Below are 144,179 nucleotides of genomic sequence, written 5' to 3'. Positions count from 1 at the left end.
ATGCAGAGATGGAGCCATGTGCAGAATTAGATATATTGGTTATTTTTATTTTATGTGTGTTAGCAGTTAGACCCCTCTCTCATACTAAAAGGGCAGTTTATGAATATGAAACATTATAAACTCCTTTTTCCAGCAGTTCCAGACACTGCTCAGCAAGACAGCACAGCCAGTTTAGAGACTGGAAAGTTACCAAGGCATGAGTCATTGGGGAATGACTGACTGAATGGCCCCCATGCCCCAGAAAGCAGCAGAGATAATGAGGCTTCCTGAGACACCTCCCTGCCTAATCCCATCAATGCCTTTCTCTACCTTTCCTCTCCCACTTACCTAAACAAGACTATTCAATGCATCTGATAGCCGATCTGGTAGATACCAGGTATCAAGAAATATTTTACCTATAGTGCAGCCCAAGATAATCATATCACACCTTTCCCAACTTATTGCCCTACCTCTGGACAAGCAATTAAGCCATTGTTTTTAAGGCAAGATACCAGTCTTGCTCCAGGGTACGTTTGCCCAGCCATATGCTCAGTGTGTATGTGTTTTGGTACCTATCCACATGTCCTCAAGTTTGCTTGAGCCTCTTTTTCACTGTGAAGTACAGGTCACTTTGCTACTGCTCCGCAGATCCTCTCCTTCTCCTCCTTTTCACCGAGACTGGTATCACCCAATCCCAACTACTCTCTCTTATTTTCTTCCCTGTTTTCTTAGTTAGCTCTGTGTGTATGCTTTGTGCTTTCTGTTTGCCTTTTATTGCTCTGTTAATAAATAAACCTTTCCTGTTGTATACCTGTCTGTTGAGAATTCTTTAAGGGAACGGTCCTGGTATACATTGGTGGGGATATCCCAGTTACCTCACTGCATTTCCTTAAACGCTAATTCCCCCAACTCATAAGTAGAGCCCCCACATAACATGGGTGGCTATATGTCATTGCCCTGTTGAAAAGCTTGGAACTATCAGTTCTGCTATTGAAAGGAGAACAACATTTCCTATAAAATTGCTTGTTTTCTTTCATGTAAAAAGAATTAATAAGGGAAGTGTTTTGAACAGGAATTTCCTAAAATTTACACTCCTTTGGAAACTTGCAGAATATGTGTCACACAGAAAGTGAGAAAGTGGTGACAATGTTGTTTCAAAAAAGATTATAGGGCAAAGCATAGCAAAGAAAAAAAGGAGTTTAAAAGAGATTTTAAAGTATTGCATAGTTATTACGTATGGTGACTTTCTTCGAAAAACAGGAAAGGAAACTGCTTAGTGGATAGTAATGAAAACATGGATCATATGTGACGTGTCAGGGGATATAATATTTGTTTAAATCTTTTATTTACTTTAGTGTCTCTTAATGCAAGAGTTATTTAAAAAACAAAGTTAACAGAGGTTTAATCTCATGACATCTTTATAAACACAGACAGTGGTGTCTATTATACTGTACTGCAAAATATGCTATACAGTGTAGCATGAAAGGCTTTTGCGCCGTTATTTAGAAACCTCAGGCTTTGTTCCAATGTAATCCATTTTTCAAACCCAGAATTAAATGGCTGGAATGCACATTAAAAATAATCCATTATTCTAGTGCCAGTGTTTAGGAATGTCAAAAGGCAAGGATTGGCACAATACCAATCCTGGGCTACATAGCTATAAATCTGACCCTACAAGGGGAAGAAGAATAGAGAAGAAGATCTAGCCTGGGCTCTGAGAGAGATTTCCCTTCTCTTTGTAGCTGTGTGGTTGGAGTATAGCTTCATAGATGGGAGCTCTATTGCATATCATGTCCCAGGGCGTATATTTTTTCCAGCCGGACTTCTCAAAATAATCCATGTCTTACAGAAGAAACATTCACCCTTGGTTGGTCCTCTAAATCCTATTTCAGGGCCAGCATCATAATACTCTGGGGTTGGGCAGCTCTTGGGCCCAAGACTTCTGGCAGGGCCCATTGTCAACAAGGCCACTAACTCCCTGCCCATATCCCTTCCCTGCCACCCACCCATGCTCCCTTCCCTTCTACACTCAGAAGCATCCCTCCAGTTCTACCTGTGTTTGTGGCTGCTCAGCACCATCAGAGAAGGGCATGCAGGTAGTGCACGGTGGCAGCAGCACTTCTGGAGACAGCTTTCCCAGCTTCATGTTTTACCGCATGCTGTCACGGAAAGGCCTGTGGGTGGCCACCTGCCAGCAGGTGTTCTTGCCCCCGGCCACTCCAAGCTGTGACAGGAGAAAATTTTTTAAAAAGTTACTACATCACTTCCAGGGAAACTGGAGTTACCCTATGTAATTTCTGGGTTTTTCCTGGAAGTGGTATAGTGGTGCACATAGGGTTGCTAGATCCCTATACCCTCCCAGCAGGAGGGGGGACTTGGCAGTTACCTTGTATTCTGAGCATGCTTATCTTAGCATGCACGCACTCCTGCACACACACATGCGTGCTTGCATGATGACATCACTTTCGGGAAGTGACGTCATCATGCTGGATGCAGGGATGCTCTCACATTTTGCGTGGGGCTAATTCTGGCCCACTTGGCTCCCACAAAGTGCAAGAACACTCCCATGGCCAGCGCAACAACATCACTTCAGAAAGTGATGTCATCGCATCCCCCCGGGAGCACGTGTGCTGCATGTGTTCCTGGGGTGCCTGCTGCTGGTAGGTGATCTCCACAGGAAAGAAGGTAAACTGCTGGGAGATTGCCCACCACTGGCAGGCACCTGGGTTCCCTAGCTGCACAGGACTTTGCAGCTCCTACCATGTCCTTAATCCCAAACCTCCTACTGGTTGCTAAGCATGGCAACCCTTCAGGTGGGTAGGCAGGAAGAAAAGCTCAAGCAGAGGCCCTGTGGTGAGCAGTGAAGGAGAGGCCCCACTTGTACTTTCTGACTGGGACCTTTTAAAACCTGGAACTGGCCCTGCCCTATTTCCTCTTTTCCTTTGCATGGTTCTCCTTTGCACTGAGGTGCTTAGCAGCATACAGTTTTGCCTGCTTTGACCTGCCTTTGTGTAGATTCCCTTTTTTGTTGTAAATTCCTTGCTGACTTCACTCTCAGAAACAGATAAATAAATATTGCAATTGACAAGCCCAGATTTTCTCTTGGGAATCTTCTGGGCTTTTCCATACATATCTCTTACCCATAGAGCCATGTTCAAGGTAAGGTGTGGTGGAATGGAAGTTTATTTTTGAATGCTTACTTTTGTGTATTTTGTGCATGTATAGCCTGCCTTGAATGATGCCATGACATCGACTTACTGTGTGTTTTGATTGGTAGCTTCCATGCATCACTAATATGGGGGTGTAACCAGTTCATAAATCATGACTGATTACTGGCAGCAGAGATCCAGAGATACTGGAGAATCTGCCAGTGTTTTATATCCAACCTTATTTCATTCAGGACAATCTGCTGTTCACTCAATATGTTTACATTTTTACCAAATACATACCTATTACATTTTTATTCTGCCCTTCCTCTAAGAATCTCAAGAGATATACTCATGCCCAATTTACCATCACATTAATTCAATGAAATGGGTTCAGAGAATGCGAAAGTGTGACTGGTGAATGGTCTTACTGTTTCTAGTATAGCATGGTAACGATTCCCCACTGGTTCTCACATTAAAGCTATCTTTTTCCTCTAAGAATCCAGTGCTTTCTAGAATATAGTTTAGACTTTTGTCCAGTGAGTCATCCAAGGGTTGACAGATTAAGGATATAACCATACATTTAGTATCCAACTCTCTTCCTTGTGATAAGACATTTTATCTGGGTTTTATTTTCATCAAATCTGAATTTTTCTTACATAGACCATCAGAATCCAGCACTGCAACTGTTTAAGGGGTTATTAAAACACTGTTGTGCTGGATAAGATGCCAGACTGCATCTTTTTAATGTTTTATAATTTTTGTGTTTTAACCCATGGATTCTTTCAGTATTTTATTTTTTAAAAAACTGTTAACCACTTTGTGCTATTTGGATCTAAACATACATAACCCATCTCTTAGCCAAATGGCTCAACGAAACGTATAATGTCTGGGGTTTTTACCCATCTGGTGCCCAGCTAGGGAATCAACTGGCCTGGATTTTTTCTTTCATGCAGGTTGACTGCTACTTATGTTTTTGTCCCATGTCTTTCGGCCAATGAGAGAAATGCTTCTGTTTTGATTAAAAAATGATGTAAATGAGGATGAAAAGCCTTTCTAAGTCCTGTGTTTGCCTACAAATGGGAAGGATTAAAATGTTTCCCATTATTTGTGCATTATAGCATGGATTTTGCTCTCATTGGCCAGAATCCTAGTGCCAGTTCACATGAAATCTTCTTAATGAAGGGAAATATATAATCCAGTCCAACTCTCCCACGTGGATTAGTTTCAGATTCTTCTCTACCCTATGGAATGGGTCACCTGGCAATGAACAAATTCATAAATCCTAGCTTGTGTTTTATTGTTTAAACAGAAAATGCACTCTTTTGTTACATTTAGCTAGGATACATGACCAAACTTGCTTCTCAGAAAAATAAAGTTTAATGTAGAGGAACACTTGATGAAAAAGCAAAAGTGAGCTCTGGTTAAAATCATTAAGAAAAGAGGCCCCTTTCAACATATTTTGTGTATGATGATTCAGAACCAGCCCTCCTTCCAAGGAAATGGGAAGGGATCGACGTGGCTGTTTCTGGTTGGGAAAGTATAGGAAAGGAACCTTAGACCATCTTGGGAAACAGACAGGACTAGATGACTATGGTCCTGCTCAAGGATGAGGTTTGGGAGTCAAGGCAAAAGTCAAGGCAGGAGCTGGCACCAATGGTGTATTGTAGATGTTGTCCCAGCAAAGGCTGTGGGGGAATGGAGGCCTTCAATATTACTGCAAGCCAGTGGAGATACATGACTCTCCCTTCCAGGAACAGGCTACCAATACTTAAAGGTGTGGTGCCTGATTATAGCAGTGAGTACTGCAAAGAGACTGAGATAGTTCAGGGCTTGGAGACGATTGAGGGGTCAGTTTGGAAAGACCTTGGGTACCGCAGAGGGCTCTGAGGTGGAGGATTCAGGATCCAATCTAAATCAGAAGGCAAGGCTGTTTCCTAGAGTGAGCAGGCTGACTCAAGAAGACCCTTGGGGATTCTCCTGTACATCAAAGGGGGCACCTTGAGGTGTCCTAACTGCCACCTTCTGGAGTGGCATTCACTGACCAGATTTCTCCTTCTTTAAGAGACAAAACAGATGAGATGCCTGATGTGTGGAGGAGAGATGTTGGTTTTCCGCAAGGTTCTACAGGAAGTGTGGTGAGAAAGAACCTCTGCCAGGGAGAAGAAGGATTCTCTCCCTCTTCTCCCTGGCAGAGGTTCTTTCTCTAGGCATCTCATCTAGTCGGCTCAACTCCCGCTCGCCATCGCCAGCTCCCCTTGCTCCCCTGGGAGTGGGCTGCCCAGGGGCACTGGCAGGGGTGAGAGGGACAAGAGCTGATTGCTGCTGCCAGCTCCCTCTGACCGCTGCTTGCACAATCGGCTCCTTCTCACCGCCACCCACATGCTCGGCTCCCTCTGCCTGTGGTGTGCTTTTAGGGGAGCAAGGGGAGCTGGCAGCAGCAAGAGGGAGATGAGCGGACTAGACGAGATGCCTAGAGAAAGAACCTCTGCTAGGTTAGTTTTAAGCAGATTACTAAAATGTAGAAAACCACATTTAAATGGCTGCAAAAATCAATCACAAGTGCATAACATTTTGCAACTGAAAGAGTATTCTGTTTACTATTATCTTCTAATAAAAAAGGTAATGTCTCCAGATGATCTATAATTAAAAGATTTCTAGCCTCAGAAAAATAGCTGCATTCAAAAGTCACATTACATAGAGCATCCACTCTACCTACACCACAGTCACATCAAAGTATGATACCTCTGTACTGAGATTTTAATATTGAGGGTTAGAAAGGACATTATAATGATTGGAATTTGAGGGATATTCAGGGGGAACAATTATTGTATACAGATGATGTAGATTTTATTATGTGGAACCCACAAGAATAATCTCTGTAATCTGAGGCTCTTTTGTAATCTGGGAGATCTTCAGGCCCCTCCTGGGGGTTGGCAAGCCCAAAAGAGTGTGCTAATGGTTTGTTGAAGATGTATGTTAATGGTTACATTCATACCATCATTTTGTGGAAGGTTGTGCTTTTGCTTCTTTTAAATTTGAAAGTGATCTGAGACCTTTTTAGGATTCATTCTTGTTACAGAGAATAGGCTGTCTTCTCCATTTTCCCTTCGTTTGTGCAATTAAAAAACACACACCATGGTTTATCACATGTTGAAATGTTTGGTATGACAGAAAAAAGAAGACAGATATCCAGAATGGTTTTTGAAAGAGGATGAGAATTGTTTCGTAATACATTGCACTATGTACATTATTTTCTAAACCTCTTCAGTACTTGTAAATGGGATCTGCATGAAATAGAAAATCAGACAGTGGCCCTGAGGTGGAAAAATGTACAGTAGACATGGGCATGGACTGGGAAAAAATCATGGGCTGTTGGTCTGTGGTACGTTGCGTTTCATGGACCATGAACTTTTCATGGACCCATCCTTGTTCATGGACTGGTTTGTCGGTTTGTGGTCCATCATTTTGGGGGACCCTAGGACCACCGCCTTCTCACTCAGAGATGCCAAACTTATAGTGAGTATTCAGCAGGCTCTCCTCCAGCCACCCTCCAAGTTTGGCCAAGATTGCATTTTGGAGGTCCAAGTTACAGACCCCCAAAGTGGCCACCCCCAGGAAACTTCCAGTAGATGGAATAGGAGCAGCAAATGCCAATTGACCTGCATTGGCTTGCAGCACCAAAAAGTTGCAATGAAAATGTAGAATGGAGTTAGAGAATCTTCCTCTGAGAACAGAATGATGGCCCCCAGAGTGGAATGACGGTTCCTTGGAGCAGAAAACTGCTCTGGGGCTGAAATGGGGAGGGAGAGAAGTACTCTTTGAAGGGACAGTCAAGGAGATATTTTTGGGGGGAAAGGGGGGGGGGAACTCAACCCAAAATAGTATGTGAGACAGAAGGGTCCAGCTACCATTAAAAATATACCAAAATTAAATAAATTTATTAAACAGTGTATATACAAACTACAATTTAAAATATTTAAAAAATTTTAAAACTTTAAAAGGTAACCATATAAAATACATGAGATTAAAATACTACATACATAAAAATGGATGACCCAATGATTAATAATATTTTATACCAGAATAAGTATTTCCTAATTCTGGAGTCCATCATAGACTCTACACACATCCAGAGTTAGGAAATACTTTGTACCAGAATAACATTGGGTACATGAGCCATATGTGTGGATAAAGATACCATGGAAGTGCATTCATGATTTTTGATATCTCAACCACACTACAGTAGTTGCAGACAGCTATACCTGGCTTTTAATTTGAATATAATTATTATTGTTATTATTAACTCTTGGATGTGTGGGGCTATATATATTATAATATTGACCACTGAGGAAGGCCTGTAGGGGCCAAAACACACATGGGCCGATTCCAGATGACTAACCTTAAGGCGCTTCATGCCGCCCTCTTCCGGATCGCGATGGGGAAAATGCAAAATATTGCGTTTCCTCGTGCGAGTTTTGCGCGACGACGTGCAAAACTCGCGCGAGGAAACGTGATATTTCGCATTTTCCCCGTCGCGATCCGGAAGAGGGCGGCATGAAGCGCCTTAAGGTTAGTCATCTGGAATCGGCCATGGTTTGTTTAGTTGTATATAGTCCACCCAGTGTGGTCTATTTAGTCCTACAAAGTCCATCTATTGTATATGTTTTACTATTTATTTGGATGTTTTTATTATTGATCATTGGGTCATCCATTTTATTGTATGTAGTATTTTAATCTCATGTATTTTATATGGTTACCTTTTAAAGTTTTTTAAATTTTTAAATATTTTAAATTGCAGTTTGTATATACACTGTTTTAATTTTATATACACTGTTTTAATTGTAGTTTGTATATACACCGTTTAATACATTTATGTAATTTTTGTATATTTTTAATGTTAGCTTGACTCTTCTGTCTCACAGATATTTTGGGGGAGACAAGAGGAATATTCTTTTAAAGAACATGAGGACAGAGACAATCTATGAGAGGAGGTTAAATTTGGAGGGAAGGAGTGGATGTTCTTTGGGGAGACAGGAATATCCCTGTACAGGAAAGGAAAGAGGTGATCCATGAGGGGAGGTTAATCCTGGGGGGGAAGAGAGTCTCCTTGGGGGAACAGAAATCTCCCCAACGTGCGGGTTGAGGGGAGGCTGGAAGTGCCGACTCTGGGAGGGAGAACAATCATCATGAGGAGGCAGAACTGGGCATGGGGAGACTAAAAGATAGGGCTCTTGGGAGGGCAGATATATTGAGGGGACAGATATGGAAAGGAGGATGAAAGAGAGGATTTTGTGAGGGACAGACAAAAATTGGGAGGAGGTAGATGTGGACAGCCAGGCATTGGTAGGTCTCCATTGCACATTCGGATTGCATTCCATAATGAGGAGCTCCACCAATGGAGGAAGCTGGACCTCTGTAGGAGCAAGAGGCCCTTAGAAGACTTTCAAGAGGGGGAGCAAGCTGTGCATTGCAGCCAGATAAACAACAGTGCAGTTCAGTTCAGAAGAGTGAGCCCTTAAGGAGCTGAATAAGCTTGCACCAAGAACCATACTGCAGCTCTGAGACTGGGATAGGGCAGAGCCCTAGGCTAGCCCACCCCTCCACAAGCAAATAAGAATTGAAATAAAAATATTAAACAGCAGAGTGTGCCCTCAGCTGAGGAAACTCAATAAGCTTGCTCCCAGAGCCTTGCTGCAGCACAAGCCCCAACCCTCCCTCTGGTGCAATCTGAAAAAAAACCTCCCACAACAAGCAGTTCTTCCCTCGATAACCAGCTGGAAAGTGAAACCACGGCTCAGTGCTAGGGATTATACTGCTTGCTTTCATAGAGAATAACGGGAGCTCTCTGGTTGGCAGCCAGAGCTGCCTATCAAGGTTTTCAGGGCTAAGATTGGTGCGTTCCAAAGGCAACAGAAAGTCTGCAGGTGACTCCCCTACATTGCCTAGGGAATTGATTGCTCGGTGCTGGGATGTCTGGTTTCACAGACCAATGGACAGACAGACTGGCCCCAAAGTTGCATCTGTGAAAAAAAAGGGGGCCCATGACCTGCCTGTTCATGAACGCCAAATCGAACCGATCTGTGTCAAATTTTGGTCCATTTTTCAATCCATGTTCACCTCTAATGTACAGATAAGAAAATGAAATGTACAGTTAAGACAATGGAAAATGATGTTTATTGTATCACTGATTTTGCTATGTACTAGTCATGTTCTCTTTTTGTTTAAAGACTCATTGAGAGAATGATGACTATGTTTTCCACTGCAAAGCGTGATTTCCCTCATCAACATGGTGGTAATGCATTGTATTGTTCTTTTGGAATGCACATCTTTATTTCTTTTAGTTCTTTTCCTTCATATTTAATGAAATTCCAAATGTCCACAAGATGGAACCTTGTTCATGTTTAAACTTTTTCAGGGAGACTAAGTGTAGTTTCATATTTTGTGAGTGAGTCTCAGCACAAGTTGTAACTCTGCCAAGTTAACTAATTTGAAGACTAGTCCCATTTTTTCTAGGCTTTACTATTTACCTTTTTAAATGAACTGAGCGTCATTCAAATGAAGCTTTAACTGAAACAGGGTAGCCTTTTTACATACTTAAACATATCTTTAAATTTAGGAGTGAATATGTTTCTTTTCACCGTTGAAGGCATTCCTGCAATCACCTGGTTCATTGATTATAGAAAAATTCTCTCCACATGTACCTGATTTGTTTGTAGCTTTAATGGGAGAGAGGAAAATTGTACAGGAGAGAATAGCAGCACAGTTCATAATTTTTAAATGAAATTGGGCTAGATATACACTCCCATCTGTTCACAAGACATTATACACTAAACCATGAACAGCTAAATTCACAGATCACAGAGTTGCAGCAGGCATGGGGCAGCAAGTTATGTCCCTTGTCAATAAATATGTCATAAACAACAAAGCATCCTGTGGTACTTTAAAGACCAAGAAATTTATTGTAGCATAAGCTTCTGTGATCAGCAGCCAATTTTGACATATGACAAAATGAGCTAGACCCCTGAAAGCTTATGCTACAATAAAGTTGTTAATCTTTAAGATGCCACCATACTCTTGGTTGTTTGTGTTTCAGTAGGCTTAACTTACTAACCTCTTTCAACATGTTACAATTCATATCCTTACCTTTTTGCTATCTCACCAAATAGTTTTCTTTATTTCAGAATTTGGGGCAGGGGAGGGGGAGGGAGAAGGACAGAATTCTCACCCAAATAGACTACATCAGAAGTAAGATTGTCAGATGCAAAATTAAGTAAATTGTAGGCTATTCCATGGGCCTAACTTAGGGTTGCCAGGTCCCTCAAGTCTCCCCGAGGGAGACCTGGGATGCTAGCTCTTAACCTGTCACTGCTGTGGATCTTTCTACCACGCGTGCGCTTTGCGTGCTTTGTGCGCTTTGCGAGCTTTGCGCTCCCGGTGTGTGTGATGACATCACTTCTGGGAGTGATGTCATCATGCAGGGTCAAAGGGCGCCCCGCTTGACGATGTCACACATGCCGGGGATGGGTAGAGAGAACGGGTAGCTCTCTCTCTCTCTCTTGTTGCTGCCGTGCCCCTTGTCCCTACCGGCACGGGCTGCACAGGGGTGGCAGCGGCGAGAGCAAGTGGGCTGCGGCGGCTGTAGCGGCAGCTGTGAGAGCAGTGTGCTCTTGCCACTGCCGACTGCTCTCTCTCTGCTGCCGCTACCGCCCGCTCTTGCGGTGCGGGAGCACACCCTGCACCTGGGGGCATGCCGTGCCACCTGGGGAGGAGGCGCCCCAGGGAGCGTGCCCCCCCCCCGGCTGGCCAGGTAAGTGGGCACGGGGGGAAAGGGTGGGATCGGGGGATCCCCCTCCCCGGGTGGGGGGATGGCAACCCTAGGCTAACTCCAAGTATTCTTAGGCTTGTAGCTTAAATTGTGTATCACCTTGCCATTTCCCCATATCCTGGGTCCTCCTTTGTTTTTTGTTGCTACTTCATTATAGAAAAGTTTTTAAAAATCCCTTTAATTCTAAAACACTGTTAGTGTTAAACACTAAAGCAACATTTTATAGTTAACTATGCAAAAGCAAATGAGATTTGGACTTTTACTCTTCCTATTTCTGTACTACGTACATTACATCCAGATTAATCTGAACTACCCTCTCCTTTATCATTATTCTGCAGATATAGCTGGAGAGAAATGAGAGAAAAAAACAGCATTGGACAAAAACACATTACATGTATGCTGTATTTTATGGCTGACATCTTACTGATACAGTCTGCTTTTGAGTTACGCTTTATAATTTCTTTTGGAAATTTAGCACGTATCTGGCAAGAAGGGCAGAAGAGTTTTGTTTGACCCTACTCTCCCCTCCCTTATTATGTTGGTGTTTCTAGATGGAGATCTGTTTGAAGTGTCAGGTGTTCTAATTAAGCATAGCTGATATCCATGAGCAACGCAGGATAATTGCCCATTTTATACCAAGTGATTGCCACTTAACTTAAAGGCAGAAAAAGGCCTACAAGATTAGTTTAAGAAGCACAGCTCAAACCAATGGCTGTACAGCTACACACAATTCCCTCCACTAGTTGCTGGCTTTGTGTGTGTGTGTGTGTGGGGGGGGTACCTTTCTCACCACTTTCAGTCTAATTGTATAGTGTTATAATGCCAAATTAGCCATGTAGAAAGCTACCTTAGCTATGGCAAAAGGAACTTATTGTCAGGAGAAGGGTCATGTCTGGGCTTTAATGGCAGAGGAAGAACTGTGACTCAGGGCCAAGCTAGAAGTAACGAATTACACTTGAATGGCAAGTGAACAGACTCACGTGTATTCCTCCCTGTTCACTTGTGCTCCACTTGCACTCCACTCAAGTGGAGTACAAGTGGAATGCCAGTGAACAGGGAGGAATACATGTGAGTCTGTTCACTTGCCATTCAAGTGTAATTCGCCGCTTCTAGCTTGGCCCTCAGTAATCAGCCCCTGATATCTCCTATTAAATGGCTCTTAGTAGCATGTGTTGGGAATCGCTTTCCACTGGATCTGCTGCCTGTCAGAGCAGGCAATACTACTCGTATAAGCCAATAATGGCTCAGTATTACAGAGAACAGGTGGAATTCTGCCTTTTCCTTGCTTCCATCATTATTGTAAAATCCCCCCATCCTAGGTGGGGCTGTCAGTGAGAAGAAATTTCAGTATCCTAGTGACAGAGCTAGTTGATGTCTGTGTTCCAGGGCATGGGTTATGGCCAAGCACATTACTGTCTCACTTTATATCTTCTGTCAAATCCTGTCTGCTGATACTTCACCTTAGTGAGCAGCTCATCATAAGATTAAGCCATTACTTAGGGCTGCCAGTCTCCAGGTGGTACCTGGGATCTCCCAGACTATAGAGATCTGTTCCCTTGGAGGAAACATGTATGGCATTATACCCTGCTGAGGTCCCTCCCTTCCCCAAACTCTGTCCTACCCAGGAATTTATCAATCTGGAGTTGGCAACCTTGCCATTATTTGCTGGCTTTTTTGTATGCTATTGAATTCCTTGTTTAGAAGCCTAGCTTAGCCAGCTTTATCACTAGGTTCTTTGGTAGGAGGATTTTATATAAAATAAAAACAGAAGTTTGGGGATGTAGGAAATTAATTCATCACAGAGTGCCCAGCTTATTTCCCATAGTGTATGCTGTCAGCAGATGCTTTGTGGAATAATTTCCCTGTAATGCCCTGCCATCCCTCCATTATCCCAGATACATAATTCATACACATTAGCTTAACCTAGCCCAGTTCAATTTATTCTGGCTGTTTTCTGGAGGCCTGAAATTGTTCCTGGTGACAGGACTTTTCTCCCCAAGGTTTATCTTCAGTTAAAGTCACTGATAAATAATACAGGGAGGGTGCCATCTAAACTGAAATTAAAAGAGGGATGCAAATCAATGGGACAAGGACAGTGGAGAATGCTAAGATTCCCTAAGATTCTGGATGTGAAGTAAAACACTGCTGTCCTGTTCTTTCTATCAGCCATTATTAAGACTAAGAAGGCTTACACTATCATAACAAATCTATGAAATGTATGAAAAGTTTGATGGTAATAAAATTCAGAATATTCTGTAGAACACAACATGTGCTTTTCATAAGTTTTTTAAAAAAAGAAATGGTGTTAAAAGAGGAAATCTTTTGTTGTTTATCCTCCCTACCCCAAGTCACTCACAAATGACTCTAGTATGACCATAGCAGCACTGGGTACTTTTAATAAAACTAATAGATAGATGTTTGATGACTGAATTTAAGATGGATTGGTGTATTCATGTAGTGAGAGACACTGCATGTGGACATTTTCCTCAGCCTTTTGGATATACCAACCCTTCCTCCACCAATTTTGTAATTGGGCTCAGTGTTTTTTATGACAGTACACCTTTCCATTTTTTATGACAGAATACCTTCATTTCAAGTAATAGAAGGTACAATTTGGAGATACTCCAGTTTTACTTCATTTCATCCTTGATCCAATTATAATTTGTCCACTACCAATCATAATATTTTAACTTTTGAAAATGTTCTTGGGTATATAGAAAAGATATACAATTTAAGCCTTGATGGTGCAATTTCACAAATAGAGAACACCAAGTCTTAAATAATTTAAGCAGAGATGATTCTATTGTTATAAAGCCAGTTGACAAGGGAGAAGTGATAGTTATTAAAAATACTATTGAATATGTACAGGAGGTAGAGAAACAATTAGGTGATATCACTTTATATAGATCTTTGGAACACAGAACACATTTCTAAGATCATCAGAACTGTATGAGGGTGTATTTCTGGGATCTATACATGTACCTTCTTCTTTTTTGATGAATAGGTTCCCCAGAGTTCCCATGTTGTATACTTTACCAAAAATTCATAAAATCTTGAACTCCTCTCCTGGCAGACCCATAGTATCAGGATCAGCTTCTGTGTTTGAACCTGTGGCTAAATTTGTCAAGTATCATCTCTGTTCCTTTGTACCCAGTATGAAATCATATGTTAGAGATTCCACTGATTTCATCTTGAAAGTGGGGGGTTTGGATTTTGATTCAGATGAGGTTATGAATGATTACTCTGGACGTGACATCATTATCACATGAATAGATTAGCCAAAGTAGGTGCCGCTTGGCACTAAATTTGGCACCTACTATTGCTAATCTGTTCATGTCTGATTCGGAGAACACATGTCTTCAGGTCTTGCAGTCCCTTTGCAAATAACATTGTGGTATATTGATGTTTCATCAATGACATTTTTATAGTCTTTAAAGGTAAATCCAGAGTGCAAGAATTTATTGGAGGGATTAATAGTTTTCATTACACCATAAAATTTTCTCAGTCTAAGTGAGGAGGAATTGACATATCTGGATACAATGGTTTATATAAAGGAGGGACATTTAAAGGTAAGACTTCATAAAAAAACAAGAGACAGAAATTCCCTATTACATTATGCCTGTCATCATCCAGGTCAGTTACGTAAGAACTTGCCCTATCATTCCTTTTTACGTATTAAACGTAATACTACATCTCAAGATACAGATCAGGCTGAAAGTATCTCTTTGATATCTCAGTTTTCAGCTCATGAGTATCCTTTACACATAGTAAGGGCAGCTGAGAATACAGCAGATACCAAAGTGAGATTAGAATTGTTGAACAAAAGTAACAAGCCTCTGAAAGAAAAAATATCTTTTTTTCAGTGGAATTTTCTCCTTTAGCATATAACATCAAACATATTATATTGAAACACTGGCATTTGGTTAACAACATACCAAGATGTGAAAGATACCCTCTAGCGGGTTTTCATAGAACCTTATCAATTGGGGATGCCCAGGTACATACAGATCTTAGGGTTCATACCATAGACCCCAAGGGACATTTCAAGTGTGAGAGCTGTATGAATTGCTCTCCAACTATACAACCTTAAAACATTCAGACACCTAGTTATGGATAGAACATTTGAACTAAGACACTGCTCCAACTGCAACTCCACCTGTGTTATAATTTGTCCATGTAACCTGTTGTTTATAGGTAAAACGAGGTGTCCTTTAAAAACTAGAATAATAGAACATTGTAGTAAGCTGAACAATAAATCTCAAGAAGCACCACTTGTGGCTCATTTTTTGGAGCTGAATCTCAGTTCTACTAGTATTTTGCTTTTTTGTTATTGAAAAGTTACACAATTTAAAGCATACACACAGTGATATTGATTGTATCTTACGTCAGAGGGAGGCCTTTGGATACATACTTTGAATACTATGCTACCAAATGGTTTGAATCACTGGTTGGATTTGTCATCCTTTATCTGAATTAATTTTGGTCCTAATAAGATGCAATGAGTATCTCTTATAAAGGAGTATGAGTCAGTAGTTATCTTACAGCTGTGACCTTGCAGGAAAGAAAAACTGGTCATCTTTAGCTTTTTAAATTCATGGGTAATTATGTGGTTTTTCTAACTTGGTATTTACTTCTGTATAAATGACAACATATTAATGTTATCTTTTTAACTGTATCGGAGTCTTATACCTAAAGTATTCTTTTGGTGGTATGATGAATAGTTAATATATCTATGCTTATATTCAGATATCCTCGTGTAGGAGGAAGTTTTCTTCACATATCTCGAGAAAAGAATAATATTTTACCATCTGAAGAAAATTCAAAACATGCTCTGCTAGGAGCCATAACGTTTAGACATGTATGTTTGTATATCTGGTGTTTGTTCTATGATGTTTACTGGACATATATGGCTTTTATATGCTTTGCAAGGTTGAATGTTTTGTATGAAGCTCATTTAGTTTCATACAGTTTCTTGTTCAGAGTTATTGGATATATTTTAATACATTTGTTTATATTAAACTACGAATAGTGTTTTTTTTTTTGCTGTTTGTTTGTGAGTGTATGGTTTTGGTTCCCTTTGTGTGGTTTCACACTCTTTCCTGAACATAGAAGAAAGCCATATTTCATATGTATCTTTGTAGAAAATATATGCCAATATACAAAAATATGGAACCTGTCACTAAATATCTGGGCTGAAATATGCAAGTGAAAATGTAGCTTAGAAATGGACTGTCTGTGCTGATGTAACTATGAATTAGAATGTTGTTCTGGTGGTCATCTCAATACACCCCTTGATAAGTTTGCTGCAACAGCAACTCATGAAATGAAAAATGAAGGATCTGAAAAAATTCTGACAAAAAATAAATCACAATTAATGGGAGATCAAGTTCACTTTTGTAGCTGTAATTCCTAAAATATCCTTGAGTTCTACCAACCTAAATTTAGAAGCTTTTGGCACCCGTATCTTTACAATCATTTACAATTCATCTGCATATCAATGCTACACAAAGATATTCTTGATGCGTTTGTTAATTTCCATATTTCCTTAATTTCATTCCATTCTGCCTTTCAAGTCTTCAGAAATTAATTTCTTGCTTTTCTTGGACCTGTTGCTCTTCCAATATCTCTTTGCATCTAACATACTTTTGAAATGAATACTCTCTCAAACACTCTCCTAAATTGTTCTTCACAACCACTTTTTTCAGACATAATACAAGGCTGTGTGGGAAAGATATATGGCAGGTGTATCCTCTGTTCAAAGTCTCTGCCGTTTAGTCTTCTGCACAGAATCTACCAATGCAATTCTTAAGGAAGGGAAGAGTGCTCAGGAAGCTGGCTTGCAGTTTCACCCGCATATCTAGCCTCTCTGCCATTGTGACTCCCAACTACGATGGTGCAGTGCTTAGTTGCTGCTGCAGTCAGAGCCAAGCTACAAGTGACGCCTGACACGAGTTGGACACGTGTCAGTTTCCCTCAAGTTTTGGTGGGAAGTGTAGGCATCCTGGTCTTGCAGCTTGGCTCTCCTTAAGCCCGTTTAATTGAAGTTTGCAGAGCAGCAGTCTATGGGAGGGAGAACGTGTGGTTGGGAGGGGAGTGCAGGTGTCGGGCTCTCACTGGGCACACTCCCTTCCGCTCCACTGTGTGTGGGGGGTGTTTTCAGGGCCCCTCTCCTGCCTCCCTGCCAAACCAGGACCGCATTCCCAGTGCTGCTGATTGCAGGGGGGGGGAGCGCTTCCCCGCCAGGGCAGCTCATCAGCCAGCAGGAGCATTTGCCCCTTGCTCCCCCTCCCTCCCTGCACTGCGGCTTCAGGACCAGCTCGGCCTAGCCGAGCAAGCACACCTGGCTGCTCTGGGCTGTGCTGTGGCAGACAGGGCGGGCTGGAGCGTTGCCATTTCCCCCTTCCTTCCCCAGTCCAGCCCCTGCAGAGCGACATGACTATAGCGTCGCTGCCTCTTCTCCCCTGCTCAAAGCCATGTCACGCAAGGTGTGTGTGCACCCAGGCTGCTCTGGGGTGGTGCGGTGGCAGGCCGGAGCATCACTACCTCTTCCACCCACATCTGGCCCCCACTGAGCGATGCAGCTCTGGGCCATGGCCCAACCTGGCTGCTGTGCGCACGGTTCACATCGGGCTTGTGTGACACAGCTTTGGGCAGAGGCCAGGTGAGTGGGAGGGAAGAGGCACCGACGCTCCACTGCACTGCCCTGGAGTGGCCTGGGTGCACGCATGGCCAGGCAGGGCTGCAGCCTGAAGCTGTGTTGGTCTGCGGGGGCCAGGCCAGGGAGGGGGAGGGGAGGTGGTGACACCACACAGGGGAGGAGAATTAAGTCCAGAATATCTGACTACCAGCTCCTGTTCAGGTCACCTGCCTCCAGAATCTTGGCTTGGGGTGTGTGTGGATGTACTGATAGGTAAGGAGAAGCTGGGGAGCTGGCTGCCCCTGCTTGCTCATTTATACCTGCCTCTCCACTCCCCTTGCACATGGGCAGGTGCCTTCCCCCAAGCTCTGTCCTCTGCAGGAGTCTGGCTGGTGACTGGGGGGTACTGCCCCTGGCCCCAAGGCACCATGGTCCATGCCTACCAAAGAAGCAGTCACACAGGGAGCTGCACACATTGGAGCTGTCTCAGGTGAGAGTGTGTGTGGAGATGCCAGCAACCCATGTCTGGGCTGAGTGCAGACTCCATTGACTGCATTCCTCCCATGGGCAAAGGAGAGAGCCCAGCCAGATGCTCACTTTTGTAACTCCTCTGCGATGGTGGCCATGCAATCCCTCTACTGTTTCCCTCACAGGATCAGAGCTCCAAGCAATCCTGGCAAGAGCAAAACAACCTGATGCAGTCAAGGAGCACTTTCTCACCAGCAGGGAATTCATCACCTGGTTGCCAGCAGCTCCTCCCATGATGGAGCCGCCACCTGGGCCACAGACACTCATGCAAGGTGCAGCAGACCTGGCTGTGGCTTGTGCAAGGCCAAGCCCCTCATTCTCTCTGCTCATGTCTCTATTCCCCTTTCAGACAGGTTGTAACTCAACAGAGTCCTGGGAGAATGGCTGTTTCATTTGCCATTCATACTTCACAACTGCCTTTCCAGTCTGGCTCCAGGAGCGGTTCCCCAGTTGGCCTGTGACTCAACCTTGCTCCTGGGAAAGCTGCATGACAAATGACTCTCCCAGCTCTAACTGCTGCGTGTACAGGCATAATCACCAGCCCAGACGACGGGAGTTGGCAATCCATTTCCAGATATCGTCTTTAATTTGGTCAGTTGAATAAAGTCTGTATTGAACTCCAGCTCTCTCCATGTTTGCTCACCTATGGATGGCAGTGGCTCCCCCCCATCTCTCACTTCCACTTAGAGTTACTCCTTTGCACATCTGAGAGGATGGTCTCTGGCTCTGGACTGGTAAAGATGGGGTGGCCCTGAAGATGCTCCAGGTACCTTTGCACCTTTTTTGGTTCTGCTGCCATAAGGAGTAAGACTCCAGTGGCTCCTTGGAGGCCCCACTACACTTCCCTCTCTCTCTTCTTCCTCTACACTGCAGGGAGTGGGGTGGTACTTGAAGCATTGTCTGTATGTATATGGTGGGGGGACAAAGAGGTTTATCATTCACCTGCAGCACTTCTGGAGTCTGATAAGCCAGGCAGAAGATTGGCACATGGGTGGGGTGGGGTGGGGGAAATGTGTCCAGGCCCAACCATTGGAACTCTGGGGCACCTCTTCCACAAGGCCAGCCCTCTCTCCCTTTTGATGTTTGTGTGCAAGGGGAGTGCCTAGAAGGCTTTCTCTGTAATTAATCATAAACTCTGCAAACATTAAAACTCAGGCTTTGAGGGTGGGGGTGGGGTGTGACAGGAGAACACGGCAATCAGATCTCTAATTAATGCATTTCTTTATTCTTCTTGTAATCCCAGGTTTTTTTTCCTTCCAAAGGGAATAATTTATGTTACTGAGGCTATTTCTGAGTAAAGATCTGACATTTCAGTAAATAAGCTGGTGTCCACAGAGCATTACACAAATGAATAAAAGACATACAAACTCCACTCTACCTGTCAGGGAGGATTATGCTTTTGTTTGGTTGCAGAAGAAGCTACTTCCTACTAGTTTGTATGATGAGCAAAACAATCCCTCCATTTCAAAAATTCTTGCAGTCCCTAGACGTTCTACCCAAGTGATCACGGTGTGAAATGCGGACGTTTTCCATACTTCATTGGAATCAGATTTCCTTCTGGACTGCTGCTTGGCACAGAAATGCACATTTTTTTCATTGGAGATTTTCTAGCCATTGTCATTTTATCCATAAAAGAACTATTCAGACAGAGCACTTAACCTTGTAGGGAAAACTTATATTACAGAGTCAAAGGTAATTGTCAATCTGATCCATCTGTTCCAGTATATAAACAAGAGCTCCAACCCATACAAGACTTCATACAAACAATGATTGCCCTACTGTATTGTTAATGACTGGGAATGCTTCATAAATGCAAAGGAGATTGAAGAGCATGGGGAAACCACTTGCAGGAATATGACTCCATGTGTACAACCTCTTGTAACTACCATTTACACCAGTACATTACCAGAAAAAGAGATCTCATGCATGATAAAAGCATAGCTTTTAACTTGCATGCTAATGCCAGAGATGAGTTGGTTGGTTCATAGGTTGCAGATAGATAAGTAATAGGGCTATACATTATGTCTAGGATTCAACGGTGGACTCTTATGCATGCAGTAAGAACACTTATTTCTGTGTTGGATACTGCAGTAATGAGAATTTTGCAGCAACAGAAGGAAAGCACCTGCTCCTGCCCTGACACTTAGTGTACAGGAACACTTTTTGCTATGGCATCAAACAGCATTATATTTATTGTCTAAGTCATTGTCATCAGTCATGGACTAAAGGTGATGGAGGAACTTCTAACATAATTTCCCCCCTGATTTTTGACAAGTAACATTCCCTCCATTTTTGAGATCTTTAAAGGGTGTAGGAAAGAACTTCAGTGGGAGGAGTTGCACGGGAGGCAGATCAGAAGAGCTGGAAAAGGTAGGAGCATGTTGCTTTGAGTGGGCATTTTAGGCACATGTTCAACAGGAAAATCTCCCTCCTCCCTCTACTGTAGCCAGTATATAGGTTAAAAGTATATAGGTAAAAAGTGGTGCTTTCCATTAATTACAAAAGTAAAAGCCCCTAATAAGCAGCAATAGGAAAAGATACCAGGATTTGATCTCTATTTACTCCATTTCACAAGGAAAAACGACAGAGTTTTCATCTTTCAGCAGCCAGAGGATTTACTTAGTCCAGCCACCTGTGCATGCTTCATCAGCTAGGATATGAAAATAAGTCTCTCTGCTGCTGTGTGTGTGAGCACTTCTCAAGGCAGCATAGCTCTAGTGTGTGAGCCTGGTACAGGTTTTTGCTCTGGGTGGTAATTTGTGGATCATCTTTGCCCATTATACCTTTTTAAGTATTAGCAGACTAGCTTAGTCAGTGCACTTACACATCTGAATGAGTGCCAATTGAGATGATAAACTTACATGGAGCCTGTTTATTTTAGTTAAAAAAAAAAGAATCCTTTTATTTTGGAAACTTCCCTTAGGATAGGAAAGAGAAGAGATAGAATCAGGTCAAATCTATCTAAGCTAGGATGCCAATGGATGCAGGAAGAAAGTGTGCAAACAAGCAAGGGAGAAGCAGGAGGGAAGGAAGTCCCTGAGATCTATAGATCAAAGGGATAGCCCCAGTAGGAAGGCGGGATGCCCATACCCTGACCTCTCTACTAGAGATGGGCACGAACAGCAATATGAACTAAAAAAAGCCACAAAAAGCCCAATCAGCTGTTCGTGAACAAGCAGTTTGTGAGGCCCCATTCTAAACGAACAGGTGGTCATTGCAAGCCTCATTCGTTGCTGTTCGTCCAGCCAGACAATCTGGCACCTGCAATCAATTCCCTTGGTAAGTGGAGGCAGGGACTGCCTGAACTCTGTCTGTACTCCTGCTGTTGCCCTGGAAACCACAATCTAAGCCCAATTTAGCTTGATAGGCAGGTCTTCCTTTCAAGTGTGGAGCTCCAAATTTGTTACAAGGAAGCAAAGAGCAGGGGGGAGGGGGGCTCCCAGCTCTGGTTTTGCAGACAGTGAGGGAGAGACAGTTGCTGTTGGTATTTTGAGAGAGAGACAGGAAGAGTGCATTGGAGCTTGAATTTTCTTTGTGTGTGGTGGGATAGGGATCTACCTCTTCAAGTTTCAGGCTCTGGGCCAAACTATTATTTATTATTGGTACGTTTCCTGCTGCCTGCTCAGGTAGGGTTTCTGGGAGTGGTATGGTAGGGATCTTGATGGCTGAAGAGAGCCTGCTGCCCCCCACAAACGACGAACATGTTTGTGAACAGGTCATGTTCGTCAATGTTCGTTGTTCATTGTTCGTGGATGGCAACGAACAACGAACACCATGTTCATTTTTTTTTCTGTTCGTGCCCATGTCTACTCTCTACCTCTCTGTCTCTATAGAATGTCCCCTTATGTAACCTGAGACAAGGGGCAGCATAAAATCCGTCGCATCTTACTTAAGCTCTTGGAATCAAGATATTAATGGGGTTTTCAACTCTGACAATGCAATTGTGATGTTATAGAGGGCTTTTGCCCTAGAAATCGAATCAAATTGCAGTGTGTGTACACTGGTATATGTGTGTGTGTTCACTCTACTGTTCCCCAAATAAAACTCAATCCATGTCTTTTCTAGCCTTTCATTTTATCTGGGACTCAGTACAACTGAGAATTGCCTTTGCTGTCTACACTCTGTTAATTGCTTTTGCTAACTTACAAGTAATCAAGTCAGCTAAAACTTTAGTTTGTCCCCTGGAATTTTGATGGTGGCAGAGGGAACCAGAAAGTAAATAACGAAGCAATAAATGCTTCAGTTTTAAAAGGACAAAAATGTGAGCTCAATGAAATGGAAAGACATAATCCACTGGCATCCAGGTTCCAATTAGACTTTCCAGAGCCTTGTAAAAATCAAACCCATTCATTTTTACATCTCTGAAATTGTTCCCAAGCCAGATGCTGTCAGGAAAATACATAGGGGAAAAGTCTGTAGCTACTATTTGTCTCAAAGATATTTCATGCCAGTAAAAGAATAACGCAAAATGAGGACCTAGTCTGGAAATAGATCCCTCTGCCCAGTCTCCTGTGCACTGAAATGAAGCTGTTCCTCTCAGTGGTACTTCACTGCTAGAGGATCCTTTAAAAGACTTCATATTGATTCCTGTAAGACAGTTTTCTTTTAGCGTATTTTAAGATTCATTATTTTTACAGTTTCCCTGTAAAACTGGTTATCATGAACAGTGAGTCCATGAATATGGAACAAATGCCCTAAAATTGCAGTTCTACTCTTTTTTCAACCGACAGCAAAGGCTTCAACAGTCTTAAATCAATCCTATAATATTTAATGATGCAAGTGCAGTGGAACATCAGAACCAGTCCCAAGGATCGCTGAGCAATACATCAGAAATAGAAGGAAATAAGCAACCACTGTTATCTTCTAACTTTGTCTACCGTGAAGTAGGGAATGCTTCCAAAACTTGCCTCATCTGAATTTCCCCCCAGATTTTTTTACTTCTAAGTTACTTTGAGAAAATTCCCAAACAGATCAATTCGGAATCCTGCTCAAGGTTATTCAGTGGGGCTTACTGTTTTGGGGGTGAAACGAGTATAATATAAAGTCTTCCTTCTTTCATATTTTGTTGCTGAATAGTGTGCATGCATAACGGTTGCCAAGTCCCTAAGGGGTAAAAGCAGAGGATGGAAGGGTTGTGCTGGCAAGTAGCACCAGGGAGGCAATCACCTTGTGCATGTGTGCAGTTCATACATCATCCAGAGCATCCCACAATGTGCCAGGAATGTTGGCGTTCCCAGCACAATGAGGAAGCAACGGATTGTGCCAGGGATCCAATTGACCCCAAATATGAAATAAGGGGGCTATTTTTTATAAATTGGTCCCTTATTTAGTATTTGGGGTCAATTGGATTTTTAAAAATTATTTATTTACTTTAAATTTTTATTTCGCCCTCCCCGCGAGGCAGGCTCAGGGTGGATTACATTAAGTAAAAGATATTTCATATAATTTATATCAAGAACAATTTAAAACAACAGTAGCAAAAACAGTACAGTATAAAATATAAGTATAAAACAGTTGACACACAAAATAGCAGCAGTCAAATTCACTAGTCAAATTCGCTTATTGGAGGTAGTCGGTCTACCAATTGGGAAAAACTAGATGGTGGACAATTCTAATAGGAAGGGCTCAGATCTTCACTTGTCTTCTACCAGGCCAGCAGCGGTCCAGCCTAACCTCAACCATACACCTGGCAGAACATCTCTGTCTTACACACCCAGCAAAATGACAGTAAATCCTGCCGGGCCCTGGTCTCACTAGACAGAGAGTTCCACCAGGTCAGAGCCAGGACCAAAAAGGTCCTGGCTCTGGTTGAGGTCAGGCAAGCCTCCCTGGGGCTGAGGGCCACCAGTAATTTCTCATCTCCTGATTGGAGTTCCTTCCAGGGGATATATGGGGAGAGGTGGTCCTGCAGATACGCTGGTCTCAGTCCGCATAGGGGTTTATAGGTCAATACCAGAATCTTGAACCTGATTCGGTACTCCATTGGCAGCCAGTGCAGCTGGCACAGTATAGTGTTATATGCATGCCACTCGGCACTCCCACAATGACATGTTCCGTTGCATTTTGAACCAGCTGCAGTCTCCAGATCAGACCCAAGGGGAGCCCCACATAGAACCTGTTATAGAAATCCAGCCTAGAGATGACCATTGCCTGGATCACCGTGGTTAAGTCGCAGATCAAAAGGTAAGGAACAAGTTGCCAGGTCTGTCAAAGATGAAAAAAAGAGGACCTAGCAACCACTGCAACTTGCATCTCCATTTTCAAGGAGGCATCCAGGATCACCCCCAGGCTCCTAACCTTTGCAAGCAGCATCCCATCAAGGGTTGAGAGCTAGAGTCCCAAACCTATGCACCTGCAGCTCAAGTGCAGGACCTCCATCGTAGGATTCAATTTCAGCAGACTCTGCTTCGACCATCCAGTCACAGTTTCAAAAGCATTCTTCAGGACATCTGGGGCCAAGTTGGGCTGGCTGTCTATTAACAGATACAACTGGGTGTCATCCACGTATTGGTGACACCCAAGGCTGAAGCTTCACACCAACTGAGTGAGGGGGTGCATATAGATATTAAACAATAATGGGGAGAGCATAGCCCCTTGCAGGACACTGCACACCAATGGGTGGCAGGATGACAACTTCTCCCCTAGTGCCATCTTCTGTCCCTGACTGTGGAGAAACAAGACAAGCCATGTTAAGGCCGTCCCTCAAATCCACACATCGGTGAGGCAGTAGGTCATAGTTGATCATAGTTGACCATATCGAATGCTGCTGAAAGATCTAGTAATATCAGCAGCACCAATCCACCTTGATCCAGGTGCCTGCAAAGATTGTCTGTCGCAACCTGTCACTTCTGTGTCATGCTCGGAATGTTCTTCTGAATATTATGCCAGCAAATGTGGTATAATGGGAGGACCAGAAAACTCTTTGTTTGGAGAAATGTAGTGCCTGTCGGCAGTCGGGCTTATGAAGGAAAGGATCATGCCCCTTTAAAGAAACAGCATGGTGCAAGGGGCTGAGGGTGATTCTTATAGTTATTTGTGAACTTTAATATGCCTGACACTGTTGCAGTTCCTTCAAATTAGCTTTTCCTCTTTTGGGAGGACTGATAATGAGGCAGCAGGGGAAATGACAACCATGTAGCAAATTTATCTTATGTGATGGGTGTCTCAGCTGAACTGTAGATATTTATAATAGGCAGATAATCAGGAATTTAAGCAGACGATTTTCAACAATTTCTAAAACAATTCTAAAGCAGCAGAGATAATGTGTATGCATGTTTCTTACATGGAAAGTAGTATATTGTGTTTTCAATGTATTCTGGAATGAAATTAAAATCTGTCTCCACTTTTAAAAAAATGAATTTGCGTAAGTTTCCAAAATTTGCTGCTATCCCACAACAACGGGTAACAAGTCATGCAACCCATCTTTCCTGTAGAAAAATGCAAGCTTTCTTTTCCAGACAGATAAGTCGTGGGTCAAGAAATCTCCTGAGTGCTGCTTCAATGTAATATAAAGATCTTTTTTTAAAAAAGTAATAAAATGACAGTTTTTCCTGACTTTGACTTCATGCCAGAGATGGGAGAACAGGCAACTTGTCTTTCACCTTGAAAAGCTATCTTTTTTTAGCACTACATCACCACTGCCAGCTTCCAATGAAAGCTTTTAACCTTGTAACCTACATGATGCAATGAAGTGCAGGACCTTCATACACGAGATTCTCTTCTTTCAGCCAGAGCTTTTAAGGTGTGCACAAAACATCCCTATTCACTTTTGTGGAGGGGATAGTATAGTGCCTGCATCTTTTTTGGTACATGCATAGTTGCTTCTTCATTTAAATAGCATGAGTAGCACCTGTGTAAGGGGAATGCCAGATGGGCATTGGTATCTTTTGTTTGGAAAAGATTGCTAGGCTGACATAATATTTAAGCCCTTGAGGCTGCAATCCTAAGAACACTTTTACGGGACTCAGCTCCACTAAATAAAACAGGATTTACTTTACAGTAATCTTGCTTAGGATAGCTCCATAAGTGTTGCTATTGAATTAAATGTGCTGAAAGAGTGGATAACACACAAGTAGGAAATAAGGCTCAATCACCAGAAATTTACAAAAGCAATTTACAAAAGCAGTATACTGGAGTATAAAACTCTCAAGACCAATCAAAGAATCATGTACATCATAATCAAACAGCACCTCAGTATTAACTCAGTGCAACTACACTTGTCCACGTGTAGGACAATATAACATCCAATCAAGGAAAGCATTCAACAGGTAAGTATCAAAGTCAATAAATAACTACAGTAATGTCTATAAGTTGTATTCTTCTTTTTCCAAACTAAGTGTTGATGGTGGGTCACAGATGAATAAATCCACGATGTCCGACGTGCAGTGCCGGCTTGGTACCGCAGTTTAGTATTCACAACCTCCTCAGGGGCAAAGTATATCCACAACAACAATAGTCAAACCATACATCTATATTCAAGTCAAACAGTCAATGCCGATACAGTCACAATGAGTCTCAAATGACGTTCTCATGTTCTCATTGCTTTTGTAAATTTCTGGTGATTGAGCCTTATTTCCTACTCGTGCGTTATCTGCTCTTTCAGCTTATATTTTGAGTAGGTTCCTCTTGTTTAGTTGTATTGAATTAAATGCGGGCAATGCTTAATAGTTATTTCCATAGTCATTTTGAAACCATTTTTAGCAATTGCTGCCAGCTTCTGTTAATAAGTGGGGGTTACTTTTGATATTGCTTCTTACTGATACAGATCTCAAGAACTATGACTTAAGATCTTTGTGAATGTTTCTTTGGAACAGTTATATGTGTGAGACACACTGGTGTTGCTTCTACCAACATTATTGTGCTAAACAGTGCTTACCTTTGAAATGTTACAGTAAAATAGATATTAATTTGACATTTACAGTCTGTGAAACAGACCTGAGACCTGCCTCAGTAAAGAGGAAAAAAGAAAGAAAAATCAGGATCTTCTTTCTATTATAAGCAAAGCTAGCTGATTATTTTTCAAATAATCAGGGCTTTTTTTCAGCTGGAACGCGGTGGAACAGAGTTCTGGAACCTCTTGAAAATGGTCACATGGCTGGTGGCCCTGCCCCCTGATCTCCAGACAGAGGGGAGTTTAGATTGGAGGGCAATCTAAACTCCCCTCTGTCTGGAGATCAGGGGGTGGGGCCAGCAGCCATGTGACCATTTTCTCTGCGGGCAACCCACTGAGTTCCACCTCCTCTTTTCCCAGAAAAAAGCCCTGATAGGAAGTATCAGAAGTACAGTTAGAAGCAGTAGTAAAACTACAGATATGAAAGATATGCCCAATTTATTCTTATAAGAGGAAACCTCATCGAAAATTTCTTCTCAGTTTCCTGAAATGATTCTGCATTTTTAACAACCAAATTTCTGTTAAATGTTTATTCAAATATAGGTTTTAATTACTACATTACCTACCAGGGCTGCCAGCCTCCAGGTGGGGCTTGGAGATCTCCAGATTACAGAGATTACTTCCCCTGGAGAAAATGCCTGCTTTGAAGGGTAGACTGCATAGAATTATACATTCCCTCCCCTCACTCTACCCCCAAATCTCCAGGAATTTCCCAAGACAGAGTTGGCAGCCCTATTACCTACTACTGCCTGCCTCTGTGGATTTCCACAATCACAGCTGCTAGTTAGAAATCATGGTGAGTTGCAATCTATACATGCTGCCAAAATTCATTCAATATATAGAATTCTGGTTGAACCTACTACAAAACCTAGCAGTGAAATTCAACAAATTTAATGGTGAGTCCATCTTAATCTGGAATGATACTTGTCCCAGGCTGCTCAAAGCTTGAACAAATGTATGGAGATTCTGTGGTTTGTAGAATCATAGAATTGGAAGGTACCTCTAGGGTCATCTAGTCCAACTTACTGCACAATGCAGGAAATTCACAAATACCTTCCCCCACGTACACCCATTGACTCTTACTCCATGTCTAGAAGATGGCAAAACACCGTGAGGAACCCTAGCCAAACTGGCCTGGGGCAAATTGCTACCTGATCCCAAGGTGGTGATTAGTCTTATCCTGGGCATGTAAGAAGGGGCCATGAGAACTAAGCACTGATTTAACTCTTCCTGCCCTCCCTCTCATGATCGGCCTATCTGTATGCTGTATTGTATGCTGATAACATCACTACTGTGCACCACTGCTGATTATACGGAACAACTGGGGTCTCCCTATCCTTCACAGGCATGGACAATATTGGGGAGGCCGCAGCCGGGTAGGAGGACCCCATATATGTGTCAGAGTATCCAACATCTCCATGCCTGTTGAAACCCATATAATACAAATGATCCATGCACCTATAGATCTCATTTCATATCATCTATGTGATTATTGAGTTGTTTCTAAACGGGTATGTTTCTAGTGAATCATTGAAAGAAGTGAATGCCTTTCTTTTACTTCATGGCAAGAAAAACAGGGCTGCTAACATGAATAGCTCTTTTAGGCCCAGTGTTGCAAGCATTAGCTACTTGGATAGTGTAATTTCATTAATGACAATATATTGCTCATGTTATGGTTGATAGTTTCTGTCTGGAGATATGTGAGCAAGTCATTTTAAATGAAAAATACTCAAGTTTTCCCTTAACTTACTTCTCCCTACCCCAGTGTTCCCATACCAAAAACAAACTAACAAACAAAAATCCAGCAGAATATATCCAAGTGCCCCTTTGAGTCATTGCTCCAAATCATTAATCTTTATATACCACAGACAGTCAAAAATTGAAACTAGACTCACACAGAGGGATATTTTATTAGCTAGACATTAAACTTTAAAAGGTTCTCTCACTCTCCCATTTTTGCTTCCTTTGCATACATTATTTTAAAAGATCTATGATGAGCTTTTGTGTAATATTTTTCTGGGAGTGACAATTCCACCTGTGAATTGTACTCAAGTACATAACAAGAGCTAGCTGATTTAGCTCAGTAGGGGTTGGTCAGTGTATGGCGTTTAGAAGCAAAGGAAGAGGCTGGTTGCGGGGAAAGCCTGACAAGATCTTCTGGCCTCTTATCACTTTGCATACAGTAATTGGAAAACTTTGTATGTGAAACTTAATTAGGAAAGGGGAAGGTTAAATTTAGTTTAAATGCTATTATTGTATTAATTATGCTGTTATTGCAGGGTTACATCTTTCACGCTGCAGATTGCAGTCTGGTTACTGTATTGTCTAGTTTGTTGGAACAGAATCTATTTGAAAGAGACATGAATGAGAAGAATCCTGCACCTTGGTGGACTGCAAAAGTGGGACTTAATTCACCATAAAGTATTGCAAGCAAGAACCAGTTATTCAACTGAATTCAGTGAGACTAGATGTTGCATATTGTGTTCACTACATTTATATTTTAGCTTCATCCGTTTTATTTCATTATTCTGTATGGTGGAAAGGTTGAGTTAAAGAATTTTTTAAAAAAATTAAATCAACTTGCAAGTTCTTTTCCTGAATTAGCTCTATGGAATCCACACAGAAAGAGAGAAAAAATCAAGTCCAGTAGCATCTTAAAAACTAACAAGATCTTCATGGTATAAGCTTTTGAGTGTCAAAGCTTTCTTTGTCAGACACTAGTAGGATGAAGGGAACTGACTCTTGAAACCTTATACCCTGGGATTTTTTTGAGTTTTCTTTTTAATTCAAACCTTGCTCTTCTTCTACAGTCTAACACAGGTATCCAGCTGCAAATCAGTATGTACTTAGGAAGCCTGGATTTTTTTCTCATTGGTTGGAGATCCAGGCTCAGTAGCCCGACTTGCACTCACGCTCTTGCTCTTGCTCTTGCTCTTTCTCTCTCTCTCTCTCTCTCTCTCTCTCTCACACACACACACACACACACACACACACGAGTCATGAATGAAAATAAAGCAGCAGAATGAATTTAAAGCAGCTTACCCTCCTTTGGAGATCCAGGCCCAATAGTCCAGCTTGCACTCACTCACGAGTAGAGATGGGCACGAACAGCAATACAAACTAAAAAAAGCCACGACCAGCCCAATCAGCTGTTCACGAACAAGCTGTTCATGAGGCCCCATTCTAATCAAACAGGTGGTTGTTGCAAGCCTCGTTTGTTGCTGTTCGTCAAGCCAGACAGTCTGGCACCTGCAATCAATTCCCTTCACAACCAGAGACAGGGACTGCCTGAACTCTGTCTGAACTCCTGCTGTTGCCCTGGAAACCCCAATCTAAGCCCAATTTAGCTTGATAGGCAGGTCTTCCTTTCAAGTGTGGAGCTCCAAATTTGTTACAAGGAAGCAAAGAGCAGGGGGGAGGGGGCTCCCAGCTCTGGTTTTGCAGACAGTGAGGGAGAGACAGTTGCTGTTGGCATTTTAAGAGAGAGAAGGGAGAGTGCATTGGAGCTTGAATTTTCTTTGTGTGTGGTGGGATAGGGATCTACCTTTTCAAGTTCCAGGGCTGCTGCCAGGCTCTGGGCCAAGCTATTATTTATTACTGGTACCTTTCCTGCTGCCTGGTCAAGTAAGGTTTTTGGGAGTGGTGTGGCAGGGATCTACCCCTTCAGGTTCCAGGGCTGCTGCCAGGCTCTGGGGCCAAGCTATTATTTATTATTTCCTGCTGCCTGCTCAGGTAGGGTTTCTGGGAGTGGTGTGGTAGGGATCTTGATGACTGGAGGAGGGCCTGCTGGGCCCCATGAACAACAAACATGTTCATGAACAGGTCATGTTCATCAATGTTCATTGTTCGTTGTTTGTGGATGGCAACAAACAATGAACACCATGTTCGGGTTTTTTTCTGTTTGTGCCCATGTCTACTCACGAGTCACAAATGAAAATAAAGCAGCAGAATGAATTTAAAGCAGCAGCTTACCCTCCTTTGGAGGGGAGGCAGTGGGGAGGAAAAGGAATCATGTGAGCGGGGCCAAAACCCACGTGACGTCTTTTCAGATCTACAGGAACGCCGTTCCGGTGCGTTCCCTCGCCAAATGAGCTCTGATACTAATTAAACAGTTTGGAATGATCGAGTAAAAAAAAAGTAGGGATGCAACTGAATTTCACAGCCCCACCACTTTATGTTGTTTCTCCCTATGAGAAATGAACCTGTGATTCTTTATTATCAAACGATTCTCTGTTTTCTTAGGATGAATATTTCCAGTTAATATTACACTTTTTGAGAACTGCTATAGCATAGAGTTAAGTAGTTGGACTGCGAACCAGCACTCTACTGAATCAAATCCTGCTACTGCCATTAGCTCTGCAGGTGGCCTTGGGTAAGGCACTCCTTTCAGCCCTAGCTGCCCAGCTATATTGAGAGGATAATAATAACACTGACTTTGTTCACCACCCTGAGTGTGGCACTAATCTCTCAAGAAGAGTGGTATGTAAGTGCAGTTAATATTGCTAAAGTTATTTTTGCATAAAAATGGCATAAAAACAGATTGGAAGAAACAGCAACAATGGGTCAAATGTAAGGCACATAATGACAACATGTGAAAACAGAATGTATAGGCTGTAATAGGCTGTGACCAAAAATCCTCTGCACTTTAGCAACAAAGTGAGTTATGGACCCAGTTCAAGTAATAGTAATTTGAGAAGACACCAGAGTTTGCAGAGATGCCTAGGAGCAGGCCGGAGTTTATCAAATGTAGGGCAAGCTCCGCTGTCTTGTACCTGCACTCTTGCAATGTCACACATTCAGCCTCCAACAGCAACAACCCTCACCCCCCTTTTTGTGTCCAGAAGGTTCAAGACAAGAGATTGTTCAGCACCTTAGTCCTCTTTCCTTTTTTACACTTAAAAAAAATTACTCTGAAAAATGGAAAGTGGTTTAGCATTAGGACCAACCCAATAGTTCCGTGCAAACTTTGCTTCATCTGCAAAGCAGAACAAGTATTCTCTGAGCTCAGTCTGCAATGTATATATGTTGGAACAGAACACTGCATGGTCTTCCATGGTGAACTCACTATTTATATATGCCTGCACGGATCCTTTAACCAATGATGGATCCTTTAGCCTGCAGGAGAGTGAAATAACTGCCATTGTGAATGTGCTGCATCAGATGAAATGATGACAAAAATACCAGCATGACCTTCCAGTTTGGTAATGCAAGGTTATACATTTGTTCATAAGTAGCTGTAGGGGTATTTCAAGAGCTTATCATGTAGATGGAACACCATCTAATAACGCACATCCAAAATACTTAAAAAATTCCAGAGTTCAGATGGAGACTAGTGGATGGCTGAAAGGGAAATTAAAGGCTAAGTAACTTTATGCATAGTTTAAACTGAACACTCTTTAACACTGTTTCAAGTGCCTAGAGGGATTTCTCAACTGCATGAGATTATACCATTACTTGCTTATGTTAAATTTACTCAGATCAGTGCACTGTGAAACACAGAGCAGCAGGAAAAAACAAAGGGCAATCACTACAAGATAGCTTTTCTATAGCAAGTATCATCTGAATATATTTGGAAGGTTTACTAAAGCAGGGGAGCAATATCTAATGGAATTCAGAGTGAGTTCTATTTTTAACTGGATTATTCCCATGAAAAAAGACTATACATTTCCTTCAGAGCGACTGTAGTATTTCGATGTCTAACATTAAACAGTTTAATGGTGACTCCTGTTTCTCATGGATGCTGATGCATCTGCTCCCTTCTCCTACCCATCTGCCTGGCCCTATGATTGTCAGAACTCCTTCAGCTCCCTATCAGAGCAGGCACCAGCTTTGAGGCACCATGGGCTCGATGACATCCAATTCACCTCTCATTAAGTCTGCCTTGCATACACACATCCTCCTGTAGAAAGCAACAGAGTGTGACTTCTTTGTCTTTCCTCATGCTTCAGCAGCACCTGCAGGACATGAAAGAGTCATTCCCCAAAGCTTCCCTAGATGCCTTTCCTGCAGGAAGTGGAAGACAATCCTACAGTATATGTGGAAATGCACAGAGGGATAAGGAGAGGCATGAGTGAGCAAGTGATCGCTACTCCTAGGTGTCATTGCTACTCAGTAGCTTGTTGGACTGGGCAAGCAAGAGCTGATAGGACAAGCCACTACTCTCCTGCTTCCTGCTTTCTAGACAACAGCAGCAGTCTGAGTGACTTAGGGACTGGTGTCTCGTTCACACATTTTAGTCCCTAAACCAGACCACAAATCCTCACCATCTTTAAGGTCTACATCTCAATGGATGGGAAATAGGTGATAGGAATGCAGTGCTCAGTTACCTCTCACCTGGCTGGCAAAGGAAAAAGGCTCGGGGAATGGGCCCCTGAGGCAAAAAACCTCCAGGGCAAGAATGCAGCAGGCCCACTTCCAATTGGGCATGATAACATCACTTCCTCAAGTGATGTCACTGCGCCAGTGGTGGGCATGCTCTTGCATTTCACAGGGGCCAATTTTGACCCCAAATGGCTGAATTGGCCCCATGTGAAGTGCAAGAGTATGCTCACTGCTGGTGTGATGACATCCAGAAGTGACTTCATTGGGTCGGCGCCAGGAATGTGAGTATGCAAAGTGCAAACGCAAAGAGAAGCCTCCTGGTAACTACTGGGTTCCCCCTTCCACTGGGAGGGTATAGGGAACTGGTAACTCTATTTGTCCCCCAGAAGTGTTTTTTGTTCTTGACCTCACTTCCATGCTCCTCGAGGACTTGAGGAGTCCAACACAGATCTTCTCAGAAATCACTATCAACATTACTCCTCATACAGGGTGATAATTCACCATTTGCAGCAGTATATCTAAAGAAAGAATGCTTGAATACCCTCAGCTCAGTACCTGCTTGCCAGTTTGAGCAGAAAACTGATACCTTGACACGTTGTTTGGATACTCGTGTTAGACGTGATGCTGTTCATCAGACCACTCCTTGTGTGTTGCAGGGTGCAGCTTGGTGCAATCACAAAGACAAACAGTATCAGATCCCTCATCAGGCCTCTGATTCCTCCTACACACACTGCTACTGCCCATTAGACTCCATCACTGCCCATTCAGCAGCTGCTCAAGGCCAACCTCAGCAAGGTGGTGAAATGGGAGGCAAGACTTTTGGGTGGTCACATCATTTGTGCACATGGTCACCTACTAAGCATACCCAGTGCCCATAGTGAAGTTTTTGGCATCCCCTAGTCTCAAAGATGAATTTCCTCTTTGCAGTTCTGCAAATTTGCTTGTTTGTTTATGGCTGGTTGTAGCTTGTAAGGTATTGATTAGGCCTTACTAATTCTGCTACCAGACACCTTTTAATTGGAGAGACTAGAGACTGAATTTTGGTCCTACTATATGTAATGTGGCTAGTGCAGTGAGAACAGCCAAGCTGTTCACTGAAACTATTGAAAGGAAAGAGGAGATTCTTCTCTTACCAGCAGTGGTAGGCAGGGATTGCTCATCAATGCTCAAGACTGTAGTTGCTGAACTATTAGTCATCATTGCTGATATCATTAGTCTGCCCACAGACTAGTCAATCAGTGATGATGCTCTTGCATGGTATTGCTCTTGGTGTTTTCTCCTTTTACTGTTGACTTCCAGTGCTTACCAATGAGTATAGGAAGTCCTCTTCAGTCATCCCATATTGGTGGCAAGCAGAGATGAGTTAACTGTGATATCCACCAGTGCTGATGTTATGCAAAACATTCAATTTGTTACCAAGTGATAAAGCTTTCTAAACTGCTATTGAGTTTAAGCCCTGGTCTTTGCAGAAAAATGCCTCAAACTAAATTCCAGTGTCTTAAACCATCTGGAACTCTTATATTTTTGCAAGAGGGAAATGAAAATAATTTGTGAACCATAAAATCCCTTGACATTCAGCAAAGCCAAATAATAACAATCTTTAAATATTTACAGCCAGTGCTTTGAGCCTTATCTTGAAACTTTAAAAAAATGTGAAAGATGAAAAGTTTGTTATAATGGTAACTTCTTAATTAAGTTTAATTGAATGAAATAGGAAGTGTGCTTCAACTACATAAATAACACTGGAGACAAATTAAATCAAATCAGGGCCCAAAACACAATTAGGTTTAATTAGGTTACAGTGCATGTGACACAGATGGTTGGTACTGAAGCAATGTTTCAACATTGGTTATCAGGTCCACTAAAAATGGATGAAAAAAAAAAGACAAAGGATAGAAAGTATTCGGTATCTATGCAATAGTTATTCAGATATATTTTCAGGACATTATTTGAAAAGATCTTAGGACACACAGAGTACAGTCTTTATTTAGAAAATGAGTCAGCTTAGCTTAATTATACTTCATGATTCTTGGCATGTTCACCCATTGCAGAGGGATATACTCTATATAAAACTGATTTATACTGACTAAGATCTGTTGTGTCATCAAGTTCAGAACAGACTTCTTGGTGTCAGGATCTTATATGTTGTGTGATTCCTTAGCCAGAGTTATGCCATGTTGCATACTGTACTTGTTAGCCTTTCTCTCCCTCTAGGTCCAGGTGTTATTTTGACCGCGCTTTCCATGGGAGAGTATACTCTTATCTGTGTCTACAGACAGAGACCTTGACGGGACAAGCCTTCCCACAGCAAAATTCTCATTGCTATGGAAGATGGGGGGAGGCTGGGAATGAAGGATTTGATGTATCACATGTTATGCTTTCTTTCCTCATTCTCGACAATGACTGTGTTCAGCCAAAATCCATTCCAGGCCTTGGAATATGGATACTTGTATCAGAGCCTAGTCTTACAATAAACCTTTTGAAATCAAGAATTGGTGCTTCTTGCAGAAGGGGGAGACGAACTCTAGATAACAGGGATTCCATAGTCTGACATTTTGTCGAGAATCTTACTCCCCCAACCCCTCACCCAGGGAGGATGGATACCAGCGGGAATCTGACTGACCCGTCTGTACCTGGACAGGAGGGTGCCGGGACTACTGAACTGCCTGCCGGTGGTACCGGGCAGGATCAAGCGACTCGTGAGGGAGCTCGCCCTAGAACGAGTGGGATTCGTGAATGTGAACAGCTGCTATCGTTGCCAACTCCTCGGCAGTGGGGCTCCAGACCCCGGGAATCCAGGGAGAGGCAAGCTGGCACCATGTTCTCCTGCTCGATGATTGACCTAAGTCGGACCGTCGGATCGACAGAGCAGGGAGCAACGGGAGGACCTGTTTGGGAAACAGGTCGCCTATCCACGCTCTCGGCGGGCGCTACTCAGGCCAGCCCCCAACAGTGGTTTAGAAGGGATGTGCAGGCCGGGTGTCTGGTGGAAGATGTCCAACGGGGGGAGGCCGGTGAGTCTCAGAACTGGGAGACTGCGTGCAATGAACTTTTAAGTTGGGATTACACTGATGTGGGCTCAACTGGAACTTGGGATGCTGGCACAGGAGCCCCAGCGGCAGACCCACGTTGGAATCGATTACAAAATCAAGCTCATGTGGTACAGTTTGGAATACTGGCCATCACGGGAATGGCAAAGGGCTGGATGGCTAGTGCTGTGTAAGAGCAGGAACGCCCAAGGGAAACCTTGGAAGTGACCTCGGCCGGTGAAGATTGGGTACCGGGGATTTCAGGTGATGCCGCAGAAGAAGCAGATAGACAGCAGCACGATTGGGAAGAGACCCTGCTCCGGCCAGATCAGATCGGGCCAGCCGAGGGGGAGGAGGTGGATTACGGCACTCCTACCCATTACCAGCGGCTGGAAGGCTGGTTGGATGCGATGGAAGGAGACCTGGCCCAAGCTATCTATCTAATAGGCCTGCTGGTGCAAGGTGATGGCTCTCAAGCCCGGGAGGCAGGAGGGTGCACGCTCAAGCGCAGCTGGCCCTAGCGCTGCCTGCTCCCGGACCCCCAGTCACCGGTTCAAGCCCAGCCGGGGCCTCAACAACCGGTACCGCCACCAGCTACTCAAGTAGCTGAACACTTTACAAGACTTTATTGCCGCACTTAGAGCCCAATATGAAGATCCCTTGGAGGAGGAGAGAGCACGCACCGAGCTACAGACCCTCAGACAGGGATCTCAACCAGTGAGAGAGTATGCATCCAAGTTTCGTCAACTTGCAGCCAAGTGTCCCCATTGTGAGGAGAGGATAAAAATAGTGATGTTCCGCAATGGGATGAATCCCAGGTTGCTCGATAGAGCCTTAATGCAAGATGATCTCCCGACTTTGATGGGATGGATACAACTAGCGTGTGAGGTGGAAAACCACACCCAAGTAGTCCGCCTTGTGGAGCAGCAGCAGGCAATGGGAAATAGAAGACCACCGGCCGTAGCGAGAGGGGCTTGTGGAGCGCCACTGGCTAGAGGAGCTCGAGAAAACCGGTGGAGGCAGGGCCTTTGTTTGCAATGTGGGAACAGCGGGCATTATCTCCCTCATCCACTCGCCCAGTTCCGGCCCCGAGAACCAGTCGAGGTAGAGGAATGCCAAGACAGGGCCGCTTAGACAAAGGGCTAGAAGCCGAAGAAGTACAAATGGAGCTTGATGTCCATTTCGCAGAGGAGGATACGCCCAGCCCGCAATCGGGAAATGAGATGGATCTGTCGTGAAGAGGCCCCAATGACAGATCACAAAAGCGTCCACCCCAGTGGAGGTGAGAGAGAGAGGGGCCATATTATTCGTTCCAGTAATGTTAACCAATCCAAGGAGGGGAACTCATATCCGGGTGCAAGCCTTAATAGATTCGGGTTGCTCAAGAGACATTATTGCACCTGCCCTAGTAAATGGCTTGGGATTAGAAACCCACGAACTTAAAAGCCCAATTATCTTTGAACAAATGGACAGTTCGAATATGAACCCAGCTGTCCAAGAAACGGAGCTGGTACCCACGGGAATGGGCAAACATTGGGAGAGCCGATCCTATATCGTTAGCTAAGTGGCCAAATATACCCTCATTCTAGGCAGTTGGTGGCTGTGGGACCATAACCCCTACATTAACTGGGCCAAAGGGGTGATTGTGTTCGATCGGGATTATTGCAGCAATCATCATTGGGAAAAAGACTGGGGGGAAGAGTCCTCATTGGAATTAGAAGTAGTGTTGCTCTCCGCAGAAGATCTCAATCTAATTCCAGTGGAATACAGAGATTTGGTGCAAGCTTTTAGTCAGGAGGAGGCGGATAGCTTACCACCGCACCAGAAAACTGATTGTGTGATCGAATTGATCCCAGGAGAAAATCTGCCAAAAGGAAAGCTTTATTCCATGAGCCCAGCCGAGAGAGAGGAGCTCCAAAAGTTCATAGATAAAAACCTGGAGAGAGGTTTTATCCGACCGGCTAGCTCCCCCCATGCCGCACCAGTGCTATTCGTAAAGAAAAAGGATGCGGGGTTGAGACTTTGCACAGATTTCAGAGGCATCAATGTAGTGTCCATGACCAATGCCTACCCAATTCCCCTGATTCGGGACCTGCTAAGCGTGGTGGCACAGGGTAAAATCTTTTCAAAGTTGGACTTAAAAGATGCTTATTTCCATGTTAGAATCAGAGAAGGGGATGAATGGAAAACCGCATTCAATACACCATTAGGCCAATATGAATACCTCGTTATGCCTTTTGGTTTATATGGAGCACCTGCTGTTTACATGTCAATGATCAATGAGGTGCTACATAAGTTTTTATATAAGGGAGTGTTCGTTTACCTGGATGACGTGTTAATTTTTACAGAAACCAGAGAGGAACATGTTAAATTGGTCAGAGAAGTTTTGACCACCCTGATACAGCATAAACTCCCTATCAAATTGTCCAAATGTGAGTTCCATAAGACTGAGTTGGACTACCTGGGCTATCGCATTTCAGGAGGTTTAAAAATGAATCCGGCTAAAATCAAAGCCGTGCAGGAATGGCAAGCCCCTACTACCCAAAAGCAACTACAATCTTTCTTGGGCTTTGCCAACTTTTACAGACAATTCATTAAAGGGTTTGCCCAGATCACCTTCCCGTTAACAGATTTACTAAAGACAAAAGGGAAAGGAGAGCAAACGGCTAAACCCACATCCAAGCTTAGCTGGGGGCCAGAGTGCCAGGCGGCATTTGAGAAACTAAAGGTCCAATTTACTTCTGAACCGGTCCTCCAGCACCCAGATGAGAACCAAACTTTCATAGTGTAAGTGCAAGCGATGTGGCGGTAGGAGGAGTCCTCTTGCAGAGAGGGGAGGACAGAAAAGTACGGCCCTGTGCATATTTGTCTAGAAAATTCACTGAGGCTGAACATAACTGGAATGTCTGGGAGAAGGAAGCTTTCACAGTCAAGTTAGCCCTCTCTACATGGCGGCACTGGCTGGAGGGTGCACGTCATCAGTTCGAGGGGTGGACGGACCACAAAAACTTAGCTTTACGCACCCCCCCCCCCGAAGGCTTAATGCTAAACAGCTTCAGTGGGCCGAATTCTTCTCAAAGTTTGATTTCACCCTAAAGTTTCTTCCAGGCAAATCCAACTTTTTAGCGGACGCTCTCTCGCGCATGCCCAAGTTACAGAGCAGAAGGGAGGAGACTATTGATACTGTCTCCTCTCCCCGTCATTTGGGAGGTGTGGTCACCACTCATAGCCAAGCAACCAAACAGCAGAGTGAGCCAAGTGGGTGGAGAGCAAAAGTGAAAAGCGAGGTGGAAAAGGAGGGGGAGTGAGTGCCCACAGGAAAAATGTCTCAAATGGCAGCGGGAGACTGGATTAAAGAAAACAAACTTTATATTCCCGCTAGCCTCAGGAAAGAGGTGTTACAGCAATGTCATGATGCCCGCACCGCCGGCTACTTCGGTTATCTAAAGACTTTACACTTGGTTCAAAGGCAATTTTGGTGGCCAGGAATGAGAAGGGATGTGTCACAATATGTGTCTTCCTGTCCTACTTGCATTATGGCCAAGCCTAGAAGGGGAAAGCCGCCTGGACTGCTACAACCCCTGGAAGTTCCTAATCGACCTTGGGAGGTGATCTCTATGGACTTTATCACTGATCTACCCCCCTCTAAAGGTTGTACTTGTATTTTAGTAGTGGTGGATTTGTTTTCCAAACAAGCTCATTTCATTCCGTGCTCCGCCATGCCTACAGCTAGGAAGTTGGCCAGTTTGTTCATGAAACATATTGTAAAACTGCACTCTTTTCCTTCCAAGGTGATTTCGGATCGCGGTGGACAGTTTGTTGCCAACTTTTGGTGGGAGCTTTTACAACTGGCTGGCATTGAACAAGGATTAAGCTCTGCCTACCATCCCGAGAGCGATGGGCAGTCTGAATGGCTAAATCAAGTGTTAGAACAATTCCTCAGATGTTATATTAATTTTCAACAAGATAACTGGACCAAACTAATTCATTTAGCAGAATACGCATATATCAACTCGGTCCACAGTTCCACAGGAGAAACACCATTTAAAATTGTGCATGGATATGAAGGGGTAGCGTTCCCGATGGATTTACAAATAGAAAGCAAGCAAGCCGGAGACTTGGGAGATTGGTGGACCTCCATCTCCAAACAATGGACCTTAATTCAAAAGACTCTGTCCAAAGCGAAAGTAGATTACAAAAAGCACGCTGATCGCCATTGTGTGGAGCAGTGGAAATTGCAGCCTGGAGAAAAAGTTTACATCTCCACCAAGAATTTTAAAACCGAGCAAGCCAGCAAGAAATTAGGGTTAGAGTATTTAGGACCCTTTAAAATCATAAGAGTCATAAATGGGGTAACCGCAGAACTCGAACTCCCAAAGAATTTGCGCCATGTACACCCCACGTTTCACATCAGTCTACTGAAAAAAGCCCCACCCCCAGATTAGTGGCATCCTGAGCACCCAATACCCCATCTAACTCTCATTGATGGCCAAGTACACTATGAAGTAAAAGAGATTTTGGACTCCAAACGCAAACATAATAAACTCTTTTACCTTGTCAGGTGGATGGACTTTGGGGAGGGGTTCAGAGAGTGGGTGGAGGCTTCTCAAGTTAGAGCCCCTAGGCTCCTCACTAAGTTTCATTCTAAGTATCCTGAAAAAGCGGGACCCGAAGGGTGAGAGGAGGGGTCTTAAGGGGGGCAGAATGTCAGGATCTTATATGTTGTGTGATTCCTTAGCCAGAGTTATGCCATGTTGCATACTGTACTTGTTAGCCTTTCTCTCCTTCTAGGTCCAGGTGTTATTTTGAGCGCACTTTCCATGGGAGAGTGTACTCTTATCTGTGTCTACAGCCAGAGACCTTGACAGGGTGAGCCTTCGCACAGCAAAGTTCTCATCGCTATGGAAGATGGGGGGAGGCTGGGAATGAAGGATTTGATGTATCACATGTTATGCTTTCTTTCCTCATTCTCGACAATGACTGTGTTCAGCCAAGATCCTTTCCAGGCCTTGGAATATGGATACTTGTATCAGAGCCTAGTCTTGCAATAAACCTTTTGAAATCAAGAATTGGTGCTTCTTGCAGAAGGGGGAGACGAACTCTAGATAACAGGGATTCCATAGTCTGACACTTGGAGGGCCAGTGGTGGCGGCAGTGATATTGATGGCTTAACTTGTCCTCCTATGTTATTTCTTCATTCAAAAATGCCCCTTCCAAGTGACTCAAAGCACCAGCAGTGGGGCAGGGGGCAGGGAGCCAGAATCCAACCAAATATGTTTTAAGTAAAAAAGATAGCCACATATATGTTACCTATTTTATGAATCTAGAGGAGTTATGCATCTGACATCATGTATCTCACAAAGAGAACTGTGATTCTCGAAAGCCTACGCTACAGTAAAGTTGGTTAGTCTTAAAGGTGCTCTTTTCTATTTTATGAATGTCATTCTCACTGCTGAGACCTGGAGTTTGAGGAGGAAACTCAGCATCCTCCAAAGCTGCCATTTCCTCCAGGAGAACTAATATCTGTAGTCTGGAGATCAGTTGTAATTTTGGGAGAACCCCATCCTCACCAAGTGGTTGGCCACCTTAAGTACAGAATAGAAAAAAATTGGTGCAGTTGGAAAAAATCATTTATTAGACATGACAACCCTTATGTGTTTCACCTATACTTTATCAGAGAGAATCTACAGTAACATTGCTAGAAAGTTTCCACAGCAGCTTAGCAGATCCCCCTGAAAAATTACAGGTGAGATGCATATGGGTTATCAAGTTTAATAAAATATATCTTTTCACTGATTCCCCCCCCCCCTTTTCTTGGTCTACTTACTGGTGCAGCCCTTTCTTCTGAACCTTAAGTACAGGCCTCAATGGCAGTCTCTTTACAACATGCAGGCAGAGGCCTTTCTCAGCAGAAATATATACCTGGATGGCAGTCCAGACAAATGATTTGTAACAGGTTACCAGGGTCTGCATCTGAAACATTCTGCAAACAAAGCATGGGTTTTACTGTTGAGTTACAACCTCTCTTAAGCAAGTAGGCACAGATTTGCAGTGATACAGGAAAAACAAGATTATCAACTGATGCTGGCACCTTCATGGGAGAATCTGGGAGATGACAGTGATTGGCATTACACAAATGTGTGATGTTACTTGGTGCAAAACCAATAGTGATTGATGTCATTGCATCAGGAAGATGCTCTATGATTTGGTTTCATGTTGGAAATACCACATGTCTGTGCAACACTGAATTGCCTCCCCCTGTTTCCCCCACTGTCCTGTTGATTATTGATGGGGAACAATGGTTTATGGCTCTAGTGGGAGGCCTGGCTAGCCTAAGGCAAAATCATGTAAATATTATGAATATATCCCTCCACTTCCCCTGTACAGACTCACTTTTATTTTATCATTATGACTATAGGTATATTTTTTAAAAAATGCTTTCAGAACAATACATTCTATATAGTTTTTTCTGAATACTCTGCCCCCAAGCTGGCCTTCAAAGTTACTCTAAAATTAGTCCAAAAGCAATGTCTTGCTAAAAAAACACACATGCACAAAGAAACATGCCTCAGAGGCCTTTTAACAGACATATTCAGTCTGCTGCTCATGGGACCCACATTCACAATTACTGCCAATTCAAAGACTTACGTGACTACTGTGCACCAACACCAGCAAACACATAAATCATATAAAACTATCAAATAATAACTTTTTATTACCAGAGTACCTGTATGCATGGCGGATGAGCTGAAGCTTAGCCAGCACTTGTGTCTCTGGAGTCAGGGGAAGGACTTTCCTCTCTGTCTTCTTGCTTTCGCCTCAAGATGAGGCACCGCCAAAGGAATGCAAACTGCTAATGGAGCCAACCAACAGCAGCAGTGCCAGGGTTTTCGGTTTTCGCAGCTGGCCGGCCAGTCGGCCGGCCGCCTGTCCCCGTGTGTGCGCATGCACACATGCACCAGCCTGCATGATGATATCACGTGTGATGTCATCACGGGTGTGCGTGCACCACTGGCCCAATCACTGCGGCGGGTGGCTGGGATGGCACGCAGGTGGCCTCCGAGCTCTCCCACTCGGTTGCTCTGTGCCGCCGCAGACGCCTGCCTGCAGCTGCTGCACCCGGCTGGGGGCGTGTGCTGGCAGCAGCGTGGAGCAGGAGGGCTAGGAGGCTGCAGCTCTGTGGCGCACGCTCTTGCCCCCCACGCCTCCTCTGGCGCTCCCTCCAGCACCCTGCGCCCTGAGGCCACTGCCTACCTGGCCTCAATGTGCGTGCTAGCTCTGCCAACCAAACCAGCATGAACTATGCAGAGTGATATCAGAACTATGCACAATATTTAAATTGCTGTACATAGTTCTGATATCACTTTGCTTAGTTCATGCAGATAGGAGAATAAAACCACCACCAATGCAGCTGGCCGCATTGAGTGGAGAATAAACCACCACCACTCAATGTGGCCAGCTGCAGTGGTGGTGGTGATTGTACTCTCTCTTCTCTGTAACCAGCTAGTGCTGGGATGAGTGTTCAGAAGCTGTGGACAAATGGTTGCTGGAGAGGATTACTGTCATGTCTGTACCCCTACATCCATACCATTGTTCTATGTGTTGAACCATTGCTAATGCTGTACCTTGATTTCATTCTGCAAATGCTCTAACCAACACTTTCATTTCTCTAACAGCCTGAGAACACAGCTGTGTTATCTCCTTTCTTTGAAGCTCACAGAAGTGACCTTGTATTGTCTGAAATGTTACAGTTTACTTTCATGGATTCCCAGACCCTTTCCCGTGCAAACCTGTGGTCTAGCTGGGGGAGGGGATGAGTGGGTATTTAGAGTTGTACTTACCTCAAGTCTCTATTCCTATCAAGGAAATGTGTACGGCTTAGATGCTTTCTTGCCTCTGAGTAATTCTATGGACATATATAAGGAAATGATTGGATTTCTGAATAAAACAATTTAATCAAGAGCTTGGACTTCTTGTTGCAATGGTACAGGGATCTGTCTACCATATCCTGTCATCCACAGTCTGACAATTATCCTTTACTTCCATTCTTGGCATGAGGCCTGCAGCTTAGGGAAACTTTCAGCTTCTCGGTCCTCCTGTCCCTGTGCTGATGGATGTTTCAGTGCGGAAAATATTGGGATGATATGATGGTTAGTATAACAGAGTTGCACAGTTAGCAAAGTTCTAGAGGAGTTAGCCATGTTAGTCTGCAGTAGAGATGGGCACAAACAGCAATATGAACAAAAAAAAGCCACGAACAGCCCAATCTGCTGTTCGAGAACAAGCTATTCATGAGCCCCCATTCTAAATGAACAGGTGGTCATTGCAAGCTTCATCCATTGCTGTTCGTTGCTGTTCGTCAAGCCAGACAGTCTGGCACCTGCAATCAATCCCCTTGGCAACTTAGGCAGGGATTGTCTGAACTCTGTCTGAACTCCTGCTGTTGCCCTGGAAACCCCAATCTAAGCCCAATTTAGCTTGATAGGCAGGTCTTCCTTTCAAGTGTGGAGCTCCAAATTTGTTACAACAAGGGAGCAAAGGGCAGGGGGGAGGGGAGCTCCCAGCTCTGACTTTGCAGACAGTGGAGAGACCATTGTTGTTGGCATTTTGATAGAGAGAGTGCATTGGAGCTTGAATTTTCTTTGTGTGTGGTGGGATAGGGATCTACCTTTTCAAGTTCCAGGGCTGCTGCCAGGCTCTGGGCCAAGCTATTATTTATTATTGATACCTTTCCTGCTGCCTGCTCAGGTCAGGTTTCTGGGAGTGGTGTGGTAGGTATCTACCCCTTCCAGTTTCAGGTCTGCTGCCAGGCTCTGGGGCTAAGCTATTATTTATTATTGGTAGCTTTCCTGGTGCCTGCTCAGGTAAGGTTTCTGGGAGTGGTGCAGTAGGGATCTTGACTTGGATGATGGCTGGAGGAGAGCCCGCTGGCCCCCATGAACAGCCAACCACGAACATGTTTGTGAACAAGGTCATGTTCGTGGTTGTTCATGAGTCCCTGTTCATGGATGGCAACAAACAATGAACATCATGTTCAGTGGGTTTTTTTCTGTTCGTGCCCATCTCTAGTCTGCAGTAGCAAAATAGCAGAGTCCAGTAGCATCTTTAAGACTAACCAATTTATTTGTATCATCTGACGAAGAGAGCTGTGGCTCTCGAAAGCTTATACTACAATAAAGTTGGTTAGTCTTAAAGGTGCTACTGGACAGTTAGCAAAGTGTGGCTCTTGTGCAGAAAACAAACTCTTCATGTAAATAAAATAAAACTTACATTGAGGTAGATGTGAATTCACATCACCCTTCTAGTAGAATGGAGAGAGAAACCTAATCTGAAGAGTACTTTTCTGTCTCATGAATGACCAGTTAGTCTAGCATCACTTGTATGGAAGAATGATGACATAGCCCCACAGGAGAGAGAGATGTAGATGTGTCCTGTTCCTTCAAAAGCCACAAGGAGAAGAGAGAATGAATGAAAGACAGGGGAAGAGAGGAAGAGTCAGAGAAAAACTCCTAGCTTTGAGAAAGAGAGGCATCCCCTTCATTAAGAAGATAGCACATACATACGATCTTTTTCTAGTAGAAGGAGAAATATAACTCCCCTCTCCCTCTGCCCCAGCATGCTGAGTACACCAGCAGAAACCACTTTCCAGTCACAAGTTCAGCAACCAATGACCTTGCTTTCTTTCCTGAAACATAGGGCAGGTGACACACTAGGGAATCAGTGCCTAGGAGAGCCTCAGGTTGCCAACCTCCAGGTAGTGGCTGGCGATATCCCAGCATTACAATTGATCTCCAGGCTACAGAGATCAGTTCCCCTGGAGAAAATGGCTTTTTTGTAGGGTAGACTCTATGGCTTTATAACCTGCTGGGGTCCCTCTTCTCCACAAAGCCCATCATCTCCAGGCTCCACTCCCAAAATCTCCAGGAATTCCCCAACCTGGAGCTGGCAACTCTAGCCACAGGTAGCATATTAAAGAACTTCCTGAAACACTATCATGGTTTATAATCTCCTTGTAGGAGCAAGGAGAAAGGTGCTTCAATTGAATATAGTCCATATGTTTTCTTTGCATATCAGAACAGCTCTTGGGTTAGGGTTACCAATTAGCCAGAATTTTTCAGGCCTGGCCAGAATTTCACAGGCCCAGTTAGTTCTATACTCAGAGCAGATTGTCAGAATGACAGGATGCAAAGCCAGCAAAAAAAAAAAAAAAGGAAAGGAAAGGGGAAAGAAAGATGCCGTAGAACTGTGGGCATTTGTAGGGCAAAGGTGTGTGCCAGGTGGTGGTAATTTATCTATAGTGTAGTGTGCCTGCTTGCAGTGTGAACACTAATGCATGTAAGGTTTGTTACCCGTAGAGAACCAGCCTGCAATAAAACGCACCTGGAAGTTATTGGTGTCATTTTGCAGAGAATTAAATGAGGCAGCGCACATATGACAATCTCCTAGCTACTGCCTGACCATAAGGTCTACTCTCTGAACAATCCCTTCTCAAAGAAAAACCAGTTTGCACATGCTCTTGACACTGTCCAACTAGGTCTTTAAACACATTAATTTTCTTTCCTTCAAGGGGAAGGTATTCTGTTCATTTTCAGAGGTACTCATCCCCAAAACTGGAAACTTTACCATTGGCTGTGCTTGAAACTAGCACTGATCAGATCTTCTATCTGGAGAGATGGAAGAGGACACTCCAAACTCAGTTCAGGTCTTCTTACCATTGAGAGATAAGAGCTGTGAGAGTGCTAGATCTTGACTCAGTCTAAACATTCTACCTTGCTCCATTCAACAAACTAACACCACAAGGAAGGCTCCCCTGACTCTAGCAATGCAAAAATCCAAAGAAGAACAATCAGGAGTAAACAAACCTCTCTGAAAATGTTAATAAATATTTACTTGTAAAGTGACTATGTGCTCATGCAAAGTGCCAAGACAATATAAATACAATATCAATTCATAGAAAAATAGACCTATATACAAAACTGTAAAGCATCCATTCATAAATACATATACAATGATAAATAACCATGAAAACATGTAACAAACACTTGTCCACCCGACTGGCAGCATATAAATCTTCAAAAACACTGGTTGTTGTGGATTTTCCGGGCTGTATCTCCGTGGTCTTGGCATTGTAGTTCCTGACGTTTCGCCAGCAGCTGTGACTGACATCTTCAGAGGTGTAGCACCGAAAGACAGAGATCTCTCAGTGTCAAACTGTGGAGAAGACATGTCCTGTGGAAGATGTCATTGCAAATGTAGAAGCTGCCATTTGTCATCTACCTGAAGAGGAAGCTGAGGAAATAAGAGGAGAGATGGCCAGGATTCTACGAAAGGCAAAGCTTCCCACCAGCAATATAACACATAAGGAGAGGAACACCATCAAGACCCTCAATGTGGATCCAGACATCATTATTCTACCAGCTGACAAAGGCAACGCCACAGTGATCATGAAAACAGAAGAATACAAAAAGAAGATTAAGGAACTCCTGGACCCCTCCACCTACAAAAAACTAAAACGAGATCCCACCTGCAAAATCACCAGGCTAACAAATGCACTGATCAAGAATTTCTCACTTCACCCCGACACGCACAGAAAACTATGCAAGGCAGAAGCACAGCCACCATGACTATATGGACTCCCTAAAATTCATAAGGATTCAGTCCTACTCCGACCCATCGTGAGTGCCATTGGTTCACCGACATATGAATTAGCTAAACATCTGGCCAATCTTCTACAGGACCGCATCAGAAAACCACGTCTTACATCAAAGATTCAGCACATTTCATCAACAAAATCAGTTCTCTGAAACTCAATCCACAAAACATACTAGTCAGTTTTGATGTTGTATCCCTGTTTACTAAGGTTCCGGTAAAAGACACAATCGCATTTATTAATCAGATTTTTCCAGAGGATGTAACAGCCTTATTCCACCATTGTCTGACAACCAGTTACTTCCAATGGGACAATAAATTCTATGAACAGATGGGTGGGGTGGCCATGGGAAGCCCTCTCAGCCCAGTTATAGCAAACTTCTACATGGAACATTTTGAAAAAAACAGCTCTAGAATCAGCATCCCACAAATCTACAGACTGGTTCCGGTTCATGGATGATACCTTTATCATTTGGAGCCATGGTGTGGAAGAATTGATGGAGTTTTTAAACCACCTCAACAATATCCACCTGAACATACAATTCACCATGGAGAAAGAAATCGAGGGTAAACTCCCATTTCTAGATACCTTGGTCATCCGCAAAGCAAACTTTCAGTTAGGTCACAAGGTCTACAGGAAACCAACTCACATGGATTGGTACTTACAGAAAAACAATCACCACCCATGACAGAAAAGAGGCATAATAAAAACATTAGTAGACCGTGCAAGACGGATATGTGAACCGAACTTTCTCAACGAGGAAATTAATCATCTAAACCATGCACTTCAAGCAAATGGCTACTCCAGAAATGAAATCAGAAGAGCGATTAAACCAAGGATAAACCAAACAACTAAGGAAAAACAGTCTCCCACAGGAAGTGTTTTGGCCATATATCAAAGGAATCACTGATCAGATGGGAAAGCTTATGAAAAAGCACAACCTACAAACAGTATTCAGACCCACCAGAAAAATACAACAGATGCTACAATTGGCAAAAGACAGTAGAGACCCCCTTCACCTCTGCAGGAGTATACTGCATAGCCTGCAGCTGTGGACAAGTTTACATTGGGACCACACAGCGGAGCATCCAGACAAGAATAAAAGAACATGAAAGACACTGCAGACTTGGACAACCTGAAAAATCAGCAGTGGCTGAACATAGCCTAACTCAAACAGGACACAGTATCTTATTCTAGGACACCAAAATACTGGACAATACTTCCAACTACTTTGTCAGATTGCACAGGGAAGCCATTGAAATTCATAAGCATAAGCACAACTTCAACAGGAAATAAGAGACTTTAAGAATGAATAGAGCATGGTTTCCAGTCCTGAAAAACACCAGGCTAACAAAATACTCTACATTTTACAATAGCCCTGCAGATAAGATTAGCATATCAAGCACCAATTCATATGCAAAAGAACCTCTTCAGGATACAGTGAAGCATTAGCATTCCATTAGCATTCCACACCCTGAGAAACTCTTACAGGATGACACAACCCAAACCCACCTTCCTGAGTAGATATAAATTACCTGCTAACATCTTCTCTACAGTTTGACACTGAGAGAACTCTGTCTTTCGGTGCTACACCTCTGAAGATGTCAGTCACAGCTGCTGGTGAAACGTCAAGAACTACAATGCCAAGACCACAGCGATACAGCCCGGAAAATGCACAACAACCATCGTTCTCCGGCTGTGAAAGCCTTCGATAATATCTTCAAAAACACTGTCTCTTTAAATCTCTCAAGACCAAGTTGAGGAATGAAACTCTACTGAAGACATGAACAAGCAGATGAGAAAGACTATGTATGTGGATAAAGTTCATACATCTGTACTCTTCTCATGCAGAAACAAAGCGTGGAAATAGAGGTGAAGACAGTCCAAGCCCATCTGTGCCCTGCCCAAACTGGGGCTGGCTTGCTTTTCAGTTTTCATCCCAAGACTTCCTCAGGGGCAAGGAACCAAACCACACTTCATTTATACAATTACAAATCCGCTCAAACTCATCTTTGAGGAGCGGCATCATGTGTTCCCATTAGTCTGCAGAGATGTATTGCCTGGTTGGTAGGGGATGGAACATCTATGCTGATGGAACACCTGAGGATGTGCCTCCCACTAACAGATGATCAGTTCAAAGTGCACTGTCTGCTACCACATAAAGAGGATGCCAGGAATCCCCAGGATAGCCAGGGATTCTGCCACATCTCTCCCCCCCCCCATATAAGAAAACAAACCCCCATAATCTTTGTTTTAACATAGTAATGGTTCTCTTACAGCAAGGAGGGTATTCTAAAAGGCACAAAAGTACTAATGTTTGTCAAAGAGGAAAAACTACTTCTCCACTGGTTATTTCCACCACCTCCACCATGTTTTATTAATGAACATAAAATAAGAATAGTCACTTTAGGCACAAAAATGTGGCATTAGTACTTCTTCAGAATCACCAGATGATTCATAAGTTCTTTTATATAACTCAAGGTAGAGATCTGAAGAGCAGGCAAGGATAAGGAAAGGTGTGATCAAAATGAATTATTCCTACCTTTTTACTACTTGATGGGGCTTTCTACCCTTTGAGGTATTAAACAAAACTACAGTGATAATTTCTGTGGCACTTTTCAAAGTACAAAGTAATTCACAATTCTCAGCACATTTATCCTTCTAAGCCAATTTCATGATACAGCTTAAGACGGAGAGACGGTAACTCAACAAAGGCAGAGTAGTAAGTTTAAGAGCAGGCTAGGGACACAAGACTGGGTCTTCTAAGTGTAAAATGCAATACCGCTTCCATTATACTATATATAATAGAGCAGGTTTGGTTGGTGGTTAAAATCAAGCACCAGAAAGAAGGCTTTGAGACATTTGGTCCTGTTACTCAATTCTGTAAGGAGCTGCCCTGTGAACTGTGATCTTACTATGAGTGAATGATTCCATGATGTGGATTTTGACAAGTGTGAGAGCCACACCCAAGTGCCTTATACCTCTCTCCCTCTCAATTGGCATTGTAAAATAGGACTAAGATGAAAGTGTTTGGCTTTAATTCATTTCATTCATTATTAAGTGTTAACATTTAATAAAAATAGATTTCACAGTTGTTTAGGACACTAACAAATTGCTTTCATAGCCTATTACAATTGTATCATTTTGGCTTAATGCAGCCCAGTAATACTTTGGTTGTCAATAGCAGGCAGCAGATTTTCACTACTTTGTCTTGTGTGTTCAGTTTATTCTACCTAGCATCTAATTTCAGAGTTTAGAGAGCCTGCTGGAAAATAATAATGGGATGAAAGCAGGGTTCTCTTTTGTGCCAGCTTCTATTTATTGGGATTTGTTCATAGCTTAGCTTGTGTAATCAAGCATAATGGAAACGCCACATTCGGAGACAATCTAACACAGCCTTTTAAAAGCATCTCTGCTGTCTGTTTACACCAGAATAACAATGAAGCCTGAAAGATTCCAAAGGCATATGCTTTTTTACAGAACTGTTAGTACTAAGAAAAATGGAGGTGAAAAGCTATATATAGGAGGGACAGCCTCATTAGATGAGACTTAGAGCTCTGATCCCAAGTAACAGTCACCCTTCCTGAGGTGAATTGAGATGTTAAAACATCCTGGAGCAAGCTGAGCCAAGTGGCCCCTGTATCACAATCAGAGACTGCTCAACTCAGACCCAGTCTACACCAACAATGACAATAGGTATAGGTCACCATGCCTTTGTTATGGGTTGCAGAGCTGCTCCTCTTTTCCTTTCCTTTTCAGAGCTCCTATGATCAAATGATCTTGAGCAATGACTAATAGAATAATGAATTAATTTATAAAGGAAAATTTGCTATACAGAAATTTAGCAACCAACAAGGTTATATTTGGATCACTATCTAGCATCAGATAGGGAAGAATCTCCCCCTGAGAATTTTAAACTGGAGCACAAATTAAAAGACGTAAAATCCAACTATTCCTAAAAACAGCAAAAAGAGGACATTCCAATATTTTTTGAGACAGTGAAATCCTAAACAGAGTTACTCCAAGATATGCCCATTGATTAGGATTAGGATTTCAATGGGTTTAGGTTCGAGTAATTCTGTTTGGGATTTCACTGAAAATGTCCATTTTATCCTGACCACATAAACAAAGGCAATCTGAATACGGAATATGATAAACTCTGCCATTCAGTACTTCAGAGGGGTTTTAGCATTCAATCGAGCTAGGGCAAATGCCCAAACATAATTAAAAGCCATTAAATTTTTCATGTAGGATTGTAATAATTTGAAAAACATCTCAATAGTCCCTTCAGGCCAATCTTCATTCGGGATATAAGGACTAAATCATCAGCATACTGGTACAATGGTAATTTTTTTTATGCCAGTCTGGGGCATGAAACTCTGGAGATGAAAGGCGCAACATCAGATCTTTTAGATATAGGTTGAAAAGAAGTGGGGCAAGCAAACAACCTTGCCTAACCCCTCTGTTGAAGAAAAAGCTTTCTGAAAGTTGCCCCTTTCCACCTCAGCATACTTGAACAGTGGTATTAGTATATAATATCTTCTTGATTAACCGGATTAGTCTTTTATCAATTGTTGAGCCCTCCAGTTTCTCCCCATAGCTTTGTCCTGCTCATTGAGTCAAAAGCTCCCTTGAAGTCCATAAAGGCAACTTATAGCTTTCCCCCCTAGGGGAAGCTGTATACTTTTCTACTAAATGAGCAAGAATTAAACAGTGATCAGTGATAGAAAAGCCTCTCCTAAAGCCAATTTGTTCCCAACCTAGGATCTTGTTAATCTCAATCCATTCCAGTAATCTTTGATGTAAAAGGGAAGAGTATAATTTCCTGACTAATGACAAAAGGCTAATCAGGTGATAATTAGCAAGATCAAAGACTGAAATAATTACAGAATGCTTCCATATGAGAAGAATATCACCAGTCTGGTTAATCTGGGAGAAGATTGGTGCTAATATACTGTCTCACCAAACAAGATTTCTCTTGAATTGATCAATCAGAACCTGATCTGGACCAGAGGCCTTACCAGGAGGACACATTTTCCAGATCTTAATACATATATCATTCTTTGATACCGGAGTCCAATTAGGGAGATCCTTGGGCATTATATCCTGTATGGGTAGCTGTCTTTGTCTGTAGCAGTAGCAAGGAGCAACAGTCCAGTAGCACCTATAAGACTAACAAATCTGTGGTAGAGTACAAGCTCTCGTGAGCCAAAGCTCATACCCTACCACAAATTTTGATAGTCTTATAGGTGCTACTGGACTCTTGCTCTTTTCTACTGAAAAAAATATTTCCTTAAAATGCATTGTTCAGTGAGAAGCAGAAATACATGAAGTACATTGGATTGCAAATTCATAACAATAGTAACAGTTTTCCAGAAAATTGATATATCTTTGTTGCTAAACAAATTTATCAGAACACACCATCCCTTATAATTTTCTTTCCCCTTTCTCTCCTATCAGTTGTTTGTATCTTTTTTTAAACTTAAGTAATTCTCCTAAGGTATTTAAACTCTTTTAAACTCTTGGGGCAGTTACTGAATCATTCTTTTCATGGTTTTACATTCAACTCAAACCTCTTATTTCTATTTGTTTACTCAGATATATTTATATGCTTATATGGGCATAGATTAAAAGGTTCAAATAGAGTAATAACTCAATAGAAGAGTTGGCCAATTAAGATCTTGAAAGTGCATCCTTGATAGAACCAACTTCTGTCAAATACAACAAGCAGCTAACATTTCCTTCTATTTGCTGAGACCAATAAGAACAGCACATTTCGTTACCCTGTTGCAGCAGTTGCTCTTGCTCACTAACTGGGAGGTGCCCTTTGACAGATAGCATCATAGAAAGAGCGACAGGTAAAGGATCCATAAAATCTTGAACAGCTAAACTTCTTATCAAGTATAAAAAGCTACCAAGAAATAATCAATGACATTTGTCCCCCTAGAACCAAAAAAGTAAAGTCATCCCTTTGGTTAATCTCCATACTCACATTCAATATATTAAGTCACCTTGATAAAGAAAATTCAAGAAGCCTCAAAGCTGCTCTATTGATACTGGTGTCCTTTGAAGACCTAGTGGCAATTAAGTGTAATAAAGTATCATCAACATTGGATACCAGCCAAGTGTCTAATAAGGCTTCATTATCTCTGCCAATTTTAGCATTAAAATCACTACATTAAAATAAATCTGTGTTAACCCATCATATAAACCTGCTATATGTTCCAGTTTTCATTCATGGTTACTATACTGACAGGAGGTGGTAGGTAAATTGAAGTAAAAATCAGAGGATAATTTTCCAAAATGACCAGAACATCCAAAACCAAATCCTGAGAGATTAGAAACCGAACAAATCCTGAGAGATCAGAATTTAAAGCAATGGAAATAAGACATGCTAATCTGGTCCTGGGGTCTCTCCATCCCTTTCTCCCTTGGCAAGCATTCCTAGTGAATGGAAAAACAATTTCTTTTAAGGCCTGATTTTTTGGGAGTAAAATAATATCATATTGAGATAAGAACAAGCTGACATGCAGCAACTGTATTTTAGTATTCCAACCATCTATATTCTAGCTCAGTATTTTACATTGATATGCTTCAAGTAGTCACATATTCAACATATGGCTGTTCAATGCCAGGCACCACTGGGACATCACTTCCATTCCTGGGCTGTATCTGAACTACGGGTTCAAGGGGAATAGGGGCAGAATGCCAATCGTCTTGCGAGGGGGAACTATATTAGATTTTTTCAACTGGATGATCCTACCCTCTGGTTTAGATGGGTATTGGGAATCATTTTTATTTAGACCTGTTGAAGCCTTCCCTAATTCCACAGTTCTTTCTTCTTTTAAACAGTCAGAAGTCTCACAAACTTCCTGTGACTCCCTTGCCCTGCTTTATTCTACTACTTTTGATTCACTCGCTTGTTTTACATTTTGCTGTCTAATTTTACTTACTTTAGCTTGAAAGTGTTGCATATGACCAATAATATCTGACTGTTTTAAAGTCAGCAGATCTTGAAATGATTTTAAGAAATCATCATCAACTGCATTAAGATCACCATCATTTTCAGACATTGAGAATTGCAATTGTTTCTTAAAAGACAATCCATTATTTCTTCTTTTCTTATGTTGGAACTAAATATGATATGATTGACTGAAGATGTTAGACAAATCAGCAAGTTCTCTTTCTCTTCTTTTGAGGTGAGCAAATCCTTGGGCTGTATTTAGTAGAGAGCAAAGGAGTAACAGTTAAAGTTTTAAGGAAACTCTGAGGGAAAATGCCATGTGAAAGCAACCATTCAGCATTAGCCATAATTAATGATGGGATTCTTGGGCTGTTTGCACACTGCTTACCAGCCACGGAACATCGTGCCAAGCTCCCGGAACGGCAGCGTCTTCCTGATGCGATTTCATGCAAGAACTGCTGTGAAAACGTGTGAAAACGGCCTAGAAGAGAAAATGAGGAACATCAATCTATCAGAGCAAATGAAGCCTGACAATCTTTCATAATACTTTGTCAGATCCTTTGATCTAATAATATTGCTAACTGTTCTCTGATCTAACACATATTTCCTCAATTAATAATATGACTTCTAAAGGGGTAAATGTTCAGAAGAACTACCCCTCATGGGCAAAGGCAGTCGTTACTTCCAGGCATTCTACCTGGCTCAGCAAAGCCCTTATTAACTTTCCTAATATGTGTAGGAGGTGCTGAGTTCTGGACAGTTGCTTTAGTAATTAGAGCAGTCAGGTTCTCTATTTTCTCATAAATATTTTTCAAAGTTCTTGCAATCAAATAGGTCTGTGATTAGACATGGGCACGGACCAAAAAACTTTAATGATCCAGAGGTTCGTGGTTTGGTACTGCCAATGATCCCGAGATCACGAACCGCAACGAACATTTTCCGTTGCCAACCAGTTTACGGTTCGCGGGGCACAGAATGCCCCCTGTGGCACTTAGAGAGCCCATATTCCCGGAGAGTGTTTTGCAAGCTCTCCTACAGCCATCACCCAAGTTTGTACAAGATTGCAAAAGGGATCTTGGAGTTATACCCTCTCCAATCCAAGGCCCCCAGGAAACTCCCACAAAAATCCAAGCTGAATTATACTCTCAGTCTCTCTCCCCAAAGGCTAGCAAGTGGCAAGCAAGAGTTCTGTCTCACTCCACTGCTCGCTGAAAGTGAAACCCAGCCTGGGAGCCCACGGCTATTTATAAGCACAGGTCCCATTGAGCAATGCAGGAGGTCTGTGTTTGGCCGTCAGAGCTGCCTATCAGGGTTTGCAGGGATGAGATTGGAGTGCCCATGGCTACAGAACACCTCCTTCCCCCTCCCTCCCCTGGGTGTCTTCTCTCAACTTGTAACTGCTTTGCAGCTCTGGGGTTGGAAGGAAGACCTGCCGATCAAGGTAAGCTGTGCTTCCATTCGGGTTTCCAGGGCGACAGAAGGAGTGAAGACAGAGTTCAGGCATTCTCCCAGCTCCATTGCTAGGGGAATTGATTGTTGGCGCCTGAGTGTTTGGCTTCCCGAACCACGGCCGAACGCACCAAACCAGGCCTCTCCCAAACGCTGGTTGGTTGGCCATGGACAATCACGAACTGCTGGTTCACAATCGTGCGATCGCCAATTTCGTGGGTTTTTGAAGTTCGTAATGCGGTTCGTGCCCATCTCTATCTGTGATACTAGTATATTTAAAGTAGCACTATCCCCATTAACTTCCTGAGAAGATTCAACTGATTCATATAATTTGTCTAAGGTGGGCATAATTTTATTAAATTGTTGAGAGCCTAAAAGGTTACAGTCTCCTAATCAATTATCTTCCACTTCTGTACGTAGTGGTTCCTCAATATTACTGCTCTCCTGCAAGACATTAAATCTGTTACTTGTCTTAATGTTCGGTTTTAAAAACCCATCATCTTAGTTTGTTTGGGAGAAGGCGAGAAAGGGTCCTCAAAAGGGCAACCTCTTTTTCCTATTCATCATAGCTAGCTATAAGATGGGGTGGAGGTGGCAGGAATCCACACACACACAAAGTACAATTTAACAAAAGCACTGGAAAATAGCTAAATCGGTAGCTAACCACAGTGTGAAATAGAGAGTGTAGAAGTTTCCTTATCACAAGTCTCATTTCTCCTGCCAACTGACTCCTCCGCTGCTTCCCTCTCACAAAAGAGAAAGACAAATTAAACCAAGTCAGTGTCCTCTCTAGTTTTTCAAGCAGTGCCTGTTTTCTGGATGGCTCTGCTGCTGCACTTTGCTTTTAATTCCATTTTTCTCTCTTCCTCTGTATTCAGACTTTGCTTCTTTCTTATCAGGCTGCTTATTCTTGTGGCTTATTGCCTTTTTCCCCATTTTCTTCTTTTCCATGGACTATGTAGGCTACCTCTATTTTAATTTGCCATTTGCCTTAAATGAAACTAATAACAATCTTTAAAAAAGAAAAAAAACCCAGATTTTATGGCACTTCTGCATGTTTTCTTCCTGTTTCTTCAGTGGATTGTTGCACCTCTTTATTCTTGACTAGGCTATGTCAGATTCATCAACTTTATTACACAGAACAGAAACTACTCATAAATACAGCATTTTAAGACAGAGTGTGCAACTCAGTCTTTGAAACCAGCCACTTTAGATAACTACTCTATCACTCAAGCTCTTTTGAAATCTTGAGTTTTTCTCTCATGATGACATTTATATTTATTGGAATAGCAAAAATAATGCTTTTCTAGCTAATGTCACACTATTACTCGAGTATAGTATACAAAGGATACAGCTGCAAACCCACAATACTCTCCCAGCAGATTCTTTTCCTCTTTTGCTGCTTATTTTTGTTGAAGACGGATCTGCTTTTGGTGATAGTTGTATATCTAGATCCAACTGATTAAACCCAAAATAGAGCCAGTTTGGTGTAGTGGCTAAGAAGAGCGTAGGACTCTAATCTGGAGAGCCGGGTTCGATTCCCCACTCCTCCACTTGAAGCCAGATGGGTGACCTTGGGCTAGTCACAGCTCTCTGGAGCTCTCTCAGCCCCACCCACCTCACAGAGTGATTGTTGCTTTGGGGATAATAATGACATACTTTGTAAACTGCTCTTAGTGGGCATTAAGTTGTCCTGAAGCGCGGTATATAAATCGAATGTTATTATTATTATGTTATTAGATCCTACTGATTTAACATTTAAATACATTTGTAAAAACAACTATGCAAGTGCATTCCATAATCCACAAATGGCTTGCCATATAGGAACTACCAAAGAAGAAGTCAGTACCCATAACATATCAGAAATTAATCAAATAGTTATTCAAAATCAAATTGTATTGCAACTCTTTCTAAAATTAACTACAGAAGTTTTCCTCTACACCAGGGTTTCCTGATGTGGCACCTCTAGATGCCATGGCACCTGCCACTACTTCTTTTCTCCATCCCGATGTCTCTCTTGGACTTTCCTTTATTTCTTCTTATTCCCTTTCTCTGATTCTTTTGCAAATTTAGGAGGGAATTATTGCTTGGCTCCACTTCCTGCAGCAGCCATTTTGGGGTTGCATTGCCTATTGTGGCAGCCATTTTGGGGTTGCACTCATGACAACCTCTCAAAATTTCAAAGGTGCCCAAAAGTTCAAAAAGGTTGGCTACTCATGCTCTACATCTCTTTTGGAAGATCATTCTGGAAGGTAAGGGGGTGTTTGGAGTGGAATCATGGCTCAGTGCATTTGCTTTGCACATACAGCCCTCCCTCACTTTATTAGTAATAGTGGAATAAGATAAGCAACACCGAATTTATGCTTTCTTCTGACATCTTCTCATGTAGTGATGATGACTATACCACTGCAATGTATCCTACCTCAATTGTTTCAGTTTGACAAAAACTCACAAAGCAAAAATATCTCATTACCTATTACTATAAAATTAGTTACTAAGGAAAATTTTTGCTTTGTGAGTTCCTCCCACAGCCAAAATTTGGACAGAAACCATCCTTGGTCTAAATTGAATGCACTCTAAAAATTTAAATACAGGATAGATATTTCCCTGTACAGGTAGCATACATGTAAGTAAAGGTAAAGGTTGTCCCCTGTGCAAGCACCAAGTCATCATCACTGACCCATGGGGGGAGGTGTTGCATCACGATGTTTTCTTGGCAGACTTTTTGTTACGGGGTGGTTTGCCATTGCCTTCCTCAGTTATCTACACTTTACCTCCAGGAAACGGGGTACTCATTTTACCAACCTTGGAAGGATGGAAGACTGAGGGCCAAGCTACAAGTGACGAATGACACTTGCCTGGCAAGTGAACAGACATATGTATTCCTCCCTGTTCACTTGCCATTCACTTGCGCTCCGCTTGATGAAGTGGAGAGCAAGTGAATGGCAAGTGAACAGGGAGGAATACATGTGATCCTGTTCACTTGCCAGGCAAGTGTCATTCGTCACTTGTAGCTTGGCCCTGAGTCAACCTAAGTATGTGCATGTAAATGAAATTTACATAAATTTGGCACCCTGAATTATACTCTTTCACTAATAGACAAAGCTAAAGAGGATCCATTACGTTCTTGGATGGACAGAATGAACAAATTCGCATCTTCCATGGGCTGGTTGGCCCTTGATTTTACAAGAAGGGTGGGGGTGCACTTTGTCTTGTTTCAAAAAACCCTGCCCATGTGTTTTCCCCCCAACAGAAACCTTCCCTGATGCAAACTGAATGTGCCCTGAAAGTTAGGTTAGGATCAGATTAACTGACTTTGATTTAAAACCATACAAATATGTAATCTCATCATTTTACTCATATAGATTTGACATGGTTTATATTAGCTCCTATAGTGGGGAGGAGAAAATTAGTTTCCCTGGATTTTTGGACTCTATTTCTATTACACGATCTGGAAAAAAAAAGAAAAAGAAAAAAAAGAAAAGAGCATGCTAATTGTTATGTCATTTCTCTTGACTTTTTGCCCCACTATAACATGTTGGTTCCTCCTCAGAAACAATACCAGTTACTCGACTCTGCATAAAAGTTAGTAAATCTGATTAATGCAGCTGTCTGCAGTCTCCACACAATCAAGCACTATTGCCACCAAGGTGGCCTGGAGAACATTTGTGAACCAAAAGAATATGCACATGCCATGATGAGCTCACAGATAGTGTTAGGCAAGGCAGTTTTTTCTTGGGGGCCTGAAAGGATCACATGACACTCACACTTGGATTTTTAAACCATAACAACTTTTCTAAAGGACTATAATGTAGTTGAAGTATTATTGAACCCCAAGAAAAAGTAGCTGCTGCATGCAGGCTGTAGTTCTAACAGCTCTGAAATGTAGCTGCCTGGCTAATGACATCTAATTGACCACACTGTGGTCTCTATTGGTTTCATCATTCTACAAAGTGAAAAGCTGGTACGGAAAAAGGGCACCTGGCAGACTACAGCCATTAAAAGTTCTCCAGTGTCAAGATTTGGGAGAGTCTGCCCCACTGAATATGCCCTGCCCAGGATCTTTAGGATGCCTTAGAACTGTCATTTAGCTGGACCTAGTTTTCCAATTAACCATCTTCTAGTTCTAAATTCTGCAGCTTAACAATTCTGCAAGTGGCAATACCCAAAACAACAATCAACACCTATGCTCTAACCTCATTTAAATAACCCTTGGAAGTTCTCTCCACAGGCATTGACAAGTGGGCAAAAAGAATTGACTCTACAGGCCATTTGGAGCCATGGATGTAAAATTACTTAAATGGATCCCCAAAATTTCCACCCAGCTCTGAAGCAACCAAATCAAAAGGGTCGGAACGAAGTAGAGGCATGTCTAGTGAGCAACTACTGAGGGAGGAGCACAGCAAAGGCTAAACACCCTAGTGCTTGCCTCCCTCGTGCCATGTGTCCCATGTGCCCCTGGGGGGGGTCATTTTGTTTGAATGCTGAAATGACATTGAACGTCACCGTGTGCCCTTCCTACAGGGCCATTGCAATCCTTTCCTCCATCCAGCTGGTGAGGAAGGGGGGACTTCCCAATGTCAAGATCAGCTGGCTGAAATTTTGAGCAAAAAAGCAACCAGTAGTGAGATGGGTGTGGAAAGGGTTGCTCCTCATTTTCCACTTCAAATCATCCTCCTACATTGAAGTTTCAGATGAGTAGCATTTGAAGCAGAAAATGGCACACAGAAAGAAGACTAAGCACCCTCTTCCAATTTCTTCAGTCAAAATCGCAGCCTGCCTGAGCTTTAGTATGGGCTTTAATATATGTATTTGCATGCAATATATAATTAGCCCTCCTAACATTAGCTCAGTTGGAATCATAACATTTCAGGGGTATTACATCATGATGGAAAAAAAATATTGCATACAGTTTAATTCAATTCAGTTCAAAGAACCTTATGCCTTTGTTTTTGATATTGTGTTAATGTTTCAAATGAAGCAGTGTTTCAGGGATATTTTTCCTCTAGTTTTATTAATGCGATTTATTTATACTTGCATATGGACAATAATGGAACTGGCGCAAGTAAAAACCTATCACCACCAAAGCAATTTGACCCAAATAGCTGCAAGCTTCCTGTGTTTTTATTTCTTCTTTTTTACTTTTCCACTGTTCTTCATTTTAGGTGTTCCTTTCATATTAATGTTCCACATTTAAGGCCTTAGCAAACTGAGTCGTGTAGTGGAATACTGTCAGATGTGAGACAAAGCGAGCTATTTTTAAAGTTGACTTTGGCAAGTTCTCTTTCAGACAAGCTAATTTCTCTTGCTTGAGAGAGCAGCCAGATGTACTGGTATGGAACAGGAATACTGAAAACAGTGAACAAATTTATTGCTGATTGAACTCAGCACTAGGAATGATGTAATGCAGATTTTTCCAGACAGGACACATTTCAAATGAATCTGAGATTTTTCAAAATATTTAACAGGCTTAAACAAAGTGGCTACTTGCAAAGTCATTTTAAATCACACAAGCAGCAAGCCAGGGGAGACACCAAGCATAACAGAATAATCAAGAAAATCTCCTGACATCCTACATTTCATGGATGGAAAATTGTATTATATATTCAGTGTGTTTTCTTGCCAGTTCTGATCTATTCTACACAAGGAATTTTCCTGAAGCTTTGCACATCCAAGTTAATGATTTAAGTAACAATTTTCTTAGAATAATGTATTGGCTTCAATATGAAGCAAATTTACTGGGAAGTAACATCAGCTGAAATCAATAGTACTCCTTTCTTAATAAACGTGTTTTCTATTGGGATGACAGTGGATTAAAAACCTTGTTGTAGTAGTTACAAAGGTTAACTAATACAGCATTAGTACAGAACAAGAGAAGCACCAATAATAGTCCCTGCATTTGTAATAACAACTATACCGAAAGTTGTTGAATCCTAATCAACTTTTTCATGTTTTCTTGTCAAAGAGCATACTAGTGTAGAGTATCCCAGGTAGTTAGGTAAATAGGACATGGTAACAGGCAACATTAAATTATGTTTTGAGCTCTGTTCAGACATCTGAACTGTGCAAGAACTTGATAGACTTTTAATCAATTTATTTATTAGAAACAGTTATGATCCCACCTTTCTCCCAGAGAACTGGTATCTAAGGTGTGTAACAATAAAATCAGTGTAACATAACATAATTCAAAGGCCGAAACTGCTGTTTTTCAAGACACCCATAAACCAATAATCCTGCGGATAATCTTGAGGAGCCAATAAGCTTGCCAACCTCAAGGAGGTGTCTGTAGATCCCCCAAAGTATAACTAAGTTCCAGGCTACAGAGATCAATTCCCCTGGAGAAAATGGCTGCTTTGCAAGGTGGACTCTATGGCATTATACCACGCTGAAGTTCCTGCCCTCCCCAAGCCCCACCTTCCTCAGGCTCCACTCCCCAAATCTCTGGGAATTTATCAACCCAGTGCTGGGCAACCCTAGGAGCCAAAGGCTTTTCTAGAGTTCAATTTTACAATCCATCTGAAACTGCAAGAGTTTCGTCTTCTAATTTCCTCATGAGGTGGCTATTCCACAATAATGAAGTAGCCACAGAAAGAGCTTGCAGCAACAGAATGGGTTCCAGGTAAACAAGGGCTTCAAATGTAAACCACCCACAGAACAGTGCTTCCCAGTCCTAACTAGACATGGGCACGAACAGCATTACGAACAGAAAAAACCAAGGAACAGCCTAATCTGCTGTTCTCGAACTAGCTGTTCGTGAGGCCCCATCCTAAACGAACAGGTGGTTGTTGCAAGCCTCGTTCATTGCCTTCGACGGCCATTTGGCAAGCCAGGCAGTCTGGCACCTGCTGCAATCAATCCCCTTGGCAACCAGAGGCTGGGAGGGACTGAACTCTGTCTGAACTCCTTCTGGCTTTCCTTCTGGCTTTAACCCTTCAAAGTACTTCCAGCAAAGAGTCCCATTTTTGCCACTGTGAAGAGAAAATGACAGCCAACGGGGAGACCCGTGGATCATGCCTTTCCCGGGGTGCCATCTCTCTGAAACTTGGGGTGTGTGTGTGTCTTCAGAGGACAGTGAGGACTATGTCCCCTGCAAATTTGGTGGGCATTGGACATTGGGAAGGTCACTTTTGTAACCTCTCAAATTAGCTGCCAGCAGACACTGCTGTTTTTGCCAGGACAGGGCCCTTTAAATCATCAGCTGGCAGGCGGCAGGGGGGAATCCCCCCTGCCGCCTGCCAGCTGATAGTTTAAAGGGATCTTTAAAGGGCCAGGTAAGTGGGTTTGAGGGGAGGGGGGCTAAGTGGGGGGGGCTGGGGGTGGTTCTGGCGCCCACGAACAATGAAAAACGAACATGTCCGGGAACAGTTCATGTTCGTCCATGTTCATTGTTCATTGTTTGTGGATGGCACCAAACGACAAACAGGGTGTTTGGGGTTTTTTCCCATTCATGCCCATGTCTAGTCCTAACCTTGAAAGGCAGTCTAGAAGAATAGTATGATCAATGGTATCAAAAGCCACAAAGATGTTCAGGAGAATCAACAGGGTTGCACTCTCCCCATCCATGTCCAAGACCAGGTCATTCCCCAGGGTATCCAAGGCTGTTTCAGTCCCATAGCAAGGCCTGAAATCAGACTGGTAGAGATTTTGCAAGCTATCAACTCTTGGATCATATAGCTATAGACCAGCTATCTAATACCAAACACCACTACTTGTCAACTGCCAGATATCATTACTTGCTAAGAGGTCAATGCTACAGCAATGAAAACTGTCAAATGCCAGCAAATACATGCACTTTAAAATGTAAGTAAATTGTCAAATATGGACATGAAATATGAAATACCATCTGATTTAAAATACTAAGATACCAAATACTTTCTAAAATGTCTTCAGATACATCAATTATTTATTTTCAGAAATCACAAAAGAGAATTTTGAAGACAATTATAAGAAGCAAATATATTTCAGTTTGCAGAGCCAAATGGCAAATATAAGATTCTTTTTAAAAATATAGCATCACAAATCAAGACAATACAGAAATGCTTTGGCATAACTATTACTACTTTAAGAACAGTCTACATATGCTGTGTAGTAAACAGAAGGTTGAAGTGCAACTGAAGTGCAACAGTGCAATCCTGCAAGGGGGGGGGAGTGGAGCAGAAGTGCTCTAGGAGCTGACCAGGAGTTATGCCAGTGTATCCCGGACTTACACCAGAATAACCCTCCCTCTATGCTGGCTCTGGCCCAGCGCTGCTCTGCCTCAGCCCTCTGCCTGTCACAGTGGCTGGGTGCATGAAAGAGCATGGTGTAAGTACCTGTGCTGGGAGGCCAGGGGTGAGCTGGGGGCAGGGCATGAGTTAGTTGGCTCCCTAAGCTATTTCAAGCTTGGGAAAGCCCTCAGCAGCAGCAAGAAGTTACGCCATGAAAAACGATGGAGTAGCCCATAGGTGTCCATTTTATGGGAAAAGTCGACTCCCCCGCTGGCCCCACCCAAGCAGTCACATTGGCATCTGGCAATGGCAAACACGGCCTAGCCCATGGGCTGACTATGCCGTTCCCTGCTACTTATAGTGCTGTCAACTGCAGCCATCCTGCAATTGGAGGATTCTGCTGGTGTGGCCAGGACAACTAGGGAGCATTCTCTCCTGGCTGTACCTTGCCAGGCTTGGCCACTGGCATGGCTGCCAGTGATGCCACAGCTACATGGGCAGGTGGCCACCAGCAGCCCTGTGGGCCTCAGAATTGTGCTGCCCATGTATTTAGATTTAACACTCACACACAGTTTTATCTGCTCTTCTTTTCCACCTTCCCTCCCATGAAATCCACATTTATAGTATACAATACATTCAGCTTGCATATGCAGCTTTCACTGCCTGTTCGTCTGAGGAGTCAACAAGGATTACTCAGTGGATTTGGTTTTGTTTTCTCGGCCATGTCGGACGCTCCTCTCCGCAGGTCCGAGAGGAAGCGCCCGAGCAGCCTGACCGGGCGGCTGATCTGCGAAGATTAGCCCCCAGGACTCCCACTGAGGGAGGCAGGGTCCGGGACGCGGTGGGAAGAGCCCCCTGAAATCGATGTGGGGGGTAAATTGCCCGTTTGTCCCTATGGAGGACGGCAGACGTGCGCGGCACCTCGAGTGCTGCCGGGCCATGGAAAACGGCAAAAAGCAGAACTAGGCGGAAGCCTGTAAGTAAGCGAATCCCTTCTGTTATTACAAGCGAAGGAGTGGTGGGATCTGAAGCTAAGAAGGCTCGTTCTTCCCCCTTGCTGAGTTTCAGAATTTGGTCGGCGGTCCCCCCCCCTAAAATGGCAGCAAAAAAGCAGAGTCCCACTTTGGGCAAGTCAATCTCGGCTGCCCTGCAGGGGAAAGGAGAGTCGCTCGAGGACTTGGTGAAGAGGTCGGTTATCGAAGCCATAAAGCCCTTTGTTGACAAGCTGAATGAAACAGATCAAAGGGTGGGTTTAATTGAGAGCGAAGTGAAAACCATTAAGGAAGCAGCGGGGGGGGGGCAGAGAAGTCTGCTCGGGAAAATGCGTCACTCGTGAGGGCAACGAATAAAGAGTTAAAGCTGGTGGAGAACCAGCTGATCGGGCTACAAGTGGAACAAACACAGACAATTTTGCGCCTCCAGAATGTGAAAGAGGAGGAAAATGAGGATTTATGGGGTCTGGCCTCGGAACTATTGGCGACACCCGCGAGGGCAACTAAAGAAGAGGTAAAACGTGCCATTATGGAAGTCCGTCGGGCTTCTTCAAAATATGCAATGAAGCGTCAGCTGCCTCGCGAGATCATCATCGATTTTTCATCTAAGAGGATCCGAGACACTATCCTATACAACTCATACAATGAGGATCTGGACTTTCTGGGTAATAAAGTTAAGATACTGAAGGACGTCCCATTTTTAGTTCGGAAAAGAAGATTTAAGTATAAAAAGTTCGCAGCTCTTCTGAGGGAACGTGGAATAAAGTATAAATGGCTATTTCCGGAAGGTATCTGGTTTAGTTACAAAGATCAAGCTTACAAGATAATATCAGTAGATCAACTAAGGGATTTTGAGGACAAAAATCAAGAATTGCAGCAAGACACCAAGCAAGAAGAAAAGGATTTGAAGTCTGAAGGGGTGGGGGGTGGGAGGGAACGAGCACTGCGGTTGCAGCTGCTCAGAGAGAACTGCGTCCGAGGCCCGGGGGGGGGGCGGGGAGGAAGACTTAATTTGGATTGTAATCTGTATTTTGCAAGGTCAACCACTCCATCAATATCTTACAAAGTTTTAATTTTTTAATAATGGCAGTATGAAGGGAAAGCATTATTTGTAGTGTAGTGTTGTTATATGTTGCTGTTTTTTTTCATTCCTTCCCCTGCCCCCCTTCTTTCCCTCTGTATTGTTAGTTAATGTAGGTAATAAAAAAAAAAAGGATTACTCAGTAAAATCCATTTAGTTATCAGCAGGGCATATTTGCTACCAACCTGGTCGTTACTGGATGCTAGCACTGTTTGGTTCAAACACAAGTAATGTTATTAGTGTGCAGTTTAGGTCATACACTGGGCTCCTAGAGAGCCTTACAGTGAAATCCTAAGCAGAGTTACTCCACTCTAAAACCATTGAAATCGGTGGGCTCAGAGTGCTTAGGATTTCACTGTTAATTGATGATTTCTCACGAGTGACTACAGAAATAAGGTTGAGCTGCAGAGGTTTGTGGATTCAGTTCTAGTAAATTGTGTCACTTCTAATTGGGTTTCTGCATTCAGGCTGGAGGACAAAGTTCATGAAAGATGTCATGGCACTGTTAAGTGATGTATCCTGAATGAATTAGCCATGCCATGGGGGATGTGAGAGGGTTACATCAGTTAGCTCATCAAATGATCTTAGACAGCAATGCAGTTGGGATTTTCTTGGTTAGGCACAAAATGTCTTGGGTCTGGTTTGCTGATAAAGATGGAAATAAGTAGCATCTTTAGCAAAGGAAACATCCCTTTACTCACATCAGTATCTGTTTAGTTTCTATATATTCATGGATGAATCAGAGATTGAAGTAAGAAAAAGAACATCAATAATGCCTGACATAGGGTTGCCAATGTCCAGGCGGAGCCTGGAGATCTCCCTGAATTACAGATTAGCTCCCCTAGAGAAATGACTGCATTGTAGAGTGAATTCTATGGCATTATATCCTGCTGATGGTCCCTCTCTTGCCCAAACTCTGCCCTCCCCAGGCTTCATCCCAAAATCTCTAGGTATTTCCCAATCTGAAACTGGCAATCCTAGCCTGGCCGCATTAGTAGTTTATGATTATATATCTCCCATCCAGGCACAAGAGATTGTAGTCACAGCAAACTGGAGCCTCAATACTAAAGCAGAACCATAATGCCATGTTGTTAGGCCTCTGCTGTTGTCATGAGGACGAAAGGGGAGCCCCCTAGCCACATATTTCAGGAGCACAATTGCATAATGATGTGATGTCTAGAAACTGGGCTACCTTAGCCTATTTCTTAGTTTTTCTACTCTTTGCTTCAGGTTTCTAGGTTTGGGTAAACACTGAAGTTTGTCTCTGAAAAATGTGGACAGAATGACTAGGCAGTTTTTAGAGGTAGAATGGAAACACGCAGGTGCAAAATCACATCAGAGCTTTAAGATAGTCTTGCACCTACATTGCATCATTTAGAACAACCTTGGGTGGGAGAACATGCTAAGTTCCTATGCTTGTCACCTGTGCACGCGTGTTAATAAATTCTATTGAGTATACTCATGTGGTGTTATTTGGGTTTGAGGGCTTCAATTGGAGTCCAGTACCTTGGCCTATTTGCCATAGCTACCCGGGTAAATGGTCAATAATGAGGAATATCTGAGCTAGAGTTGCCAGCTCCAAGTTGGGAAATTCCTGGAGATCTGAGGGGTGAAACCTGGAGAAACCTGGAGAAAGTGGGGTTTGGGGAGGGAAAGGACCTTGGCATGGCATAATTCCATACAGTCCACCCCCCAAAGTAGCCATTTTCTTCTGGTGAACTGACCTCTGTGGCTTGGAGACCAGTTGTAATTCCAGGAGATCTCCAGCCACTACCTGGAGGCTGGCAACCCTAATCTGAGCCTTGGGGCCTGCCTAGTCCATTGCTTCATTCTAACCATGCTTTTTGGTTCAAAATAGAGCTCTTGTATATAAAAAAACATTGAATACATTATTGTACAATCATTAGATATTTTCAGCATTAATATATTTTTAGCAACTACTACTAGGTATTTTACATGCGTGCAAAGATTTGTTTACTTGAAAAGCAAAAAGAGAGCAAACAGATCTTTGTAAGCCTTCAGAGAACAATGTATGCAGAAGTATTTTTAGAGCTGGACTGGTCATACTTGGGTAGGTAGAGGAGCAGGTATGTAATGTCTGCATTCTGTCACTGTAGACATTTTGTTTGCAAGAGCTTTTAAAACACTTATGAGAATGGATGAAGCTCTTTTATGTCACTGCACTGAAAACAATATTGTAGGTTTAATTTCTGCGTCTAGTTGTGTATTCCAGTTAGAGGTGTGTATTCACCCTGCCAGAGGTGAATGTTCCCACTTCTTTTTGTTTTTGTATCTTGTCATCGTGAGATTTTTCATTTTGCCAGTTGTTGTCTCTGGAATTGTTGTCTAAATACATTTGTTTCTTTTATGTAATTTATACAACAATATTTATATATCTTTTAACTTACATGTAACTGAATCCAAAGCAAAGCCTTTTGAAGATGCCACCATACAATGGGGAAATGGGTCAAATGGGTCAAACCAGTAGTTTCCTCTACCCAAGCATTCTCTTTTGTGAGCCTTGCCCGGTGGAATGGCCTGCATAAAGTGATGTCATTGTGCTGACTGCGGGCGTACTCCTGTGCTTCATTAGGGCCAAGTTTGGCCCCAAACAGGCCAGAATTAGCCCCATGCAAAGTGTAGGAGCGTGCCCAGAAGTGACATCATCATACCTCTCTGAATGCTTTCTGAGAAGGCCTCAGAAGGTAAGTCCCAGGTCCCCCATCTCCCACTGAGAGGGGATAGGGACCTGGGAATCCTAAGCATAATGTAATGGTTCAGGAACATGTTTTTATAAAGTGGACAGGCCTGTAGTCTCTGCCACCATTGTGTATGTTATGTTATGCATTTTCTGTTTATTGTATTATTGTGTTATTATCCTGCTCTACATTGTTTTCTAATTTTGCATTTCCATTTTCAGCATTGCCTGATCATGTCTGATACTTCTTTTTCATTGTTTCTGATTTTCATTGTTTCTGACTAGCCTTATTGCATTGCTTATTAGGGTCAAACTACATGTAACCTTTTATACGAGTTTGCTACGGGGGCTTGCAGCCATACTGCAGCTGTGAGTCCACAGTGGCAGCTTCATGTAAAAATGCTGTGGGAGCCCCAGTTAGATCCGGACCATGGGAGGAAGGATGAGCCTCCAATCTCCTCCATGCACCATTTTCTAGAGCCAAAATGGCCTTAGGGTTTATTTGCCCCTTGGGAGGCTATACATGCAAACATTCAGCGCATGTGCAGCCCCCAGATAGGTCAAATATCACATTCTGGACCATTTCTTCTCCATAAAATGGCATCGGGGGGACATTCTCACCTTCTACATGCCACAGGCTGGATCCAAATCAGACCCTGTTGGTGCTTTTGTATGGACCTGCCGTTTTGATCCTGCAGCTGCTGTATAGCTGTCAGTCCCTGCAACAAATTCATGCAAAATGTTTAGCCCTTAGATGCCTTATGTTATTTGGTTCCATTGTTTTACACCATGTAATCTGCTTTAAGGCTCAATGAGAAAGGTGAGGCTTGAGGCCTTGCACCTACCTTGTCATCTCCCATTTGTGTGCATGTGCACTCCTGGCCTGTGTGATGACATCACTTCCAGGAAGTAATGTCATCACACAGGCCACAAGCCACCCTGGGAGCACTCCTGCACTCCACAGGGGGCTGATTTTGGCCCAATCTTGGCCCAATTCAGGCCAATATGGCCCAGATTGAGCCACTGCAGAGTGCAGGAGCACTCCTGTGCTCTGCAGTGGCCCAATTCAGGCTGATTCAGCCTGGATTGGGCTGCTGCGGAGCACAGGAGTGCTGCTGTGCTCTGCAGTGGCCTGATTTGGGCTTGATCCAGGCAGTTGTGGTGCACAGGAGTGTACCGCACTGCTCAGGAGTGCACCCAGAGGCACATTCCCCCACCTTTCCCCCCCTCTGGCCAGGTAAGCGGGGGCAGGGGGTCAAGGGTGGGAGTGGGGGATCCTCTGCCCTCAGCAGGGGACTGGCAACCCTAGCTAGAAACAATGTAAATAAATAATGATGTAAAATGACTGAATTTTACAGTGAAAGAAAATGAGATGAAAGCAAAGATGAGATGAAAATGGGCCGCCATCACAAATGCTGATTTGTTTGTATTAATGGTTGTTTTTTGGTTTTTAACTGTATTTATATGTTTTAATGCCTATTGAGCATTTTATTGTAACCCACCCTGAGCCTGTTTGCGGGGCTGGCTGGCTATAAATTGAATAAATAAATAAATAAAGATCTATATCTGTAGAGAAGCAAAATCAAACCAGGGATTTTCAAGCTGAAAGAGCAGGATTGAGAAATACTGAAATGTCCCACGTAAGGTCTCATTTCCAATATGTGTCTGTCTTAAAATGGTGATCCAGAAAGCTTAAGTTAATTTGTGCCTGATGCAAAAGATCTCAGGCTGTTCCAGAGCTTTCTGCAACAACTAAGCAAACTTTAAATGAGGTGCAATTATCACCGGAAAGGCTTGATCCATGCAGGTGATAGAGGAAAATCCAATAGTAATTACACCTCTAAAACAACCTTACCAATCTTTTAGAAATGCAGTTACTACAGCAGGGTTTATGAGACCATGACATCCAAACAGCTGCTCATTTAAGACCTCTGCTTATCTAATTTAGTTCTTGGCATAATAATGCTGATAATGTGAATTCTTGTTCAACTCCCTCTGAGCACTACATGAATCCTGACATAAAAAGAATGTCTGGGAAATCTAAAGGCAGGATTCCTCCAAAGTAATGTAGCATTGATCTTAAGATTCTGTTACTGAGTCACTTCTCTTTTGAATGAAGCACTGAGTGTTCTACAAAATAAAAATAACCATGAATAAATGGACACTGAGCTTAGAAGGAGTTATACCCATGCTATTGAACAAATGGCAAACTGAAAATTTATGAGAGTTGCCAGAAAGTACTTTTGATATCAGTGACTACATGCAGTGACCATTATTTGTTATACTGGCATAGCTGCGTGGACAATCTCTGTGCCAGCACAGTTTGCTTCCAACAGCTGTTTCTACTAATGTAGAGACTCTTCACATGGCCTGGTAAATCGAGTACTAAGCATCCATCTAATGTTATCCCCCACCATCTCTGAAAGAAGTGAAAGGAGTGACCATGCAGCAACATTTGGGTGGCTCCATATGGGAAGATTTGTCTTCTGATTTTCACTATGCAGATAGAACAATAAGAACCTAGGAAGAGCTCTGCTGGACCAGACCAGTGGTCCACCTAGTAGTACAGCATCCGGTTTCACATAGTGGCCATACAGGACATAGAAAATGACTTCTGTTGTCTCCTATTTCTGGTATTCAGAGAATTGCTGCATCAAACTATGAAGCGTCTATTTACTCACAATTAGAGATGGGCACGAACAGAAAAAAAATGAACATGATGTCCGTTGTTTGTTACCATCCATGAACAGGGACTCACAAACAACCACGAACATGGCCCTCTTCACAAACATGTTCGTGGTTGGCTGTTCATGGGGGCCAGCAGGCTCTCCTTCTGCCATAATCCAAGTTTGTTCAAGATCCCTACTGCACCACTCCCAGAAACCTGACCTGAGCAGGCACCAGGAAAGGTACCAATAATAAATAATAGCTTGGCCCCAGAGCGTGGCAGCAGACCTGGAACTTGAAGGGGTAGATCCCTACTGCAGCACTTCCAGAAACCTTACCTGAGCAGGCAGCAGGAAAGGTACCAATAATAAATAATAGCTTGGGCCAGAGCCTGGCAGCAGTCCTGGAACTTGAAGGGGTAGATCCCTATCCCAACACACACAAAGAAAATTCCAGCTCCAATGCACTCTCTCTATTCAAAATGCCAACAGCAACCTTCTATCTCTCTCCACTGTCTGCAAACTAGGCCAGAGCTGGGAGCTCCCTCCCCCCTGGTCTTTGCTCCCTTGTAAAAAATTTGGAGCTCAACACTTGAAAGGAAGACCTGCCTATCAAGCTAAATTGGGCTTAGATTAGGGTTTCCAGGGCAACCGCAGGAGTTCAGACAGAGTTCTGACAATCCCTGCCTAAGTTGCCAAGGGAATTGAGTGCAGGTGGCAGACTGTCTGGCTTGACGAACAGCAATGAATGAGGCTTGCAACAACCATCTGTTCGTTTAGAATGGGGCCTCACAAACAATTTGTTCGCGAACAGCAGATTGGGGTGTTCGTGGCTTTTTTTTGTTCGTATTGCTATTCGTGCCCATCTCTACTCACAATGTCAAGTAGCCACTGACAGATCTTTCTTCCATGAATCTGTTTAATCCCTTTTAAAGCCATCCATCCTCTAGACCCCTGTAAAAAAATGGTGAAACATAAGAAGTACCTTTCTAGTCTACCATTCAGTTTGACACAGGGCTAACAAGAAGATTAAAGAGGGTCTGATGTTGCCTCCTAACACTGATATTCAGAGGTTTACTGTCCAGGATGTGCAGGGGTTTTTTTAGTCATCATGGCTAGCGGCCATTATTACAACTAACCTCCATGAATCCATTTACCACCTCCCAAAGCCATCTGTGCTAATGACCGTCACTACGTTCCCTGGCAGTGAACTCTTCAATTAAACTACGAAATAGAGCAAAAATCCTTTTGTGTAATCCTGAATCTATTACCTATCAACTAATTTAGGTGGGTGCCTCCAAGTTCAACTATTATGGGAGTGGGAGAAAAAAGATTCTCTCAGCTTTGTTCACTTCATATCTAAGATCATAACTTTCTATCATGAGACCATCTTTTCCCCTAATCCTGCTAAAGAAGGTCAGCAGTGATATTGATCTTTCAGTGGATTGGTGCTGTCAGAGCTAGCAGTGCTTCCCACTAATCTGGCAGTGTGCACAGTGCTAAGGTATCATGAGCCTTGGCAGGTTATTAGTTTCCCTGCATAGCACGTGCGGATCACATCTTTCCAGTAAGTCAAAGAGTTGGTGTCATATCCAAATTTCAGTTTGCACCATGAAAATCTTGGAATTCCATGTGCATATTCCTTTAACAGACATTAAAGCTTCTTTGAAGTAAGCTGAAGTAAGTAATCTTATCAAGAAATGGATTTAATGTTTTAAATCATGGTTAATAGAGAAAAGAAAATATGTTCTCACTGGGGCAATTGAATTGCCATCACAAAGGAACATTAGTAACTAAAATGTATTGAGAGCGTAGGGTCCCATAAGAGCAGCAGGACTCTAATTTTGAGAACCAAGTTTGATTCCCCACTCCTCACTTGAAGCCATCTGGGTGACCTTGGGTCAGTCACATCTCTCCTGAGTTCTCTCAACCCCACCCATGTCACAGGGTGATTGCTGTGGGGATAATAATAACATATTTTGTAAACTGCTCTGAGTGGGTATTAAGTTGTCCTGAAGAGTGGTATATAAATCGAATGTTGTTGTTGTTGTTATTGTTAATAACAGTGGCCAATGTGCTATTACAGACATAGAGAGTTCAAAAATCAATTGTGATCTTACTATCACTTTGTAAAGGTTTTGTTTCTCTTAAACTCATATTAATTTGAAAAAAATGTTGTGCAGTCAGTTTTATAAAATGAATTCCCTGCACCTCATTCAAGCAGTTAATATCACATGAATCGTTTTAACTGGTGATCCAGTATCACAAAATCCTGTTTACTTGAGTCTGACAGTAATATATTCTCCTTTCCTCAGTGTGTGTGTGTGTGTGTGTGTGTGTGTGTGTGTGTGTGTGAGAGAGAGAGAGAGAGAGAGAGAGAGAGAGAGAGAGAGAGAGAGAGAGCGCACTGCCTTTTTTTAAAAAATAAAATTTTATTGGTGAGTGGAAAAACACAAGAAAATTTTCCAAATTTAACACATATAATCCCATTTTCCCCCCTTACTCTGTCTCCCACCCTTTTCCTCCCCCCTCCCTATTGACTTCCAACAGCTTTCCAACCCTTAACCCTTCTTATTACTTAAATCTATTTCATTTATATTTTCCTACCAACTTTGAATCATAATATCTCTTACTCTAAGCACATTCTTATTCTTTTACATAAACTCTATCAAACATACTATCAATATAGTATATCTCATATCAATATAACATAACAATATAGTATAATATATAGCAGGGATCGCACTATCTCTTACTTTAAACTTATTCTATTTCTTTTCTTTTAGGCATATACTCCATCAAATACACTATCAATATAGTATATATTATAGTAATATATTATATATATATTGTGTGCTATGCCACCAATGTAGCACAGCACACAACACCATATAGCATAACCACATAATATGTTATAATGTAAAGTCTGATCCACTAACCCGTTATTTTATGTTATATATCATATATAGTATACCTCATTGAGATATCTATTTACCCCTTCTCATTATCTCATATATTCAATGTAAAATTCCCTTAAATATTATATTAGCTTAGATTATAATTACATTCCCCCTAAATGGTAAGATCCCTTCTCTCTTCTCATTGCAACATTGTTTTTTTAAAAAATTTTCAAACTGCCACAGTTCTCCTTTTACATCCCACTTTTTCCCAAAAATTGTTTCAATTTCCCCCAATCAACAATATATTGTCCTAGGTCAAGATCTTTAAGTTTCCTTGTCATTTTATCCATTTCTGCCATGTACAGCAATTTATAAATCCAGTCTTCTACAGTTGGTATTTCTTGTGTCTTCCATTTCTGCACATACAAAAGTCTTGCCGCTGCAGTCATGTAAAATAATAATGTTCTATACTGCGTTGGAACTGCCTCCATTTCCGAGTTCAGTAGCAACAATTCTGGGTTCTTGTTTATTTGTATTTGTAAAATCTCATTTATTGCTTCAATTATTTCTCCCCAGTACTGTTTAGCGCACTGCCTTGTTACTCATTTTCTCTCCAGGCAACACAAAGCTGTCCTTTCCAAGAAAGATCCAGCAAATCCCTTGATGGATGCTTTCTCCCCAGTACTTTAACACAGTCTCTTTAATGTGACAGATGCAACTTAGAGCTTCTTTCATGTTGACATTTTTTTGCCCTCTCAACTAAGAAGGTTTGATGGCATAAGCTGAAAAGCACAAACTGAATCTTTCAAAAGGGGATGAGAAACTATTTCCAAGCTTTCTCAGAGCTGCACTGGGGTAAGAAATTACCTTCCTAAGTTAGTTTCCAACTGCCTATACTGATCTCTGCTTGGTATGTGTGTTTTCTAGATATTGTCCTTTTCCACACACAAAATCTAAATCTAGACTGTAAACTGTCAAAGGTGACAAAAAGATCAAGAAAGAAACAAGAAAGTCATAAGAGACAGCCTCATTCAAATTTGGGATTCGGTTAGAAGAATAAGCCTGTTGATATCGCCACTATTTTCACCAATTGATGCCTTTTGTGATAAGAATCAGAGAAGAGATAATGATTTTATAACGTACCAAGATATGAGGAGCCCCGTGGCGCAGAGTGGTAAGCTGCTGTACTGCAGTCGAAGCTCTGCTCACAACCTGAGTTCGATCCTGGCGGAAGCTGGGTTCAGGTAGCCAGCTCATGGTTGACTCAGCCTTCCATCCTTCCTATGTCAGTCAAATGAGTACCCAGTTTCCTGGGGGTAAAGTGTAGATGACTGGGGAAGGCAATGGCAAACCACCCTGTAAAAAGTCTTCCAAGAAAACATCGTGATGTGATGTCCCCCTATGGGTCAGTAATGACTCGGTGCTTGTATCCCTCTTTGTTTTGAAAAAAAAGAAAAAAAAAGAAAATTTCTCAGGTAACTCAACATAGATAACTCTGAGGTAAAATCAGCACATGCAGACTCTAGTTCTAATGACTCAGACTAATTAGAGTTTTTTAAGGCCTTCACAGTTACTTAAAATTTTGTTGAGAAGCTTTTGTTCCAGTATTTTCCCAATTACTCTATTACACTTTCCTTGAGTATTCTCTTATTCTTTTGGTTTTAAGAAGGTTGGTATCCTCTTTCCAGTACCCAAACTCTTTCTCTTGAAAAACCAGTACTCGTCTTCAGTTTTTAACTGACTCTTAAAGTCTCCAAAGGCAGTTTCTAACTACCCACAACCAGCGACCTCTTCACTCTTCAGAGCTAAACCCCTGTTTGACTGGGTAGGAAAATTCTCCTCTCACTAGAAGACCTATCCCCTTTGTTTGGCCTGAATGGGAGTCTTCACTTACTTCCCAAACTTACTTGCCAACTTTCCCCAGTTCTCTTGTCTGTTTTAAATTGCTCTTAGTCAGGGCTGACTCTCCAAACTGTCAGTACATGACTCTTCTCAGCTAGGGGCTACAGTTAGGTCACAGACTTTTTCTTCAGTAGGTCTAGTTCTCTGGAATGACTTACTCAAGTGGGTTTGGAGACCAACTTAACAGTTTTGTTTCAGGGGGCATTTAGTGGAAGGTATGAGCTTTCATGAGCCACAACTTACTTCTTCAGATAACGCTTCATTTCATTGCATTGGCAACGGAATATATACACAGGAGTTTTCTACATGTTTACTTCTGTCACCTGCCATTTTCCCTGGAGGAGGAGAGAAAGGTATCTCAGGATTTGGAGGAGCACCTAATACAGGAGGTGGGCAATGGAAGAAAGTAACTCACAGAAGCAGGAAAATCAGGAGATATTCTGAGCCTCTGATGCTAAGCAATCAGTTCCAGGATCTCCCTATAGGAAATGATTCTGGATCACTGGATCAAGGGCTACTCCTCCAGCCTCCTCAAACCTTGGAGGAAATCTCTCAGACCCCTGTGGATGAGAGGACTCGAGCTTCTGTTCCTCAAAATAGGAGAAGACATGTGCTGGTAACTGGGGATTCCCTGCTGAGGCGGGTAGAAGGTAAAGTGTGCCAACTGGACTTGTTGTCTTGAGAGGTATGCTGTCTACCAGGTGCACTCATCCAGGATGTGAAAGAAAGTGTACGAAGACTCATCAAGCCCACAGATTATTATCCCTTCTTGCTGATTCACGTGGGAACAAATGATATTGCCTGGCACAGTCCAGAACACATTAAAAGAGACTATGTGGCTCTGGGTAAAAAGGTGAAGCATCTGACAGCACAGGTTGTGTTTTCATCAGTTCTTCCTGCCAAAGGCTGTGGTTTAGGAAAAGAGAGAAGAATACTGCAAATAAATGACTGGCTACGTAGATGGTGTCATCAGGAAAGGTTTGGTTTTTTCGACCATGGCTTACACTTACGAGATGAAGCTCTTCTGTTGAGAGATAGTTTGCACCTCACGAGGGTAGGAAAAAATGTGTTTGGTAAGAGCCTTGCAAGCCTGATAAGGAGGGATTTAAACTAAATACTGTGGGAGGAGACAAAAATTCAAAATCTATAACTGGGAATGAGAATACTGAAGATTTGCAGGGAGTGGAACACATGCTAGGAAACATTAATTCGCAAGTAAGCACAGAAACAAAACCATCAGGGCATATAACTCATGGATTCCGATGTGTCTACATATATGCACAGAGTATGGGAAATAAGCAGGAGGAACTTAAAGTCCTAATACAGGAAAGGGACTATGACATAATAGGCATTACTGAAACTTGGTGGAATGACATTCACAACTGGAATACTATGACTGAGGGATACAACGTGTTCAAAAGGGATAGACAAATAAGGAAGGGGAAGGAGTCACATTATATGTAAAGGAGGTATATACTTGTGAGGAAATACATGTATCTAAGCATGGAAGTTCAGTTGCGAGTCACTGGGTAAAAATACAATTAGTAAGAAATGATAGTGATATTATGGTGGGGGTCTGCTATAGACCACCAAGGCAGGCAGAGGACTTGGATGAGAAATTCCTAGAACAAATTGCACAGTTCACAAAGAGATGGGACACAGTATTATGGGAGATTTCAATTACCCAGATATCTTTTGGAAGATTAACTCTGCTAAAAATGAAAGGTCAAATACATTCCTGACTTGTCTTGCTGACAAGTTCATTTTTCAGAAAGTGGAGAGGGAAACAAGGGAATCTGCTATCTTGGACTTGATTCTCACCAACAGGGAAGAACTGGTTGATGAAGTGAAAGTAGTGGGCATCCTGGGTAGCAGTGACCATGTAATTTTGGAATTTACAGTCTTGGGGAAGGGGAAAGCTGTACGTAGTCAGACATATAGGTTGGACTTCAGGAAAGCAAATTTTAAGAAACTGAAAGTTATGCTGGTACAATCCCATGGTCAGAAATACTTATGGAGAAGGGAGTTCAAGAGGAGAGGGAGTTTCTTAAAGGAAAATATTGAAGGCACAATCTCAAACAATTCCTATGAGAAGGAAGAATTGGAGGAGCCTAAAGAAGCCAAAGTGGCTCCATAAACAGCTTTCTAATGATCTGAGAAATAAAAAAAGACTTATTAAGGAAATGGAAGGAGAATCTTATAACAAAGGATGGATATAAACTAATATAACCAATGCTTGTAGGGAGAGCATTAGAAAAGCTAAAGCTCAGTATGAGCTTAGGCTAGCAAGAGATGCTAAAAACAACACGAATGTTCAAAGTAAGAAAAAGAGCAAGGACTAGACACGGGCATGAATTGAAATACGAAGCAAATTTCATCACGAAACAGGCCGTTTTGTGTGTCGTGAAACAGCGTTTTGTGAGGTGATGGTTATCACAAAATTCACAACATTTTGGCCTGTTTCATTTGCTTTGTGAACGTTTTGTAATTTCAGACAGGCTGGCGCCGATCCATTGATTCCCTAGGCAACAATGGGCCCAGACCTTTCGTTGCTATTGGAAACCCCAATCATAGCCCACTTACCCTAGCCATCTGGAGAGTTTCCATTCTGCCCTATGCAGCCAGGAGCAGGGGGTTAATCTCCTAGGCAATCAAGGAGATGGGCCTTCTTTAGCCATGGGCACACCAGTCTCACCCCTCTAAACCCTGTTAGGCAGGTCTGTCTGCCAACCACAGGCCTCCTGTTCTGCTCTATGTCAGCATTTTTTTTATAAAAGGCACCTCTCTCTGCCTTGTGTTTCAGTCCCAGTAGATAGAGGGAGAGGGAGGACCTGTTGCTGGGATTGGAGTGAGAGAGAGAGTGGATTTGGAATTGTGCTTTTGGCTGCTGCTGCTTTAAAAGAGACTGAAAGAAGCCTCTTATTTCCAGCTCTTGGCCTTGCTGTGAGAAGGTTTTTGGGTGAGGATGTCTTTTTTCCTCCACCCTACACCACCCTAGTTTCAGGCCTTAGCCTGGCTCTGGGGCCTAGGTCTCCCCCTTTTTTTATTTGCTTGTCTTTGTGTCTTCTCAATTTTTTCTCTGCTCTTTTGAGGGCTCACTCTCTTGCTGCTTCTAGGAGGAGAACCTGCTGAAGTCTCCCTGTGAGTTTGGTATCTCTCTGGGTGAAGAGGACCATTGAAATGCCCCTGGTTTTGAGGAATCATTTAACTAACAAATTGTTTTGTGAAATGGGTCAATTTCATGAAAATTCATGGTTCGTGATCTGTGAAACATGATGAAATATGAACCTCTCATATCGGGATTTTTTCCCGTTTTGTGCCCATGTCTAGCAAGGACATGGTAGGCCCATTGCAGGGACAGAAAAGTGAAATTGTAACAGGCAATGAAGAGAGGACAGAACTGCTCAATTCCTACTTTTTCCTCCGCTCAGTTGAAGGAAATGATGCTCAACATTGCAATAACAACACATGATGGGGGAAGGGAGTTACAGCCTATGATCTACATAGGGGGTAGTACATAAACACCTAGTTTCTTTAAATGAAACTAAGTCCTCAGGGCTATACAAACTGCATCCAAGGGTACTAAAAGAACTCGCAGATGTAATTTCTGAGCCACTGTCCATTATTTTTGAGAATTCTTGGGGAACAGGTGAGGTGCCAGAAGATTGCAGGCAGGCAAATGTTTTCCCCACCTTCAAGAAGGGGAAAAAGGAGGATCCAGGTAACTACCAACATCTATACCTGGAAAAGTTTTAGAAGAAATCATCTAACAGTCAGTCCTTGACCATTTAGAAAGGATGGCTGTGATTATTAAGAGCCAGCATGGGTTTCTCAAGAACAAATCATGTCAGACTAACGCTGTTGGTTAGAGTGGTCCCTCAGTGGAACTGGATTCCTTGGGAGGTGGTGGGCTCTCCTTCTTTGGAGGTTTTGAAGCAGAAGCTAGATTGCCATCTGACAGCAATGCTTATTCTGTGAACCTAGGCAGATTATGTGGGAGGGCAGTAAGGGTTACATCAGTGCTTAGTTCTTGTGGCCCCTTCTTATCTGCCCAGAGTAAGGCCAATTGCCACCTTGGGGTCAGGTAGCAATTTCCCCCAAGCCAGTTTGGCTATGGATCCTGATGGTGTTTTGCCAACTTCTGGGCATGGAGCAGGGGGGTCACTGAGGGTGTGCAGAGGGGAGGTAGTTGTAAATTTCCTGCATTGTGCAGGGAGTTGAACCAGATAATCCTAGAGATCCCATCCAATCCTTTGAGAGTCAGGTTGGTGTAGTGGTTAAGAGCACAGGATTCTAATCTGGAGAACTGGGTTTGATACCCACTCCTCCACTTTAAGCCAGCTGGGTGACCTTGGGTGAGTCACAGCTTCTAGGACCTCTCTCAGCCCACCCACTTCACAGGGTGTTTGTTGTGGGGATAATAATAACATACTTTGTAAACTGCTCTGAGTGGGCGTTAAGTTGTCCTGAAGGGCGGTATATAAATCAAATGTTGTTGTTGTTGTTATATGATTCCCTTCATTTGTCCTGCCATCATACTATAGGGCTTTTTGAAGACTTTCTTTTAAAAAAATCTATTGCTATAGTGCTATACTTAGGTATGTCCCATCAGTGCACATGGAGCTCACCATTGGGCAAACAGCATCTCCCAGGGCTGTTTCAGGTTAGGAAAATTACGCAGGAGGCGGTTGAAGCCCTCTTTTCCAGTTCAGATATGAATTCAGTATATATATATATATGACTCGAATTAATTTCTCAGCATGGAATGCAATAAACATTTGATGCATCCTTTCTTCCTCAAATGTTAACATCCCTAGACTCCTCCCCCAAATCTCCAGGTATTTCCCAACCTGGAGTTGGTAAGTCTGCTGCGGACTCACAGTTAACCCAGGGAAAACATGTAGTTAGGCCTTCAGAATCATGTGAATCAGCTGCAGTCTTTGTTCATTTCAGAAAGTGCTAATAGCATTCTCCTAACCCTCCCAAAAGTGCTAATAGTCTTACTTTAGGCTTCCAAATGCATTAACAAGCCATATCCATCTATGCTGTTGTCTCATCCATGCACAGTAAGTGGTACTCCAGTGTGATGTGAGGATGGTGCAGCCTCAGTGCTATGGTATGGCAGGCCAGAGTAGCTGTGAGTTAAGATAAGCGAATCAGGAAGGTGTCTAGATGTCTATTAATTCCATGCTGACAGCAGAACCTAGATATATACATCAGTCTGCTGTATGAAAAATGTTGTTGCTAGGGTTGCCAGCCTCCAGGTGGGAATTGGAGCCTTCCCCACGTTACAACTCCAGGCTACAAAGATCAGCAACTGAGAAAAGAGCAACTTTAGAAGGTGGGCTCTAAGGCATTACATCCCTGCTCAGCATCCTGTCCTCCAACCAGCCCCCGATCTCAAGGAATTTTCCAAACCAGAGTTGCAATCCTAGTTTTTGCACAAGTGGTACCAGTTCAATGACTTGAACTATGTTCATAGTCTCCTGATTCTTCGGATTTGTAAGCCTATTTCCACGTATGTCTCAGCACACAGTGAGGTGGGGCAGCTGCCAGGGCCCATGGCTTCTGGTGATGCCTACTGCTGCTGACTCTCTGCTCTCACATCTCCTCTGATGCCCGCACTCACAACTTTCCATTGTCTGTTTGTGAGTCCTTTGTCACCTCTGCTCCCAGCTGCATATGCTGCCTAGTATTGTTGATGAAGGGCATAGGAGTTGAGCACAAAGCATTCCTGGTGGCCATGGCAATGGCACTTCTATCTGCACCTCCAACCAATAACATTGGGGAATACGTGTGCAGGCAGTATGGGCAGTTATGACTGCAGGTAATGGAAGAGCTTGCAAATGGGCAAAGGAAGGATGAACAGGCAGGTGGGGGCACATGGGTGGGAAGGGAAGAAGGGGAGACAAGTAGTGGACATAAGGGGCTTCTCAGCACTCGCTGCCCAGGGCCCCCCAAAACCTGAAACCAGCCCTATTCTGAGTGCTTACTCTCTGGATGTGTGATTAACACGTTCATCTTTCATTGTTTCAACATCATAGTACTTAAAGTTTTGCATTATGATATTATTGAAGGAGAACAGGAAAAAAGAGTGATTATGCCTTCAAGAAATGACAAACACTTAGTTCCAGCAGTGTTGCATTGTGTATGTCATGTGAAGAAAGAACTTAGCAAAACAGCCTTTACAATTGTCTGTGATTGCTTCAGTATCTCTGTATAGTGACTGGGATTATGTTCACCATGAAGGCTGTCTGCCTTCACAATATTCCTCAGCAGGTGCTTAGTTTGGAAAACACAAAACAAAACTAATCTGTTTTGTTGCTTGAAAAACATCAATAATGGGAATATTTCAAGCTAGCATAAAAATGTTATTGGCAAAACATGCAGTTATAATAAAAGAATTAAAGTGATCCTGCAATTCATTTTTTACCCTTATGTGTGCTGATTTTAACAATAAAGAGTAAATATATTGTTGAAATGTTTCTTTCTGGGAAAAATACAGACACTAAACTATTCCTAGTGATTTTTTTATTTTCACAAGTAGGATGTCTGACCTGTTCGCACTGCCCATTTTCTATCAAATTAAGCACTCTCTGTACTCAAATTGATGATCTACTAGCAATTGCAAATTAGCAGGTTCTTTTTAGTGGTTTTACAGTTGAGCATTGAAGGCATTTAGCATAGCAAATGTTTAGGTCCAATCAATGCTTGATTGGATTGGCAAAAAAAGGAAAGAGGAGGAGGAGAAACTTCAACCCCCCAAACAACTGTTTAACCCAAAAGGTTGAAAGAAAAAACAGTTACATACAAGTGCCAAGACCAATGCCAACCCCCAAAGTACCAAATTCTTTAATAAAATTCCAAAAATTAAAACTATATGATTCAAACAATATCACTCTGATTCTGTATATTTTAGTACCTTCTCCTAGTGGAGAAATTCTTAAATATGGGACCTTTGTAGGGTAATCCCCCCTCTTTCATGTCCCTGAGGGAGGACTGCTTCTCACATGGGCAGTTCTACGTGGCCTGTTTCAGAGTGAGCTCACCCAGCAGCCTGGTGATCCTAGTACCTGTGGGGAAAACCACCAATGAGGTCTACAAAGAGGTCCTTCAGTAGGAAAAAAAAAGGTTGCACGCATTTTTCACTTTATTTATTGCACTAGAATCTTTTCCTTTTAAAAATCTCTTCAATAAATGTTACATTTCGAAATTCACTTCATCAGTTTTCAGCATCAACACACTTTGCTTTATTCAAAAAACCTTTGTGAAGCTTGGGTACTATACTATTATACTACAAAACCAACTACGCCCCCCCCAACCAAAAAATGTTACATACACTTAAAGATTATAACTGGATTTAAAATAGTTAACTAGTCTAGTGAAGCACGGGCATCAGGCTAGTGTGTGCATGCGTACACACACACACACACAAGCAGTGGACCTGTAAGGACTTATATTTTATTTTCCCCTCCCCCATTATTTCCACTTTCCCTTTCCCAAAAGCCCCCATAGCCTCTCCCTTCTGCTTCTTTCTCTCTTTCCCACATGGATTGCTATCTTGGTGAAATTCCTGGGTATCTGGGGGTGATGCCAGCAGAAGGGACAGTTCAGGGGAGTTGATGATATATCAGAGAGACCAGCCACCCTCTAAAGCAGCCATTTTCTCTATGGTCTGGAAATTACCTCTAGTTCTGGGAGCTACCCAGGCTTCACCTGGAGATTGGCAACCCTACTTCTTACTGTAGTGGCTGTTTAAACAACCATTCACAAAAGTACAGAGATACACAGAGAAATACTCAGAGATAACACACATACACAACATTTCAAGCTGTGGACCCATATCTCTATCAGTCTAACAAGCTGGTAAGTTATCAGGTGCCATACACATTTTCAGCATACATTAAATACCTTTCCCTCTTTTTAGGCATTTGGAGTCAGTTTCTAATAAATTCCTTTTTGATCAAAGAGAAATGTAGAAGGGCAGGAAGATTGGTTCTACAAAATTTCAGAATTTAATAACAACAATAGCAGCAGCAGGTCACTTATATACTGCCCTTCTAGATCATTAGTACCCCACTCAGAGTTGTGAACAAAGTCAATGCTATTATCCCCACAACACTGCCTGGGAGCTGGGGCTGAGAGAAATGATTTACTCAAAGCCACCTGCGAGCTCATGGCAGTAGTGGGAGACAAACTAGAGAGTGTTGATTTGAAACCCAGCCACTTAACCACTATAATACAGCAATTTCACTCTATAGATGCTCAGAGGCAGACAATGTTTCCCCAAGACTTCATATCTTCCTGCTAGAGCATCCCCGGAGTGTATAACAACAACAACAACAACAACAACAACAACAACAACAACAACAACAAACAACAACATATAATTTATATACAACAATGCCCACTTAGAGTGGTTTACGAAGTATGTTATTATTATCCTCATGACAATTACTCTGTGAGGCTGGTGAGGCTGAGAGAGCTCTGAGAAGCTGTGACTCACCCAAGGCCACACAGCTGGCATCAAGCGGAGGAGTGGGGAATCAAACCTGTTCTCCAGATTAGAGTCCTACAGCTCTTAACCACTACACCAAACTGGCTCTCCAGTATAATAAAACAAATGGAAGGGCTGAATTTACAAAAGGGTGCCTTGATTTCTCTTCAAAGAGAAACAAAAGAGAAATTCTGTTCTTAAAAAAGAAAAAAAGAGAATAAGAGGCTATATCTTAAAAAGTGAATTTTGGAAAAAGAATCCTAGCTGGGTTGTCTCATTTTCCTGTGTATCCCCTTCCCCACACAATTTCGTTATTCCCTTCTACTGGCAACCTTCATAACCTCACCTTTCCTTTCTTTCTTCCTTTCCTTTCTTCCTTCCCTCCCACCTATTAACTTACGTTTTATCTGCTTTCCACCTTTCAGCTACATTTATTATTTCAGTTATAACCAGTCTTTGCAACCCCAGCCAGAAGAAAGAGACAGACACAGGCTTGGATTAAAGGGCCATTTATTAACTTGACCATAAAGATAAAGCACGGTAAGAGCTAACTAAGCGGTACCTGTCAAGCCCTGGGGTCAGCACACTGACCACCGCCTTGCCTGTCTGGGCGAGCCCCAATGCCCCGGGTGTAGGCCATCTCACGAATGGCTGCAACCCGGCCAGCTAGGCCATAGGATCCCCACTCAAGCACCTGTTGTGCCCCAGCCGTCTAGCATGAGGTTAGTCCTTGTTCCCGGGGATCCCCTCAGGCGTCTGCCCCCCCGACGGTAGCCGCCACAAGCATACCGCCCTAATGGCAGACCCTGTTCCCCAACCTTGAGGAATGCCACAGGGGCTCACCGGCCCGCACCCTATTCCCAGAATCTCCTGCCACCGCAAGGGTCAAGCCTCTGCTTAGACGCTCGCACCCCACAAGTGGCCTAGAGCCACCCTTGCCGCAGGTCATCCAAAAATATATCATTGCCCTCAGGTGACAGATGGACACCATCTCCTCTGTAGAGGTGGGCAAATTCGGCCCTAATCTTGGGGTGTGGCAGATAAATGCCCAAGCCTTGCCCCAAAGACCTCTTAACGGCATGGTTAGCCTTGCGTCGGGCCCTCTCTAGAGCACTGGGATCTAAGGCCGCCTGCCAAATTCGTCGTTGTAGCATCTCCGACCATACTATAAGCACGCCTGGCCACCGGCTGCTTATGTATTCAAGGTCTACAGCTTCCTGCATTGACAGGGCCTTGCCCTGTACCAGCCCAAGGTCATTACCCCCCAGGTGAATGACCACAATGTCTAGCAAGGGAGAAAGGCAGGGCACGGGTGAGGAGTGAATGGAAGTTTCCAGTTAAGGCCAGAATTCTAGTAAGAATGGCAGAACTTTGGTTCAGTGTTGTGAGTGTTTGCAGGCTCTAACCTAAAATATGCTGGCTAACCTGATCAACAACACTGCAAGCAGTATCTGAGTTCCCCAGTGTTTCGACCTTGGGAGACTGTCTCAGAGAGCCTCTACAAGTCCTCTAGTGTTACCAGGTCCCCTTACCTTCCAGGCAGGAGGCAGGAGACCTGGCACTCAACTGTATTGAAGTCTTCACACATGCGCTACCAGGCTACATGATAACATCACTTCCAGAAAGTGATGTCATCACACAGGCCATGGGACACCCCTGGGAGCACTTCTGTTTGGGGCTGAATCAGGCTGCTGTGGAGTGTGGGAGTGCTGCTGGAGCGGTGCGATGGGGCCTGGAGTGCTCCTGTGCTCCGCAGTGGGCCGAATTTGTCCTGTTCTGGGCCAAAATTGGCCTACTGCCACATGCAGGAGTGCACCATACCATCCGGGAGTGCGCTCTAGGAAGAATGTCCCCCTGCCTTTTCCAATGCTGGCCAGGTAAGCGGGGTGGAGGGTGGGAGCGAGGGATCCCCCTCCCCCAGTTGGGGACTGGCAAGTGGCAACCCTATAGTCCTCTCTGGAAGCTCTCACAGCTGTTATGCTAATTAACTGGTCGGCCCTGATGGCTTTTGAGTACCAGGTGATGTATGGAGTTCTAGAAAAGATGGCTTCTTAGCTCACCCAAAAAATCCTTCACTATTCTTTCTACCTCAGTGTTGTGTATTGGGCTGAGTTAGGCCAAACAAGGCCTCTAAGAGCCAAGCTACAAGTGATGCCTGACACAGGTTGGACACTTGTCAGCTTCCCTCAAGTTTTGATGGGAAATGTAGGCATCCTGGTCTTGCAGCTGTAATGGAGAGCCAAGCTGTAAAACCAGGATGCCTGCATTTCCCATCAAAACTTGAGGTAAGCTGACAAGTGTCCAACCTGTGTAAGGTATCACTTGTAGCTTAGCTCTAAGTTAATTATTGTATTGGATGTTATGCACTGTTAGCTTCATGTTATGTTAAGGTTCTTAACGCACTTTGTTCTCATTGGTTACATTTCCTGCACTTAATCCTCATTGGGTACATTCACATGCACATTCATTGGGTACTTTCTGAAGGCAGCAGCCAATCAGTCCTCTCAAATAAAAACCAATCAGTGGCCTGCCTATCTTATACATTGTATATAGTTAATGCAAATGATGGTATTGTAAAGTACACATTCTTATTGGTTGCTAGCTATTCTTGGGGTGGGGTTTCTCTGTATATATTAAGGGCTTCTGTTTAGTCTGTAGTGAGTGTCTAGTGAGGAGTGTCTGCTGTCGTCTGTCTGTTCTGGCTTGCAATAAAGAGCATTGTTTTGGCTGAAATCACTCTGGGCTGCAATCATTCTGAGCTCCAGGCTCAGTACACAATACTCAGCATATCCCCATGTGGGACCACCTAGGCATGGAGTGGGCAGACATTCTACCAGATGGGTAAAATGACTAACAAATGGATGTCAACCAGTGATGCTTAAGGTAGCAAGCTCTTAAGTTTTATTTTATTTTATTTTTTTTAATAGATTTTTATTGGATGGGTCAATATATAATCAATTTCAGGTACAAAAACATTCCATTTCAATTCCCCTGTGTATATTTCCCCACCCCTCCCCTCCCCCTTTTCGATAATGACTTCCAACAGCACTCCAACCCCCCGTTATTAATAATACCTTATTTCTATACTAAAGTTGTTCTTTTCTTATTATTAGTAAAGATCTTAATTATATCTTATTTTACGTAATTTCTTTAGAACCCCTCGAAAGACCATAATTGTCCCTTAACATCCCATTTCTTTTCCATATATTTTTCAACTTTTTCCAATCTTCCAAAAATGCTTCTGGATCTTGCTCCTTCAAATTTCTTGTTAGTTTGTCCATTTCAGCCATGTACAACAATTTCCTTGTCCATTCTTCAATTTCAGGTATTTCTTCTCTCTTCCAGTACTGAGCATATATTATTCTAGATGCTGATATCATATAATATACCAATAGCTTAACATTTCTATTAACATCTTCCAAATGCAATGATAATAACAACATTTCTGGATTTTTTGCAACATTATAACGAAGTATCAAAGACATCTCAGTACATATTTTAGACCAAAAGTCTCTAGCCTTACGACAAGTCCACCACATATGAAATAGAGAACCTTCATGCTCCTTACATTTCCAACACTTATTAGATAGCTGTTTGTTGGCTATGGCTAATTTTTTCGGTGTTAAGTACCATCTATATAACATTTTATAGCCATTCTCTCTAATACTGGTACATGTTGATATTTTAAAAGTATTTTTCCATAATTGTTCCCATGCTTCCATTGTTATTTCATTATTGCAATTTATAGCCCACTTTACCATTTGCACCTTGACTGTTTCATCTTCTGTAAACCACTTCAATAACAATTTGTACATTTTAGAAATTATTTTACTATTATCTCCCAACAGTAATTTTTCTAGCTCTGAATTCTTGGTTCTAATACCTGTTTTTCTTTGGTCTGAATCAAATAAGTCTTTGATTTGTCTATATTGCAACCAACCATATTTAAATGGCAACTCCTCATTTGGTTTAAGGTTCAACTCATTATCTGTTACTTCTGTTAAGTCTTTGAGAGTAAGCCATTCTTTTCCTTTATATTCTGGGTTGATCACCTCAGCTGGTATAATCCAAAGTGGTTTCTTCTGGTCTATAAATTTTTTGTACTTTAGCCAAGTCAACAATAAATTTCTTCTCAAATAGTGGTGCTGAAACATTGCGTCCATTTTATACTTATCGTACCACATATATGCATGCCATCCAAATAATTTATTATAACTTTCCAAAGTTAGTAGTTTGTGATTGGTTAAAGACACCCATTCTTTTAGCCAGACTAAACATATCCTTTCGTGATAAAGTCGAAGATCAGGTAACTGCATTCCACCTCTTTCCTTAGCATCACAAAGAACTTTCATCTTTACTCTTGGTTTCTTTCCTGCCCACACAAATTCCGATATCTTCTTTTGCCATTTTTCAAATTGTTTTTTGTCTTTCACAATTGGTATTGTTTGCATTAGGAACATCATTCTAGGCAACACGTTCATTTTGACTGTGGCAACCGACCTAACCACGACAAGTTTAGTTTATTCCATTTTATCATATCTCTTTCAATTTGTGTCCAGAGCTTTTCATAGTTATTCTTAAATAAATCAATATTTTTAGCTGTCAGTTCTATTCCCAAATATTTAGTCTTGTGTACCACTTCACAGCTTATTATTTCACTTAATTCCTGTTGTTTCTTCTTGGTCATGTTCTTAGTTATTATTTTTGACTTCTTTTTATTTATATAGAAGCCTGCCAAATCTCCAAATTCCTTAATTTTTTCCAGTGGTCTTGGCAGAGTTTGTAGTGGATCTTCTACTGTAAACATCATATCGTCTGCAAACGCTCTTAATTTATAGGAAGACCCCTTTATTTTTATTCCTCTTATGTCATCATCTTCTCTGATCTGCCTTAGTAATATTTCTAAGACCATCACAAATAACAATGGTGATAGTGGACATCCTTGTCTTGTACCTTTTTTTATTTCAAACTTCACTGTCAGGTCATCATTGACACAGATTGTCGCTCTTTGTTTCTTATATATTGTTTTTACTGCTTCTATAAATTCTTTGCCTAAGTCCATCTTTTCCATTGATGCGAACATAAAGTCCCAGTCCCAAGTTGTCAAAGGCCTTCTCTGCATCTGCAAAGAAAAAGCCAACTTCTTTGTCTGGTCGCTTATCAAAATATTCCATGGCATTTATAACCACTCTCAAGTTGTCCTTTAGTTGTCTGTTTGGTAGGAATCCAGCCTGATCTTCTCCTATAAAGTCCATTAGCCATATTTTAAGCCTGTCTGCTAATATTCTTGCCATTATTTTATAGTCATTGTTTATAAGCGAAATTTTTCACATCCGTCAAGTCTTGTAATTCTTTTGCGATCAAAGCAATACTCGCTTCATTCCATGTATCTGGAAGTCCTTTTCCTTGAAGTATATCATTCATTATATTTTTTAATATCGGTACAAGGTCTTCCTTCATTACTTTGTAAAATTTAGCAGTGATCCCATCCGGTCCTGGTGCTTTTCCAATCTTTGCTGCTTCTACTGCTTGTATGATTTCTTCCTCTGTTACTGGAGCATTCAGTCTCTGCTTCATTTCTTCTGTTATCTTTGGTAGGTCTGGTTTTTGCAAATATCGGTCTATTTCTTCCAAATTTACTGCCTTTTTCTGGAACAATTTCGCATAATATTTGTAGAAGGCACGCTTAATTGTTTGGTGATCTTTCAATTCCTTTCCTTCCTCCATTATTCTACTAATGATTTTCTTCGCTTTTTTCTTCTTCAGTTGCCAGGCTAGGTACTTTCCTGGTTTGTTTGCTCCTTCAAATGACTTCTGTTTTAATACCTTTAAATTCCATTCTAATTCCTTGTTGCTAATGGCTTATTTGTTCCTGCAGTATTTTAATTTCTTGTTTTATTGATTTTTTCCCAGGCTTTTTCTTTAGTTCCTGTTCTTTTTTATGCAATTTCTCCTGAATTTCATGCCATTTCTCTTGTTTTCTTTTCTTGTCTTTGTTGTTTAATGAAATTAAATTTCCTCTTATAACTGCCTTATATGTGTCCCATACCATTTGGATTGAGACTTCATTATTATTATTTATTCGAAAAAAGTGTTTTGTCTCCTCTCTCAAATAGTTCAAGTTGTCCTGATTTTGTAGCAAATCTTCATTTATTCTCCATTTTACTTTCCTCCAACCCATTATTGCTTTCCATAATATTGGATTATGGTCTGAACTCACCCTTGGTAAAATTTCCACTTTTATTGTACTTAAAGCTAGTTCTTTTGATGTCCAAATCATGTCTATTCTTGAAAATGATGAATGCCTCGTGGAGTAGTACATGAAGTCTTTGCCTTTGGGATTTTCTTTTCTCCATACATCCTCAAGTTGTTCTTGCTGGACTAATTCAAACAAATATTTTTGGTAACTTTCCCTTTATTTTCCTGTCCATTTGTAAATCCACAACACCATTAAAGTCCCCAGCCATTATCATCTAGTCATATGAATCTTGATCCAATTTGTCCATTATTTCTCTATAGAACTGGTCTTTTGCACCATTGGGTGCATAGAGACCTATGATCAATGTTTTTTTGGCATTTACACTAATTTCCACCGCCACATATCTTCCATTCTGATCTTGAAAAATTAATTTAGAATCTATAGTCTCTTTAATATAAATCACTACTCCTTTTTTCTTTTGGTTGGATGATGTTATATATTCTTTTCCTAGTTGTTTATTTTTTAGATATTTAGTATCTTGATCCTTAACATGTGTCTCTTGTAAACAAATTATATTGCAGTTTTGTTTTTTTAGCCAATTAAAAATTGTTTTTCTCTTTTGGGGTGAGTTTAGTCCATTTACATTCCACGATAATAATTTGTAATCCATTATGTTAAATTCTTAATAGTCTGGGAAAATCCTCTGCATTTTCCTCAAAAAAATTTTCTATCTGCTCTCTTGTTTCGATGATGACTCTTAAAGCTTTATAATAAAAGCTTAGTCCTTCTGGGATTTCCGATCTATATCTGATGTCCTTTTCTCTTAATTTCTGGGTCAACTCTCTATATTTTTTCCTTTCTAGGAGAATCCTTTTTGGCATTTCTTTCATAATCTGGATTTTGTTTCCCTCCACTGTTAAGGGATCTTCAAAGTGCCTTTTGATAATTTCCTCTTTCATTCTTCTTGTCACTAATTGGACAATAATATCTCTTGGTATCTTCTTTCGTTGTGCATAAGCTGAGTTGATTCTGTATGCCAGATCCATATTTGCTGATATTTCCTCGGTTCCTTTATTTAGAAATTCTGCCAAAATTTCTGTGATTTGTTCTTGTGCAGTTTACCTATCCGATTCCTGCATGCTGTGAAATCTTAGTTGCCTTTCCATCACCGTACATTCCATCAACGCCATTCTCTCTTGCATCCCTTGATTTTCCTGCTTTATATTCGTTGCTAAATCCTTAGTCTTTTGCTCAACCTCTTCAACTTTTTTGTTGGTTACTTGCAATTCCTCTTTTATTCCATCTATATTTTTTGCCAGTCCCGCTACTTCCGCCTTAATAGCATCTTTCATATCTTTTCAATCTTTTGAAAGCATTTCCTGCATTTTTTGCAGCAATTTTTGTGATTCTCTGCAACTCTTTTTTCTAATCCTTCAATTGCTGCATCTACTGAGGCTTGCCATTCTCTGTCTGCTTTTTTTGCTGCCATCATAGGACTCGGCTTTGCGCCTCCCCACGTATCTGCTCTTTTCCTTAAATCCGTTTTGAATTCTTTTAGTTCCTCTCTTATTTCAATATATTTAAGTAACTTTTATTTAACAATTAAAAATAATTCCTTTTGCTTCCAAAATGTCGGGCGTTTTTTCTCTATGGTTTCCTGGCCGCTTCTCTATGGTTACTGGCTTCGCTTCATACCTCACTTAAAATGGCATGCTTCCTATTCCTGTAGTCTTGTAGACTTTCCAGTACTTCCCTTGTTTTGCTTCTGGGTCTTGCTTCTTCTGGTCGGTCTACCTGCTTCTTGCCCTCTGCTGTCTTCTCTAGGCAACACAGTGTCTGCTCCCCTGTTTACTTCCTGTCTTGTGATGCTTCCACCAGTCCACACCTCCTTTCTCACGCTGGCTATCTCTCTTCTAACCGCAAGTATGTGTAAACAATATTTATTTTAACTTTTTTTGTCCTTAAAACTTCATCAGCGTCCAAAATTTTACTCAATAATTGATCATTGATGTTTACTCTATTAAATTCTGTCCTTTTAAATTTTTTATCTTGGTCTTTTCACTGCCGTTTTGATTTACAAAGTCCGATAATGATCTTTACCTTTCGACAATTCTGCGGGTTGTCTGTGCTGTTTCCTTCGCTTATAGTTGGTTAAAGCTGTTACTGGAGCTTGGTTTCTGATGATCTGATGCCAATTAAATGACTCCTGAGGCGCTGCAGAGTTAGTAGCTCACCCTTCTCCGAGGGGATCTCAAGGTAGTGGGGAGAATCCATGATTCAGACCCCCCCCCCACCAAGATCACACTCTCTCGGGGTGCACAGCATTCGAGCCCAACTTCTCCCTGAAGTTGGGTTGGTAGCAGGCGTTCAAGCACCTCGCTTTCCAAAAAAACAGTGCCCTGGACAGCCCAGATCCCTAGGCTGCTTCAGATCCCCATTAATCTCAAACTGGAAGTCGCAAGCTCTTAAGTTTTAGATAGCAAACTTTTAGACAGCAATAGTAAGTTTTTCTTGTTTTGTATCTGTTGCCTGTGTGTGAGTGCTTTATGCTTTTCAACACTCCTTAAAGCTAATAAATATAATTTTACTTAAACTGAGTCTGGAATTCATGACTTGGGCATAGATATACCTCAGAACAAACCCAGAGATCGAAAAGCTGAGGCATTGGGAAGGTAAAGTTTTCAGTCCCACAAAGCAAAAGGGAAGTAAGTCCTGCCTGCCTGACTGCTGGTGTTGTGGACCAGCCCAGCCCAGCAGAGCAGAGAGACACAGAGGACTCTTCTGAGGAAGAGGCAGCTGGCGAACCTGTCACAAAAAATCCACCGTCTGTCCATGCAGACACAAGAACTCTATTATGTGTTGGTGTCGGCAAGGACAGGCAGTGGATTTTTTGTGACATGACCCCTGATGAAGTTTCTTTTGAAACAAGCTGAAATGTAACCGGTTCCTTGTCGGGTTGTTGGGACTTAGTCGCTGCAGTGCTTCTCCACCTAAAGAGACATAAAGAGAACAGCATATAAGAAATTTTTAGTACGGGTTGATCTTCACTTACCAGTGACTCCAGGCTCAATATTGCTTTTCTGTACACCTGAAAATAGAAGGATTATGAGAATAGTTGGACTTTCCAGCCATCCATTTACTTTTTGGACTGTGATTTGGAATGTGCATCATATTTACTCAGATGTAGGTGACATTGGATTCAATGGAATTCATTTCCTAGTGAGGCATTTCTTGAAATTACAGTTGTATTCAGTTTCAGGTGGGTTGCTGTGCTGACTGGCAGCAGAAGAACAAGATTTGAGTCCAGTAGCACCTTAAAGAGCAACAAGATTTTCCAGGGTTTAAGCTTTGGAGAATCAAGCTCTCTTTGTCAAATACAAGTGAAGGAGCTGTATGTACAATTTGCTATAATTGGATTGTGGTTTAATTTTTTTTAAAAAATATATAATTACTGTAATTGTAACTTGGAAGAGATGCTTACAATAAATTTAAATGTGTTGGCTCTCTCACCACTTAGGGCGACTATCTGGCATCAACCGGAGCTGGGGCCTTTTCCATTGTGGCCTGTATTCCGTAGAATGGGTCCCCTGAGGAGGTTAGAGGAGCCTTCTCCTTGTAGATATTCAGGAGGCACTGCAGGGTGTGCTTATTTACCAGGGCTTTTGCGGGGGTGTGAAGGGCAGGCTTCTTTTAAAGGAGGAAGGATTTTATCTTGGTTTTAATTTGGAAACTTTTAAATCATTTTGTAAGATGCCTTGAACTATGTGGAAAGGCAGGGTATAAATGCTTTAATAAATATAAATAAATAAACTAAACTGCAGAACATTTCATTACTCCCCACCCCTCCCTTGAAGCTGCATATAGCTATGATGGAGCAGGAGCAAGATGCTAATGTTCTCCATAATGCATCAGAATGTATCAGACTCAGAGAAAATATTGCATAGCACAAGAGCAGCAGATTGGTTGTTAGAAAGCAACAACTACAGTTCTTTAGCTCTTTATCTACTTATGGTCCCAGCCTCTCACCCTGTTAAAAAAAAGAATCCCAAGAAGTGTTCCTGATATTGTCCCTGTGACATTTACTTTTGCCACATCACAGATCTTCAAACACAACACGTCTTTGGTATCCCTGTCATGAAGAAACACAGCATTTGTAAGTTGTTATTTAAAAATAAAATCTGTGGTAAAGAACCTCCTCCCCAAAATTTCTAAGGTCACACTTCCACAAAAATTCCAAACAACCAGACAGAAATTGCCTTGTGTCCTTTTGCAAGCTTTTATGAACAACTTTTGCAAGCTTTTATTTACAACTTCATCTGAGGATACTGGATAATGGATATTGATTAAGGCGAGATTAAAAAAAAAACTCTAGGGAGTTCCCCAGTCCAATTTCAGGAGAGGTTTTAGCAAATCTCCTTTTCTATAGTCTGTGTAAATCCCTCCTCTCCATGCTCATGTGACTGTGGACCTTCCCCTAGAATTACTTATAAATGCAGTAGACAAAAAGTGGGACATATTTTGGAATGGTCCCTAGAATTTTTGAAAAAGGATTTAAAAGATCAGTATTAAATTACACCCGAATTCCATAGCTTTTCAAATTTTAGCAGCAGCTTCTAACAAGGGATGGCTTGCTCCTTCACTGAAGGCGTCTGGATTGAATATCATTTATGAGTTTATTCAGAGCTAAAGTTAATTCCTGAGAGAAACTTGAAAGATTTGAAAATCCAGTATTATCACTTCTATATGGATATAAGGAAGTAATTTTAGAAGCCTCTTTTGGGCTGTAGACTCCATTACTAATAAAAAGCCCATGCTTTGTTTACTTGTGATGCTGTCAAATTTCCCAAGTTCAAAATGGTAGCACTTTCTGAGCCTGAGTCTGTTGAACAAGCACACAATGTGTGTGTTTGTGTGTGAGAGAGAACAACAGGGATCTTATTCCTTTTCATTTCTGATTTCCAATGCATATATTTTTATTTAACTCTGGTTGCTTTATTTTGTGGGTTAACTGCATTTTAAGTGGCTTTACTGCTGCTGTGTTTCGGCCAGCTTGCTCAGAAGTGTTGCTAAGGGTGAATGATAATCATAACGACAAATTCATTGCAATGCTATGCTTGCTTCACCGCTCTGATACAGAATTTTATTATAACAGGGACATTTATCTCAGTAAAATATGATTTTAGAGGTTTTTTAAAGAACATTAAGCTGTCCACAGGGGACAGTTAAGCATTTGCATTTGTAGTAAATGGTCACTGAAAAACTAGATATAGGATATGTTTAATGAGGCTGTTGATAGGCAAAAAACAAATTTCCTTCCTCTTTTAAATTTTTTTTAAACATGGCTGCTAGAAAAAATGTAATAATGAGATTTTTCTTCTTGTACAATGTACACCAGTACTCAAAAGCAGTTAAAGTGCTTATATAACATTTCTTCCCCCTTCCCTATGTACTGCTACTTCTACAATGAAACACATAATAATTTATGTCAAATATTCCTATTCTGCCATTCTTTCAACATGGAATACAAGGTGGATAACAAATTAACAAGAAATTACTCTTATCTCTTTGCAAGGCCTATTTATAAAATTTGGCAGGGGGAGTCAGGAACAGCACAATAGAGTGCCAGGGGGTGGACAATAGTAGGACAGGAAGCAAGTGGGGGAAGGGGCTTATATTGCAAATTCCTGAGCAGGCAAAAGAGACTTGGGATCAAGGAGCAAAGCTAGAAGTGACGAATTACACGTGGCGGGTCTGCACAAGTTTACCTGGGAAGCGTAGTTGGGGACTCCTTCCCCTCTCTGTTTCCCGTCTCCATTTTTAAGAACAGGTGATGGAGTAGCAGCAGCGGCAGCCTCAGCAGCTCCTTCTGTTACTGCTCACCACCTGCCAGCTTCAGGCTCCATTCAGAGGTGGGAAGCTGCTGCTGTCTCCCAGGGCACCCTACCTGCTCCCAGGGAGCTTCTCCGGAGCAGAGGGAGCTGTTGTTGCTCTAACATGCCCTTACTCTGGTTTTATTTCAGAAGCTTGGGGGCAGGGGAAGGGCATATTAGAGTAGCAGCAGCCGCAGATCCCTCTGCTGTCGCTGTGGATGGAGCTTTGACAATGCGGCAGCTTTCTCCAGAGCAGCTCTCCCAGGGCAGGCAGCCTGCCAGACACAGGGGGCCCTGGGAGAGAGCAGCAGCTGCCCACCCCCAAATGGAGCCTGAAGCTGACAGGCGGCGAGCTGCAGCAGAAGGAGCTGCTGAGGCTGCCGCCACTGCTACTCCACCATCCTTAAAAACAGAGAAGGGAAACAGAGAGGGGAATGAGTCTCGAACTACACTTCCCAGGTAAACTTGTGGGACCACTCAAGTGCTCTCCACGTGTTATGCGTCACTTGTAGCTTGACTCTAAGATAGGGCAGGTCAAGTGCCAAGCAGGTTTTTTTGTGAAGTGAGTTCTATAAATGGAGTTCAACGGCAAATAGGATCTTGCCCCTAACTGCCTTCTGCCTAATCAGAGATGTATGTATTTATTTATTTACTTGCTTCATATTCCACTTTTATCCTCAATGGGGACCCAAAGTGGCTTACATCATTTTGAAGTAGGTTACACTGAGAGTCTCAGATGTTGAAGTCACTTGGAGAAAAGCTTCCAAAGATTATCTTTACTGCTATTTAACATTTAAATAGTGTTAAGAACATGCTAGGAGCAAGATCTGCCAAATACATCACTCAGACTTGCTTATAACCATTTTCACATTACAAAAACATTGGACTTCTCTATACCCACTTTAAAAATTATAGCAAAAAATAAATTAAAAGCACACAGCTGTTCCACTTATCCCTGCATGTTCTTTCACATGCAGCAAGTGTCCAGCAAGCATCCCAAAGAAATAGGGTCTGGGTCAAAGCACTCACAATTCAAATAGATTCACAAGCATTTGACTCTTGGAATGAGTAAAACAGACTGGTTTGTTCCACAATTCAGCAGCTACTGTAAATTTTAGAGTCTGTTTTAAAAATCTGCTGACAAATACAAAGTACCTTATTAATGCTCTGTAAAGGATGCACAAAGTTTGAAAAAGCTTTTTGTCAGCACTTCTAAAAAGTTGATGGAGGCAGATCCGTCTGGCTGACATATTGCACATTCAATCTTCCTATTGCTAAACTATCTGATTCTCTGCTTAAAATATCATTTTTACAGTTTATACATGATTTTTTTTAAAAAATGATGATGGTAAGTCAAGGAAAGATATATTGCTCATTAAAGGCTCTTAGAATACAAATCCAGCTGTTCTGGAAGATGCAGGGTAAGCAATAAGACAGTTGCAGTATTTGACTTGATTTGATAGCTGACATGCAATGGGGTTAAGAGTTTAACAGCATTTGCTAGATAGATGGCCCAGGGTAGCCCAGTCTTGGCAGACTGAGGAAGCTAAGCAGTGTTGGCCTTTGATAGTACTTGGATGGGAGACAACCACAGAAGTCTAGGGTTGCTATGCAGAGGTAGACAGAGTGGCAAACTACCTGTGAATGTCTCTTCCCTTGAAAACCATACAGAGGTCATTATAAGTTGGCTGTGACTTGGCAGCACTTTCCACCACACAAGCAGCAGAAGCATAAGGTATAACAGGAGGAGGAAGGTAAGTGGTTTGGAAATCCCCCTCACACACAAACATTCTAGTCTTTCCACTGCCCCATATAAATTATCAAGTACTTGAGCAGGCCAGGTTCTTGTTTCCCATCTTTTCCTGCCAAATTGATTCAGTTGGCCTCAACATCTTGCACTTCCTGAACATGCTCAGTTCTTAACAGGCTGTTTAGGGGAAGGGATATTTCTTTTTCTTTTGAATAATTTATACATGCAGATTTTTAACCTCAAAAGTATAAACAATTTAGAAAAAAATTAACTGTGAAATTCAAAAGCATCTGGGAAATTGCAAAATATTTTGAATTGGGATTCAGTTCTCTCATGTGCTATTCAGTAGACATGGGCACAAATCGAAATACAAATCAAATTTTGTGATGAATTGAGCCTATTCGTGTATCTCAAAACCGCATTTCATGGGGCTGCGTTTTTCACAAAATCCACGACTTTGGGGGCCAATTTGTTCAATTCATGAATGCTTTGTGATGCCAGACAGGCTGGTGCCAATCTATTGATTCCCTACGCAACATAGGCCAGGAATGTCTGCAGACCTTTGTTGCCATGGAAACCCCAGTCTTAGCCCACATAACCTTGATAGACAGCTTTCCCTGCCAACCTGAGAGCTGAGTAATGTGGGTCGGTGCAAGTTTACCTGGGAACCATACTTCCCTCAGCAGCTCCTTCTGCCACTGCTTGCTACTTGCCAGTCCAGGAACCCTTCCCTGACTTTCTACCTCCTGCCCTCCTGCTGCTCTGACATGCCTTCCCACCCTCCCCTGCCCACAAGCTCCCCAGAACAGATCCTGAGCAGATCTGCTCTGCTCAGCTTTTCCTTCGCGAACTTGGAGGTGGGGGGGGGGGAAGGCATGTCAGAGCAGCAGGAGGACGGGAGGACAGGAAAGAAAAGTCAGCAAAGAGAACCTGAAGAGAGGAAAACCCAAGCAGATCCGCTCTGCTTGACTTTTCTTCCAGCAGTGGCAGAAAGCAGGAAATCAGGAGAATGGGAAGGAAAAGTCATTACGGAGAGCCTGAGGGAGCTACTTGGAGGGTGGCTGCAGGACAGCCTGCTGAAGTGTCCCTGTGAGTTTGGCATCTGTGGGTATGAAGGGAGCCATTGAAGTGCCCCAGGTTCTGACGAATCATGAAATTAACAAATTATATCACAAAACAGGACAATTTCGTGGAAGTTCATGTTCTATGATCCATGGGATGTGACAAAACACAAAACTCTCATTTTGTTTTTTCCCATTTCATGCCCATCCCTTCTGTTGAAGTTTCTGTTGGCCAGGGCAGGGCGGTAACCAATGTAAACTGGAGAGGTGGAGTGAGTGAGTGAGTCAAAAGACAGGTGCCTGACAGGCTTGCCTATTGAACAAGCATACAAGGTGTATGTGTGTGTGTGTGACAACAACAGGGATCTTATAAAGTCAGTCTGAATATCTGCATCAACAGGGAATAACTGAACAGAATAAAACCATCAGCTGCCCTTCAACACAAACTAGTCTAGATCAAGCTCCAGGATATCCAAAGTGTAGACACCAAACAAGTTCTCTGTGGCAGGAAATTCTTTACTTGATGGGCCATTGTAGAAATTTAGCATCCCATTTTTCCTACCTACTCAGTATCTTTCCTGAGAAGCTGGAGACAATCCCATGGAGCATGCTGTAATAGCTCTAATGCTGCCCTATCCCATCCCTAGCCACAGCCATGCTTCCAGAGCACTTTATCAAAATTCAGATGAAATGCCATTACACACAATGGGAAATATATGTGAATGGGACTCTTTGGCATGCTTGTAGATAAATCTCCCTGAAAATCTCCCAGACTTGCGCAGCATTTGACTATTTAAAAAGAGCCTGAACAAACAGCAAACAGTAACAACAGATTACTCTGGTTTTAGAGCATATACTTAAATTGTGGGAAACTGGCAGAGTGCCTTCAATCTCTCCAGCATGTAGCTGACTTATCCCACCTGAAATTTTCTCTTTTAATTTCCTGAGTGTTGTGTCCATGTATCTATCTTCAGTTCTCATCAGCTTGGGGGCATGAAACAACCTTAATATTCAATCCTGGCATTGCCACCAATCACAGTAATTTGGTTGACTTGCTAGCTTTAGCTTCCTAAATAATACATACTTTTGATTCTACTCTTGCACTCCCTGCCCCCTCTCCCCTCATCTATCCTGACAGTTGGAACACTTAGAATAATTGATTGCACAATATTAATTGTGTGGCCTTGAAAGATGCAGAATCAGTGCATGTGTCCAAGCCAAAGTGAGGAATAAAAAATGAATCAGATCAATACTATCACACTGGTATCTGGACTTCAGCAGTGCAAAAGTGAAGAGGACTTTTTATCTTAAAAAAAAAATCAATCATCAGAGGCTAGTGTTCCATATTTCCCAGCTCATTTTCACATGTTAGCAGCTTGTAATCATCTACCATGATTTCTAAGCATTAATTAAATGGAAAACTAATAACACAAGATTAAATTAGTATTTAACAGTCCAGCAACAAGAGCATTAAAGTGGGCTATTTTTGGAGGGGAACTTTTGGAGCTGTAAGACCATTGTGGGGGAATAGCATTTATATTCAGACCTTCATCTGAAGCACTTCTACATTATCAGTATTTCAAAATGTCACTCTCTCTGCTCCTTTTTACTAAATTAATTTGGCTAGAATCCTGAGATGAGATGAGAATAGAACTACTGCAGCCTCCTGTTGAGATGACTATGTTTGGATTGAAAGATGTGATCTAAGGATGAACAATGAAAAGAGAGTATGGTCTATAGGCCAAGTGACAGTGGAAAACCAGGTATAATGAAACCAGGTATAATGAAAGCTAAGAAAGCACATTTTTCCCATTCAAATAGTATTACTTGATTGCTGTTAAAATATAAAAGATATCAAGCACCTAGGGCTAGTACCTGGGCCATCCCAGTGAACAACCATCTTGTATACCATACCAGTAACATTTTATGAACTTTCTTTTGCTTAAGACCTTTGATCAGAGGAGTGTAATAATAAAGGGATGTTTTATTTACTTTATAAGTTATACTTTCCCCCCAAATATCTTGTTCAGTAAGTGAGCACTTTGTACCATACCATTCCAGTACAAGTTTACTCACCTTTTCAAGAGCAAAGAAAAAAACTTGGAGAAGAATTTTTAAAAAGTGAAATTATTAATCCCATAAAACCAAGAATCTTCTCCAATGACAGCCCCCAAGTTTTAGGGTAAGCTGTTTTTTTAAAACTCAGTAAAATTTAAAACATGCTTTCTGATGCAACATGAGGTGTCACTGAATAAAGATAATAATAAAAACCAAGCTAAATATGTCCAAGCACTTAGACCACGGGTCCCCAACATAGCACTATTGGGAACCATGGCACCCACCACCTCCTTTTCTGGTACCTACCAAGTGTTTTTAGAAAATGGGCAGGGTCAAGTAGAGTTTTTGCCCAGCAGGTCACTTAACTAGCTCTGGAGCCTAGCCTTAGTAAACTCATCTATTGCAGTATCATGCCCTTCATCAGCAATGCTTACCAATACCCGTTGCCATGATGTGAATTTATCCTTTTCATTTTTTAAAATTTAGGTCTAGATTACTTGCTCCAGTATTCCAGCATTGTTCCTGTATTCCATCTCCTGTATTTCAGTATTGAAATACATACTTTTTGCACCAGCACACAAGATATTCATTAATTCTGCAGCAAGGATATCCTCAGCCTTTGTACAGGTACTGAATATTGTGTTACAAGCACAAAATGGAAGATTGCATAAGAATACTCACCATATCATATGAAAATATACAAATGCAGATGTTAGCAGACCAGAAATATTACTTGAGTTTTGTGAACATTCTAGTCCTCTTTAGTTGTTATGATTTTGGGGATCCATCTATACATAAGAGGAGATTGCTATATATGTGCATCTCATGATATGTATGGTCATCATCACCATTTTGTGTGAACTGGGCAATGCATGTATTTTCCTGCTTAGGTACGTGAAAACGGATATCCTCAAAAAGCTGGCCCACAATGGGTAGCAAGCTCTCCTATTACATGAGACTGGACTACCAAAACCATAAAAACTGAACATGGATACTGTTTTAATGCAATGTTTCTTCCATGGTTGCTCCTCAACCAGGAAAAAAATACAGTTATCTTTTTTAGAGTACATCAACCGAATTAGACAGAGCTATTACAATTAAAACTCATCTTAGGTTTTGCATCTGTTGTGTAAGAATGGTGTAAATAAAAGGAACAAATGAATCAGGAATACCAGCAACAAAAGCAGCTAACAACGATGACACATGAAAATAAAAAGAAATGAAAAGGCAGATGAACTTGTGTAGAAAAATAAGCACAAGAAAGACTTTAAGGGGCAAAAGGAATTTAAAAGAAGTAGATATGACTTGTGATGATGAGACTGTCTGGTACTTAAGGAGTGAAAACGAGTTGAGCAGAGTCACTGTGACTTTGTCACATACATTAAGAATCAGCACAACCTGCTACCAAAGCGTAAATCAATAAGATTTTTTGCTGCATTTCTAAAACAGATTACTAGGAAACAGCACTTATTTGTAAAGATATTGCTTCCTCTGAAGCTTATATCGCAGCTGAAGGATTAAAGAGTGACTCTACTCATGAATTCATATACATATGGCTGGGCAGTAGACTGAAGAGCTGAGCTAGGGAGTGGCTCCTATTGAGATGATATGCTGAATTTCTATTCAGACCTCCATTAATAAATGAACATTTCAAACAGCAGGCTACAGCAATAAACCAGACAGAAACAATCATTTACATATATCGGGATAGTACCACAGAGACAATTCAAAGAAGGATAAAAGAAAACCAGAATATTTTTCATAAATGATTGCATTTTTGCAGATCTTGATTATATAACTGATTTTATCTATTTATTGATTTATCTTGCAAAATGCTCAAAGTAAGTGCAGTCATTTGGGAGATTATGGATGTATCAGGAATGCATTCATACAGAATGCCATAATAACAAGCAGTATCCTATGGTAATAACTTACTAATGTTTATTGATGTGACCTGTAAGACAAAAACGATTTATAATAACCATGTTGATTTTAGAATTATAGATGTTGTTGCTATTCTTTTTCTAATTCGGCGATTACTTTATTCATTTTAATTACTTCAATTCCATTCCACTCTTCCTTCTTATGGTAACCCAAAGCAGCTCATATCATTTCCCTCTGCTCCATTTTATCTTCACAACAACTCTCTGGGTAGGTTAGGCTGAGAGTGTGTAACTGGCCCAAGGTCACCCAGTAAGCTTCTACAGCAGAACAGGGATTCAAACCCGGGTCTCCTAGAGTCCAGTCCAACACTTTAACCGCTGTAACACCTGCCTGATTTAGAACTAATTTGGGGTTTCAAACTGAAATCATTGATGGTGGAACAGGTTTGACTACAAGGTTGAGACAATGACAGACATTTGATTTTTAATTTAATCTGATCACCTTTTTAAAAATGTAAACACTTGATACCTATACACTTGATAGTTGGCAGCTGACTTCATAGAAAAATATTGCATTTTGAGGTGATTTGAGACAATTTATCTGTGATGGCTTAATTAATATGTGGAAGTCATCAAATATTAAATATATATATTTGTATGTGAACCTAGATTCATGCATTTTGTTTCAGGTACTGTGATAGGCTGCTCATTCTAAAAAACCTGGAAATGCTGTACACACTCAGCTGCAGGACTATTAAGAGTTACTCCCTCATAGAATCAAAGAGCTTTGTGTGGCAGGATATTTCAAGTGATCTGATTGGGTAGCATACGCTGGAAAGGGAGGGGGAGTCTGTTTTCAGTCCTAGCTGAGAGAGATTGAGTGGGGGAGATGAAGTCCTAATGGAGAGCATTTTTAACACAGGCAGGAGAACTGGGAAAAGTTGGCAAGGAGGTTTGGGAAGTAGGTGCAGACTCCCAAATGGGCCAAAGAAGGGGATAGATCTTCTAAGGAGGAAATTTTCCCTACCTAGTCAAGGGAGATAGCTATGGAGAGTGAAGCAATCCCTGGTTGGGTGTGGTTGGAAACTGTCTGTAGAGACCTTCAAATTCAGTTAAGACTGAAGGAAAGCACTGGTGTTTGGAGAGAAGGGGACTGGGGTACTAGACACTGGGTACCAGCATTCCTAACTCCAAAAGAGAAAGAGAATACTAAAAGAAAATATACTAGAGTGTTTGGGGGAATGCAAGGGAACCAAATCCTCAAAACAGAAGCCTTTAAGTATGTGAGGTGCCTAAGAACTGAAGTCTGTGAATTTGCCCCCTGTAAACTATTAAAACAACATTCCCCTTAACAGTTGTGTGTAGGACTGCCAGGGTTCTCACTATGGCAGGAGGTCTCCTACTGACAGTCATCTTTGCCCATTGCCACTCTAAGCAACAAGAGGAGAGAAAAAAATCCCAGTGATGTCATTGATGTCACTACATCACTTCCTGGAAATCCAAATGTGACATAGAGTAGCTCTAGTAATCTCCAGAAACTCTTATGATTTTACCATGGAGTTTCCAGCAATTCCTAGAATTACCCTATATCACTTCCAGGTTTTCCCTGTAAGTGATGTAGTAACATCAGCAACATTGCACTTCCCTCTCATGTCCCCACCCCCTCCTGCCAGCTGCCAGGCTCAGCCTGGCAACCTTAGCTATGTGGATGCAAGCAAGAGAGGTCCTCAGATCTTACGCATTAAAACCATCTCATGTAGTTTAGTCCCAAGCCACACAAGCTCTCTAATGGTTTAAAGGTGGTCTTACCTTATCATAAGCAATCAGTTATATGTGCCCTCTTGTTTCCTAAAAAAAGGGCTTCATTAGGAAGCCACTTCGCTCTGCACAGGGATATGTCCTCTGGGGACTTATTTTTGTGGCATGTAAATTGTTCTTGCAAAATGCCTTATTTTTATGCTTGATGGAATTCTTTTGCTATTGAATTTCTCTGAGCTTGTAAATGTCAAACACTAATGTTTGAGGCTTTTATTTTAGTCTGCAAGCTTGCAGGCAAGGACCAGTTATTCTCCAATCCTTTGGAACAGTGCCTATTATTCTTAAATGCTTTACAAGTAAGACTAGGAGAAGCCTGAAGCCAAAGAATTGGCTGATTTCCAATCAATATGTGAACATACTGATTTCAAATTGCTTCCTAGCACTTGTTACTCCTTACAGAGAATGACCTTTCAAAGATTGTTTTGGACTCTGGACAGTTGTGTGAGTGCTTTTGGAGAATATATTTTCTATATATGGACTAAGGAATTGGGACATTAGAAAAAGAGAGCTTTTGTCTTTAATTAGAGTAAGAGAAAGTTTGAAAATGATACCAGTATTTGTCAGAAGCCTTTTTTTAGTTTATATAGTTTTTCTTTCTCCACCCCCCCCCTCCATGTTCCTTCTTTGTGTTATGTGTTTTGTTATTTTTGTCTGTCTGTTATTTGTAAGTTGTTTTTTATTTGGCTATGTCTTGTGTAACTGTTTGTTTCATGTATTGTCCTTTTATTATTTAAAACTTCTAATTAAAAAATATAAGAGAGAATATATTTTCTTCAGTACAGGATGCCTAATCCACAGGAGAAAAGGTATGTGTTTCTGACCTACTTCTCTCCATTGAACTGACTATGGGGGTCCCTTTGTGGCAAAGGAAGCATGTGTGTGCCTTGAGCCAATTGCTCGATTGAACAGCATGCCAGATCCAGCTGTTAAAATTAAACTAGCAGTTTCCACAGGTGTTTCACACTTCCACACATGCAGTTATCATAAGAAATTACCTGGATAATCTTATAGAATATCAGGAGTGAAACCCTGTCATCAGAGAGGAGAGGCTTAATTTACAGAACTGTCTCTCTAAAAACGTTTTTCACCAGATCATCTACTTAGTCTCTTTCCTTTCTCTAAGATTGTTCTGGCAGTTCTCTGGAGCACTCAGCCTGAGTGAGTGGCACAGTCACATACAGCTATAGAAACTTTTGCTTTTTAAAAATAACCTGTAAAGGCACTTAATTTCAAGATGAGGAGGGGGGTGGTATTTCCAAGGTGACAGCTGAAGCGGAGATGTGTCTGTCATGTCATACTGACAAGTAACAATGCCATGAAGAAGCATCATTCTGACACAAATGATAGAAATAACATTTTAAAAATGATTTTCTAAAAATGAAGCTGAAAGAGAATTTATTCTAAGCCTTCCAATTTTAGAATGTTAACAAGATATCCATTCTTTATTATATATTGACCAAATGCTCAACGGCTATGGTACAAAATCCACAGAATAAATAAAAGCACTAGGCTGAATCCAACTAACAAATTTTAGCTAATTCTTCTCTCCCATCCAACCCCCTCCCCCAATGCTGTCCCTTGGATTCCCCCATCCCCCAGGAGCAACATTTAGGGCACATATACATCAAGAGGGATCCAAGCCAATGAATACACATGGTTTATTTATTGTAATAGGGTTTTACCATAAAAGGGATTTGGCACATTTTGCTTGTTCAGAGAGTTGTATAGGTTTTGCTGCATTTTCAATCTGAATGTTTAAATTTAGGGTAGTTGTGGTATTTTTTGGCATTTTATATATTCTAAATATGTTCCAGGTAACCTGCATCTCTGAATCATGTTTGCACTGTTTTTTATTATTCTTTTATTAGGACAAAACAGAAAAAAATAAAAAATGAAACCGAATTTTTAAAAAAACAGTGCTGGCAACAAAAACACTATTAGGAAACCTATACATAGATATCTATAAAATATTTCCAAATATCTAAAAATAAGTCCATATGTAGTTGCCTTTTATATGCAATATGTTCAAAAGTTGATAAGTTTATAAGGTCTTCAATCTAGTGATTTACAAGAAGTGGTTTACTGGTTTTGTCTTTCCAGTGTTGAAGTATAAGTCTTTGAGCAACTGTAAGGGTACAGAGGGTCCCTTAGTTTGACAGTACATTAACATCCTCAAAAATGAGTTTCTTAACACAAAATTAATATGACGAATAACTTCTTCCCCAAAGGGCTGAATGACTAAACATGTCCAGAGCTATAGAAAAGATCAAGAGTCGAGTAGCACCTATATTTACCAATTACAATGACAGATCTTAACAGGATCTTGATGTCTATGAAAGCCACTACTTGTGCTCTCGATCTTTGCCCATCCTGGCTGTTAACATCAAGTAAGGATCACATAAGTAAACCACTAAGGACTATTGTAAATCAATCACTAACTCAGGGCACCTTCCGCCAGCAGCTCAAACAGGAGGCTATCCGTCCACTAATTAAAAAACCATCCCTAGACAAAACTGATGTGGCCAATTATCGCCCAGTCTCTAATCTGCCCTTTCTAGGCAAAGCAACTGAGATAGCAGTAGCTGACCAGTAGCATTAGTGGATGATCTCTGTCTGAATATGGACAAAGGTCATGCATCCTTGTTGATCCTCCTGGATCTGTCTGCAGCCTTTGACACAGTAGACCATGCCATCCTGTTGAGGTGTTTAGAAACAGAAGTAGGTATCAAAGGATATGCCCTGGACTTGGTTTAAATTGTTTCTCATGGAACAGACTCAAAGGGTTGCCGTCAGAGATCAGCTGTCTTCAAAATGGGAACTATCTTCCACGGTTCCACAGGGCACAATCTTATCTCCCATGTTATTCAACCTCTATGTAAAGCCATTAGGAGAACTCATTCACAGCTAGGGAGTTGGATGTTATCAATATGCAAATGACACCCCAACTCTATATCTCACTATCCAGGTCCCCACAGGATGAAGTAGAAATCTTAGATCACTACCTGAGAAAAGCTACTGAAGCTACCCCATTTGAACATTGGCATGGCTATGTACCAAATGTAAAGCACTTGAGAGTGTATGGAAGCAAGGCCTACTCCTACATTCCAAAGAAGAAGAGCGGCAGACTAGATGACAGATCTTCACTAGGAATTCTTGTTGTATATTCTGCACAAATCAAAGGATACAGGATCTATGATGCACAAACCAGAAGAACTATTGTGAGCAGAGCTATATACTTCAAGAAAGCTCTTCATGGCCTTGGTCCAGCATACCTGCAGGACTGCCTCCCTCCTTAAGTTCCTCTATGGCAGCTTCACTCATCTGAACAGGGTGTCGTGCAGATACCAGGCTGCACGTGGGCAAAATCAACAGCAGCCCGTACACGGGATCTGTGGTGGCCCCTACCCTGTGGAACAGCCTGTCTGAGGAGGTCAGGAGATCTAAAAGTCAAGAAGAAGCAGATTCTCCATTATTGCTCTTGTGGATTTTGTAGAGTCAAGATGTAGGAAATAGAGTTCTTTGTTTTTGTAGCAATCCCATGCACCTTTTTCCTTTAGAGTAAATGTTTCCTTAAAAGCAAACAAGCATCTGACTCTCTATTGATCAAGATCCATTGCAACTCTGAATTTACCTATTTTAACCCACTTTTTCCCAATACAATTTTCACTGCAGTTTCTTCGAAATCTAATTCACTTCCCCTATGATATGTTCTGCATATAGGTTGAACAGATAGGGAAACAGTATACAACCTTGTCTGACACCTTTGCCAACTGGAAACTATTCTGTTTCCATATTTCTGTCCTAACAGTAGCTTCTTACCCAAAATATAAGTTGTGCATCAAAACAATCAGATACTGTAGAACAATCATTTTTTTAACACCCTTCATGATCCACAATGAAAAGCTTTGTAGAAATCTATAAATCACAGCTTGATTTTCTTCTGAAATTCCCAGGCATGCTCCATTAGCCATCGTAAATTTGCAATGTGATCTTTAATACCTCTTCCTTTTCTGAATCTAGCTTGAACTTCCAGTGTTTCTTGTTCCATATATGGTAAGAATCTTTGCTGTAAAATTTTGAGCATTTGCTTGCATGGGAAATTAATACAATGGTCTAATAGTTGAAGCACACTTTGGCAACCCTGGCTTTGGTCAACGACCGTTACAGCCAGGTGCCATGGTTCGCTGCCCTTGAAGGAGAAGGAGCAGCTACCACCTTCCTGGGCATATTGAGCTTTAAGGGGTGGAGCCTGGTGCATTAGAGCATGTGTCACCCATTAGCACTTCATTCTGCACCTTGTGCTCAGCCCACCCTCTGCACCCTGTAGTAGGGCAGGCTTTGCTGGTCACCCCTTTTGGGGGCCAGATAGGAATTTTCCCCTCTTTTCACCAAGGGTTGTTTTTTCCCACCTGCCTTGCCCTGCTTGCAGTGGTTGTGGTAATTGGACTGGTGGAGTTGTAATGAGCAGGTCACTGGCAGGTTAGAGTCGGGGAAATGAGAGCAGACTAGTGAGTACCCTTGGCATATCCCCTTGGTGGGGAATTGGGGTCTGTCAGGACTCAGGAGCAGCTGAGTCTTCACGGCCCAGCTGCAAAGGCAGAGTGCCTGATGGGACCTTCCAGACAAGTCCCTTCCTCAGGCTCTATGACTTGGGGTATTTGGAGCTTTATGGGAGGAACTATTCAACTGGCTGGCTGGGCCCAAGCCATGCCTCATGGATGGCTTGTGCCTGAGGCAGTGAGTCTTGCCCAGACAGGTTCAAGGAAGAGGTCTCATGGCAACCGCTGGCTTGAACTGAACCACTAGTTAGCCCCCTTTTGCTGCATTAACTGTTTATGTTGTTGCCTCAATAAAGTGGCCCTTAGTGACCAAGCCTGTGTCTGCCTCTTACTTCTGACTAGGGTAGCAAATCTGTTGTTCCCCTTTATTTGTTCTCTTCTGTTTCTTTGCACTGGTGCAAAGCTGCATTTGGAATTCTGATTCTATTTCTGACATTTTTACTTTTGCTTCTCATCTATTTTTAGCAATTTTAAGAGTTTGATCTGTCATCCAACTAGACCTCCTTTCTTTTGGCTACAGGAATAGTTTTCGCACATTCTTTCTTGATAATATCTCTGGTTTCAGCCCACCAGCCAGTTCACAATCCACTGAACTTAGTAATGCAAATTTGTTCTTTATATAGTATTTAAATTCTTTAGAAATGTTTAGATTACATTTTGGCAGTATCACTCTTTCCCCCCTTCTTGGATACACACTTATAAGCAGAAAATACCATGAGTAAAGCTGGATTTGATTTAGAAGAAACTTGAGGGAAATTGGTGGAAGGAACATTAACAATTTGAGATATGCAGATAACAGCATATTACTGGCAGAAAGCAGTGAAGACTTGAAACAGCTACTGATGATGATTAAAAGAGAAAATGTCAAAGCAGGTTAACAGCTGAACATCAAGAAGACAAAAGTAATGATTATCCAGGAATTGCATAATTTTAAGGTTAACAATAAAGAAAATGAAATAAGCAGCATAAGTCCACTTGGAGGGCTTAGTCCCCTGAACACAGGTGTGTATAATACATGGTGGTCTAACCCTTTTTGGGGTGCAGAGATCATGCAGCATTCCAATTCCTTTTTCAAATCTTTTCAAGAATACAAGCTTCTTGGAGGTAATCCAAATAGAAGCTCTTTGCACCAGAACCTGTATTTGGACATGGCACTAGTTCATTTGTTCTTGTAGAGGACAGTCTCCAGATTATGGGTGTGTGTGTGTGAACTGTGATTGTCCATAGATTGTTTTAGGGTGCAGCTTCCCCTCAGTTTCTGCATGTGCTTTTGTTCTTGGGTTGCCTCATTTCGAAGCGCTTAGCATAAGAACTGGGCTTTGCAACAGGAACCAGCTTAGGTCCACTTGGAAAGCAAAATCCCCTGAATATGAAGGTGTATGATATGTGCTGCTACAGACTTTATTTTGGGGTGCAGAGCTTTTCAGTTTTCCTCAACATTTGTTTTTGGATTTGTGAAGGAGGAACTAGGAACTGCAAATAAGGAACTGGGAACTAGGAACCGACTTCAGCTTTGTGGCAAAAGTCACTCTGTATATTGAGGCCTATCCCTCTCCCCTTTAGTACCTAGAGTTGCCAGTACCTCACTGGAGGCAGGGGATCCCCCGCTTCAACCCTCCACCCTCTGCCCCACTTACCTGGTCGGCAGGGGAAAAGGCAGGGGAACGCGATTTCCGGGCAATGCTCCCAGGTGGCATGGTGTGCTCCTGTGCACCACAGTGGGTCGATTTGGCCCAAACGAGCCAAAGTGGGTCCATTTGAGGTCTAAATTGGCCCACTGTGAAGTACAGAAGCAAGTAGGTCTGGGAGTAGCCCCACTGCTGCCTCCAAGACCCACCAAACAGCTGAGAGGCATGGTGGCGCAGCCGCAACTGTCCAAGCCTGCTAAACAACTGAGCTGTGCGGTACAGCAGCAGCAGACACCGGTGCTCTCCCCAGCTGTGCAGGAGGAAGCCAGGTGCCTGGCACAGCTGGGCCAAGCCCAGGCTACACCCAGGGCATAAGCTCCACCTGGAGAGGCAGGCCCACCGGTCTTTGGGCACCAGGGGCTGAATGTCTGTGAACGCAGGGGGAAGGAGGAGCCGCCATTGGATGGAAGAGAGGGGAATGGGGCACAAGGGTGGGGAGATCAGTGGGCGGGGCCACCAGTTACGTGGGTGTTTGTGAGAGGTGCTGGAGCTCCGTTACGGCACATTCCGGCTGAAAAAAGCCCTGGTGTTAACTCTTTTTTCTTTCTCCTATCCTATTTTGGATTTAGCACCCAGTCAATAAATTATGCTGTCCTAGTTTTGCTTATTTAGCAGAGCTGCTAAACATGTAGCATCAATAAATCTGCTAGCAAAAGATGCAGAGATTGTGAAGTGCCAATTCACACCAGTCTGTGACTGTAAATATGTGCAGCTAGGCCTTCATCTACACAAGTGTTAAATAATTTGTTTGAAAAGATCAACTAATTGATCTAATCTCTGGTTTTAAATGCAGTTTTGAAAGGTCAAAAACAGATGGATTATGACATCATGGAGTCTTACAATGTGCCAGTTTCTTATATGTATTGAAGTTCACAAAAAAACCTATTATGATGGTGGTCAGGCAATAAATTGAAAACATGTAGGAGGTGACATTTCTTAAAAATCAAGAATAAACTTTCCCTACAATTATCATTTGGCTGCTATCTCTCCTATATTGGCTCCTGGTGTGATATCAGTCTTCTGTCATTCAAACCAGGGCTGATTTGATCTCTCTGAAAGAAAGGCACACTCTAATCCCATTACCATAGTAGAATGCACTGAGCATTATTCACTGAGCATTATATATGAGGGAATTCTACGCACCACATGGTGTGCCAGATTCAATCCCATCTGAACAGTCTATTACTGCTGTTTTTTTGTCATACAGTCTTGTGCTGATGTTACTGTGTCCCATGACAGCTAGAAAGTTTCTGGTATGGAAAGTGAATAAATAAGTCCTCCCATTTTGTACAGGGTTACAGCTTTGCAATATGCCACCTCAGGCGGCTGTTCACACAGTAGTAGCACAAGCCCACATTGCAGCACAATTGTCATACCATAGGTACACTTGCAACCCTAATACATTACTGCTTGTCAGAGAATTGCACTAGCACATAACTCAAAACTGAAGATGGCCAGCCCAGAAGCCAATTGAATCCAGCAAAGACATATTAGGGGGGAAAAGATGGAGAAGAAAGTGTGTAGGAATGGGTTATTTGCACATTTCTTTTGATGTGACCTGCAGTTTTGAACTCAGATCCCTGTCCTGCCAGTTTAATTATTCCTTGGTAACTAAAGGATTGGTAAACAGTTTGTAAATGAACATTTTTGGTGAATTCCATGCCATGAACCTATGGCTGCCAAGTCAATAAATACTAATCATTGAATAAGAGGCCAAAAGACAAGAATTACCATAAGCAATATTGGCAGCAAGGTTTTTTTTTTTTCTTTCAGGGAGCTCAAGATTGTGTTGCATAACCACAGGTTTACTACAGAAAATCCCATAGCTTGTGAACTGTGCAATGTGACTATCATCTCTCCACCATCTCTCAAATGACCTCTCTGAAATAAGGCTAAAAACTCTGAGAACAAAGTGTTGCCATTCGTATGCATTTTGGATTTTTGCATATCAGTCTCAGCCATGAGGCCTTTCTCCAGAATTCTCTTGCAGTTAAGAATTACCCATTAATAAGGCATGCAAAATACCTCTCTCGCCCTCCCTCCCTCTCTTCCTCTCTCCCTCATAGTTATGAGGATTTGTGGAACTTAATGTTCACTTTGCATTTGAAATTTTCTGTTTTATTGTATGATCATATTTTAAAATATAGTTTGCACTTTGTTTGGATTATTTTTATGGCAAAGTGCAGAGTCTATTACAAACTTTGAAAAGTATAGCAATATCGGAAAGCTCATGAGAAAATGTCAAGGGCATCAGAGTCCAAGAATATGAACTTCCACTGCTAAAAATGAACTATGTATAAATATGATCACGCAGAAACTTTCATCTTGAACAAAAATGGTACTGGAGATCAAGTTATAGCTAAACAATAACATTTTTATTTATTTATGTTATTTGTAATCAGCTTTTCTCACTGAAACTCAAGGCAGATTGTATAGTATAAGTTAGTACTGTCAATTTTAAGGACATTTTAATAAACAATGTAATAGGGTCTGTAAATGCAAATTTGTAAAGGCTTAAAACCAGCAGAAATCCAACAGAGAGTTGAAGAAATACTGAAACAGAGCATCAGCAATCCTAAGACTGATATAATAAACAACTACCCAGTAGGATCATATTCAAAGCAACAGATAGCAGACAGTAGCATATTGTAGTGAAGCCTGTGGTCCCTCTCCCTCTATTGATGCATCCCTCTGAGACCGCTTTCTTACAGTATAGCCGTCCTAAAGCTTGGGAGTTGGTAAAGTTACTATTCCCTCTCTGTCACATTTTATCTTGACCTTCAGGATGTCCAGTATGGCGCAGATGGTTCTCTCCTCCATCCTCACAACAATTCTGTTGGAGAGAGAGGGTGGTCGGTCAAGGTCATACAGTAAACTTCATTATTGAGCTGGAATTTGGACATGAGTCTCTACAGTTCACATCATTTTTCAATACTCTATCTACTCTATGGCTCTGGCTCTGAGTAAGAGTCCCATTTCCATCCCAAGAACATTTGTTGCCCTTGTGCCATAGCAGAGAATGATCCTTCTTTAGCCCCACGTAGGGTCAGCATTAACATCTACTGATGATTATTCTCTATCACTGTACTTCTGCTTCCTTAAACAGACTGAAAAGGAAAAAGAAACCCCTTGGTTAAAATAAATTGTTTGGCTCCTGCACTCTGGAGACAGTACTTGGCCATAGAATGTGTCCCTGCTGCTACATACAGGTGGAAGGGGGGTGTTGTCAGCTAGCCTAGCTCTCTTTCAGACTAGCCTAGCATATGCTTATACATTGTTTCTTCTACAAATTATGCTTAACTAATTCCTTGCACATAATAGCTTCTTTTAACAAATGAACTTCAGATTCCTATCTTGTCCGCTTCTGAAAACACATTGAAATGAATGAAATGGCTCAGATTGATTAATGAAAAATGGGAGGGGGAGGCTAATGCACGTTTTCTTTGTGCAACATCAGAGTTAAAAGCTTGTGGCTGAAATTAATCTGTCCAGCAAAGAAAGCATAATGAATCAGAACAATATATTTAACAATTGTCCTCTTCTGTTATTGCTAGGCATTTAATAGTCTTCTCTAATCCATCCTTGGATGTTCAGATATTATCAAAGGTATTGAAAAGTGCTGTGATGACCACAGCTGCCTCCTTTCAGTGGTGCAGAAAGAAATTTAGGAGAAATTACCTTGCACCAATTTCCATCCTTCTGCAGCAGCTGAAGTTCTTTAAAACAAATGTGTATTACTTCAATAGATCTTCCTGTATTGGTCTGGCCTGGCTTATATAGAAAATTGTGTGTGCTGTCGTTCACCAGAGCAGTTCTATGACTCTTAGTGATCAAGATGTATTAACAGTGGATAGTAAAAAAAAAGGAAATCTCTCTTAGTATTTTGGAAATTAATCAAAAGCTAGTAATGTAAGAAGATTGTGGTATTTCCTTAGAGAAACTCAATTTTAAATGCTTCTCTTGAAGTATAATGGGCTTTTCCACACACTCAGTGTATTCCTGATTGCCTTGGTAGTCAATCCCCAAGCACTGGAATCAATTTGGGTATGGTTCTTCCATACGTCTGGCCTCCCTTTGCATTTTTACAGTTGTGGAGTTGTTGTTTTTTCTACAGGTGCCTTAAATAATTAGGATTTTTAACTGTGGGTGCTGTCACCATCAGTGGCATCATTGGTGAAGTCACCTCAGACACATCTTATTTTTTGTGCATGCTTACTTTGATTGATCACTAGATTGATACAAGGGCTGATTTTTTTTAAAAAAATGGAAAATTAGTATGCGGGGAAGCCTTTTCATGGGGAAGCCTAAAAGGTGAGCAGCTTCACTACCCATACCTACAGTCCTCCCCCAGTCCAAACCAGAAAGTCCTGCCCAAGCTGACCCAGAGCCAGGAAATAGTGGCTGGCACTAACTGGACAAATTTACCTCTGCTGGGACAAAACCCAGAGGAACAGCAACAATGTGCTTTTCAAGCCACACTGCTTTTTTTGGCACCAGAAATAGCCACCCCTCTCCCTTGGGCACACAGATTTTTGCAATGTTTTTAAAAAAATAACCAGCAATTTCATTTCATGTGATAGATTGACCTGATGTTTTAATAAAAAGTACATCCTGTTCTATAAATTCCCAGCCTTCATTTTTTAAAGTCTCTAGCCCCTTCCATTTTTAAAATGAAAGCTGGGGATTTAAAGAACCTTCTGTGCCTTTTATTACAATGTTAGGTTGATCTATTGATAAGAAATTGACAATTTGAATAGTTATTGTTCTGGGAAACTACACTTAGGTCCATAAAATGTATAATCTTCAGATATATGCATAGTTATTACAAATGCACCTCAGATAACATAATCTAGCTATCTGTTAATATACACTGAACTCTATTTTTAACAAAATGTCTAGTTTGTATAGGGGAAAGATCTTGAAAATATGTTGGTTGCAGAGTTGGAATTCTGGATAGGTCTAGGTGCACCCCATCCATAGGAACTCCACAAATATTGTCCATAAATGTCCATAAATTTACCAATACAAAGAGAAACATGCTGCTGCTGCTGCTGCTGCTGCTGCTGCAGTTCTTGAATCTGCCATCCCTTGTACACAGAAAAATACTGCAGTAGTTCAAGGTACAGTTGTTGAGCCTTTCTCATGGATTTTATTTTAAGACAATCAAAATGACACATTGAAAGCAGAACATAAAGTTGAACAATTAGAATTCTAGATATCAGTTTATATCTATATGTATCTTCTTCTGTAACAAACATATAGTTTGTTAAAATACATAGCTCCATTATTTTTTCTAGCATCCCCAAAAGAATAGATTTTATTTTAAATTAATTAAATTTTCTGTGCAGATGTTTTTACTTATGTTCCCATTCTTCAATACTGCTACTTAAATTAACTAATTTTGTCTTTCTGTTAATCAAAGTTGTTATTTATTTCTGTGCCCCACTATCCTGTAGAGAAATAAGATATTATATCTGCTACTGGGTTCTCATTAGGGAGGAATTATATTTTTATATTCCTCTAATTTATGTTTATTGCAATTCTGACTTGTTCTGTTTCACAGATGCTTTGGTTTCTTTTTCCCTTATGCATCTTTTAATTATGAGCTTCAATTCACAAACTTGTAGCACTTCCTCCAAATATTATGGGCCACATAACAAAGGAACCACATTGCGCACTTCCAAAAGCAACCACAGCTTTCTCTTTGACAATGTGCTATTCATTGTGTAGATTCCCCGTTTGCCAGAAGCCTTATTGGATTTCTCTTGCAGCAGGACTTTTTCTGGGCAGTTTCTCTGCTTGAAGGAAAAATAGCTTATGATCCAGTGCCAATTTTTTAAGTGAAACAAATGGATAGCCTTTTTTGAATTTTAAGAAAAGGGTGAGTTAGGCCTGGTACATGAGTATTTGAGATGGGGTGGGAAGGAACTGGAGGCAGTGAGCCTTAAATGGACCTCTCCTAACAGCTGTACCCCTTGATGCAACAGTAGGAGAAATCCTAATCTCCTCCACTCAGAGCTGAACTAGATGAGACAAATTACATGAGGTTATGTGAGTGTCTAGAATCATGTCTGTTCCTACCTGCCTGTGTCCATTTTATCCCGGGTGAACATGTGATTTGTAGGCCTAGTCCGTGCATGTGTTGGGTAACTGGTGTAGTCGCAGTTGCAAATGTCCGTGGTCAAAATCAGCTAGTCACCAATGCCGAGCTTCTGCTTCCTTCCCCCCCTTGTTTTGATAGGAAGACCTGCCTATCAAGCTAAGTTGGGCTTAGATTGGGGTTTCCAGGGCAACAGGAGGAGTGAAGACAGAGTTCAGACAGTCCCTGCCTCCGTTGCCAAGGGAATTGATTGAAGGCGACTGACTGTCTGGTTCCATGAATGGAGGACCAACGCAATGAACAGGACTTGAAATGACCACTTGTTCGTTTAAAATGGCGCCTCGTGAACAGCTTGCTTGTGAACAGCCGATCAGGCTGTTCGTGGCTTTTTTTCATTCGTATTGCTGTTTGTGCCCATCTTTAGAGATCTCTATCTTGATGTTGGTGAACCTAGATGGAGGAGCTCTTGCTAAAGATAAGTTATCCCCATCAATTACAGTGGGGGAGAGGGAAGGAAGGACAAGAATTGTTGAGAATAGGCTAGATGTAAGCTTCATAATTTAAAGCCTTCATCTTCTCTCAGTCATTCTTGTTTCTCACTCCCTTCTCCTCCTTAATCAATCCCTTATTGTAACTGGATGGAGTCAGTGGTTTCTGCTCAGCATGCAGCGATGAGATTAATAGGTATATGTTCTCTTTGTATCTTTTAGTTAACTCTCTTCAACTATTGCAGCTATACAGAATAATATAATTGGGTTCTTCTGAGGGAAGATTCTGGGGAGCTATCAGTTTATAAAGTGAGGACTGGATCTTTCTATAAATTGGGCTGTAATACGCAGCAAATTGTGAACTTAATTTAGAAAATTGGAAAATGAAAATGACACTTTGAAATGTGACTAATAATTAATAAAAATGTGTAAAGCCCCTTGGATAAAAAAGTGTTATGGAAATGTTGGAGTGCTGATAACAATGTTATAGGCAGCAGGGGGTTAGAAAAAGATTTACTGCTGTTTCACAAAAAGCTGTACAAGAATTTGTAATAGTGATAACAAGTGGGGACCTGCAAGGACTTGCAGGGGGCATCTCATTTCCTTCTCCCACACCATAGCACCTGCCCATCTTTCCCTTTCCTCCCCCCCCATAGCGCCTGCCCCTTTTTTGCTTCCTTCTCGCCTTCCCACCCACCTTTGTGTGCTCCCCTATCTTCACCTTCCCTCTCCCATGGACAGCTTCTCTCCTATGGCCCAGTTCCATGGTGCTGGATGAGCCAGGACCAGTTGAAAGGAGGGGAACTTGCAAGGACTTGTTGGGGGTTCTTCACTTTTTCCTCTATCCCCTTCCCCACACTATTTCCTCTTTCTCTTTTCCTGGCAACCTTTATATGCTCACCTTTCCTTATGTCCTTCTCTCCTTCAAACCCACTAAACCATTTTTATATGCCTCCCATCTTCATTTACATACGGCATTTCTCCACAATGGGGACGCAAAGCAGCTTACATTATTCTCCTTGCCTCCATATTATCCTCACAACAACCCTGAGAGTAGGTTAGATTAAGAATGAGTGACTGAATTAAAGTCACCAGTGAACTAGGCAAGTGATACCCAGTGTGTCACCTGTGAGTACTATGGAGCCCACCAATATGTTTCCTGGTGCCCACTCAGTCCTGGCTTTCCTTTTGTAAACAGCTGTCTTCACTTGGTTTGTAATCTCCTAACATTTTGTGACTGGCTGCAGATCCCATGGCAGCCATTTTGTGGTTGCCTGCACCTCCCCTCCCCATGAAAACTATTTTGTGGTGTGACCCACTCAGTGTTCTCAAAATCCCAAAAGTGTACACAGGCTCAGCAAGGTTAGGGATCCCATCCTAGACTTTGCTGCACAGACTTCTGCATCTAAGCTGGGCATTGTCAGCCTTGGCATGCACCTGGGTAGTTCAGTCAGCAAGGTATGCACAGTGCAGCACTTATACAGACTATAGACAGATATTGCCATTCAAGCCTGGAAACTAGATGCATGGGATCTGTAATATTTTTAGAGTGTATGCACGGGAGGCAGGGGTAGTGGTGGTGGTAACCATACCATATTGCTCCATAGCAGAATCCAAAACCCAAATCCATGTAATATACTTTAATTAACTTTCCAAACATGGATGTGGACTAAAAGATTACAAAAGGTCTTCCACCATACATCTAAAACAACATGGCTTTAATGCCATAAACTTCTCATTAATTCATGTTATTTATATTTCTGTAACATAAAATCAGTGACGATGTATGATTTGCCATCTTTCAAGGAGTCTGGCAAGCAATTCATAAGCCAAAGGCTATTTGTTTAAGTGTTCTTTCCTTCCAAAGTGATACTGACCCTCTTTGATGTCTTCAATTAAGAGTTATTAGCTTTCAGATGACGTTTTCCCCTTGAATTCTACTTTATAACTGGCAATAAAATGGGGGGGGGGGGATTAACAAGATGGTGTCCAAGTATATGACCCTTGGCACTACAGCTAAGAGGGTGACTTAGCAGAATGCAAATTGGTGTATAAATAAATGAAGCTTTAAAAAATGTTGTTCTTAATCTGCAGTTTCACACTCTCCTCGCAAGTGTCATTTTTATTTACTCATTTCAACTAGCGCTTCTAATCAATGCATAAGCTCAAACTAAAACATAGCTTCTGCAGTACAAAATTGCCTATCATTAAAATTGCTCTGGAGACTGTACTCACAATTTAGCTGACAGGGTATATAAAGTGTGAAACAAAAGCTCCAAACAGCAATGTTTGTCAGTTAATAAATGTAATAGGGCCCCAAACAGAAATTATTCACAGGAAACGAATCTGATGATTTTTACAATGATTCTTCAGTTCCTTTGGCATTGATTTTTCTAGAGTCACTAGAGTGGTGAATAGGAAGGAGGAAACCGTTACTTGCACAAGACGGGCAGCTCAATCCTAAGCCCCGAGGCAATGCCTTTGCTTGTGCGTCGATGTAAATAGGGTGCCGCTCCGCCGCTCCCTATGGATTTTTGCAGGAGAGTCCCACCGGCACACTAGCACAGCAAAGCTAGGAGTGGCCTCCAGCAGGAGCACCTGCCCGCCACCCCCTGACAACCCTGCTCAGACCAGCCAATGGCCACACTGCTCCCCTGACAGGCAGGCGAGGGGCAAGTTGTGGCACAGCCAATGGGGATGCCATGATCCCTGCTGCCCACCAATAGCCCCCCTGTCAGGGAACAGGCATCCCTACTGGGGAGGGGGGCAGAGGTAACAGTGAAGTTCTGGATAGAGCATCCACCCTCTTGCCCGTCCAGCCCCCATTTCCAATTAGTACAAGGCCAGTGGCCACAGCTCGGTGCGCCTGCAAATCCCCCACCGCCACCACTACTGCGAAAAACAGGTTCCCCCTCCCTGAAAAGTGGGACCAGAAAGCCTGCAGCACTTGGGAGCAGCCCCCAGGATCCGGAGAGGCAGGTGGGGGGGCAGGTTCTCCAATTAATGACAGTAATACCAATTGAGAACCATGCAAGAGGCCAGAAGGAAGTGCAAAGTGCCCATAGACTTGCAGAGGCACCATTTGAAAACATCACTGCATCATAACGATGCGAGAATGCGGGTTGGGCCTTAAGAGCCATGCCCCAGTCCAGAGGTGACCAATGTGAGACCAAAGAGATGGGCCACACTTCAATTCCCACCCGACTGCCTGAAGTTACATTGAGGGGAGGGAAGGAGGCAGGGACTCTGGACAGGGCGCCTCTTGATGCTTGCTCCTCCAAGCAGCAGAGCCCACCCCATCCATCCGAGCCCCAAGCCAGGAAAAAATTGCGGGGTTGTGTGAGAAGATGTCCCGACAGGGAGTTGGGGGCAGTGACAGCTACTGTCAATGTCAGGGGAGCAAGTGAAAAGACAGCAGTTTCTTGTTTTTCAACACATATTTTATTAAACTGAAAAAGGTGCAGAGGTTCTCTGGATGTATTTCCTGCCAATGTGGCCGAGCCATGGGCTGCCTTGGTAAACTGCTCCCTGGGCTGGACCTGAATGGCACTCATGGAGACTTACAGGGGACTCAGACAGCCATGATCCTTGGTCTCCAGGATGAGTGGCAATCTGCCTGCAAGGCAAACAGACATGTTGCAAGTGACCCAGGCTGGTGCATGGCAGAGGCCAAGTCCAATCTGCAACACCTGGGAATGTGTCCATTGGTTGAGAGCTGTGGCGGTAGCTCCAAAGGTGCAGCTCGCAACCACATGATGCTTGAACGTCTGGCAAGACAGCACTCTGCCTTGGGATGATCTTATCCTGTGTGGGAGAAAGTCAAGTGGCTGAGCACCCTCCAGGAATAAGGTGTTATGAACACTCAGTCAACCCAATCACTGGCCGCACTTCATCCTCTGCTGGGAGGGGGCCCAGCTGAGGGAGTCTGAACAGAGAAGCCACGTGGGTAGCCCCCCCCCCCCCAACTGGCTGTGTCAAGAGTAGTTTTCTGGGCAACTGCCTCTGTGGCAGGCAGGGGCTGCCACCATCACCCCCTCCTCCACTAAGCCTCACCTGAAGAGACTGGTGGTCTGGAAAGTTCAGGTGAGGGGGGCAGCTGGCACAAATCAGCAAGCCAGGTCAGCCACCACCCCAGCTCCTTCTTACCTGTCAGTGCTCCCTCGCTCTTTACCGAGCCAGAACTCCAGAGTCACATAACCTGCAAGGGTACTTTGGTTGTTATTGCTAGTTAGTCAGACATTCTGGACTTTGCCCTTCTTCCCTTGAGCGAGTGAAAAGTTCTCCCATTTTTCCCACTAAGTCCCCCCAGTGCACTCATGGCCCACCACCATGCGTACCCACTCTCCCGCCTTGCACATAAAGTACCCGTGGAAGGAGGCTGTCGAGCAGAGCCTCTGGCTGCTGCCCACTTACCTGAGTTTGTGAGTGGCGCAGCTGGAGGTTTTGTAGGGTGCGTGGGCAGGTGATTGGGCATGGGGAGGGGGGCTTGTCCACCCCAGAAGCACACGCAGATTGGTCTGCCCAGTCGTCACCATCCTATGTCCCGTTCGGGCTGTGGGGGCGGGAATGGGCACAGGGAGAGGGGCTCAAGTTTTCCCATTCAATGGGTGCCTATGGGCTATGCCTACTTTTTTCATGGCGTAACTTTCCACCACTGCAGGGGATGTTTCTGGGCCTGAAAAAGCTTAGGAAGCCAACTAACTTGCAGCCCACCACCCTGCCCCGCCCTCTCCAGCGCCAGCGCAGGGGCTTGCGTCTCACGTGTTCATACGGCCACCCGGCATGGCCATGGGTGGTGGCCCGCCCACGGTAGCATGCCTTCCCGCCCTCCGGCAGAAGGTGGGGGTGTTATGCCTGTCTAAGTGCAAGTTGTGCCCACAAAAGCCTTAGTCCTCTTCCTATGCACTTTCCACCCCCCTCTCTTACGACTGAGCTGTTAAGTAGAAAGGGAGCTCTTTCTGCCCCATCTTTTCTAAGCACACGAATATTCTGCTTATGATGATACAGATCCTTACTTTATAGCCTGGTCGGCGCTATCAATTTTATATCCAAGATAAGAAGTGGAGTAGTGTAACAATTCATTACATGAAGCCAGACAGTCAGTAAATTGTTAGTGATTTTCATTATTTATATTATCTCATTATTGTTATGTCTTTTCATGTGGATGTTTTTGTAACATATCTAGGGATCTAGTACTATAGATTTAGAATAATCATCTTCTATTACCTTATGCCAAGTTGTTAGGATAAACCCATGCTTAAAGTAGGTTGCCAGTTCTCATTCCCTGTTGCTGCTCCAGCAGGAGAAAAACAAAGTTTAAAAAATTGCCACAAATGCAACAGTGTTATGTCACTTCCAGGGCAAACCTGGAAGTAAGGTCATGCTCTCTAGGAATTGCAGGAAATGCTATATTAAAACCATAGTTTCCAGCGATTGCTAGAGAAGCATGACCTCACTTCCAGGTTTGTCCTGAAAGTGATATAACACCATCATGCTGACATCGCCCCCCATTTCCCCATCTCCACAGATTCCCATTGGAAACGCTTGCTGCAATTTATTATTTTTCTTCCAATCTAGTGCCACATTGATCAAGATGGCAGTTCACATTGCACTCTGTAGTCTGCTTGCTTCCATTTAGCATTCTAATGCCAGGATATTTTTTCTATAAAACTATGCATCATTATTGGTACAATACTGGGAGGTATCGGCAAAGGAAGGCCTTGCATTATACCACCGCTCTTCCTTATTGTTGGAGCCTTTAAAAAACTTGGATTATATTTATGTCAGTGTGTTCATGCAGTAATTTATTTTAGCAGAAGCTATATCTGACTACCTGACAATCCCATCTGAAGAGCTCCCCTCTTCTTTACAGCAGACTGTTTCTTTTTAAGGATGGAATTGTTCAAGTATGGCAAAAACATAGTGGCCGTTTTCACAGTGCTTACCGGCCATGGAACATCCACCAAGCTCCTGGAACGACAGCGTCTTCCTGGTGCAATTTCACACAAAATTGCGTCAGGAAGACTCTGTCGTTCTGGGAGCTTGACGTGATGTTACATGGCTAGTAAGCAGCGTGAAAACAGCAAATGTTAGAAAATATCCAGTTCTTTAGTTCTGTGAGAAAGAATCAAATAGGAGAGGCAAATGTACAAAGATTAACAGTGGGATAATGGGAGACAAAATTGAAGAGAAATGAAAGTGCTGTCCTAGACATATATAATGCCATAAGGCCAGTATCCAGTGCCTTTGCGATTCCTTGAATTTACAATAGCTATTTGAAGATAATTTCCCCTCTATAGTAGCATATTAGCTTCTTTGCTGCTTGACAATATAAGGCTGCAGAAGCTGCAGCAGCACAAACAGTAGCACATATCATTAAAGCTAAAAATGGTAGACTGAGCCAGCAGCTGAGCGTAGCCCTTCAGCTCCGCCTTTTAGTGTGCAAAATCTAACAATAGAGAAAATGATTTGCAGGATTATGCTGGCTTTCCTCACACCTGAACATTTAAAATGGTAGCAAGATGTTGCAGTCAACCGAACTTCAGGTTGAATCGTGGCAGTTAGAATATTAAAGCCTTCCTTCCCCGCAGGCATTCCAGGAGCAGAGCAGTCTGCCAATAGAACTGGACCATGAGTCAAATCTCTTTGGTCTCACATTGGTTTGCCATGTCCAGGTATCCAAATCTGGATGGCCTAATTTTCATATTATGTAAAATGAGCATAAGGCTTCATGCCCAGGCAAAACCAATGGGGCTATCCGGGAATCCAAGTCTCAGGGATCTCCCTAAAGGTTCAGTGTAGGAGGAGGATCTGATTATCTTGTGTCTCCAGCTTACTCCGAGTAAGTAACTTACAATAATTCCTTATTTACTTTGTTCTAAGTTGCTTGTTCAACTTTAATCGTTACATATTTTATTTATTTTATTTCTTATTTATTTCAAATTTCTATTCCACCCTCCCCGCGAGTGGGCTCAGGGCGGATAACAACATATTAAAATACAATTAAAAATTCATCTACATTAAAACATTAAAACAACAGTGTATTAATACACATTTAAAACAGGATGGAAGACAGCCTTCACAGGGAGGGTTAAGATTTTATATACCCCTTTTTTCAGGCTGGTGGAGGCCCAGCCTTAGCCATATACCTGGCGGAACAACTCTGTCTTGCAGGCCCAGTGAAAGGATAGCAGGTCCTGCTGGGCCCTGATTTCAGCAGACAGAGCATTCTACCAGGTGGGAGCCAGGACCAAAAAGGCCCTGGCTCTAGTCGAGGCTAGGCGGGCCTCCTTGGGGCCAGGAACCACCAACAGCTGTTTGTCCCCTGATCGGAGCGTCCTCCAGGGAATATATGGGGAGAGATGGCCCCATAGGTATGCTGGTCCCAGTCCGCACAGGGCCTTATAGGTCAATACCAGAGCCTTGAATCTGATCCGGTACTCCACTGGCAACCAATGCAGCTCACGTAAGAATGGTGTTATATGCACCTTATTTGGCACTCTTGTAATAACATGCGCTGCTGCATTTTATACCAGCTGTAATCTCCGAGTCAGGCTCAAGGGCAGCCCCATGTAGAGCAAGTTACAGTAATCTAGCCTAGAGATGACCGTTGCTTGGATCACTGTAGTTAAGTCACGGGTTGACAGGTAAGGGACAAGTTGCCTGGTCTGCCACAGATGGAAAAAAGAGGACCTGACAACCACTGTGGCCTGTGCCTCCATTTTCAGGGAGGCATCCAAGATCACTCCCAGGCTCTTAACCCTCAGAACTGGCACTAACAGTGTCCCATCGAGGGTCAGGAGCTGGAGTCCCAAACCTAATCTCCCATGGCTCAAGTATAGGACCTCCGTCTTTGTTGGGTTCAGTTTCAGCCAACTCTCCTTCAACCAACCAGTCACGACTGCAAAAGCATGTTCCAGGACATCTGGGGCTGAGCCAGGCCAGCCGTTCATCATCAGATACAACGGGGTGTCATCTGCATATTGATGACACCCAAGTCCAAAACTTTGCATCAACTGGGCAAGGGGGCACATATAGATGTTAAACAATAATGGGGAGAGTATTGCTACCTGTGAGACCCTGCACACCAAAGGGTGGTGGGATGACAATTTCTCCCCAAGCCCCACCCTCTGTCCCTGATTGTGGAGAAAAGAGACAAGCCACTGTAAGGCAGTCCCTTGTATCCCCACATCAGTGAGACGGTGAGTCAGAAGATTGTAATCGACTGTATCGAATGCTGTATCAAACACTGCCGACAGATCCAATAATATCAGCAGCACCGAGCCACCTCGATCCAGCTGTCTACGAAGATCATCTGTGAGGACAACCAGCAATGTCTCCATCCCATGTCCCGGACGGAATCCGGACTGGAAGGGATCTAGGGCCAAGACATCCTTCAGGAAGCCCTGTAGCTGTTCCACCACCGCCTGCTCAATCACCTTTCCCAGAAACGGGAGGTTTGAAACCGGGCGGTAATTGACCAGGTCAGTGGGGTCCAGCGGTGGTTTCGTTAAAAGAGGCCTCAACACAGCTTCCTTTAATGGCCCACAATTTGAACTTCTGCTTCAGTTCTCTTAGCAAAAGCTAATCACTTGATCAGTTAGGTAGTTACAATCTATTCTACAATGGCCCACAATTATTTTCTGTCTTGGAAGTTTGTGTCCACAATTTGGCAGTAAGTCCCATTGATTTAATAAGGCCTTCTTCCAAGTGAATATTCATAGGATTGGGCGGTATGGGTGTATGTCTGAAAGAACATGCTAATATGTTGTAAGAAGTTGATACTTCACTGTTGTTATTATTATTAGAACCACTAAAACAAATAAAAGTCAAAATCCTATTATATTTTCTATGGTATGACTTATTCACATTAAAATTGTATGAACAACCTTGGTAACTAATGGTACTATCAATGTGTGACAGGCACCTCGTTTAGTATTTAGATATTTTTATGAACTACCATTCAGCTTCTCCAAAGCTATTTAATTGTTTTGCAAGGCATTCATTTTTTCCCATTGAACTAAAATGAAAAGATGGATAAAGGCAACAAACTGTGCATTTCCAAGACTTCATTGAGATGAATTTTATTTTGCTTTTCATTTAAAGTTTCTGATTGTTTTTCATTGACTTTTTTGTTCTCCTTCTTCCTAATTTGGTGTTATTTGTTTCATACTTAATTTGAAAATATGTAGCTGTTTCTTAAAAGCAACGTAACTGGATTTGAGGCAAACAAAATCATACACTGACTAGTCAAAACCACACTGCTCATCTTGTGAAGAAACTCAGTTGCTAAGCTTGTTTCTTAGTCCTTTGGTTGAAACTTTTTGGCCTAGCAAAGATGCCATTACATTTATTAGCTCTGGAGAAAGAGAAAGTCTTTTTTGGGAGGTTGCTGCAGAGATGGCACTTTCAGTTCCCAGCCAGATCAGAGGATGAGATGGCGCCTCAGGTGCACAATCCAGAAACTCTCAAGGACAGAGCATTAGGGAGGCTAGCACTTGCATTGAATCTCATTAACGCACGCATTATGCAAGTGGAGTGATTAGTTTTCCCTCCACCTGTGAGGATAGGCAACTAGAGAAGGGCACAAACCTAAATACGAACCAAAAAAACCCACAAACCAGCCCAGTTCAGGATTTGCGAACCAGAGTTTGTGGAAGTTTGTTTCCATGAACTTCCACGAACTGGACTACTGGTTCATTTGGTTCATATTAAAGGGCCAGTTTAAATGGCCATTTCCCCGGGGGAAATGGCCATTTAAACGTTTCCTGTCACTTGCAAGCGGCAGGTCCCTTTAAACTATCAGCTGGCAGGCAGCAGGGGGGGGGGATTTAATTTGATGGTTTAAAGGGACCTGCCACTTGCAAGCAGGTCCCAGAAGGGACCTTCTGCTTCTGAGTGCGATGCTATGGGTGAAGTCCTATAGCTAGCATCCATCTTGCCTTTGTTCTGTGGACCTCTGGATTTAAGATCCTAAAGCTCCTGTTTAGATTTTGAGAGCTGTTTGAAAGATAATCTTTGGTTTGAGGTTTGCAAATTTCAAGTGTATGTTAGCTTAGCCTGTTGTTATTGTTATGTTGTGTAGGTTAGCCTGTTATTTTGCTTCTCCTGTTTGCATACTTCTATAACTTTTACAATTTGCATTTTGCACTTCCTTCAATAAATTTTGTTCATTATACTTGTGTGGAGTTATTTGGTATTGCTTTAATATGAATCCAAATACCTTGGCCATTTTGCCATAAGCTAGCCCAGTAATTGTTTTCTGGACTCAGCCTTCAAAATGCCGACCTTGAAAGATGGATTTCTGTTTGCTAATACCCACAGAGCCTGAGGTTTGCCTCTTGGTCTTGAGCTGTTAGTTAGTAGAGAGGTTGGTGGTGGCGTTCCCACCCTGACAAGTGAGGATTCACTTTCCAGACTTTTAACTTTGCTTTTTGACACTCCTTGGGTGAAAATAAGCCCCCTGGGGATCCAGGAAGGAGTTGCTTTCCCCCTATGCATTTGGCTTTTGTATACTACAGTCTACCACACTAGAGTGCAAACGATTATGAATCTGTTGCGTACCAATCAGTCCAGAGCTCCTTGGAGAGGTTTGGATAAAAATGATACAGAATGCTTTGAAAGCCAGTGGGTCCCTATTACTCACCATAAACATGATGCATGTTTACTTGCCTCCAATGGGACTTTCTCCCGGGGAAGTGCACATAAGATTGCACCCTGAGGTTTGTTTCCCCCACCACCATGCCAATGTGCTTTCTTTTTCCAAGTAACCTACTCCACAACCTAGTAAAACTCAAGCTGTGGAGTTCAAATTTTCAGAGGGAATATCCATGAGGGAAAAAATCCTAACTAGAAGAGGGCCAAAATCAATTTTGATCTCCCCCAAAGGCTATATTAAACCATCATTTCCCATTAGTTAGTAACATCAGCAATGATGCACCCTACTCCTGAGTCTGACCTTACTTTTGTATCAAAGATCATTATGTGTAATATGAAGAACCCTGTATTTTTTTATTTGTTTACAGATTTGGTAACCCCATATTCCCCATATTGCTTCACTTTGCTTTGCAGACTCTATTTGTATTAGCAGATTCAAAGTAAAAACGAATAATGCCTTCAAGTCTAGGTGGGCAACCCTAGGCACAAAACTGGGATCATAGTAAATATTTTACAAAGGGCAGGTATCTATGTACCTCACAAGATGCCTCACAAGTACTTTCATATTGAACAGGGAACTTCACTGTATCAGGTTGCACAGCCTGGGTTCATCGGCAATCATCCTTGCCAGCCAAATGGACTAAGAATGTATTGGCATAGACTGGAGAATCCTGCCATGTCTATTCAGTCCCTGTATTAATGATACAGGGTATGTCTTTAGATACACATGTGAAGGCACAAACTGTTTTCTGAATTTTGGGGAAATTACTACAACAGACAGAGAACCCTAGGAGTATAATGTTTGCTACTGGTTTAAATCATTTTTATTTTTGCAATATTAAGCCAAACACTAGCTTAATTGGCTTGTGGATCAGGCTGACATTCAAACCAATAATTATTGCCAAGCATTAAATGTTCCCACAGCATTTTTTGCAAGAATAATGATTCTAGTTTGAGTAGAGCAAATAATTAAATATGAATAATTTATTGCAAATTTCCTGTTTATAACAAACAAAGTCTCATATATTTGTTCAATTCCAATATTCTCTTGAGAATTTCAGCAAATTCTTCTGCGTTTGAGAAAAGTACAGGCACACTAATGAAAGAGATGAAGAACAGTGTGCCTGACCCATACTTAATGTTCATGAGTTCATCAAAACAGCTTATGTCCTCGGGTTCAGCATTGCATCATACTCCTAACCAATGCCAAGCAGAAACTACAGCAGGGATAGGTAGCTGAAGATGCAGGCTAGGCAAAGAGGAAGGTGTGGAGTTCTCTGGGATTTCCATGAAGTTCTACAAAATAATTTAAACAGGCTGACATAGATAAGGGGACAAAGCCTGTCCTCTCCCCATGTGTTGTAGGTCATATACTGACTGATACCATGGCTTTGCAGCTTAAACATCTGTTCTTGATCCCATCCACATCTATGGCTGCCATAACTACAGTTATTTAGCTAGTTGTACACGCAAGGTGTCCATCTCTTTCTCCTTCTGCAGATGGTCAGACTTTGTGGAAATGCAAATATGCTGAGGGATTACAACTGCTGTTCCTACCCATCTTCTCCTAGTGTCAATCAAACATTTTGTGTTTATTGGAGTACTTACTTTTAAAACATAGGTGGTTCTTACCATGCAATTAATTTTCAATTATGAAATGATTAGTCACTTGAAAAAAAGTTTAAATGACATATTGGGGGGGGGGGGGGTGAAAATTACAATTCCTGTTGGGCTTTGCAAAAATGCAGGCACAAAATGCTGTCAGTCTAAACTGATTGACAACCTTTAACATTGCTAATATATGTACCTAGATGAATACCAATGGAATTTTTTTTAAAAAAAAAAACCCACGCAGTATGATGACCGATTTATGATGGGACGGACTGCTTTGCTCATTCTTTATTTAAGCAATTGGCTGTGCAGTGGTTCATACTGATAACAGATATGTGGTGGGTGGGGGACAAGTGCTATTGAACTTTACAAGAATGTGCATTACAGTTGCACTGTAATGTTCTGTCTGAATATCTTGAAACTGTAACCTATCAAAAAGACTTGAGCCGTTCACAAATAGCCCCTTGAAAAATCAGTGCCATATACCTAGAGATATAGATATAGATGGCATTTTTATCCTGTTTTGTTCCCAATAGGACCCAAAGCCAAGTATAAAAAATACTAATAAAATTTAAATAAACAATTTAAATAAATTAAATTCAATTTAAATAAACAAACAGAAAAAACTCCAAAGGTATACTAACATCCTGGGATGATCTTGTATCCACTGGGCTGATCACTGAAGGCCATGTGTTATAAGGTACAGATTAAGAGCGAAGGGCTCTTTGGCTGTTGCCCTTTGGATCATACCAAAAGACTCATATCATTAACCATGTTCCAGGCTTTACGTACCTGTAACAGGAAGGGAAGCAATCTTTCAACCTAAATCTTAAGCAACTGGCAGACATATTCCCAAGATCATCCTCTTTATGATGACTGTCCTTGCAGCGTTGTCATTCCAGATATTGTTCACATTTTTACAGGGATCATTCTAAATATGGAGAGATTGTCACTTGGTGGACATCCAGCCATATGTGTACTCTAAAAATGTTACTTGATGTTCCAAGTTTCTTCTCATTTCACCTCTGCACTTCCAAGAACAGCTTAAGTGATGGAGAGGAGAAGGAAACAGTAGAAAGGTCAGAAACTGAAGAACTATTAAAATATGCGCTCCATCAGTGCTCCTTCATTCCCTGTATATCCTGAGGAACAAAGATACTTTAAAAATCACCTTCCATGCTTCCTAAAATGTGAGGATAGGAAAGGAAATTTAGATAGGAAGAAATGAGTTGTTTTAAACACCATGGGCGGGGGGGGGGGGGGAGAGCTGGTGAGAGGAAGCAGTGGTTGGACATGTCAACAAAAAACCAAACTCAATAACATGGTTTGAATGTTCAGTGTATCAGTGCTCTCCATTTCACAAATAACTATGATTTAAGTTCAAAGTAGATGCATGTAAAGTAAGAATTAATATTTATAAATATTCAAATAAAGTGATAGGGTTTTTTAAAGCATTTCTCTAACTCCAGTTATTAACCTTGTCAAGCTGGTCACTTCCAGTCTGCATAATTATGTGCTGCCTACCTTGAGATTCCCCAGCAGTTCAATTAGAGAAGTTATTCACATTTACAATAATTTGGAAAGAGTGACACTTCTTTAAGTATGAGGTATAATTATATCCTACTTAACTTTAATATTGGACAGTAAGAACACAGTGCATTTTCACATATATGTGTGCAAAATTCATAAAGCAGTGGGATAATTTTTCAAGTACATGACTGTAGGGCATTATTCCTTTGTTTAAACCACAAGTGTAACCATAAAACCTTAAGAAGTGTTACATCATTCTAAGTACATTGAAGTCAAATGGGCATAGAAGGTATACCTAGTTTAAGATTGTACTGTAAGATTATTAAATTAGAGGGATACCATGTTAAAGAGTAGATTATGGAACTGTGGATGCTGTGAGGGGCACTAGATATATAAACTGTCATGAGCACTTTAAGAGGACAATTAGGTCAATGAGCGTATGGTTAAATATTGTAGAGTAGCCCAGGAGCCCCACCCAACCCATAAATGATTATACTGCAACCTGCATTTGAGAAAGGTTTATTGAGAAAATTGTAAGTCCGTGTCTTTTCTTCTTCATTTTTGTAAGTAGAAATGCCTTTGGATAAATATATTACTGTTGGTTATATAAAATAAATTGGCCAGAGGAAGACAAGACTTGAAATGAGCCGATAGCAAAAGAGCCAGCAAAGTTCGTAGCCTACACCGTTTACACCTTTGAAGTACTGCTTCCACTTCACTGCACCAGAGGAAATAAACGGCTTGCATGGACTTTATGCCGAGCAATTTTGTGTGCTCGATAAAGGCAACAAAAAAACGGAAAGGACAGACAAAATAATTTAATGACTCATACCCAGTAAATATAATGGGGTATTGGATTATGTGATTCCTTGTATGTTATGAATTGTAACAGATACGTACTGTGCGGAATATAACATTGAAATTGACTATCTATTTATGTGCATAGGGTGTTTCTTTGTAACCCCAATCTTCACCTCCTTGAGCTTCGACTTTTTGATTACTGGTTTATTAGGAGGTTTCCCTCTTGAGTTTGATCATGATAATGAGATTTCCAACTCTTATAAAAAACTTACAATCGTATTTCTAGATTTTATCATATAGCGAACCTCAAATGAAAAGGACCCCTAGAGGGATGCTTTCACCTGAAGAAATATCTTGACTTTGTATTATCGAGAAATACTCCTGTCTAATATATTCTTGAGAAAAATGTACTTTATCCATACATCTTACACAACACCAGCAGATCGCACACCACCCACTTTCTGCAAGGGTCTTTGCATGTGCATTTGTTGTGTATGCAATCACCCACTACAGGGAGGATGTAGAGGAGTGTCTGGGGTTTAGTTGCTTCCCAGCAGCCACAGTTGGCTGAATTCATTCCAATAGAATTGCTCCCAGTCAATTCACAGTATCTCAGGGAAAATAATAGATGACTTCAAACTACTTTACAATTAAATACGATCATTTTAGAAACCCAATAAATAAAAGACAAATTTGGCTTTCTCTGATACTAGAAAAAATATAGCATCTTTTTCAGAATCCACATTGAGTTTGTATTCTGGCATAATTTCTATGGTAAAACTAGCCAAGGCTTATTGGAAGGCACATGGAATACCCCTTTATCAGATACTTTTCAATTTTTTTTTCAAATCACATGTTAATATATTGTAACAATTTAATTATTCTATTGAATGTAATGTAGATATACTGATCCCTTTATTTCAATCATGGCTAAACTATACACCTAGCAGGTGATGAATAATCAGGTTTAATCATAATGAAATATCATTGGTTTCTATTCCCTTTTAATTTATCCAGGTGTACAGAAAATCATGTGTTCATTTGGCTTTGTCAAAGGAACTGTGAACAAGATTCCTGATGTTACCAGCTAACGGCAGAGTTATAGGACCAAAGGTTAGCTTGGCATCCTTGTCTTATGCTGTGCTATATTTTTACAAAGACTGAATTTTTATCATTTTCATCATGACTTGTTTTACTTTTCTCAAGGAGGAAGAAAAGGAGCAGTAAACTTACAGAGCCCAGGGTTTGCAATACCTGGTTTGGGGACTCCACAGGAAGTTCTCTTGCTCTGACACTGACTGGTTGGAGATGCTGCCCCTATTGAACCTCTCCCTCCTTATCCCTATCTCAATGTTAGCCAGTGACAAGCCCAGGTGAGCCTCATAGGCAAGAGTGAATATTTGCTTTCCCCTCGACACTAAGGATTTGCATTAGAGCTTTGAACAGAAGAGACCTTGAAAAGGCACATACATTTGCAGACCCCCATATAGGGAAACCAATAAGAGCAGCAAGATGGTACATTAATATTTATTTGCTTCTTTCTTTTATAAAACTTTGTGAACAGTTAAAAAGAATGCTACTAATATTGATATGAAATTTCTAGCATATATTTGTGCAAGCAACAAATGCCAATGATTCCTGTTTGAGAATCTGAAAGACTTGTAACACCCAATCAATTTTACATAGCATTTGCTAGAGTGATCTCTGGTAGGCACATACTTTTGCTCCAAGGAGCTCAGAACAGCATACATGGGACTCCACTCCTCCATTTTATCCCTACACAATCCTATGAGGAGTGTTTGGCTGAGAAAGAATAACTCGTTCAAAAGTACCCACTGGCTGGGAGAACATTTGATTTGAACTGGCTCATTCCAGTCCAGGACACTAACTACAATCCTACACTGACATTTAATGTTCATCATTATTAGTAATAGCATAAGTAATTATTCCTGTTGAGCCCATACACATATTCATATAGGCTTTTTGACTATGTTTGGAAGAGCAGAGCTTGCCACTATCCCATTTCCTTCCTTTCTCCCATGGCTTCATTCTACCTCTTTAAACATCTGAAGAGGGCTAATATGAGACCAAATGTATCACCTGTGTAATGAGACTATTGCTGCCAAGTACTCAATAGCAGTGCACAATGGGACCAAAATACTCAATGGGCTGTGCAAGTAGGGGGTTGAAAAGGCAATTTCATTCTATATGAGCTTTCCGATCAACCTATGAGAACAGCCACTTTCCATTAAGCATTCCATATGGTATTTTCCCCCTTTTTGTTTATGTACTGAATGAATAAAGTAACATTAAAATAAAAAGATGGGAAATTATTTTACTGTCAGACATTAATAGTTTTTCCTGAAGTTACATACCACGCAAAGCGTACCTTCTACTTATTTAAAAATACTTTTATTTGATTGTTAAGTATTATTGAGTTTGAACCTAACAAATGGTTTACTACAAAAGAAGCCAACATGGGCTAAAGGCTCTGACTGTTTCTCAGTGCTTTCCCCTCCTCACTTCTGTTCTGAAGGAACTTGTCCTGGGGTTTCTTTCTATCAAATCTCAGTCTGTGGACCCCTTTGAGAGGGATCTGAGTTGTTATTGAAAGGAAATTGCTGTGCTGCAGAAACAAAGCAGATGAAATACTGTTGATAATAATTTTTAATGACCAAAGCAGAGCTCTGTTTGAACCATGGCTTTAATCTTTTCCCTTAAAATAACAGACTTACAAATACCAGGGCCTGCTGAATATGCTGAGTTCCTGAAGCTGGGAATTCACTACTCTGATCCCACTGAAATAGGACAGTGACAGAAGAATTCTAAAATGCGATGTTGCTTATTGTGTACTTTGGCCCTTGTTGACGAAGAGCCATTTCTACTTTTTAAATGTAACTTTGACAAAAATTAGTAACATCTTTAACAATGGATTTTTCATACTTGGACTTGGACTGCATGGGACCATGATCAGAGTTTCCAACTCTGGACTGGGAAATTTCTGGAGATTTTGAGAAGTGTGCAGTTTGGGAAAGGGAGGGACCAAAGCAGCTTTCTCCAGGAAGAACTGATTTTTATGGTGTAGAGATCAGTTCTAATTCTGGAACAACACCAGGCCTCAACTGGAGGTCGACAACCCTAACCATGATTAATGGTAGCAGTATAGAAATGGCTGGTGTAGTATACTGTCTAAGAGAAAGAGGTCCTTGAATCAAATCTCCCCTCTGTCTTGGGTTGTGAACCTCCAAGTGGAGCTTGGAAATCTTCTGAAATCACAAGTGATCTCCAGACTACACAGATCAGTTCCCCTTGAGAAGATGGCTGCTTTGAAGGGTGGACTCCGTGTCATTATATCCCACTGAGGTCTCTCCCTTCCCCAAGATCTATTCTTCCCCAAGATCTATTGCCAAATCTCCAGGAATTTTCCAACCCAGAGCTGGAAACCTCGCTTCTGTCACAAATGTACTATTTGGCCTTAATCCCAGCTCTCTCACCTCCCATCTGCTACACAAGCAATAATAATAATATAGCCTACCTAACAACACTGTTGGAAGGATTACTGGGATATGTGAAATGTTTTGAACTCTGATGGATGATGATAGAACTGAAGTGTGCATCATTTGTGAGAGGCACAAAACTCAATGGATATTACCTATGGGCCTGAGCTGTTTTAACTCTAGCCTGGATTCTTATGTGTTCACAGGAATATCATGCCTTAGACCATGGCCTAACATCAGCTGAGACTATATTGCACTAGGCAATATATAGCTTAACAATTTGTAGACAAAGGGCCTTTGAAAAGCTATCCCTACTCTGTGATAGGTACATTCCTCTAAGTAGGTCCAGGAAGCCAACCATGTGGGGATGAAGCTGATTTGTTGGGTCTTATGGAATTATTACCTGCCCTAAAAACACACTCTCTAACGTGGTTGGGTTATTTAAATGTTATGCCAGCTCTGTGGGAATCCCTAATGGAAAATATGTCCCCACTAGAGGTGGGCACGAACCAAGAAAATGGTGGTTCCTTATGGTTTGTGGTTCATCATGTTTCACGAACCATGAATCACAAACCATGAACCACAGACCGACATGAAATTGCCCAGTTCACAAACTGGTTCATTTGGTTCATGAAAACGTCACTTCTGAGGCAGCAGAAGGGCTGCATAAAGCCCATCCCCTGTGGCCTAGGAAACTGATTGATCTGTGCCAGGCTATCTGCAGTGACAAACCAAAAAATGAACCAAATGAACCAGGCTAAAAATCAGCAGTTCATTGCAGGTCCTCAGATATGCCCTCCGATGAACTGCCGGTTTACGAACTGAAAAATGACCTGATCCATGACGAACTTTGGGCTGGCTGCGAGTCTTGATGAAGAGATGAATCCCCTGCCATCCCCTAAATCGCTGCACCCCCGGAGGCTGCCGCTGGACTGGTGGAGGGGACGTGCCTTGCAACCTCGCACCACTGCGGCACCAGCAAGACCCACCGGCGCCTGCACCCGAGTCACCTGCCGCGGCCCTGGGTGTCCCCACTGGGGTGGAGGCAGTGGAGCCTAGGCTGGGCTGCCACCCCTGAAGTGGGCCACCAAGGCCTGGCCCCGAGCGGGCCCAGGCGAGCCGCTCCCACCAAGGGAAGGCTTTGCCCTCTGATTGATTTGCGCCAGGCTGTCCGCAGTGAGAAACAAAAAAAACCAACCAGATGAACCAGGGTAAAAATCAGCTGTTTGTCACAGGTCGTCAGAAATGCCCTCTGATGAATCGCTGGTTTGCAAATTGGAAAACGACCTGATCCATGATGAACTTTGGTTCGTATTTCGGTTTATGCCCACCTCTAGTCCTCCTCATACTGCTAAGATAATATGAAGGGCAGCTAAAAGCCATCCTATTCACAAATTTGCCTAACAAGATGGAAATTACAGTTTTACCCATCATTAAACGTTCTCCTCTTTGTTCTCACTTTCATGGTTCAATTTGTTAAATTCTAGTTATTTTGTACTTGGATTATTTTGTTCTGTAACCAAATATTAGTGTTTAGATATTGTTTTCCCTGATTTAAAGAATAGTGTCAGGGATTTAGTACTATGCAATAAAAGATTTAATTGGCTTTCTCTTTTTTCTATTCTGGAGCTCTGAAAGCTTTTTACTACAGGAATAAACAAAGACAACTCTCCAGACCACTGGAAAAGGGAGGTGTGATTTACTTCTCCTTTCTCATCTTCCTCTACAATAATGCCTTAGTAAATTTTATCTCTGTGTTCTGTTGAAATGCTGGTTTGAGAAGCAGAGCTAACAATGTGGACCAAAATCCAAACATCTTGCTATAGACTGATATATATGTTGCCTAGATTGGCCTTTTTGTATTCTGTACAAACATTTTAATAATAATAATAATATTTAGTATGTATATACTGCTCTTTGAATGCTCTGTTCATCTGAGCAATGCATTCTGAAAGAGACACCTAGCCTATATATTTCCTGTGGTGGATCCCACCTTGTAGGCAGCCTGCTTAAGGAGGTAAGGAATGCTCCCCACACTTCTATCCTTCCATAGAATGAAGAAAATAGAAATGTTCAGAAAGGCATTTTTATAAAGGGATCAGAAATACAGCATGGTGGAACAGTCCACAGGGGCAGGTTTATAAAGGAATCAGTCTATTGCAGTCTTTATTTGTATGCTTCATCTTGCTTTTACAGTATTGCCTTCTTCCTTTGTAATACACTTTCTGTATTGTTTATGGTATGTCATGCCTTAGACAGTTTTCTGTTTGCATTGTTTTCTAATTCTGTAATCCTAGTCATATTACCTTTTGGGGGGGATGACTTATTGTATGGTTGCCAACTTCCAGGTGAGGCCTGGGCGCTCTTTCAGAATTACAAGGATCTCTAGATGAAAGAGATCAGTTTCCTGGATAAAAGTATTGCTTTGGAGGGTGACCCCACTGAGGTTCCACCCCTCCCCAGGTTCCACCCTCAAATCTCCACGAATTTCCCATCCCAGAGTTGACAACCCTATGCCTGATTTGTTTTCAATATTTTGTAATCTGTTTAAAGCCTCAGTGAGAAAGGTGGAGCTATAAAAGAAGTAGGAAAGCAAATAAATAAATAATATATGCTATCTGAGGAGAAACTGCTTAGTAATTAGGATTAGGGAGGGTAATAGTATTATTCCCAAATGGTAGAGAAGGGCTCTTGGTTAAGAGTTAGTAGAACTAATCCAGCAAAAATTGATAATGACCAACAGTGCAGTCATAACAATTACAGCATTCTAAGCTCATCGCCTTAAAACAGTGTAACTCTGTTTAGGAGTGTACTACAAACCCCACTGAAATTAATGAAACATTATGCCTGCCTTATATTATTGTTGTGCCTTGTTGCTGCTGGGGTATAGACTTAAGTGCAGTCTTGAGCAGAGTTATACCTTTATGTGTCTATTGATTTCAATTAAGTATGTTAAATCTGTTTAGGATGGCATTGAAAGGCCACTTAGAATCATAGAATCACAGGGTTGGAAGGGATCTTTAGGGTTATCAAGTCCAAGCCCCTGCAAAATGCAGGAAAATCCCAAATCCCCCCCTCCCCCCACCCACCCGATAACCCTTACTCCATGTCCAGAAGATGGCAAAATTCCATCAGGATCCCTAGTCAAACTGGCCTTGGGGAAATTTCTATCTGGCCCCAAGGTTGCAAATGGCCTTACCCTGGGCATGTAAGAAGGAGCCGTGAGCACTATGCACTGATGTAACCCTTCTTGCCCTCCCCCTCATGATCCGCCCAGGTTCACAGAATCAGCATTGCTGTCAGATGACCATCTAGCCTCTGCTTAAAAACCTCCAATGAAGGAGAGCCCACCACCTCCCAAGGAAGCCTGTTCCACTGAGGGACTACTCTAACTGTCAGGAAGTTCTTCCTAATGTTTAACCAAAAACTCTTTTGATTTAATTTCAACCCATTGGTTCTGGTCCAACCTTCTGGGGCAGCGGAAAACTACTCTGCACCATCCTCTATATGACAGCCTTTCAAGTACTAGAAGTTGGTAACATGTTGCTTAACTGGGAGTTTATCAGGTAGAAATCTTTCTGGGGGGAATAATGCTGGGGGAAACAACAGAAATAGGAGCAAAAAGAAGCACAAGTGACAAGAAGAAAGATGTCAGGCTCATTTGTTGAACATTAACTTTTCTGTCATGAATTTTCAAACAGCTAGTTTACTTGATGGGTAGAAGTTAGGGGTGTGCAAAACAGAACAAACAGAGAAAATGACACACTCTAATTGCTGGTTCAGATTGTTAAAGTAGCTTCCAGAATGGTGGAACCAAATTGAGAAACAAAGATATAAAGACTCTCTCCCACAGAAAAGTTTGTGTGTTTTGGTTTGGTTTTTACCCACACAGCAGTAGCAGCGCAGGCCAGCCAGCCAGTCAGCGTGGGCTGTCAGGCAGCAACTTCTTCTCCTTAATGGCAAACTCTGTCTGCATGCAACCAATTGGATCTCAAGAGGAGAGACTGAGCCCTAGTGTAGCGTGGTGTGGTGTCACTTCATTGGTGGGGAACATGCCTGTTGCACATGGATGCATGTACACATGGGTATGAGGAGGGAGGAGTCTCCTCTCCAGCCTCCAAGTCCTGGGCTACTGCAAAGACTCATCTTGTGCAGATTAGGGTGAAAAATCACAAATAATAAACGATCATTAAAGGAGAGCTGCACTGAAGAGGACCCAGGCATGTGAGCAGCTTGCTGCCCATTCAGTGGCCTTCTACTGCTGCTGCTGTCCTTAGCCTAGGTTCCACCACTGTGTCTAAAGTTCTCCCCCCCCAAAAAGATCAAGGAATACCAGGAGAACTTCACCCTGCCTAGAAAGACTTCTGCCTTTTCTGGGCTGTTCTGATGAAAACTGTTAGCCCTAGGTTAAATCATGTGAAGAACAGTAGTGCTGTGCACAGTTGCACACATGCACTCTTATTTGTTGATTTCTTACTTACTCCAAAATTGACTTAAAAATCTGTCTTTCCTCCTGTATTGTTAGGTTTTCTGTCTTTTTCTTTTAACATTGCAAAATGATCCCACTCTGGTTCAGGCATTAATGTCTTGGAACATCCTTATCAGGCGCTCCTCTGGCTTCTCAGTAGGCACATCAGATTTGATTTCTTATGACTTCATGTACTATCTGTCCCAGTGAGCATAACTTATTTGCATAAAAAGAACAAAGCTGTCAAGTATCCAAAGCAATAGACCTTCAGCAAGGATGGCATCTTAAATCCCACAAACTATGCTATTTCAGCTTGATATCAGCTAATTGTTTTCTCTTTGCCTCAGCTATGGGAAGGACATGGGAGTCATTTTCTCCTCTGTTCTCAGAGAGTGAGCTCCAGTTAGCACAAAGATATATAGGGAAATAAATATACACAAGGAAAAACACAATGCTACATTCTACTACACTGAATCTAAGAGGCTTAGGACAAAATGCTCAATTATGGAGTCATTTATTAACTCATTTTATGAAATGCTACTTTTATATTTGTCTGGAGTCAGTTCAAATTGATGGCAGTCACCATTTGAGTAACTCAGGATTGTGCAGGACACCCAGGTCATAGCGGGACATTGCTCACATATGGAAGCAAAGTTTGTGTGAAATGATTGGTCCATGGATATGGGGGTCTGAATGTGTCCACAGTTTATAGAGCTGCATCTTTTCAAGACTTTAATAGTGCAAACTGCAACTAGCCATGAAAAAAACACCTATTCACACTAATAGCATTTCCATTTAAGTACTGTGAGCATGGCCAGCACAGAGGACTTTTAAAGGGAATCACAAGGAAGGACCATAGAGTTTTGCCCAAATACCAGAGCTGTTCCACTGACCATAGCAACATGGTGATGTCACTTTCAGAAGTGATGTCAGTGCATTGCCGGCAAGGGCCCCCGGCACTTGTTAAATCCCCTCAGCCCATTGTTAGTTGCTAGGGAGGACTTGGCAACCTTATTTGATGGGCAAGAAAAGGGACAAAGGAACAGCATCGCAGAATGCATGAGAACAAGAGTGGAAGAAGAACATAAAGAGGCCCTGATCCAATCCTGCTTGCAATACATGTGGCACAACAGAGCCACAAGGTAGTCTAGGGCTGGGTTAGAGAGCACAATATTCAGCAACCCTGTTGAAGATTTGAGGGTCTGAATCTGGTCAAGGTCTAAATGGAAGGTCTCCTAGGAGCCCCATGTCCATTTTCATGAATGAAAGCAAGCTGTTACAGGGAAGTACAGAGTACTCAGAGGCCCATTCAGAGAGACCCATGCCACTTCCAGATTTTGAGACCCTTAGCCAAAAATATAATAAAAATAGTGATGTGCATAAAAGCAAGTTCCAAATTCATCAAATGCTAAACTTTTAAAAAATGTCTTAATTTGAGGTCTGCTTTAAGCTTGATGCTCAGGCCAAATGGCCTTCCTGCTCCCCTTGGCCCTGGGTAAGAAAATGGTCAAAGTGGTACTTCCCATTTTCTGCTTTGAGCCCCCAATAAAGATAGTACCAAATAAGAAGTTACTCTCCTACCACATCTACCAAATCACTCCCCCTTTTTCGAACATGAAAAAAAGGCTTAACTGTGTCACAAAACTCACTTTGTTTTCTTGTTCATATCAATCACTAGGCTTTAGCCTAAGATACACTTAGGTTGATTGCCCTCTCTCTTTATGCCCCTTCAACTGATTTTGAAGAGACAGTTTTTCATTGAAGACTGAAGCTAGCTGGTACTGTGGTTCTCAGCCTGATAAGACAGAGTCTGTCTGTGAAATTGCTAAATTCTCTAGGACAGAACTTTTTGTCCTCTGTTTTCCTGGTCCATTTTTGCTTGAAGAAGCACCCTTTCATTTTGAAGACCATGCTATAGGTGGGATCCTATAGCCCAGTGATGGTGAACCTATGGCACGCGTGCCACAGCTGGCACGCAGAGCCCTCTCTGTGGGCACGCAAGCCAAGTCGCCGGATCGCTAGTTCCAGGGCTCATTTGGAGGGAGAACGCCTGGAATGGCATTCTGAGCAGAGATCACATGGGTTTTGGCCCTGCCCACATGATTCCTTTTCCTCAAGGTTGCCTCCCTGCTGGCCCTTTTCTCTTTAGCAGCAGGAAGCGGAGGCAGCAGCCAGGCTTCTGGGGCTGGCTTTCTAAAGGAGAGTAAGCTGCTTTGATTTAACTTGCTTTACTTTCAGTCCTGGCTCTTGAGCAAGTGAGAGAGAGAGAGAGAGTGAGAGAGTGAGAGAGAGAGAGAGAGAGAGAGAGAGAGAGAGCTTGCAAGCAGGGCTGCTGGTCCAAAGAAGGGCAAACTGCCCATTGGAAATAATGGGAGAGGCTTGAATGCCCATAGGAAATAATGGGAAACTGGAATGCCCATTGACTTGCATGGGCTCCATGGAAACACATTAGAGCAAAAAAAGAGGTGCAAAGAAAACGTGGAATGGATTTTGAAGGAAAGTGTCTGGGCTCAGATAACATGTTCTGGGACTGGGTTGACAGGCCCCATGCTGGAATGACGGCCCCTGGGTGTGCCAGAAGGGCTCTGGGACTGGAATGACAGGCCCCTGACTGGAATGACGGGCCCTGGGTGTGCCAGAAGGGCTCTGGGACTGGAATGACAGGCCCCAGACTGGAATGACGGCCCCTGGGTGTGCCAGAAGGGCTCGGGGACTGGAATGACAGGCCCCTGACTGGAATGACGGGCCCTGGGTGTGCCAGAAGGGCTCTGGGACTGG

Source organism: Eublepharis macularius, chromosome 8, assembly GCF_028583425.1.
Source record: "Eublepharis macularius isolate TG4126 chromosome 8, MPM_Emac_v1.0, whole genome shotgun sequence".
Taxonomy (NCBI): Eukaryota; Metazoa; Chordata; class Lepidosauria; order Squamata; family Eublepharidae; genus Eublepharis; species Eublepharis macularius.
This window is presented reverse-complemented; position numbering follows the sequence as displayed.